Source organism: Carcharhinus amblyrhynchos, chromosome 18 (genome assembly GCF_965287045.1).
Source record: "Carcharhinus amblyrhynchos chromosome 18, sCarAmb.v2.hapA, whole genome shotgun sequence".
NCBI lineage: Eukaryota > Metazoa > Chordata > Chondrichthyes > Carcharhiniformes > Carcharhinidae > Carcharhinus > Carcharhinus amblyrhynchos.
Genome location: NC_137341.1, coordinates 35,259,948 through 35,404,126, shown reverse-complemented (window position 1 = coordinate 35,404,126; position 144,179 = coordinate 35,259,948). Strand labels below are relative to the sequence as shown.

Here is a 144,179-nt window from a genome sequence, read left to right as displayed (position 1 = left end):
GCTACAGGATTTTAAACACTGCATGTTGTCTTTGAGAAATTAAGTGTTTGAGGATGATTACACTGCAATGGCAAGCTGCTTCAATAAAACGCACAACTCAACATCAAACATTCAAGGCTGGGACCATGAATGGATTTGACCCTTACTGTCATGGATTGTGTTAGGAGCCACCTGAAAGTTGACGCAGTGGCAAGTTTACTATAACAGGCTGTCCTTAGTCGGTGCAGGAGGTACTGTTCTGTACAGCCCACACTAGTATACACCAAGAACCTTTGGTTAAGATATACCCATGTGACATTGATCCTGTGAGATGCAAAGTTAATTCCATTGAAAGAGACATGTCCTAAATACCAAATAATCCTCAGAGTCTGGAAACAAGAGCAGACGTATGTTCCAACACACAGTAAATAGGACACTTGCCTGATATTTTACTGAAAAGTCCAGGTCTGCCAAGACATTGTTTACAGGGCATGATATACAATCAGTTTCAAATGAAGTCTTAGAAACCCAAGGTGTTTTTCTTTTAAGGAGCAGCTTGAGCTCCTTCAGAAGCAACGAGAGAACAACCACACTAAATCACATCAAGGTTGCCAGCAATAAGCAGCCATGTGGGCAGCAATCAGTCTAAAAATGCCCCCCCCTCCCCTGGGGATATCAAGTTACTGGTGCTGCCCACTTTGTTGATCAGGACAAATTGTCCAGTCCATATTCTACTGGAGAGAAAACAGAATACAGCAGATCATTCTTGTGAAAAAAATACAAAATGACTTACAGCCCAAATAGATGGAACACAGTTGCAGTAAATCACAGCAAAGGTCACACAACATCAATATAACCACAAGTGTACTTGGGATGTTACAAATTGCATCGATTTCCTTGGGGAATGGAAGTTGGACGAATAAAACTCGAAGAGGTCACAACTGAACTGCACCACCCAGTAATTAGGAGATACAAATACACACTTTTTATTTGAATATATACCACTCAGAAGCAGGCTTGCATTTTAAATATGGCATTTAACGTGATAGTCAAAATAAATGGAATATTAAATGTTTGAAGCATTTCTCCCACACGGATGTGGGTATATTTCACTTGAGGCTTTGGACCTGCATATCTAGACCAGATATAAGTACATGAACAGTGTGATCTTCTCTAAAGGCCTGTGCTACATGTCCTCCTCAGCAATCCCACCCCCTCCCCCAACTAGGTTGTTCACTCCTCCCTCCCAAACCATTACCCCCACCCCCCCCATATCAAACAATTCTCTTTCTGCCACTGAAGACAAAACGAGATTTTAAAAATCAATACAATTCTACGGAATGACTGATGAGTGATGCTTACGTGAGATGTCAGTACAGCATTGATTTTTCATCTTTGTACAATGCCCAGCTGAGGGGCAACATCTGTTTATAACTCTGAACTCTACTTGACCCAGCAATCAAAGGGAGAAAGCATTTCAAATTGCTGAGTGACAGTAAACTGAAGCCAGCCTTCACTTCCATTTGTTACACTGACCATTCTAGACATTTCTAATGTTGCAATAAAATTAACCTTCTTCTTTTCATTAATTGCATTACATTCTTACAAAGTAATGATGGAATAGAGACAAAGAGAGGCAGAAACTTGTATTTCTATAGCAGCTTTTTGAATCGCAGGATATAGGATAGAACTATTCCAACATATCCCAGATTCTTTAAGAGGAAAATAAAACCATGATGCATGAGGGTGGTGAGGAAATCAGACTTTCATCATCATTTATGCTTCCAATTATTCTCAGTCAGATTTCTGGGTATGACACCAACATTTCCAGATGTCTGCACTTAGTCATAAAAATGTAATGGTAATCATCCTACTGGTAAAGCCCAACACAGCTAAGCCCCAAGGCAGCTTGTTTATTGTGAAACAAACCTAAATAATGACTTGCATATCTCACCTTTGACATCAAAATGTCCCAAGGCATTTCACAGGTGTATTATCAGATAAAGGTTTGACACTGAGCCACCGAAGGTTATCTTAGACCAAAAAGCTAGGACAAAGAGAAGGCTTTCCAAGAGTGTGTTGAGAAGGAGGAAAGAAAGAGAAAGTCAGAGTTAGGGAAGGTATGATGTGGGTATGCCGGCGTTGGACGGGCGTAAACACAGTAAAAAGTCTGACAACACCAGGTTTTAGTCCAACCGATTTATTTGATAATAGACTCACAAGCTTTCGGGGTTAGTCCCTTCGTCAGGTGAAACTCTAAACTGCCTGTGCTTTATATGCTCTGTCTGAGGCCAGAACTCTCCATTCACCTGACGAAGGGACTAACCCCGAAAGCTTGTGAGTCTATTATCAAATAAATCAGTTGGACTAAAACCTGGTGTTGTCAGACTTTTTACTGTGTTTAGGGAAGGTACCCAGAGCACGCACGCACGCAGAATTGAGGAATGCAGAGATCTCAAAGGAAAGCCATAGAAGGATTTGATCCCAAAGATATGAATTTTAAATTTGAGGTGTTGCCAGATCAGGAGTCAGTGTATCTAGTGAGCATTTAGGGCAAGGAGCAATAGTCAAACGCTAATCTGTTCATTGCTGAATTAGGCAAGTAATTTCTCTCCTTCTGAAGACAAACCCATTGCTGGATTCCACTGACATAGGAACATTGAACGTAGGAGCAGGGATAGGCCATTCAGCCCTTCATACCTGCTCTGTCATTCAACAAAATCATGGTTGATCTGGTTGTGGTCTCAATTCCACTTTGCTGTCTGCACCCCCATAACCCTCAACTCGCTTGTCTATCAAAAATCTCTCTCACTCGGTCTTGAATAAGTTCAACACCCCAGCCACCACTAGTTTTTGGGGAACAGAATTCCACAGACCAACAACCCAGAGAGAAAAAAATCTCCCCATCTCCACCCTAAAAGGGAGACACCTTATTCTTATTGTCTTTCAAGGGAAAACGGCAATGGGTGCAGGAAAGGCATGTGCCGGTTAGGAGAAAGGATGGGAAAGGTAGGATTAGAGAGCCATGGATTACTAGAGATATAGAAGACCTGGTTAAGAAGAAACGAGAGGCGTATGTTAGGTCTAAGCAGCTGGGAATGGAGAGAGCATTGGAGGAATACAGAGAGAGTAGGAGGGATCTCAAAAGGGGAGTTAGGAGAGCAAAGAGGAGGCATGAGATGGCTTTGGCAGGTAGGATTAAGGAGCATCCAAAGGCGTTTTACTCCTATCTTAAGAGAAAAAGGGTGGCTAGGGGTAAAATCGGTCCCCTCAGGGACAGACAAGGGGAATTGTGCTTAGAGACAGAGGGAATGGGGAGATCCTGAATGAATACTTTGCATCGGTATTCACGAAGGAGAGGGGCACGATGTCTGGTACGGTCATCGAGGGAGCAGTAGACCAATTGAAAGATCTATCGATTACGAGGGAAGAAGTGTTAGGGCTTTTATGTAGCATTAAACCGATAAATCTCTGGGGCCCGATGGCAGTTATCCTAGGCTGCTTAGGGAGGCGAGGGAGGAGATTGCTGGGCCTCTGACGCAAATCTTTGTCTCTTCTTTGGACACAGGTGAGGTCCCAGAGGACTGGAGGATAGCGAACGTGGTATCGTTGTTTAAAAAAGGGTAGGAGGGATAGCCCGGGTAACTATAGGCCGGTGAGTTTAACGTCAGTGGTAGGCAAGTTGATGGAGAGGATTCTTAGGGATAGGATGTATGAGCACTTAGTGTTGCGATCTGATTAAGGATACGCAGCATGGCTTTGTAAAGGGGAAGTCTGGCCTTACGAATTTGGTAGAATTCTTTGAGGAGGTGACAAAGACAGTCGACGAAGGACGAGCCGTTGATGTCATCTATGTGGATTTCAGTAAGGCGTTTGACAAAGTCCCTCATGGTAGGTTGGTAGAGAAGATTAAAGCTCATGGGATACGTGGCCAGGTATCTAGATAGGTAGAGAACTGGCTTGCAAAGAGGAGTCAGAGAGTAGTAGTGGAGGGGTCCTTTTCCAGCTGGAGGTCTGTCACTAGTGGTGTGCCGCAGGGCTCAGTACTGGGACCTCTTCTCTTTGTAGTGTATATAAATGATTTGGAAGAGGCAGTAGGCGGTGTGATCAGCAAATTTGCTGATGGCACCAAGATGGCTGGATTGGCGGGCAATGAGGATCAGTGTCTGGCAGTACAACAGGATATTGATAGGCTGGTTGGTTGGGCAGATACATGGCAAATGGAGTTTAATCCGGATAAATGTGAGGTGATGCATTTTGGCCAGAATAATGTAGGGGGGAGTTATATGATAAAGGATAAGCCCATAAGGAGTATAGAATCGCAGCGAGACCTGGGGGTGCAAGTGCACAAGTCTTTGAAGGTGGCAGTGCAAGTGGAGAGTGTGGTGAAGAAAGCCTATGGTATGCTAGCCTTTATAGGAAGGGGTATAGAATATAAGAGCTGGAGTCTAATGTTGCAGTTGTATAGAACGGTGGTTAGGCCGCATTTAGAGTAGTGTGTCCAGTTCTGGTCGCCTTACTACCAGAAGGACGTGGAGACTCTGGAGAGAGTGCAGAGGAGGTTTACCAGATGTTGCCTGGTATGGAAGGACTGGGGTATGAGGAAAGATTGAAGAAATTGAGGCTCTTTTCCCTTGAAAGACAGCAACTGAGGGGGGATCTAATAGAGGTATACAAGATTATGAAGGGTATAGACAGAGTAAACAGAGGTAAGCTATTTCCTATGATAGAGACACATAGGACAAGGGGCCATGGACTTAAGGTGAGGGGAGAGAGGTATAACACAGATATTAGAGGGAGGTTTTTCACACAGAGGGTAGCGGGGGTATGGAATGCTCTGCCAAGTAAGGTGGTGGAGGCAAACATGCTAGAGTCATTTAAGAGTAACTTAGACAGGCACATGAGTGGGTTGGAGATGGGTGGATATAGGAGATTGTTTTAAATAAGGGTCATTAGCATTGGGGCGTCCCTGGTAAGGCAAATGGATATGGTACAATAATAATGTTTTTTTTTCTTTTCATTCACAGGTTTTAAGTCAGTCCGCCTTGTGTCCAATGAGGGGCATACACGCGATGGGTCGTACTTGGGCTGCTCTTGGTTGTTCAAGATTGGCCTAGTGCTTCATGTCGTTAGTGTGTGATTAAACTGGACCAGATACTGGGCAACACGACAGCTCAGTGACTATCACTGTTTGCTGTGCAGACACATGGATTTGGGCCACTGTCTGTGGGAGTTTGCGCATTCTCCCCGTGCTTGCGTGGGTTTTCTCCGGGTGCTCCGGTTTCCTCCCACACCCCAAAGATGTGCTGTTAGGCTGATTGGCAGTAATAAATTGTCCCTAAATTAGTTTCCCTCAATGTGGATGGCCATAAAACAATAGATAAGGGTCATGGGTGGAGGGGGGGGAACTGGTAGTGTTAAAATGGCGGCATGGGCTCATTGGGCCGAAGGGCCTGTTTCGTTCTTTGTCTGTTCTTAAACTATCCCCCTAGTTCTAGTCTCCCTAAGAAAAGGGAAACATCTTCCCTATAACCAACTTGTCAAGTCCTCTCAGGACCTTATATTTTTAATAAGATCACCCCTCATTCTCCTAAACTCCAGTGGGTATAGGCACAACCAGTGCAACATTTATTCATAAGATAAGCCCTTCATCCCAAGAATGAACCAAATGAACCTTAACTGAACTGCTTTGAATGCAAATTACTTCCTTTTTCAAATAAGGTCAAAACTGTGCACACTATTTCCACAGGAGTCTCACCAAGGCTCTATGCAGCTGCAGCAAAATATGCCGCTCCCCTTGCAATAAACTCCAATTTTCCATTCACTTAATCATTTGATGTAGTTACATACTAACTTGAGATTCACATACCAGGATATCCAGATCCCTTTGCTTTACCAAGTTCTGCAATCTCCATTTAACTAGTACATTGTATTATTCCTGCCAACACAGTTAAGTTCACATTTTCCCACATTACATTCCATCTGTCATTCAGCCAATGCAGCCCACAGACTGATCAAAATAATTCCCCATCTATCCCAGCATCAGAATGGCTCAGTGCATCACCACTCAAAAAGAGAACTATGATGGCAGGAAGAATTTCAGAACTTCAGAGCAGAAGGATTAGTAATTTCTGATATGGTAGAACTGCACCATCAAAATGTTTGCTGACCAGCATTGTTGGACTAGATCTCAGCTTTCATTATTTGGAACATATTTCAGAAAATACATGAGGTTAGAGAATTGGGAAGTGCATTTAAAGGAGTGATCTAAAGTCCCAAGAATTGCATTGAATGTGCAGCACAGGAACATGTCATTCAGCATGAGCTTCCACCCAACCCTCTTCATTGCACCTGATTTATTTATTTTTCTTTTTTCTCTTTCATGCTTTTATCTCACTTTCCCTTAAATGCATCCATATTATTCACCTTTTGAAAGAAAATGTAACTGGTCTGATTAGCAAGTTTGCGAATGATACTAAGATTGACGGAGTTGCGAATAGTGAAGAAGATTGTTAGAAAATGCAGCAGGTTTATATAGACTGAAAAATTGGGCAGAGAAATGGCAGATGAAATTTAATCTGAGCAAATACGAGGTGATGCATTTTGGTACTTCCAATTCAGGTGGGAGCTATAAAACAAATGGCAGAACATCAGGAGCATCAGATATACAATATATCTGTATATTGGGAATATACAGATATTCCTAATCTGTATTGGGAATACAGATCTGGGAATTCAGGTCCACAGATCCTTAAAACTGGCTCAGGTGGAAAAGGTGGTGAAGAGAGCATATGGTGTGCTTGCCTTCATCGGCTGGGGCAGCGTATAAAAGTTGGTAAGTTATGTTACAGGTATATAAAATGTGAGGCCACATTTGGAATACCGCATCCAATTCTGGTCACCACACTACCAGGACGTGGGGGCTTTGGAGGGAGTACAGAAAAGGTTTACCAGGATGTTGCCTGGTATAGGGGGTATTAGCTATGAGGAAAGATTGAATAAACTGGGATTGCTCTTGCTGGAAAGACGGAGGCTGAGAAGCGATCTGATAGAAGTTCATAAAATTATGAGGGGCACAGATAAGGTGAACAGTTGGAAGTTTTTCCCCAGGGCAGAAATGACAGTCACAAGGGAGCACAAGTTCAAGGTGTTGTTGGTGGTGATAGGCACATGAACAGACAGAATATAGAAGGATAAAGGTTGTTGGTTTAGGTAGAATGTGATCGGCACAGACTTGATGGGCTGAAGGACCTGTGCTGCACTGACCTTTGCTGTAAGTTTGACATTCTCACAGCTCTCTAGATAAAGAGGTTTCTCTAGAATTCCTACACTTAATTTATTATTGACTATCTAATATTAGAAGTCTCAAGTTTTGTTCCCCCACCCAATGAAACTTTAAAATTAGATAGTTTTTCCACAAATTGTTTGCAGGTCACATCAAATAAATGCGGAGGAAATGTTTCAAAGGCAGCAACAAATGTCACTGACTGTATCCAACATACAGAACAAATCATAACATCAGGTCAAAAGACAAATAAATAAAATTACACCAGTGCCAATGTAATCATTGATCTTGCCATGAGGAGTCATAGAGGTTTACAGCATGGAAACAGGCCCTTCAGTTCAACTTGTCCACACAACCCATTTTTTTAAACCCCTAAACTAATCCCAATTGCCCACATTTGGCCCATATCCCTCTATACCTATCATACCCATGTAACTATCTAAATGCTTTTTAAAAAGATAAAATTGTAACTGCCTCTACCACCACTTCTGGCAGCTTGTTCCAGACACTCACCACCCACTGTGAGAAAGAAATTGTCCCTCTGGACACTTTTGTATCTCTCCCCTCTCACCTTAAACCTATGCCCTCTAATTTTAGTCTCCCCTACCTCTGGGAAAAAATATGGACTATCTACCTTCTCTGTGCCTCTTATTATTTAATAGACCTCTATGAGGTCACCCCTCAGCCTCCTACGCTCCAGAGAAAAAAGTCCCAGCCTATTCAACCTCTCCATATAACTCAATCCATCAAGTCCCGGTAGCATCTTAGTAAATCTTTTCTGCACTTTTTCTAGTTTAATAATACCTTTTCTATAATAGGGTGACCAGAACTGCACACAATATTCCAAGCGTGGCTTTACCAATGTCTTGTACAACTTCAGTAAGACATTCCAACTCCTGTATTCAATGTTCTGATGAAACAAGCATGCCGAATGCCTTCTTTGGCACTCTGTCCACCCGTGACTCCACTTTCAAGGAGCTTTGAACATGTACCCCTAGATCTCTTCGTACTGTAACTCTCCCCAACACCCTACCGTTAACTGAGTAAGTCCTGCCCTGGTTCAATCTACAAAAATGCATTACCTCGCAAATGTCTAAATTAAACTCCATCTGCCACTCGTCAGCCCACTGGCCCAATTGATCAAGATCCCATTGCAACTGGAGATAACTTTCTTCACTGTCCACTATGCCACTAATCTTGGTGTCATCTGTAAACTTACTAACCATGCCCCCTGTATTCTTATCCAAATCATTAATATAAAGTGGCAAACAACAGTGGGCCCAGCACTGATCCCTAAGGCACACCGCTGGTCACAGGCCTCCAGTTTGAAAAACAACTCTACAACCACTCTCTGGCTTCTGTCAAGAAGCCAATTTTGTATCCATTTAGATACATCACCCTGGATCCCATGAGATTTAATTTTACGCAACAACCTACCATGCAATACCTTGTCAAAGGCCTTGCTAAAGTCCAGGATACTGATCTTGCCATGGCGACAATACCTCAAGTGGTGAGGGGAAAGCTCATTGTTAGATCTATTGACTAGGAAAGGGATCTTGAGCCAGTGTCAACATCCATTTCCTCAAGGAGTGGTACATTGAGGGGAAAACTACAACTTCTATAAAGTACCATTCGCTCCTTCACTCTGTTCTTTAAAAACTAAGAAAGCTTTGAATTTAATGAATGCCTTTCATGACCTTGGGACATCCCAAAGAATTTAATGAAGTACCCCCGCTTAGAGGCTTCTTGTCCCTTCTCTCATCCATCTCTCCATTGTTCCTCAGGAGCTCTTGGCATAGTGGGTAGCGGCCCTGCCTTTGAGCCAGAAGCTCTGGGTTCGAAACTCACCCAAGACTTGATGGCCAAAGGGGTGTCAGTATCCTGGTTCATAAGCCACTGAAGACTAACATGCAGGTGCAGCAAGCAATTAGGAAGGCAAATCGTATGTCAGCCTTTATAAAGAGGATTGGAGCACAGGCTTGTACAGAATGCTTTGGTGAGCCTGTACCTGGAGTACTGTGTGGGGTTTTGGTCTCCTTGCTCAAGGAAGGATATACTTGCAACAGAGAGTGTGCATCAAAGATTTACCAGATTGATCTCTGGGATAACAGACTGTCCTACAAGGAGAGATAGAGGAGATCGAGCCTATATTCTCTAATAACGAGAGGTGATCTCACTGAAGTATACGAAACTCTTACAGGGCCAGGCAAGGTAGATGCAGGATGGATGTCAAATTTCTAGTTATTTAAGGTATCAAGGGATATCGCAATAGAGCGGGAAAATGGCATTAGGGTAGAATATCAGCCATGATCCAGAGCAAGTTCAAGACATCAAATCGTCTAATCCTGCACCCGTATCCGATACACAAATCTTTTCCCAGCCATTACCTGCTGTGAACAGGTGATCAGATTCTGGCCCTTTTCTAGTTTGCAATGTATTGTAAATAAAAGTCAACTTCTTATATAGTCTAGCTCATTGAAATTCAAAACAGTAGCTTGTCTATAACCAAACAAATTATCCTTACATAGCGCCTTGTAAAATTGTAATAAGCTTACTGAATAAAGTTCATTTGTCTGAAGTCTTCAATGCTTGTTAAGACGTGAAACCACCCTCATTAAAATCAAAAACCAAACAGATCAAAATGTCAAGAATTTTGTGACCATTAAGAGGATTATTGAACTTTCAGAAAGTTAGTGATTTGCACTTTCAGTCAATATGAGGCTTAATAAGTGATTTCAATAATATAGAGACTGGAAAAGATGATTTGTTCTCAGAGCATTGGTTAGCGATGTTCAAAAATCACAATGGGTCACGTAGAGTATGAAAGGAGAGACTTAAAGATCAGTAACAAAAGGACAGAAATTTAAGGCAATTGGCACAAGAGTCAAGGCAGGAAAGAAGGGGTGATTGTTGCTCTGCTTGAACGGGTGTCAGAAACCTTCAAAAGGGAACTACATCAATTATTTAAATAATTGAAGTGAAAAGAACAAGGCCACAGCACAACAAAGCTTCTGACATGTCTTTTTTCCTGAACCAAGGATGCACCATGCTACAAACAGCTACTCTGGGTCAACATTTTGCTTCTTCTTTAAGGCTTTGGGACTAACTTTTCTAAGGTGCCAGCATAGGCATATTGGATTGAGTGGCCTCCTTTTGTGCAGCAATATTCTATGATCCAAGGAATACTAAATTTAAATGAGCCATGGAAAATTATATTTGGATTAGGATCATCAACAGGCTTTTTTTATATTTTATAAGTCCTCCTAATTTGCATACAGCTCCTTTATGTCCCATTACACATAGACAACACCGTAGGACATTTATGCTAAGCACAGTTAACTCATCACTGCAGAATGGAGGCAAAATTACACTTCTTAACCCGATGTTGGTATGCAAAATATAGATCCATACAACACTTGACGACAAATCGTTTCATCTGTCTAGCATTCTGTAGAGTGCAATTGTGATTCATGAAATTAAATCTTGTGAATACAGAAGTGTGAAGAAAATCTCTTGCACTGCAGGCACCAAGCATGGAACAGTAACTCTAATCAGAGGACAGCTGTAGGGAAACTACAGTTCCCTCTCACCTGAGGAAGAGCAAACCCCGAAAGCTAGTGGCGTTTACTATCAAATAAACCTGTTGGATTTTAACCTGGTGTTGAGAGACTTCTTACTGCGTTTACCCCAGTCCAATGCTGGCATCTCCGCATCATGGGTTTCTAATCCCAGCAAACTGATTTAAAATGTATCCCCATGAAGACTTGCAACTTTAATGCCGTATACATCCCAAGTCACTTCAAAGATTTCAGATTGAGCATCAGAAGAGGAATTAGAAGATATGACTTGTGTGACAGTTGAAGAACTGTAGACTCTACAACAATAGGAAACCTAGGATTGTAAGTGTGCCCATTTCATCTCAGTAAGCCACAAGATTGAAAATCAGGCTTGTTCACTAACCATGGCCCCATGAATACGATTAAATACATTTAATACACACCAAACATTTCACAACAAGTAATAGAAAATCCCTAAGTTGTTTACATATTGATAGAACTATCAACTTCAAATGGTAAAGACAAAATAAATATTTTGGACACATGGGTTTTTAATGTTATGTGTAATCAGCATGCATCTCCCTTGGTCTTACTTTATATGTGTGCCACTTCATTCGTACCAGGGAAAAACATGGATGGAAATCAGCAGAACATGACAGCCAACACGTGGACAACAGCCAACAAAATATCCTGTGAGCTGCACATAGATCCTGGACCACAGGTTGCTCACCATTGCTCTCCAAGGTCAACCATAAGGAAGCACTTATGAAATAAGGGAGATGTTGAAATCGATGTGGGAATGGGCAGGGAACAAGTGAAAGTCACTGAGCACATGGGTGGGTGATTGATAAGCAAGTCTTAGAACAAGAGGGTGGATGCTGTTCAATACTAGAGAGTTTGGAGTTTATAACCACTGGTTGGTAAAGAAAAAGTGGAAATGAGAGGCAACATAAAAAAGGGTATCTTCAAAGGAAAAAAAATGGTGAAGAATTAGGAGGAGTAGATCATTGGAAAACCCCTTTATTTTGAAACTGTGCCCCCTCTAGTTCCAGGTTCCCCCAAAAGTGGAATCAAAGTTCCCTCTGAACCTTACATGATTCAATAAGATCAAACTCTCATGCGTACAGCTCCAATCTGCTCAACCTTTCCTCAAGACAAACTTTTCATTCAGTGAGCCTTTTCTGATCTGCCTTCAATGTAGATATATCCCATCTTAGGAGATCAAAAGCATAAGCAGCATGCTGGGTGGGGGCTGTACAATTGCAGAAGGACATGCCAAAGAATTAAAAACAAAAACATTCTATGGTACCTGCCAGGCTATTTTAACGGCATTGGAGGCACAAATAAATAAATACTTGTTTTTCCATAGTGCCTTTTACATTCGCCAACTAAGAATCTTTGTAGTCACTGTTGTAACATGGGAAATGAGGCAGTCAATTTACATACAGTGAGACCCCACAGGAAGCAATGTGATAATGGCCAGATGATCTGTTTTAGAGATGTTGGTTGGTGGATATATATTAGCCAGGAAACTGGGAGGAGCTCCTCATATCATATCAAATAGTGACATGGAATCTTTTACATCTATCCAATGTGCCTGACAGTGTCAAATTCAACTTCTCATCTAAAAGACAGCATACTGCAGCACCCCCTCTGTTACGCTGGGTACACAAGTCTGGATTGTGGGTTCAAGTCATTGGAGTGGAACTGAAACCATACAAGTGGCCTCAGATGATATTCTGGTGGTGGGGAAAGAGGAGAAGGTGTGTTGGCTGGGGTGGGGGAGAAGGCTGACTTCATACATATCCATCTTATTTGTAATGCACAAACACACACAGCTATGTTTCTGATGAATATATTGCAACATTTACTGGTGATCAAGACAAATGTTGAATTATTCCTATATATGCAGTGCGGGCTCGTTGGGCCGAAGGGCCTGTTTCCCGGGCTCTTTTTGTTCTATACATCTGGCTAATCCTGGCCGCTTGTTACTGTCCAGCAATTCCTTCCATAAACTGCAAATGCGAGAACGAATGCATCAGATTGAGAGGAGCAATGATTCTCACAGCCAAATAGTTATTGGTCACTCTAGTGAGGTTCGCACACAAGAAAACCCACTCAGGTCAACTCACCGAAGGCCACTGGCATTTGTGGAACTGAAACTTCAGCACCACAGGAAGCAGGACTTTTGAGGAAGAGGAGAAAGTAAGTTGTGGGAACCAAAGAAAAGCTGATTCCACTGCAAAATGCCTACCACGCCAATTTACATTTAAAATGCACTTCTAACATTGTAAGATGCACCAAGGCGCTACAGATTGTGTAAACAAATAAAATTTGGCACTAAGCCTACATAGCACAGGTGACAAGAACAGTGGTCAAGGTGGTAGGTTCTGAATTTGTAAAAATCAAGAATTAGAGAACCGTCAGAGTTGGAGGATCATACAGATTTAGGCAGGTTGCAGGGTCAAAAGAGATGGTCAAGGTACAATACAGTCAAATTCCAGTTGAACGAAAAGAGAAGTATAAGATTTCAAACTCTTCACATCTATGAACCCCATCTTAAAATGTCTTGAAATAAAAATGCCCTCCTTTTAAGGATTGGTTTTAAGTACAAAATAAAATGCTGCGGTTGCACACAGCCATTTAAAGGCGCGTTTTAAAAATGGAAACAGAAAATTGATTTCCAAACTCATGACTCACGCACTAGGTATTAAAAAGACTAACTAATGTATGATGTATCTGAACAACTCAGGCTCTACAGGAACTGCAAGAAGCTCGTACATAAACACAATAAACAGCAACAAAAGTTGTTAGATCGGCAAGCTAGAATTTTAATTCTCAATGAGCATTCAGGGTCACAAGTACTTTTTCTCTTTGAGAACTTGGCTCAGCTGACAGAGTGGAAGGATGTTGCAAGTAAACAGGAAATATCCAAATGTTCGTCTTGGCCCAAAGCCACGTTCTCTCTCCTCTCTTCCCCACAACCACCCAAACCCATTCCAAAGTCTGACAACCAATCATTACAGCTCATTCCACTTAGTCTGGTCCGATGCTAAGTCTGCTATGGGCTTTAACACACGTCTCACATGCACGCTTTCACTCAGTTCCTTACATAGGCACGTAATTTCCCCAGTTGATCTAAGAAAAATTTAACGTACCATGATACTTAATCTCAATCATATTGGAGGACTTTCTATTACTTATCAAACAAAAACCCCATCTGCCTCTCACATGGATGCAAAAGTTCTCCTGGCACTAGCCAATGATGACCACTGTTTTCTCAAGTACCAAGGGTCAATGCATCAGCCATTCTTTTAATGTTGCTGCATCAAAACCCTGGAATTCCCCCTAACAGCATATGGATGTACCTACACCATATGGTCTGCAGCAGCTCAAGACAACAGGTGACTTAACACCTTCTGAAGGGCAATCAGGGATGGGCAATAAATGTTAGCCTTGCCAGTGATGCCCACATCCCATGAATGAATAAAACAGTTATCACAACCAACATACGGTCATCATCATACTACTATTGGTGGAAGTTTGCTGCGCGAAAATTGACTGTTGTCATTAAGCCTGTGACAACACTTCAAAGATACAATTTTTGGTGCACTTTACAACCTCACGATGCAATTTTTTTCATTTTATCCATTCTTAACCACTTGCTGATGTAGATAATTTTTGTGCTGAGCCAGACAGAGCATTTGGCTAGTGCACGCTGAAAGTGCATATACACGAAAAGTTTTGCAACAATGGGGGCAGATGATCATCTCTTCACTCCAGCTCCGCTCCTCAGCCCCTACTGTAGTCAAACATGAAGTATGGTAAAGGAATAGAGGAACCAGCGCCCATAAGAACTGCATCCCAGCAAAAGAAAAACCTCCAGATTAAGGTGATGATGGTAGCAGAAAAAAAAATGAAACAATGACCTATCTCAATGATCTTCATCTGTAATATTCCCCGGCTCGAAGCTTCAGTTCCGCCATCATCTTAGGTGCTGTTGCCTAGTTTCTCTGCTTTCACATTCCCCTCCCAAATTTTCATCATCTACTATGCCTTCACATTTCCCTCACTTTACTGAATACTAACTATGATTCATTCCCTAATTATTGGAAAGCAGCAGTACATACAAGCAGCTTTATGATATATGCACAACATTGTGGCCATAATCTACAGTATTGTATCATAATTTTTCCTAGGTGAATTAATTCAGAATGCTCCTGAAACCTACATCTGGTAAGGGTATAACTATGTTGGTACAAAAGATCATAAATAAACTTTGAACACTCCACTTTTGTTGCGTCTGGTCAATCAATAAACATCAACACAAGACAACTTAATGGACACATATGCACTGCTATCTAATAAACCCAAGAGCATGTAAGAATCTGTTTCTAACTGGTGAAGGACATTGAGATTACCGCTGCAGCACATGAATTGTGACAAGACTTACAGAAAATCTGGAATTAAACAAAATCCTCTGAAAGCATTGCGCACAAAAGGAGAGAGCCAATGTGTAGGAAGATAACGAGGCTGGCGATTGAGAGGCCGGGGGCGTTGTTGTCAAAGAGCCCAGTTTCAAAAGTAACTAGGAGAGGTGATTAAAAAGTGAGCTAACATGTACTAGAAATACCCCCCATGTCACACAAATACCAGAGTGAACCAAGCCAGATGCAAGTAGAAGCATCTTGACCACTATTCTTGGAAAATTCTCAAAACCCACGACACCCCACTGTTCATACTTAATGGAACAATGTACTTGCACAAGTCAGTACATCTAATCCCTTTTCTGTCCCAGTCCCACAACTACACCAGTGCAATGTTTAACATTCTGTTCAATCTGGCTGAAGTAAACCAGAGGCCTGATGCGGATAGTCACAAAAACAAAATCACCAGGGCAGGAAATAATAGTGAACGCTTCAATTTCTCATGGTCACCGGAAACCATTGTACAATATATGTTGAAATGGTTCCAAATGAAAGTGGCAACAAAATTTCTAACTAGTAATGCTCAAAGGGGCAGCATGGTAGCTAGCACAGCTGCCTCACAGCGTCAGGGATCTGGGTTCACTATCTATGTGGAGTTTGCACATTCTCCCCACGTCTGCATGGATTTCATCCAGGTGCTCCAGTTTCCTCCCACAGTCTGAAAGATATGCTGGTCAGGTGGATTGGCCATGCTAATTTCTCCCTTAGTGTACCCTAACAGGTGCCAGAATGTGGCAAATAGGGGATTTTCACAGTAAGCTCATTGCAGTGTTAATGTAAGCCCACTTGTGACTAACACAAACTTTTTTCAAAGTTCAGGCAAAATCGTTTACTGCCCTCAACATGAATGAGACCAATTATTTGATGCCAGTTATTTTTAATCAAAGCCATCTTGTGTTTCTTTTAAAAGCAAATGACAGAATGTAGTACAAGGCTGGATCTGTAAAAAAGGTAGTGTCACAGACGTTTCACTTTTTGGTTCTGCTACACACCATGGCAATTTGCAAAAGCAATAGGTAAAAACTAAAATATCACCATTTCAAAATACAAAAATCATCAAAACAAGACTAGCATTCTGACAGCATCTTTCACAATCCCAGGAAATCCCAGAGCACTTTACAGCCAATGAAGGACTTTTGAGGTGTAGTTACTATTGTAGGAAATGCAACAGTCAATTTGTGCACAGCATGCTCCAAACAGTAATGAGATCACCTGTTTTACTGATGTTGACGAATTTTTAAGAAGCGGGTTGATGGGTTTTTGATAAGAGAGGGGATTAAGGGTTATGGGGAGAGGGCGGGAAAGTGGAACTGAGCCACGACAGATCAGCCATGATCTTATTGAATGGCGGGGCAGGCTCGAAGGGCCAGATGGCCTACTCCTGCTCCTATTTCTTATGTTCTTATGTTCTTATGAAACCAGGATGAACTGGCCGACACCTCTTCAAATTGTTCCATAGGGTCTTTTAGGTCCACCTGAGGAGCCAGGTGCAAATTATTCACACAATTCCTTTGCCTATGTGAATCATATTTGGTTCCTGATAACATCACAAACAATGCTCATTACAATTCTGCTCCAAATAAAGAAACTAACGAAGTCATTTCACACAGTGGATTGAGATCTGGAATCCGTGGTGGAAGCTGATTCCACAGGAATTTTCAGAAGGGATTTGAACATGCACTTGGAGATCTAATTTGCAGGACAATCCCACATTCCTCGATAGAACTGACCAATTCTTTCAAAAAGGACAGTACAAGCCATAATCAGCCAAATGACCCGTAGTGCACTGTAAGATTCTATGGTCCTGACCAACCTTAACTGGGATGCAATTTGAGGCACATACAAGAGTTATGGTTGGAAAAATTCTGGATTAGCAACTGAACAGCGTGCATCTTCTCTCCCAACAGATTCCCCACTTAGAAGTTGGCCTGATCATTCCCCGCCCAGCTGCCAGTCTGAAGTGTTCAGCATCTTGGGAATAAAGTGCAGGCCTGTGCCTCTCTAGTTACTAGACTTCCTGAAGCCCAGGAAACCTGGATCAGCCCCAGGAGAGATAAAATAGAGGCACACAGACTCAGTATTTAAATGTCGAATGGTTCCCAAGATCGGCTGGTTGCCCTCCCCACCCTGCCCGTTAAAATTGGAAATGGATGGATTGGGGTCGGGCTTGAGATTTAAATTTCACATCCCATCTGACTCAAACCCACTTTTTTTTGTATGCTAAAATTCCCTATGATTTTAAGGAAACCTACCTCAAATGTAATAGGATTTGGTAAATTTTTGCAAGTTATAATCACTAACACTTGCATGTTTAAGCTAAGTGCAACAACTCAGAATCTTTGACACACTACTATGAAGAAACACTTAAAAGAAACATTAAGTTCAACATTTTTCATCAACTCCCATTGCATTAATCTGCTTCTCAGCAAATAGCTCAGAGACAGGAACTATAACAGGTGTATGCCATTCAGCTTCAAGGCTGTTCTACCATTCAATGAGCTAATGTGTCTCTTAATTTCATCAACCCGCCTTGGTTCTGTGTCACTCAATACTTAATAAAAATTTTTTCAGTTTCAGTTTTGAAATTTTCAACTAACCAGCACCCTTAAACTTAGAATTAGAGACCAAAATTCTCCAGCAGTCCATGCCCTGCTGCCAACAAGGACAGAGAATTTGATGTTCAGCCAAATCTCTGTTCGCTGCAGGGACAGAGAATCCCCCTGACGTGAAGAGCTAGAGAACCCCACCCCTAGATTTCAATTGTGTGTGAATATGTGCTTCCTGACATCACCCCTGGACAGCCTGGCTCAAGGTCATGTCCCTTTCATATCGACTTCCCCAACCAGAGAAAATAGTTTCTCTCTCTGACAAAAATATTTATCTTAAACCTCACAAACCAGTGTTGTCTTTTTTTTGACTGGAATTGGGATGGTCAGAATCATGTTCTTTTGATCAAATGAACCAATTGGGACTTCAAGTTGCCGGACAAGGAAGGATAAAACAATTTGGAAAAGTTTGGGAGTTGGATACTGCTCCTAATCAACCCAGGAGAACTCCATATTTCCTTTAGAAATTTCCGTGGTTAACATCTTTGACCTTAAATACAGGGGAAAATGTTAACCATCACAGCAGAGCAAGTTAGTTTACAGGCCCCAGCGTTTTCCAGCTTCTCACTTTTCTATGTGGACAACACAGAACAGTGGCACACACAAGGGATCTGTTTTTCAGATCAATGGGATGCCTTGAAGTGCTTTACCGGCAATGCAGTACCATGTGAATTTTAGTCACCATTGTATTGCATTTAGCTTACTGGCTGCAACTTGCGACATCAGTGTGATCCCCAAGGCAGGAATAAACTAACACTGCAAAGGAAACTGGGTTAGTAGCTCGCCCAGTAGAATTTCCTGAATTCACCGAAAGAACAATATGTGAACTAAATGCTCAATGGCCTTTGCAGGCGAGGGAGAAAACAAGGAGCTAAAGAATAGAATATTGCTGGGCAGGGCCTGGGTGACATCAAATGGAAACTTGGGAAGCAGAAACAAGTTCAAATATTGTACTACGCTCAGATTTTCTATACAATCAAATCAAAAAATGAAAATGAGATTCTTACACTACACTATGAGCTTTTATTAAAATTCATTTACTGGATGTGGGCATCACTGGCAAGGCATTTATTGCCCATCTCCAATTGTCCCGCAGAAGGTGATGGTGAGCTGCCTTTGTGAACTGCTGTAGACCTGTAATGGAGGGAGTTCCAGGATTTTGACACCGTTTCCCGCTGTGTTCTGACTTGCTCCCTCCAAACAGAATACATGGAAAGGGGTCTCCTACATGAAATGTTTGATCAAGTTACAGGGCACAAACCACAATCATAAATCAACATAATGCAATACTTATTGAATATGAAGTTTTTTTATTATTAGAACATGGGCATCATTGATTGGGCTAGTATTTATTGCCCATCCTTAATTACTCTTGAACTGAATGGTTTGCTTGGCCATTTCAGAGATCACTTAAGAACCAACCACATTGTTGTGGATCTGAAGTCACATGTAGGCTAGGCCAAGTATGAATGGCAGATCCTTCCCAAATCCTTCCCTAAAGGACATGAGTAAATCATATGGGTTTTTAAATGATAATCGATAATGGGCTTCATGACCATTAGACTTTTCATTCTGGCTTTTATTGAATTTAAATTTCACCTTCAGCTGTGGATTTGAGCCCTAGGCATTAACTTCTAGGTTAATTATCCAGTGACAACATTATTACACCACCATCTTCCAATGAAGCATACTTTAATGATTTGTGCACTGCACTCTTGCCCGAGTGCCACTCCAGCTGCTCAAATAACGTCCAAGTTGACACTCCCAGTGCAGTGCTGCAATGTCAGAGGCTTTGGATGAGACATCTGAGGTCCCATCTGCCTGAGAAGGCAGGTATAAAATATTTCATGGCACTATTTGTAGAGGAGTAGGGGACTTACTTCTTGCATCCTAGCCAATACTTATCCTTCAGCCAGCATCATGAAAACATGATTAACTGATCACTATCATTTTGCTAGACACAAATTGGCAGCCACATCTTCCAACAGCACATTTTTAAAAACTACACTGGTTGTGAAGCACTTTGGGGTGATTAATGGTTGTGAAAAATTGCTATATAAATTCAAGCTCTTTGTTTATGTAGTCAGCAGACTGGCACAAACTGTGGTCTGAGGATTTCTTTCAAGTCCATCATTGTCATAAGTCCCATTAATTTCAAGTTGTGATACAATTTTGAATTAGGCTTGCTGCCAATAATTCACTCTCAATACTACAAGCAATCATTTGTTAAAGTAGAGTTGAATCAAACAATTCCAAAAGAAAAATCCAAGGCTGCTGGAAAGAAGTTGAAAGGTTATAAAATGTTGCCACTGTCTTCATTTAACCTTTTGGTGCCATTACTTACAACAAATTCACACAGACGCCAAATTTGTGCACGATTCTTACACTACACTATGAGCTTTTATTAAAATTCATTTACTGGATGCGGGCATCGCTGGCAAGGCATTTATTGCCCATCCCTAATTGTCCCGCAGAAGGTGATGGTGAGCTGCCTTCCAGAACTGCTGCAGACCTGTAATGAAGGGTGTTCCAGGATTTTGACCCAGTGACAGTGAAGGAACAACGATATATTTCCAATTCAGGATGGTGAGTGACTTGGAACAGAACTTCCAGATGGTAGCATTCCCATTTGGCTGCTGTCCACGTCCTTCTAAATAATAACGGTCATAGGTTTTGAAAGTGCTGTCTAAAGAACTTTGGTGAGTTCCTAAAGTGCAGCTTGTAGATGATACACTTTTGCTACTGCATTTCAGTGGAGGGACTGAATGTCTGTGAATGGGGTGCCAATTCGGGGTGCTTTGTCCTTGGTGTCAGGCTTCTTGTGTTGTTGGAACTGCGCTCACCCAGGCAAGTGGACCGTATTCCATCACATCTCTTGCTTGTGCCTTGTAGATGGTGGACAATCCTTGCAGGAGTCAGGAAGGAAGTTACTCACTGCAGGATTCCTAGCCATTGGCCTGCTCTTGCAGCCACAGTATTTATTTGGCTAGTCCAGTTCAATTTCTGTCAATGGTCACCCCTAGATGTCGATAGTGGGGGCATTCAGTGATGATAATGCTTTGAATGTCAAGGAGTAATAGCTAGATGCTCCATTTTTGAGGATGGTCATTGCCTGCCATTTGCATGGTACAAATGTTATTTATCAGGCCAAGCCTGCTGCATTTAGAAAAGAACTGCTTCTGAGGAGTCGCAAATGGTGCTGAACATCAGCAAACCACCCCCAGTTTATGGAGCTGAAACAGTGGCTACAAAGCAGCAAGACTGAGGAAGCATTTGAGAACCACAAGTTTTTCAAGAGTGGTGGATGCACGTAAGAGGCATTAGGAATCCTCAATCAGAGGATTAAGTTGGAAGTTTTCTGATGGCAATAAGATCAGTGAGAAAAACATTGGGGAAGTCAGTCTCTGAAATTATGAATGAGGCATGCCACAATGGCAAGGGAAGAGATCACGACCTTGGCCTGTGCAATGATGTTCTAGATGCAGGAAGAAAATTCCCAGCAATAGACCTACAGTGCGAGTAACTCAAAGTCAGATTCAATCTGAACATTAAAAGGAGTTGAAGCTAGTGAGACACAAATGATGGTGAGTGAAAATGGATGAATTTAGATAGACTCTGTTGTTTAATGGGTTTAACTAGAGTTCCAATTATATCAGTGATTGGTGGAAAGTCCAATACATCAGAGAGATACCACGCTGGTGAAGGTCTCCATTTGATGTATGTTGGAATTTCTATACTGATTTCAATTCCCCCATCCCCCATCGTTTAAAGCTAAAGGAAATTTGCAAATGTTCACAGCATGGTCACAGTCAGTGCATTGGAGTACAATGTGTAATTAGCACCACCTAGTTCCTGCTTATTTAGTTAGATTAACATCCTGTGATCCGTTATGCAATTTATTCCCACCCTACCCTTTCCTTCAGCACAGATTTAAAATTTTCAGTAAACCACCACACTGAACTGTGGACAATTTTCCCTTTATCCACACCCCCTCTGCAGGTTAATTCAAAAAGATTCTCCTTTTTGGCTAAACTCCACATAACTGGGGAGAAAGAGAGAGAGAGGGAGAGAAAGAAAACATACAAGCAGGAAGAGAGGGAAAAAGAGTTTAAATAGGAGGGAAATAAAAATGAACAACTGTGGACAGACAAAATATAACTTATCTCAGAGAACAGAGATATCCTGGCTCAAGATACCGTTTGCCTTTATTTTGATTCAACCACATAATCAAAACTACATCATGAATAATGCAGAATGGCAACATGTTTTATATCCAAACTTTGACTAGGTTGCTCTAAGTTGTATTTAGAAATTTCCAATGTCCTCTTCCCTTTTAGGAAGCAGTAAGAGATTAACTGGAGGCATTTGAGTTACTGCCGTTCGTCGTGACCCACTTCTATTACAAGCAACTGTTCAATTTGGAGCCGTTACAGACAAGGTTGGAGGGGGTCTTGTTGGCACAGTAAGTAACATTCCCCCTGCCTCTAAGCCAGAAGCTCCAGGTTCAAGTCTCACTGAAGGACTTGATGGCCAAGGAAGATGTGTTCGTAATGTAGGCAAACAGGTTGAATGCATAAACTGCAAATCTTTCTAAACACACCAATGGCTAGCTGCAAGAGCAGGAGACTCCTCTGGTCAGCCACACTGCGCACACTGGCACTCCTCCAGCAATAAGCCTCTGGCAGACTTGTTCCAGGGATTGCTATTTATTGGATACGTATGAACATCTGCCTCAGTGCACTAAGTGTGGGAAGAGAATTGAAATTGGAACAGAGATGGTCACCAAACTTCCAGGATTGCCCTGGAGTTTCCAGGAATTGCTGCAACTCAGAAAAAGCATATTACAGGAACATTAAAGAAATATACTGGAGGTACGGAAAAGAAAGATATTTTACTGGGGCAGGTTGGTTGGAAGAGGGAGCTCACGTGATGGAATCTCTAACAAAGCTGGCAATCCGAGGCAGGGAGTTCAGGTTCCAGTCACAATCAGACAATACAATGAGGCCTTTCAACAACAGGACAACGCTTGTCTCACTGCTAGTAAGAGGCCCAGGACTTTACTTAAGCATTACAGACTGAATCATGCTGTATTAAGCCTTAAAAAATATTTAAGATATTAAAGTTACCACCCAAATTAAAAATAGCAAGTGTTAGTTAAATTTAAATCGGGCTGATTAGTTCACTTGTGTCATCCAGAGCACTCACGCATGCAAACCTATAATATACACAGATTAATGAATCATTCTGACAATTTAAAAACTACGTCATGAGCTTGATCAGCATTACAAGACATCCAGTTTTGAAAGTATATTTGCAACAGTTTGCTTGATTGGCACGAAAAACTTTTGGTGTGTTGTTTAAACTGTGGCAAAATTGCAATCATTGCACCATCTCCTCAAGATAATTATCCATCATAAGAAACTGACATTTCCTTCTGGAATCAAATCTAACATTTTTTGTGCCTGTTAACTTAGTGCTCCTGCAATTATTAATACTTCTCGTTATATTTTCTTTGAATAAAAACTTCCTTCAGTACAGCTTTGATCAATATGTTTATGTGCCTATGTGAAGTATGTCTGGGAAGGTTTCAACCTAGTTCAGTGGTGGGCAATCTACGGCCCACCACGTGACCCATTTGGGTCCCGAGTGCAGCCATAAGACATTTTGTTGACCACTGTCCACACGCACGAATGTCATATTCTGCTGGTATGTCTGTGTAGTTTGTTCCCTATCAGTATGAATGAAGTAATATGCACAATAAAGCCAGGACTAGTGAAGTGAGGTGCATACTGATTGACAACATTAACAGAGCTGCACACTCCCTTTGTGTCCAAAGTGTACATACTTTTGTTTTTCCATTTGAAGTTGATAGTTCTATTAATATTTAAAAATTAACCATTTTCTGTAATTCGTTATGAAATAGTCAGCATGCATTAAGTAGACTTAATCTTATTCATAGGATCATGGTTAGTGAATAAGCCAGATTTTAATCTTGCAGCCAACTGAGATGAAGGGCCACTCGTGCAGGCCATTCGTGGAGCCCACTTACTAACCTAGGTTGCTCAGCATTGACCTAGGTAGACTCCATGGGTTCCAGATCATAGAATCCTCCAGTGCAGGAGGAGGCCATTTGGCCCAACAAGTCTGCACCAACCACAATCCTACTTGGACCCTATCCCCATAACCCCACAAATTTAGACCATAAGACACGTGAACAGAATTAGGCCATGCAGCTCATCGAGCCTGCTCTATCATTCAGTCATGGCTGATATTTTCCCATCCCCATTCTTCTGCCTTTTCCCCATAACCCCTGACCCCCTTATTAATCAAGAACCTATCTATCCCTGTCTTAAAAGATACTCAATGACCTGGCCTCCGCAGCCTTCTGTGGCAAAGGGTTCCACAGATTCACCACTCTGGCTGAAGAAATTCTTCCTCATCTGTTTTAAAGGATCATTCCTTTAGCCTGAGATTGTGCCTGCTGGTTCTAGTTTTTCCTACCAGTGGAAACATCCTCTTTATGTCCACTCTATCCAGGCCTCGCAGTATCCTGTAAGTTTCAATAAGATCCTCCTCATCCTTCTAAGCTCCAACGAGTACAGATCCAGAGTCCTCAATCATTCCTCATACAACAAGCTCTTCATTTCAGAGATCATTCTTGTGAACCTCTTCTGGATCCTTCCAAGGCCAGCACATTTTTCCTTAGATATGGGGCCCAAAACTGCCCACAATACTCCAAATGGGGTCTGACTAGAGTCTTATACAGCCTCACAAGTACATCCCTGCTCTTGTATTCTAGCCCTTGACATGAATGCTAACATTGCATTTGCCTTCCTAGCTGCCAACTGAACCTGCACATTAACCTTGAGAATCTTGAACAAGGGACTCCCCAGTCCCTTTGTATTTCTGATTTCCTAAGCATTTTCCCCATTTAGAAAATAGCCTATGCCTTCATTCCTCCTTCCAAAGTGCATAACCTCACTTTTCCATATTGGGTTCCATCTGCCACTCCTTTGCTCACTCTCCTAACCTGTCCAAGTCCTTCTGCAGCCCTTCCTGATCCCTCAGTACTACCTGTCCCTCTACATATCTTTGTATTATCTGCAAACTTAACAACAGTGCCTTCAGTTCCTTCCTCCAAATCGTTAATGTATATTGTGAAAAGTTGTGGTCCCAGCACCGACCCGAGACACACCACTAGTCACCGGCTGCCATCCTGAAAAGGATCACTTCATCCCCACACTCTGCCTTCTGCCAGTCAGCCAATCCTCTATCCATGCTGGGATCTTGCCCTTTACACCATGGGCACTTAAATAATTTAACAGTCTGTTATGCGGCACCTTGTCAAAGACCTTCAGGAAATCTAAATAAATCATTTTCACAGGTTCTACTTTATCTAACTTCCTTGTTACCTCCTCAGAGAACTCTAACAGATTTGTCAGACATGACCTCCCCTTGACAAAGCCGTACTGACTCAGTCCTACTTTATCATGCATTTCCAAGTACACTGCGATCTCATCTTTAATAATGGACTCTAAAATCTTGCCAATGACCGAAGTCAGGCTAACCAGCCTATAATTTCCCGTCTGCTGCCTCCTTCCCTTCTTAAACAGCTGTGTTACATTAGCTACTTTCCAGAGTCCTGATACCCTTTCTGCCTCCAATGATTCCTGACAGATCACCACCAATGCCTCCACAATTTCCTCAGCTCTTTTAGAACTCTGGGATGTAGTCCATTCAGTTCAGGTGATTTATTCACCTTCAGACCTTTCAGTTTCCCCAGAACCTTCTCCTTCGTGATGGCCACTACACTCACCTGGGCCCCCTGACTCTCCTGGAGCTCTGGTATCCCATCTTCGACCATGAAGACTAATGCAAAGTAACTATTCAGTTCCTCTGCCATTGCTTTGTTTCCCATTATTACTTCTCCAGCCTCATTTTCCAGTGGTCCAATGGCTATTTTTGCCCCCCTCTGACTTTTTATATATTGAAAAAAACTTCTTCCTAACTTTTTATATTACTAGCTAGCTTACGCATATCTCCCTGCCCCCCCACCCCCAATGCTTTTTTAGTTGTCCTCTGCTCGCTTTTAAAGGCTTCCCAATCATCCTTGACACTCTGTATGCTTTTTCTTCTATGCTGTCCTTGACTTCCCTCATCAGCCTTGGATGCCTCATCCTGCCATTAGTATGTTTCCTCTTCCTTGGAATGAATTTGTTTTGCCTCCCAAATAACTCAAAAACTGCTGCCATTGTTGTTCCACTGTCTTCCCTGCTAGACTCCCTTTCCAATCAACTCTGGCCAGCTGCTCCCTCATGCCTTTGTAGTTACCTTTATTTAATTGTAAAAAAGTTACATCTGATTCCTGCTTCTCTGTCTCAAACTGCAGGGTAAATTCTATCATTGTGGTCATTGCCCCCTAAGGATTCCTTCACCTCAACTTCCCTAATAAACTCTGCCTCATTACACATCACCAGATCCAGAATTGACTGCTCCCTAGTTGGCTCCGTCACAAGCTGCTCCAAAACAAACATCTCAGGCATTCAACAAATTCCTTTTCTTGGGATCCACTACCTGCCTACATATTGAAGTCTCCTACGATTATTGTAATATTGCCTTTTTTATGTGCCTTTTCTTTCTGATGATTTATTTTCTGCCCCACATTCTGACTACTGCTGGGGGCCTGTACATAACTCTCATCAGGGTCTTTTTACCTTTATGATTCCTCAACTCTACCACAGATTCTGTACCTTCTGATCTTATACCACTTCTTGCTATTGATTTAACTTCATTCCTTACTAACAATGAAACCCCGCCCCCTTTGTCCATCTGTCTGTCCTTCCAATAGGACACATATTCTTGGATATTTAGATCCCAGTCCTGAACCCTTGCAGCCATACCTGTGATGCCCACAACATTGTACCGGCCAATTTCAATGTGTGCAACAAGCTCATTTACCTTGTTCCATATACCCTAGCTAGTCCCCCTGACACTAAGGGTCAATTTAACATGGCCAATCCACCTACCCCACACATCTTTGGACTGTGTGAGGAAACCAGAGCACCCAACTGAAACCCACGCAGGTATGGGGAGAACGGGCAAATTCCAGACAGACAGTGACCCAAACTGGGAATCAAACCCAGGTCCCTGGCACTGTGAAACAGCAGTGCTAACCACTGTACCACCCCAAGACATATGATAAACTGACATTTCATCCATCAGCAAAACAGATTATCTGGTCATCATCATACTGCTGTTTGGGGTATCTTATTATTCACAAGTTAGCTTCTACATCACAATGATAGCCACACTTTGGCTGCAAGGTCCTTTGGGATGTCCCAAGGATAAAAATGGCCCTATAAAAATACAAACGCCTCTTAACTAGTGGCAATGGGTTCTATTCTATTTCTATTCATTCTTGGAACATGGGTGTCACAAGCAAGCTATCTATTGCCTACCCAGAGATGGTGATGGGCTTTTATCTTGAAATACAATAGCAGTCTGATACAACTGGGAATGGACAGTAGAGGCAATGGTAAACCAAACTGGATTTTATCACAATCCAAAAACTTTGTCATTTTTACTGATACAAGTTTTCTTTGTAAACTAAAGCTAGATTGTCAAACTTACATGGCAGAATTTGAATTCCTAGTCTCTTAATTATTCATCTACATCTCTGAATTACTTGTCCAATAATATAACCACTACATGCCATTCTTGCTCCCAGAAAAATACATATTTTTCTGAAGGAAACAAACAGTGCAAGACAAACTTTCCTTGTAGTTGATCTGCAAACCGTAATGTCCTTTCTACTATGCAAATACCTTTTTTGAAGCATATTAGGAATCATCTTTCTCAGCCTTGTATTAGCATTACATCTTTGGACTTGCACTCAGCACCTATCAAGCTGTACAGCCCACTTGTTTTGTATCAACAACCCTTGGCTTATCTTCTAGAAAGCTTTTGCACAAAATAGTAATCCATTACTCTCAAACTGGTCACCTCACTGCATTATACCATTCATTAAGAATCCATTTTCACAATTTAATTTTCTTTTAAGGAAGCCATGTAATTTATAGCACATCAAAAGACGCACATCACGTGAATAATTCTCTACACAATCTCCTTTAAAATAGATGCAATTTGTTATTTTGACAATTATCCTAAATTTAACGTCTTTGGGTTTACATCCCTCCTGTCAGTAGAAATAACATATTTAACTGTATCATTACCAGATTTTGAATAGTCCCCACAAACCAATGTGGAAAGTACATAAATAGCACTAACCCCAACAACTGAGTGCTAACATCTCTCAGTGCAGCACTCTGTGCTATCCACTTCAGTGCTGCCACCCACCTTCTAACTTTGACAGTACAGATCTCCCTCAAGTATTGCAAGAAAGTGAGTCCAGATTAAAGACAGACTTGTATTCATATAGCACCTTTCACAACCATTGGATATTTTGAAGTGCTTTATACCCAATGACGTACCATCAGTTGTAATGCAGGCAACACTGCTTGTACAGCTGCCACAAACAGCTATGGGAATAATGGGAAGTGTGTTTTTGTGATGCTGGTTGAGAGATAAATATTGGTCAGGGGCACAGGGGAGAATTCCCCCAATCCACTTCAAGTAATATCATGGGATCTTTTAAGCTGAGCTGAGACAGTAGGGCTCAGTTTACTGTTTCATTTGAAATACAGCACCTCCGGCAGTGCAGCACTTCCTTAGTACTGCACTGGAATGTCAGCCTGGAACTTAATGCCTCACGCGGGGCTTGAACCCAAAATGCCAAGGACATTCCCACCAAGCCATGAATGACATCACGGAGAGGGAGAATCACATTCTGAAAACAGAACCCATCTGGTTTTCCTCCACTAAAACTAAGACAGAAGGAAAATCTGGCAGTGAACAAACTCCACCCAATTTTTCATTACTCATTCCACTCAACAGCTGGTGTTAAAAATATAACAATCAATCTTTATTCTGAAGGTTTGGAACGACAAGCTTTCTGAACAACTCATACAATTACACAGGATATACAGCACAAACAGGCCAACCAGTTCATGCTGCCATTTATGCTCCACTGAAGCCTCCTCATATTTCCTCACTCATCTAAATCTATGCTCATAACTTCTCTTTCATTAGCTTCCCTTTAAATCCATCTATTCTATTCACCTCAACCACTCCCTGTGGTAGCAAGATTCACATTCTCACCATTCTTTGGGTAAAGAAGTTTCTTCTGAATTCCCAATTGAATGCCTTGGTGAATGTTGGATATTGATGGCCTCAGTTACATTCTTCCCCACAAGTGGAAACATTTTCTGTACCCACTTTCATAATTCGAAGGTCACTATTATGTCACTCCTTCACCTTTTTGAGAGGAAAGAGACTAAATTATTCAATCCTCTCCTGAGATGTATATCCATACATTTCTGGTGTAATCTCTACACCGTCTTCATTACTTTTGCATCAATTTACCAAATGGTAATGAACTGTACACAGGCTTAGCATAATCTCTCTAATTTTCCAACGGTATTGTAACTCACCCTTGCACACCATTTCCTATTTTGGAGATTGGGAGAAGGTGAAAATGGGATAAAGTGCAAAAACAATTGGATCTCTTCACTTAACTGTTGTACTTTTACAAAATATTTTTGCACTCTGTTAGAAAAATAAATGGTAGTTTAAAGGTATTTATATTTGTATTGGCAAACAGAAATGAGGTACATCCTAAATGGGTTTAATTTAATGTTGCTGTGGCTGGAATGGTAAAACCTATTGTTAGATTCATGCTGGACAAATGTGTTAGTATGTGTGGAGTTGGTTTCAAATCCAACTGTTCTATTGTGCTTAGAGGGGATCATGGCATGAAGAGTAAACAGAAGCTAACAGAAGCTCACAGAAGCAGCAGTGGTTGCTTAACAATTGTGGGCCTAATAGACTAGAAAGGTCTTTTCAAAATTTAGTTTTAGCTGAATATATTGCAGTTAAAGTACATCGGAGAGTGAACATCTCTCAACTCTTCCAGGAGAAGTGGACAGGACAAGGGAGCAGCAAGAGGTAGACTTCCCAAGGAATACGATACACAACATAGGAACTAGGAGCAGGAATAGGCAACTTAGTCCCTCGAGCCTGCTCTGCCATTTAATGATTATGGCTGATCTCATTTCAGCTTCAACGCCTGCCTGTTCGCCACAGCCCTTCAAATTAGTTAATTACTAATTAACAAACTGTCCACCTCTTCCTTAGTCCAGATAAGCTGGGGATTGGGACAGATCCTCCACAATCATCCTCTACATCAGTGCCCCACAAGGCTGTGTCCTCAAGCACCTATGATACTCCTTCTACACATATGACTGTGGCCAAATTCTCCTCCAACTCAATTTTCAAGTTTGCTGACGATACTCCTACCATGGATCAGAGTACAGAGTACAGGAAACAGTACAGGAATGAGATACAGAATCTGGTGAACGACAATAATCTCTCCCTCGATGTCAACAAAACGAAGGAGACTGTCATCGACTTCAGGAAGCATGGTGGAGAACATGCCCATGTCTACATCAATGGGGGCGAAGTAAAAATAGTCAAGAGCTTCAGGTTTTTAGGTGTCCAGGTCACCAACCTGTCCTGATCCCCCCATGCCAACATTATAGTTAAGAAAGTCCACCTAAGCCTCTACTTTCTCAGAAGAGTAAGGAAATTTGGCATATCAGCTACAATTCTCACCAACTTTCACCGATGCATCATAAAAAGCATTCCTTCTGGTTGGATCGCACCTTAGTGTGGCTCCTGCTTTGTCCAAGACAAGAAACTAAAAAAGGTCATGAATGTAGCCCAATCCATCACACAAACTAGCCTCCCACCATTTACTCTGTCTACACTTCCTGCTGCTGAGAAAAACCAGCCAGCATAATTAAGGACCCCACGCACCCTGGACATATTATCTTTCACCTTCTCCCATCAGGAAAAAGGTACAAAAGTCTGAGGTAATGTACCAATCAACTCAAGAATTGCTGCCAGACTTTTAAATGGACATACCTCAAACTATGTTGATCTTCCTCTTCACCCTATGGCTGTAACATTACATTCTGCACTCTCTCCTTTCCTTCTCTATGAATGGTATGCTTTGTCTGTATAACATGCAAGAAACAATACTTTTCACTTATATTAATGTGACAATAGATCAAACCAAAGAAAGAATGGCTTAAGACTCATGTAAAGAGAAGAGAGACCAAGCTATCAGAAGAATTCAAAAAGAAAAAGTAAACAGTGTTCTGAGTTAAAGAGACAGCTTCAGTAACTCAAAAGTTTGATGCCATCTTAATAGAGCCCAGGAATCAATAGTTAAAGAAATGGTGAACGGTTTGTACCACAGTCAAAACAAAGAACTCCCGAAGAGGGAGGATAAGAAATTTGCTGTTGAAAGTTGAGTGAAAACTTTGTTTCAACAAGTAATTTATGAAGCCAGGACTGGATATCATAATATAAATTGCTGATAGAAAGCATTGTTGAGGAAGATGATTTTAAAGCATTTTTTTAGGAATAGAGCTTGAAAACTTTGTGACAATCATTTGGGTGGGGATTCAGAGGAGAAACTTGGATTCAGAGTAGAGGGTGTGGATTTGATCACAGTCAACTGATATGACTTTGTATTACCATGGCCACTGTAACTTAAGATATACTTTGTAATTTGTGTTAACCTTAAAATCTGTGTATATGTGTGAAGCTAAGGGGGTATAAAGAAGTATTGTATCGTAATCCAACTTTTCATGTGTTTAATAAACACTTTTTCTCTTCTTATTAAAGCTAATTAGTGGTCTTGTAACTGAACTAAAAGTTACAATGTTTTGTGCCAGGATTCCATTCGGGGATCTTCTTGTCCAGTTACAAAATCCACTGGGATCCTAACAATGCATCCATTACCTCTAACTCCTACAACACAACATTTCCTTTGTTTGAAAGTAAACATTTTCAAATCAATTGAAGGGGTAGAGCTCCCATAATGTCAGCCACCATTAGCAATAGTTATCATAAGCATCACCTGCACATAGTCCAAGTTACAAATGTTGCATGGTAATGACGCACATTTACAGGTGCATTCAGCAAAGCGACAAATGGTTCTGTCTGCTTAACTGCAACACCAGTACTAAAGAAGCTTTCATTTGACTAGCACCTTTCACAACATTCCTAATGTCAAAATTAACTGCAAGTGTAGTTAGTGTTAACAGAGGGAAACCCAGCAGCCTAAATGACCTGATAACCTCTTTGATGATCTTAACTGAAGGATAAATATAGACTAGGACACTGGGAAGAACTAATGTGTTCATCAGAACAAAAAAAGTCACAAGAATGGTTCCAGAGACATGGGACTTCAGTTATGATAAAGTGGTGAAACAGGACTATTCTCCTTACAGAGGAAAGTGAAGGATAAGAGGAAATTTGAAAGAGGTATCCAAAGTCATGAGGTCCAGACAGAATAGATAGAAAGAAATGGTTCCTGTCACCAGAAGCATTAAGAGTCAAGGACACAGATGGGCAAAAAGCCAGAGGCATAATGAGGAATTTTAAACATAGCACAGGTATAATATGGAATGCTATGCCTGAAACAGTGCTGGAGATAGATTCAATCATACCTTTCAAGAGAGACTTGGACAAGTACGTGAACAGAAAAAAAAACTGCAGGGCTATGGAGGAGGGCAGAAGAGGGCTACCCATGTTGCTCTTGCAGAGAGTTCACATAAACACAACGGGCTGAATGGCCTCCTTCTGTGTTGTAACCATTCTATGATTCTAATGTATGCCATGATATTTTCCCCAAGAGGACAGAGGGGGTTTGGCCTAGTGTCTCATCTAGCAATTTGAGAATCTATATGCAGAAGTAGACAGCTGCAGTTTCCTTCAAGTGCTCAATTCATCTGCCACATTCCTCTGCCTGTTTTTTATCATTTGAGCAAGGCCAGCATTTATTGCCCATTTATAATGGCAGTCTGAAGGAAGTGGTGATCCAGCTTCCTGAAACACTGCAGCTGATTTGGTGCAGCTTCGCCCACATTGATAAAGTTCTAAGCCAGGACAGTGACAGACTTGGAGGGGAATGTATTCAGGCGATGGTGTTCCCATGCATCTCTTGATCTTGTCCTAGGTGATGGAGGTTGTGGACTTTGGAGGTGCTACCAGAGCATCCTGACTGTGCATTGGTTGTGGAGGGAGTGAATGTTTAAGATGGTGAATGGGTTGCCAATCAAGCTAGCTGATGTCAAGTTTCCTCAAGTGCTTTTGGAGTTGTAATTACTGGTAAATGGAAAGTATTCCATCACACTCCTGATTTGAGCATTTTAGATGGTGGACAGGCTTTAGGCAGACAAGAAATTAATCACTGCCACTAAATTGTCAGCTTATAACATGTTCTTGTCATCATTTATATGGCTAGTCCAGTTGAGTTTCTAGTTAATGGCAATCCCCGGGATACAGATGTTGGGGGAATTTGGTGATAGCAATGACATTGAATGTCAAGATGGTTATATTCTCTCTTGTTGGAAATGGGTAATGAAGCAAGCATCTGCCAAGTAGATGGACAGAGACATGAAAAAACAAAAGTGGCAATCAAGTAGAACATAATCCCAACAGACAGAAAAATGCAGCAACCTGGTGTGTACACAAACTGGTCTTCATGTTCCAATAGCAAGCTTTTTGCTTACAGAAATAATCATTTAGTTTTACTACACAACAATGATGTTGTGGGAATACCTATGCATTAATGCAGGTATCCTGGCACAGTGACAAAAGGACCAACACAACACCACAAGTCAATAGTACATGACTGCACAATCTTCAGCTTCAAAAAAAATCAGCCTCCGATGTTTTTTGAAAACCAAAATGGAGATAATGCAGGAGAGAGCAAGATGAAGTAAAAAGAGGGAAGGCTAGGAATGAAAGATCATAAAACTTCCTGTGCAATGATAGAATGCACCAAAGCCTGCAGGCAGGCTACTTTCTCACCCTATTGGTTTAGGGATGGCATAACACCGACATAAAAATAAACTCCTATGTGCAAGGTCAAACCATTGCAAATTCAGACATTCAATTTATAATGTCCTTATGGAAATCATTAGTAAACGTAATGAAAACCAAGCACAGGATCCTCTGGGACAGCACTAGTCATCCCTAACCAACTCACTTTCCATAACCACCCTATATTTCCCTCCCACGCACATAAACAACAGTTTAATCCTCTCCCAAATGACCACTATAATTACAGTTTTCCCATTCTTCCTTTCTATCCCCCAAGAGTTTGCATTATAAAGTTAGCCTGAATGTGTTATTGCGTATCAAATATTACGCCTGGGCTCATTCCCTTGAGAACCCAAGGCACTTTACCTTATCAATGACTTGGAATTCCGCCTGAAAAACTTTGATACGCATCAGTATTGCTGTTCTAGCTTTTTTTTAAAGAAAGACAGTAGGTATTCCAATTTATATCCTTTCCAGATGTCTCTGGAGAGCATCCAGTTTTAATTTAATGGTTTATTTTATTAATCTTTTTCCTCAGCAATCATTCTGTAGCTCTTACATTTTATAAACACTCTTTCCTTTCCTTACCCTGACAACAATCCTTTATACCCAAGAGTTTTAAGCCCCTTAGATTAAATAATGACTTGCTAAGTGCTGATCTGGTCCCTTATTTAACAGCCTGAAGCAACAGACCAAATTTCTGTACAAGTTCTGCTTCATTTCAACCACTCCAGCAAAGTAATCTATGATTAAAACATTCCCCAATTTTGGAAACACATACTACTTTGTTCTTCAGTTCCAGAATGATTTGATCATTGTCCTGGAGGAATTATGCTGTTGCAAAGTTTTCCACCCAAACTAAGTCAAGGATGTTGCCAGCTGAACCATCACTGAGCTTCAGGAGCTCCTACAGACGAAAGATTCCCTCCCCACTTTGAGAAATAGCCTGGTGGGTATTCAATTTTCGTATATTCAACTTTGCACCATTCTCTCTGACAAAAGGTTCTCATTCCAATGGGTACATTTCATGCTCAGTTCTTTAACTTCCTAACATGCTCATGGATGTATGCATAAATTGCTGTCAGGTTCTAGGGTTTATTTTATTGGTACAGTAACATAGTGGTCATGTTAATGGACCAGTAATCCACAGGCCAGGATTGATAACCCAGAGAAATTGGTTCAAATCTCACAATGGCAGTAGGAAATTTAAATTTGGTTAATTAAATAAATCTGGAATATAATGCTAGCACCAGTAACTTATGACCGAGAAACTATTCAAATGTCGTAAAAATCCATTGGGTTCACTCACATTGTATAATAAAGGAAAGCTCCCCTTCTTAGCTGATCAACTGATAGGAGACTTCAGACCTACTTTCAATGTGGTTGGTTCTCTACCTTCCTCTGAACAGCCCATCAAGGTACTCGGTTGACTCTGCCACATTCTCTGGGGTCATCAGGAGTTAGCAATAAATGCTAGTTTTACCAACAATGCCCACATCTTGTAAATAAAGCAACCTGCCCAACACTATGCTATTTTAATCAAGCTTTTATATAATTTAGCATTTATTTCATTCTGCCATTAAATTAGAGACTCTCAAATTTCATAATACATTACATCTTGCTTGCTATAATTGCCTTCTGTTCCTGCATGGCTCTTTCAACCACTCAAGTCTATAGCATTTCTTGAAAAACATCCTTTCCCCTCATTAAAATAGTGCCAAAAACTACTCATATTGCTTGTGCAGATACAAAGAAAAATATATGCATTTTTTTCTTAAAGTTATTCTTAGTTTTAGATGGTTGCCAAGTCTCTAAAATAAAATACCATAGATTCTTCCATTGAAATAATTTAACCCCAAAATCAAAAACTAGCAGTCAACATTAAAGACAGGAGCAGTTATCAGTTTGCAAATGCTGTCAACTTCTTCCTTTTAAAGTAATATTTTGCAACACTAGATCAAACTAAACTGTTTTGAAAAGATTGTAAAAGCACAAAACCGCTGAGATACAAAATGACAATGTATAATTGTGTATTGTAATAAAAGCAACTGCATTAACCTGAATGGATGTCAACAAGTCACTCAATCCCAATATTATAACAGCATGCAACACACCACGCATCGTTGCACAACACTTGCCAGAAGGTTTTATTTCATTTTATATAGCTATCCCAAAACATTTGCTTCCACATACTAAAAACTGGACTGATTTTGGATATTCAACCATAAATCACCAGATATCTAGTCAAGGCATATGTATCCCATTCATGTCCAAATATTAAAAGAGTTAAAAATTCCTTCAGCCATTGTGTTCCAGGAGACACCAATAGAACCTGGGGGTTTTACTTTACACAATTCTTCCATGCACAAACCTAGGCAGTGGATATGACTACACAATTCAACTGTGGAAGCATCACTATCAAAGTTCAATCACATACACAGCTGCAAGTCACTGACTAGGGATTTTTTCCCTTCCTCTGCCATTATTCCCCTCATTTCAAAGATCAGGGAAAACTATCCACACGCTCATCCCCAGTGAGAATCAAGAATAAAACCTGGGTGTTGCTATTTTATTTAAAATGAAAGAAAACTATGAAATCTAAGCCCAGTGTATTTCTTTGTATCTGTTTGATCAATTTTGTAAAATGTTCTGATTCCAGTTCCCAGACTGGCCCAAGTCTCATGTGCAAAGTTGAAGCATTTCTTACAGTTTCAGGGCATCCTAATGAGTGCTCCCTCTCTCAATGATCTCAAGCATTTCATAGAATCAATCCTTACAGTGCAGAAGGCCATTCAGCCCATCAAGGCTACACCAAACAATCCCACCCGAGCTCTACCCCCTGTAACCCCTGTTAATCTCTCAGCATTAAATGGGTAATTTAATATGGCCAGTCTACCTAATCCACACATCTTTGGAGTGTGTGAGGAAACCAGATCACCCAGAGGAAACCCATGCAGACAGGGAGAGAACATGCAAACTCCACACAGATATAGTCACCTAAAGCCAAAATTGAACCCTTGTGCTGCGAGACAGCAGTGCTAAACATTAAGTCACCATGCTGTCCTTATGGGACGAAGCACCAGCAGATAGGAAAGGACCAATCAGAAAGTAAACATTAAAATTTTATGCAATACAGAAAAGTGACAGAGGGAAATTACACCAGCGGGGAAAAAAATCATGGGAACTAGACTTCACACGTGTTCAGGAAAGAGGGAAAAATCACATGATCCATAGGAAATGGTTCATCAGGATATACATACACTTCACAAATCAAACACTGGTCGGTAATTGCAAGTTGGTTGCTGAGTTTATACATTTGGCTAGCTGCATTCTCAATAACGTAGGATGCATCAAGTTAAGGCGCACGTTGTCCTTGGCGGTAAGTATTCTTGACAAGATTATTTTGGAGGAAGTAGTAGATTGTGTGCAAAACAAATGAATGAGGCCAGTGTGGCCAGCTGGTCATCTAACAAAAGCACTGAAATAGAATAATTGCTACTGAAAAGATTTATAAGACAAGCTTTTGAGCATCATGTGAGTGAGGGTGTGTGAAGTGTACAAGAAGTTATTTTGAAGCTCACTGTACTATGTAGGCCACTGTATCGACTATGTTACACACAGCAAGATTCCACCTCAGAAACAAACGGGGGCTGCATACTGACACAGTGGTTAACATTGCTGCATCACAGCACCAGGGACTCGGGTTCAATTCCTGGCTTGGGTCATTGTGTCTGGAGTCTGCACATTCTCCCCATGTCTGGTGGGTTTCCTCCCATGGTCTAAAAGACATCCTGGTTAGGTGCATCAGCCAGGCTAAATTCTCCTTCAGTGTACCTGAACAGAGTGTGGTGAGTAGGGCTTTTTCACAGTAACTTCATTGCAGTGTAATATAAGCTTACTTGTGGCACTAATAACCATCAGATGAGTAATCAGACAATCACCATTCTGGGGAGACTGTCATAGGGTCTTCCACAAGGGAGCCCTGGGAATACAAAAACATTACAGTGAATGATCACGGTAGACTGTGTGCACCAACATGCCAAATAATTGACACCCTTGGAAAGTGTAGGTTTGCTGAGAATAGACCATGAGACTGCCAAAGCTAAGAAAGAGATTGTGCATATGTGAGAACAACAATTACAGAAATGTGCACAGTGGAGAATGCAATTCTGTGGCATCTATGGTCAGCCAAGAATATTAACTAAACCTCAACAAGTCAGCATTAGAAAATGTGGAACGAAACTACAGCGCCAACAAATATTTTAACCTCTGTCAAGTTTGCCATGAGATCATTTCAAAGAATCCTGCAAAAAAAGTAGTTACATTGTCTTTGCACTGACAATGAATGTTCAAAGGTCACAGGAACACATAAGACAGCACAACCATATTCAATTAGATAACTCTGAATCGTTCCCCAAGTCAAAAGACAGCTCATTGCTGTGCAAGCATATCCCTAAAGTTTATATGCTTAATCTGGATGATGTAAAGAATTTACAACATATCTTTGCAATAAGCCCAGCAAATGTGTGGTAAAATTGACTGGCCTCTATCAGTTCTGTATTATGCTACGATTCTCATCCACTCTGAAGCAATTTAATAATCACTCTCTTTCCCAACCAACAGCAATGAATAAGTGCACAACGTGTGGTGCGGCTTAAACCATTTCAACCAGTTAAATTTGCAGGGATTACACCAAGTTAAAATGTAGAGAATGGGGGTGCAGGGGAAGAGACCACAATTGGTATTAAATACTTCCAGGCCTATACAGGGAGTGGGTGTAGTGTGAGAGAAAACACACAATTATCCAAGAATCCTATCCACCTCTGCTGGAAAGTGGGAGTTTAATGGTGGGAGGCGACAGAATTTGGTTAAAATGCTCCTCACAGCCTTTTAACATGAACAATCTAGGTTCGTGATACTGAAGGGCAATTTAAGTTACCAGGGAGATAGTCACCCCAGAAAAAAAATAGGATTTGCCTCACAACCCTATTCAAAATAAATGGTGTCTTGTTACAATATCTGATCAAATTGCATTACGTTTAACAGTCTTCATAGACTGCAAGTCTCCTGCTTAATTTGGATAATAACGGCTTACAATAAAACAAACCACAATAGTCACTGTTGATAACGAACCATGTTGACTTGCAGCAGGTTTGGTTGAAGTTCAGTACAACAAATAAATGGCAAGCAACTGAATATCATCGTTTGAAAACCAAGAACATTTAAAACATGGGGATTAATCCTTGAACAAGGGTCACAACAAAAATCCAAAGTGCAGAAAAGGAGACAACATTTAATTCCAAATCGATTTAAAAACACACACACACACACACACTTCCCTTGGCAAAACAGACAGGGTTCAGTGATAATAACAGTTCGAGGTTAGAGATATTGTGTCAAATGCACATTTAACACATCTCTGCGCTACAAAAGCAATACACTTGATTAGCAACAAGTTTGTTACAATATAAATATCAAATAAGCAGGATGAGGGAAGGAGATGAGATACCCGTTATAACTCGGAAACAAACACATTCCAGGGACACCCCACCCCCTCCCCATTGTCAGCAATGTCTGAACAAAACACAAGAGAGTAGAGGGGGAAGCTGTGGAGGCGACAACTACATCACCCGAGGATCTAAGGAGGAAACCAATAAACAGCAAGCTTGAAAAATTAATTTGAAAATACAATCTGGTAATCGGTTTAATACGTGAGGAGTGGCTGCTGTTGTGGGCTAACTGAGATAAGAAAACACTGACTGGGCTGCAGTCCTAATCCCTCCTCAGTCATGATCCCTCCAATCCTACACTCCCCCTCTTCACCCCCCCCGCCATCCACACTCCCTCTCTTCTTCCCCCCCCGCCATCCACACTCCCTCTCTTCTTCCCCCCCCGCCATCCACACTCCCCCTCTTCCCCCCCCGCCGTCCACACTCCCCCTCTTCCCCCCCCGCCGTCCACACTCCCTCTCTTCTTCCCCCCCCGCCATCCACACTCCCTCTCTTCTTCCCCCCCCGCCATCCACACTCCCTCTCTTCTTCCCCCCCCGCCATCCACACTCCCTCTCTTCTTCCCCCCCCGCCATCCACACTCCCCCTCTTCCCCCCCCCGCCATCCACACTCCCCCTCTTCCCCCCCCGCCATCCACACTCCCCCTCTTCCCCCCCCGCCATCCACACTCCCCCTCTTCCCCCCCCCGCCATCCACACTCCCCCTCTTTCCCCCCCCGCCATCCACACTCCCCCTCTTCCCCCCCCCGCCACCCACACTCCCCCTCTTCCCCCCCGCCATCCACACTCCCTCTCTCACCTACTCTTCCTCCTCCTCCCTCCCTCACTCACTCACTCCCCTCTCCTCTCTCCGGGGAGCAGTTGTTAGATTGTATCGCGGACTGTAACAATCCTTACCCTGCGGATCCGCTTCCATCCTGGATACAGTAACAAAAGTTGAAGGGATGAGGGGGTGGTTGATGTGGTCTAACCGGGAGTTAACTCACTAACTAACAGGGTGAAAGGCTCGCTGGCTCACGAACGGTTTGTTTATGAATCGCCTCGAGACGGAGTGCTCCAGCAGCACTGCAACGTCACCCAGTCACGTGGCACCGCTGATAGCCCCGCCCTGGTCACGTGACCCGATGACGTCGTCCGTGGGTGGCCGCAGCAAGTTGCATCTCCATAGCGCCCTGAAGGAGCTGTGACACGCCTCAGTGTGCTTCATCACAAGGACGTTACCAAAGTAAATTTATACATAACAGGAGATATAGTAGGTGATCAAAAACTTGGTCAAAGAGATTGATCTCAAAGTGGCTTAAAGGAGGGGATGAGGTCTGGGGCTAATAGGAAGGAATTCCAAGGCTTAGTGCTCAGGAAGCTAAAGACGAATGCCCTAATGACAGAGACCAGGGATTCTGAAACGACCAGACTGGAGAAGCACAAAGCTTGAAGAAGGTTGCTGAGAATTTTGTATCCCAGGACTAGGAGCCTAGGATACCATTGTAGGTCAGTGAGTGCAGGAGTGATGTGTGAACAGAACATGGTGTGAATTATGTTGCAGTTGAGTTGAATGAGTTCATATCAATGGTAGGTGAAAGATCAGAGTCAGGCAGGTCATTGAACTGTTGTCTACGGCTGGTGGGCTACATAATATTTCTCATACGCTGGTCTTTATGAATAATTATATGATTTAAGTTATGTGCTTCCTTTGCTTTATGATATAGTTTTATATTAAATATAGCTATCTGAAAATGAGATACTTCTGTTTGATAAAATGATAAGGCAGCAATCCAGTGTTAATTTAAAAATATATAGAACTGTAGAGAATGTGTGCCAAGCAAAATCCCATCATTCATCCATCACGTCTGTACCCAAGTGTATTTTTCTTCACAAGTTTAAATCCTGCTTCCCTACTGCTGTCCATAATGTTACCCTTTTTCAAACTATCTAATTTTCTCCTTTTGAAATTATTTGATTATCATACAGGACAGACAATGACTATTCAGTCCATTTATTCCTGAATTGGACCTTTGAAAGAATCTCACTCTCCTTGTTTCCCTTTTTGCTTTTCAAGTACTTATCAAATTCCCTCTTGGAAGTTACTACTAAAATTGCTTTCATCCCCTGTTCAAGCAGTGCATTCTGAATTATTGTTAGAACAAGGGTTATTGCAATGTATTTCAGATTCCAATCAAGTATAAATATAATGTCTTTAATTCTTATCTTCAATTTATGCCCTCTCACTGTTTTATAAACTACTGGAAGTCTTTAATGCAGCATATTTATCTAGGTTAAGACAGGGTATGTCTTACTGATAATTTTGTTCAGCAGAGAGACACCTTTATGCAAAACTCAACATGAAAAAATATTTGCTCATATAAGAACATAAGAAATAGGAGCAGGAGTAGGCCATCTAGCCCCTCGAGCCTGCCCCGCCATTCAATAAGATCATGGCTGATCTGTCGTGTCTCAGTTCCACATTCCTGCCCTCTCCCCATAACCCTTAATCCCCTTGCCTATCAAAAACCTATCAACCCGCGTCTTAAATGTATTTAGCGAGGCAGCCTCCACAACTTCCAATGGGCGGAGAATTCCAGAGATTCACCACCCTTTGAGTGAAGAAGTTCCTCCTCAACTCTGTTCTAAACCGCCCCCCCCCCTTTATCTTGAGGCTGTGCCCTCTAGTCCTACTGTCCTTTCTGAGCGGGAAGAGTGTCTCCACCTCTATCCCATTCATCATCTTATATGTCTCAATGAGATCTCCCCTCATTCTTCTATACTCTAACGAGTACAAGCCTAGTTTATTCAGCCTCTCCTCATAGTTCAACCCCCTCAACTCTGGTATCAGCCTAGTAAACCTCCTCTGCACTCCCTCCAAGGCCAAAATATCCTTGCGTAAGTGCGGCGACCAAAACTGCACACACTACTCCAGCTGCGGCCTCACCAGTGCCCTGTACAGTTGCAGCAAGACCTCCCTACTTTTGTATTCAATCCCCCTCGCTATGAAGGCCAGCATCCCATTTGCCTTCCTGACCACCTGCTGCACCTGCAGGCTGGGTTTTTGCGACTCATGCACAAGGACCCCAAGGTCCCTCTGCACCATCGCATGCTGCAGTTTTTCACCATGTAAGTAATAGTCCTTCCTACCATTATTCCTACCAAAGTGGACAACTTCACACTTGCCAACATTAAATTCCATTTGCCAGTTCTTGGCCCATTCGCCCAGCCTATCTATTATCCTTCTGCAGACTCTCCACACCCTCTGCACAATTTGCCGTTCCACCAATCTTGGTGTCATCAGCAAATTTTGACACCATACACTCGGTTCCCTCCTCCAGATCATCTAGATAAATGGTAAATAGCTGAGGCCCCAGCACCGACCCCTGGGGCACTCCACTAGTCACCAACCGCCAATCCGAATAGCACCCATTGACCCCCACTCTCTGCCTCAACACTGCCACATATACATTGCAATAAAACTTGCGTTCATTCTTGCCCTACAGGAGTTCCTCAGAGCAGTGTCCTAGGTCCAACCATCTTCAGCTGCTTCATCAATGACTCCCATCCAGTGGGGATGTTCATTGATGATTGCACAATGTTCAGCAACATTCATAGCTCTCCAGATACTGAAGCAGACTGTGTCCAAATGCAGCAAGATCTGGACAATATTCCAGCCTACATTGACATATGGCAAGTAACGATCACACCACATAAAGGGTGAGCAATGACTGTCTCCAACAAGAGAGAATCTAACTATCTCCTCTTGACATTCAATGGCATTACCATTATTTAATCATCATTGGATGATTACTTGAATAGAAATAATGTGCAGAAATACAGGGAAAAGGCAGGGGAATGGAACTAAGCCATGATGCTCAATTGGGGAGCCAGTGCAGACATGATGGGCCAAATTGCCTCCTTCTGCACTGTAACAATTTTGTTATTTTGCAATCCCCCATTATCAACATCCTGGAGATTGCCATTGGAAGCTTGTCCACATCTACAAGACACAAGTCGGGATGGATGAGTGCAGCTTCAACAATACTGAAGAAGGTCGATACTATCAAGGATAAAGCAATTGCTTCATTGGTATCACATTTACCACCTTAAACAGTTACTTCCTCCACCGCCAATGCACAATAGCAATGAAGTCTACCATATGCAAGATGCACTGCAGCAATTCTTCAAGCCTCCTTCGACAGTACCTTCCAAACCCATGATCACCACATAAGGGCAAGGCCAAGAAATGCGTGAGAATACTACCACCTTCAATTTTCCCTCTAAGTCACACCATCCTGATTTGGGACTATGATACCATACCTTCACTGCCATTGGGTCAAAATTCTCATGGAATCATAGAATTCTGAGACTCTAGGAATCCAAGATTGCGCTGAAGCAAGGAAACTTCCTGCAAGCTGTGCTTAGCATATCATCTAATTCTATCTTTTAATCTCGTTCTATGCTTCTAAAACTTCATTCTAATTCTTTTAAACTCTCCAACAAAGCTGTATTCAGTCTCTTACAGATTTGGATCTTTCTCTACATTCTAGCTGTGACTGCAATACTATATTCTGCACTCTCTCCTTTCTCTATGAATGGTATGTTTTGTCTGTACAGCGTGCAAGAAACATTAATTTTCACTGTATACTAATACATGTGACAATAATAAATCAAATCTCTTCCTAATAGCACTGGTTGTGTACCAATATTGCGTGGACCTTTTCAAGGGAAATTAAGTAGGGATTGGCAACATTGATGCCCGCATCCAGTGAAAGTAAAATAATTCCTTTTACGCCAGTGAACTTCCATCCTTTAATTCATTAAAAAAAAACTATCCACACAGCATACTAGTTGCCATTCATCCATTAGTATCACAGCCCCTTCTAATATGCACAGTGGTACAGCCACCATTTATTCATCAATATTGTAATAAATTGGTGAGGCTTCAAAACACAAAGGCTTTATTGCTAAAGCAATGAATAACAATATATACAAATAGGGTCTGACAAAATAACTATACGACTGTACACTACTTCTCCCCCCACGCCGACAGCAAGCTTCTGCCCTTGATGTTGTATCCTTTTTATTGAACCCCTTAGTATCTGGCGTTTGCAACAGCCGCTTCCTGCCGCAGGTGGCTTACTTCATTTGGTACACCTTGCAATTTGCTTACATCCTGTTCTGCACATTCGGTCACCTGGGCTAGCTCCACCATTTTGTCCAGAGAAATTTTGGTCTCTGCCAACATTTTTAGTATAATCAGGCTATTTACACCACAGACCAAATGGCCACTCAACATTTCTGCTAAAGCTGGGCCAAATTTGCAATGCTCACTAGTCCTTTCAATCTGGTCACGAAACCTGAGTCTATCTCCTAGGGCTGTCAGACTGCTGAGTGAAATTTGTACCTCAGCATAAGAATTGAAGGTCAAGAGTTGAAATGATTCTTAACCAGCTCAACTATCTGGTCAAAAGATTAGGGGCCCTATTTTATGATTTTGAAGTGCTTGGCGGACTTGAAAGTGGGAGAGTTTCAGATCCGACTTTTAGACCCGTTCTTAGGCACCCCATATGCAGTCTGCCTGCAAAAATATCAGCAATTCTGAATCATGCTGCAGAAGCCTATGGGTGGGGCTTAATGCATCTGAAATCCTACAGCTCTAATCAGTGCCTCCAACTGCGCATGCGCAAAAGAAAGATAGAATGCTGCTCCTCTACCAAATCCCTCTCAGGCCAGATAATGCTTCCCCCTGGCCCCCATAGACATTGGCCGATCCCCATTACATTACTGACCCCCTTATCGCCCCAGCCCCCACCACCCAGACTGATCACAGGCCCCTCCATCTTCCTCCCACCAATTTCAGGCAGAGTGGCAGCGACCCCCACTGATCACAGCCAGAGTGGTAGTGGACCACCCCACTTCTTCCACACTGACCTCAAGCAGAGTGGCAGCAGACCTGTCTTCCCCACCCACCTACCACCAATCTCAAGCAGAGGGCTATCAGATGCTAGACACCTACCTCCTCACTAACAGGAGCACCTGAATCAGACTTCGATGGAGCGTGTCTGTTTCATGCCAATTCTAGATGGGCGAACAGTGTTAAAGAGGGAAGTACCGGTAAAGCTGGGTGTGCAGCCCATTAGGTCAATTTAAATGCATGGACGAGTGAGGCCTCACTCACTGCTACTTGCTCATGCCTTACTTTATCAAGTTTTCACGCCTGAAAACTAGGGGGCACAGATTAAGGTGCGCGGGGCAAGGTTTAAAGGAGATTTATGAGGCAGATTTTTGTTTTACACAGAGGCGTGGGCGCCTGGAACTTGTTGCCAGGGGAGGTGGTGGAAGCGGATACAGTAATGACTTTTACCGGGCATCTTGACAAATACAATGCAAATGAATAGGTTGAGAATAGAGGGATTATGGTCCCTGGAAGGGTAGGGTTTTAGGTTTTAGTTCAGTCGAGCAGCATGTCAATGCAGACTTGGAGGGCCAAAGGGCTTGTTCCTGTGCTGTAATTTTCTTTGTTCTTTGAAAACAGGTGCAATACGATAGCAAAATCGGATCCTAGGTATCTGGAGCATCAGGCGATGTTAAACTTCCAATTAAATTGTAAGTCTGTGGGCCACAAACTGTGAGCAGAATAACCTTCTGCTTTTCATCAGTTGTTATCTCACTCGTTACAAAACGGAACATAGTCTGTCAATATACTGGCTCCAGTTTTCTACTTCAAAGTCAAAGTGTTCTAATTTCCTGATTAAAGACATTTTAACACTGCACCTGTCCCTTGCTTTTTGTCATCTTTGATGCTTCAGTCTCTTCCCCCTCTAGCCATGCACTGCAATTCCTAAGAAACTTGGAAAACCTTCCCTCGTTGCCATCCTCAAGGCCAACTTGATGAGGCTTCAGAATGCAAAGGCTTTATTGTTAAAGCAATAAGTAATGATACATGGAAATAAGTTCTGATAAAATAATTGTGTGACTGTATACTACTCCTCCCTGACTCCCATTGCTGATCCTTCCCAACCTGGGACACATGCCCTCATACTCCATTGGCTCAGCTTCCTGTATCGACACCTCATAGGGTGCAGCCTGACCATGTGATGCTCAAGGAACGGCCCCGTAAGCAGGCTATGCTACCACAAATACCCTCATTCATCTCACAAACTCCCACTGAATGGTATTCATTTGTAGGTCACTTAAATCAGTTTTTAAAAGTTTATTTTTATTTCCAATGTCTATTTGACTTAAACTAAAATGTGGTTTTACTTTATGTATTTATACTGTGTTGCTAAGTGAAATACTGCTCTTTGAAATTATTATTAGAGGATTAGTTTACGCTTTTTATGGGATCAAAATAAACTGAAATGAAAAAGAATTAAAGCAACATTAGATTTTTTGTTAAACATTAGTCTTCCCATCAATATAAATAATCACCATCTGGCTTTTGATCCACAAGAGTTGGGCTTCGGAGTTAACTTTTTCATGCAGCAGAAAACGATATTTACCACTGGATGAAAGCTAATTACTGCAGGAAAAAAGTTCTCTTTTGGAACCATACTTCCAGTTCAAATAGAATCCTTCATTCACTGGTACTAAAAGGAGCTTTGCTTCTTTTAATTTTGTAATATTCCCTCATCCAAATAGCTTGTAAAATATTTTTAATCTTTAGAGAATGGTTCTTTTTAATCCTGTTTCTCTCAGCCACTCACTTGCCAAGTGTACAGGCCATGGAATTAAGAGACGTGTTTGAAGATAATGTTGGAAGTATTGTTTGTTTACAATGTGGTGGGACTGAAAGGTCTGTGGTTTGTGTACAGTCAGTCCCGATCCACATCTATTGAAAGCATTGGGTGGGGCTTTCCACTTCTGCGTTCACCAAAAGCTCTGAGCTCTGCCAAGTATCCATCTTCTTATTCACCTATAATTTATTTCTACCCCTCCCCAGTAAAAGTCAACAAGGAAGCCCTTTCCATTGTGTTATGTTGCTTGTTGTTTTGAAAGAAAGAAAGAATTTGCGTATCTACAGCATCTTCCACTGCCTCAGGATGTCCCAAAGCACATTTCAGTCAGTGAAACATTTTTGAAGTTTAGTCACCGTTCGAAAACAGGAAATGCAGCAGCAAATTTGTGCACAGGTCAAGATCCTACCAATCCAAATGGGAGAAATGACCAGATAATCTAATTTAGTCATATTGGTTCATAGTTAAGCATTGACCAGGGTGCCAGAAAGAACTCCCCAGTTCTTCTTTGAGATAGTGCCATGAGATCTTTTATATCCATCTGAGATAGTCAATGTGTGCTCAGTTTAAGGTCTCACCGAGTCTCTGGAGTAGGATTTGAATCCATGACATTCTGACTTAGGGGCTGCTTCTAACTGAACCAGTTGACATCTCAGTTTGCTTAGTTTTAATGAGGGCCTCATTTTCCTTTACTCTCCCCTACCTTAAAAGAAAGCTAATAGATTCCCTGATCCAGTTTATTCCATTTCACAGGTGATAGCTCAAGTGACACACCACTGTTTCTGTCATTGTGCTACATGCAGACTGAATTCTAGGTCATGATGTGGAGATGCCAGCGTTGGACTGGGGTAAACACAGTAAGAAGTCTCATAACCTGCAGTAACTTTTGATGTGACACCTTGTCAAATACTTTCTGAATATCTCAGTACAGCATATCCACAAGTTACCAGGTTAAAGTCCAACAGGTTTATTTGGTAGCAAAAGCCACTAGCTTTCAGAGCACTGCTCCTTCGTCAGATAAGTGGGTCATTCTAGGTGAGTCAGGGCACAAATCTGCTGTCATTTCAATCTGCCCATCTTGTTAGGTGGATTCCCGGGCAAGTGATTCTCTTTGGAGTAAAATAGCTTATTTGCAATAAAATTAAAACTTGATAAATTTCTGTGAGGAAGTAACAAGCAATGTAGATAACAAGAAACTTGTGGATATACAGTACTGAGATTTTCAGAAAATATTTGACACGGCGTCACATCAAAAGTTACTGCACAAATTAAGAGGTCATGGTGTAGGACATATTAGCATGGATATAGGATTGGTTAGCCAACAGGAAACGGGAAGTAGGCATAAATGGGTCATTTTTGGATTGGCAAGATGTGACGAGCAGAATGCCAAAGAGATTAGTACTGGGCCTCAACCGTTTCTAACCTATATAAATGAGTTGGATGAAAAGACCAAAATTATGGTTGCTAAATTTGCAGAGATAGATAGGAAAGTAACTTGTGAAGAGGATATAACGAGTCTGCAAAGGGACATAGGTAGGTTAAGTGAATGAACAGAAATTTGATAGATGGAGCATAAAGTCGGAAAATGCAAATTTTGTCCACTTTGGCAGAAAGAATAAAACAGCAGCATATTATTTAAATGGAGAGAGATGTTAGAACTCAAAGGTATAGAGGGATCTGGGTGTCCTAGTACATAAAACACAAAATATTAGTATGCAGGTACAGCAAATGATTAAGGTGACAAATGGAATGTTATCATTTATTGCAGGGTGAATGGAATATAAAGTAGGGATGTTTTGCTACAGTTGTGCAGGGCATTGGTGAGACAACATCTGGAATATTGTGTACAATTTTAGTCTCCCTATTTAAGAAAAGATATAAATGCATCGGAAGCACTTAGAAAAGGTTTAACCAACTAATACATGAGTTGGGGGGGTGGTTATCTTATGAGGAAAAGTTGGACAGGTGGACTGTATCCATTGGAGTTTAGAAGATTGCGAGGTGATCTTGTTGAAACACAAGATCCTGAAGCAACTTAACAGGGTGAATATTGAGAGGATATTTTCCCTTGTGGGCAAGACGAGAATTAGGGACACAATTTAAAAACAAGAGGTCTCTCATTTAAGACAAGACAAGAAGAAATGTTTTCCCTTGGAGGGTTGCAAATCTTTGGAACACTCTTCCCCGGACAGAGGTAGAGGTAGGGTCATCAAATAATTTTGGGGCAGAGGTAGATTCTTGACTAACAAGGGAGTCCGAGGTTATCAGAGATAGGCAGAAGATGGAGATAAGGCCACAATGAGATCAGCCATGATTTTACTGAATGGCGGAGCAGGCTCAAGGGACCAAATGGTTCACTTCTGCTCATAATGCATATGTTTGTATGTGTGTTCATATGTTCAATTCTGCCACGGCCAACAATGTCACTCCCCAGACTGCAGAAAGGGAAATAATTTATGCAACACCACAGCCTCTGCTGACAGTATCAACCAATACTCAGTAAGAAGCGTCACAACACCAGGTGAGAGTCCAACAGGTTTATTTAGTATCATGAGCTTTCAGAGTGCTGCTGTTAATCAGGTGAGTGATCGAGTGCTCCTCCTTCATCAGTCTCAGCTGATGAAGGGGCAGCGCTCCAAAAGCTTGTGATACCAAATAAAACTGTTGGGCTTTAACCTGGTGTTGTGAGACTTCTTACTGTACCCATCTCAGTCCAACGCCGGCATCTCCACATCATGGCAACCAATATTCAAACATGTTACACACAATGTACTGCACAAACAGGTCATTTAGCCTAAGTAGTCCATGCTTTTTTTTATGCTCTGCCTTAACCTCCTCCCATTTCTCTTTCTCTCATCTAATCAGCATATCCTTCTATGGCTTTCTCCCTTATGTTATATGTATGTATACCCCTTGTATACATACAGGCTATTCACTTCAACCGCTCCCTGTGGTTTCACATTCTTATCACAACGGTCTGTGTTATTATATAAACACAAATGTGTGCTCAACAGAAAGGTCACAGCTTTGTTGATAGTTCTGTGTGTAAGGGCACTCACTATCCCATATGATACTGAATCCTACAGCCCAGAACAGTCCCAGACTAGACCCTGTGTTGTTACTGAGTTGCCTGATTAGAGCCATTGAGAACTAAAACTTTCCTCAAGATCTTTGAGCTCAGAGGACTCATCATCAAAGCAGAAGGCCTAACTTCAACTCCCCGAGACTGTTCTGTTGACCAGCCTGAGCTGGAGCCTCTGTTGGAGCATTCAGGTTGACCTGAGTATCCTTGGGTGAAGGTCAGGTTTACATTCAGTGGTTAATCACTATCCAGGTACTCTTGCACAGGCATTAACTGAGGACAGGCTGAGGCTGATCCATAATACTTCCGTGGTGGAAAAACTCCTGAGCTATGAGCTCGCATCAGGAAATATGGCATCTTGTTTCACACAGAGACTGGAGAACACAGCTGGTTTTTATAAACTATACAATGCCAAAAAGAAACACATGACTGACAACTTTAAAGGAATACATCACAGCTAAGAAATGCAAAAAAAGGGAAATAAAAGTTTTTTTTGGCATCCTCTGTTTCTCATAATCTAGAATTGTCAAAGGCCCCCAAAAATGTTGCTCATGGTTACTGTTACAGTTCACAGTCTGTCACAGGAATTTGCTCATTTCAGAACAACATGCTGAGATGAACGTCCCGAGAGGTGAATTGAAGAACTTCGGGACATTTCCTTGGTCAGTAGAGCTCACAGCTCATTGTACCTGCTGGCTGGAGTATGTAGGAAACAAAGTCAAATGAACAATTACAACTTGGCCATGTTGATGTAAAGGGTGCCAAAACAAGCACAGATATTGTAAACTTGGCTCAGGAGAATGCAATATGTTCAAAGTATTTATAATATCAGTTCCAGAAAAGTGCACAATTTAAATCTCTTGCATAGGATCACATTCTGCCTGTGGTATGGAGACAGTGTGAGGAAATAGCTGGTAACATTTCTCATTATTCAGTAGGTCAATGTACTTGTGGGGCTTCAAGTTACATCTTCCTCCTCCCATCCATTACCTTTCTGGCAATTGCCAACCGAATCTGTGACAAATCTTGTAGCACATAGGGGTCTTCCAAAAAGAACAAAATGCAACAATTGGTTTTATTATAAAGTCAATTAGGGCAGCATGGTGGCACAGTGGTTAGCACTGCTGTCTCACAGCCACAGGAACCCGGGTTCAATAGCCTTGGGTGACTATCTGTGTGGAGTTTGCACGCTCTCCCAGTGTTTGCGTAGGTTTGCTCCAGTTTCTTCCCACAGTCCAAAGATTTGTAGGTTAGGTGGATTGGCCATGCTAAATTGCCCCTTGGTGTCGGGGGATTAGCAGAGTTAGTATGTGGAGTTACAGAGATAGGGCCTGGGTGGGATTATTGTCGGTGCAAGTTCGATGGGCTGAATAGCCATCTTCTGCATTGTAGGGATTCTATTCTATATTCCTGTTATAAGGGCTGGAGAAAGTACAAGCAAGCATCAAGAAAGCCATTCGGAATTCGTGAATGGCCTGAAAGAACTGTTGAATTTTTCCAATCTTCTTTGAATGCTGTGTGAATTTAAAAATAAAATACATTGAAAATGCACAGCTATATAAATCTCTAGTTAGCTCCCTCTGGAGCAATACATTCACCTTTATTGAATTCTCTCTCCACAGATGCTGTCAAAACCTGCCGAGATTTTCCAGCAGTCTCTGTTTTTGTTTCGGATTCCAGCATCCGCAGTATTTTCCCTTCATTCTGCTTCCTATCCACAGCTCCTTGCTGTAGTCCAAGGGAAAGAGGATATGATTTGGAATTCAAATCTTTTCTTTCCAATCTCTCCCGTCTACTAGGGATGAGATTCCCTTCTGGTTGCCCTCTGTGCTTCACCCATTCAACCCATGAGAACAAAATACTCCTGTGACCTGAGCTGGCATTTTTTCCAATTGCTCCACATTGCATCTACACTCCTCCCCTTCTCTTTCAAATTTTCCCATGTTACACAGGGTCACCACAATGTTTGTTGATCACCCTTTGTATCAACCATGGTTTTTGTTTTTGGATTTGGCTGGCAATTTTACAGTTGGTTGCCCTTCCTTCTGCTGTATCCCTCCCCACTTATCTGGGCTGGAAATTGGCACTGACACAGCCTGGCTTGCCTGAACCAATGGCTAGATTCTTCCATGGTAAACAAGTCTTGGAATTGGGACTTGAATCTTTTGGCTCACAGAAAGGAGAGCTCTCATTAAACCTCTCCAGCTCCCTACATTGCATCTCAAGTCAAGGGTAGGCAATGGTTTCGTGGAATTTCACTGTATTATTAATCCAGAAACTCAACTATTGTTATGGAAATCCAGGTTTGAATCCCGCCACGGCAGATGGTAGAATTTGAATTCAATAAAAAATATCTGAAATTAAGAATCTACTGATGACCATGAAACCATTGTTGATTGTCAGAAAAACTCATCTGGTTCACTAATGTCCTTTAGGGAAGGAAATCTGCTGTCCTTACCTGGTCTGGCCTACATGTGACTCTAGAGCCATAGCAGTGTGGTTGACTCTCAACGGTCCTCCAAGGGCAACTGGAGATGGGCAATAAATACCAGCTAGCCAGCAACGCCCATGTCCAACAAATTAAAAAATTAAAATCGTAAGTTCTTAAAACAAGTCTGAAATGACTTTAATCATTTGCAACCTCAACTTGAGGTTGAGAAAGATAAATTTATGTGCGCATATAAAATGCTTCTGGATCACAGGTTAGTTCTCAATCCAATGATTTTACCAACTATGGTTATGCAAGCACAAAACATTCACGCATTTTCTTTCTCAAGCCAGTAGAAAAGGAAATCCAGTTCGAGAGACTAAACAATTGCTCTCAGCAAAAAGAATGAGGGGAAAAAAATGAATTTTATTACTACAGGCAAGCAGCAGGATCTCAATCACATTCTTTAGTATTTAAAGAGCTTGGAACAATTACACTGGTCGGTTAACCCTTGCTGTACCAAAAGGTTTCCAAAACACTTTTAAACAGAGCCTCTGCAAAATTTAACTTTTGCCAGTTTGTTCATCAAGTAAAACTAAGCAACATTAAGAATGACAACTCATAAATTTGTAGAATTATTTTTAAAGTTAAATCTATAGTTTGAGATGATAAATCTTGTTAAACTCTAAGTGGTTAAAAATAGGTTTGGAAAGCTTGAGAGGAACATCTGATACTAATGGATCCAGGCTGTGGCCTCTTCCGACACATTCTCTCTCGTTTCCTGTTGAATTTCATTCTTTGGCCTTTCCTATTTGTTTAATGTTCTTTTTTTGGCTTCTACTTCCCTTCTTTGCCTTTTTATCTTTGGTTTTCAGATTTGTCTTTAACAATCTTTTCTGCTTCATCCAAAGAGAAAAACAAAGCCTCATGAATGAATTGGAAAATGAAACAGATTGAAAAACTGTCTTGCTCATGTCTCAAATCAGGTTCCTTTTAGTTAGCTATTTTCCTGGTTTACCCAAATCCGCAAGCACCCGGAGCTGAATGATGAGTATGAATCTGAATAGAATGGAGAGAGTCGTACCTTGATTTGGTTCATATTCCTGAGTTACATTGTGGAGCAGCAGCCCTGATAAGAGGGTCACCCCAGCCTGAACTGTTACACTGCTTAGATCTAAGGCAACATTTTAACATTGGAGTTGATTTCCTTCTTGCCTTTTGGGGCCATCACGGCTGCTGTGATGCATGAAAATACCTTGAAACTAAAAACTGCACATTCATATTAGCATTAGATTGTTGAAGACTGACTGGAGGTCAGGGACTGGTCAGATGATCACCTAAACAGGAAGGGGAGCAAATGGTCTACATCTGGAGTCCTAATGACATGTTGCAATTAAGGAGGCAACCAACCAACACCTTTTCAAGAACAACGAAGGGTGGGCAATAAATACTAGCCAAATCAGTGACGCCCTCATCCCATAAATTAATTTTGGAAAAAAAAGATAAGCAGCAATGACTGGCACAGGAAAATGAGAGTCATGGAAATAACTTAACTGTGACAGTTCATCAAAACTTACCCAAAGATCACCCACAAAAGATTCACTGGATAATGATCACAACTCATTGGTCACCCTTTCAGTGTAAGGTGTGGGTTGAGAGGTAGCACATTCATCTCTGAATCAAATCCAATCCAGAGACCTGAGCACACAATCCAAGCTGACGTTCCCAGTGCCAGTACAAACGGAGTGCTACACTGTCAGCGTTGCTGTCCATCAGATGAAACATTGAAGCAAAGCCCTATTTGCTCTCTCAGGTGGATATATTGTTTTGAAAAAGAGCGGGGGGTTCATCCCAGTGTTTCAGACAATGTTTATCCCTCGATCAATGTCACTAAAGAAAAACTCAGAATGGAAAACACTGTAACTTCTCAGTAGGTCATTTAGCATTTATGGAGAAACAGTTAGTTTCAAGTCAATTCCTGATCAAGAATTTCCAACACTTTCTGGTTTTCATTTCAAATTTCCAGCATCTGTATTGTTTTGTATCGCTAAAGAACAGATGATCTGGTCATTATTACGTAGTAGTTTGTGGAATCTTACTGTGTGCAAATTAGTTTCCATGTCTTCTATGTAACAACAGCGATAATATTTCAAAAGTAAAGTATTTAACTGATTGTGAAGCACTTTGAGGCATTCTGAGGTCATGAAAGACATTGTAAAATCCAAGTCATTCCCTTTTTTGGAGGTTTTGTGCTTGTATCGTGTACAGACTGCCATGCAGCAACGCATTGAAGTTTATTTGACAACACCTTCTTTTCCTCTAGAACCGAGAGCAGCAACATGTGAGAACCCCTCTGAGTTCAGGACACGCTCCATCCTGACTTGGACTAATGCTGCACCATCACTTGATCAACCTCCTGGAATTGCCTAGCTAAAACCACTGAGAAAGCACCATGACTGCACAGACTGCAGCGGTTTAAAGAGAAGACCCACCACCACATTCACATAGCAGTGAGTATGAGCAGTGGGCAATCAATGCCAACATCACCCATATCCCAGGACTTTTTAAAAAGTCAGAACCCTGATTGATTTTCTCTTTTCCCAGCATAAGGACTTTGTGACTAATTGTTGCTTTCTCTCTGGCTGCTTCTGCCCACACAACATGGATTGAGTTAGAAGCAGGACCCCTTCTGGTCTTATGGCCTAGTATTGGACTGCATGGAATGTTTATCTACAAAAACATAATGAACCAGGGGCAGCATGGTGGCACAGTGACTAGCACCACTGCTTCACAGCGCCAGGGACCCAGGTTTGATGCTAGCCTCAGGTGACTTTGTGGAGTTTGCACATTCTCCCTACATCTGCATGGTTTCCTCCCAGTGCTCTGGTTTCCTCCCACAGTCCAAACATATGAAGGTTAGGTGGATTGACTATTCCAAATTGCCCCTTAATGTCCCAAGATGAATAGGTGAAGGGGATTAGTAAGGTAAATGTGTGGCGTACAGGGATAGGACCTAGGTGGGATGCTCTGTTGGAGAGTTGGTACAGATGCAATGAGCTGAATGGCCTCCTTCTGCACTGTAGGGATTCTATGATTCTATAGTGAGGGACTTAAAGATAATTACTGACATTTAAAGTTTTAAAGTTTATTTATTTGTCACAAGTAGGCTTACATTAACACTGCAATGAAGTCACCATGAAAATCCCCGAGTTGGCACATTCCAGTGCCTATTTGGGTACACTGAGGGAGAATTGACCACGGCCAATCCACCTAACCAGCCCATCTTTTGTGCTGTGGGAGAAAACCGAAGCACCCGGAGGAAACACACGCAGACACAGAGAGAACGTGCAGACTCCACACAGACAGTGACCCAAGCCGGGAATCGAACGTGGCTCCCTGAGTTTATTTAAAAAGAGAAGTCTTATTTTCAGAAATGCCAAATGGTTTATTTTCACGTTAGAAATGCATATAGTAAGATCAGAGGATAAAACTACAGCTCTCACAAGACTTTGATGAGTGACCATTACTCCTTCCCCTCCTTCAGATACCATGTCCTAAGAGGGAAATGGCAATGATAGATTCCCTTTGGATTGTGATTATGCTTGACAAAATACTGCAGTTGTCTGCCTTTGCCTCCTGCACTATGACTGACCAGAAATCTCTTTTGTTCTTACAGTTTGCCGTTAGGCATAAAGGACGGATGTACAGTCTGATAATCAACCTGTCTGGCCATGTTACGAATGCATCTTCCATAGCTATCGAGTCTTTGGAGGGTGGGACTTGAATCCAGAGTACCCGGTCAAGACATAGGGGTGATACCCACTGCACCACAAGACCTCTACTGACCATCAATATAATGAATTCTGTGACAAGAGGAACATTCTTACTATATGCAACTTTCCACAATCCCATAGGAAAAAGAAAATCATGTGGTTTTCAGATTGCAAGAGATTTCATGTCCTTTGCTTTCAGTACCACACCTGATTTGTAATCATCAGTCTAACACCCACATTCTCTGGCCTCTCCTTCTTCTGGAGTGTATAACCACTCTAAATGCCATTGTATTCCATTAGCCAATAGATGAGACATAAGCAAGACTCCCCATCCCTGAATACACATTTCGGCATGACGATACCCTGAGAAATGAATTATTGCAGACCGTAAGTCTGTAGCAGGTCCTCCTTGATTATTTGCTAAAGCAGCTGTCAGCTGTGGTTACACCCACTGGAAATGTACACAAGCCATGGCCTGCCATGAGGGACGTGTCATTACACTTTTTTATGCTAGATACAGAGAATGGGAAAACCCAATTTGCTTAAGAGTTGATTGATTAGCAGACTTATCTTGTGAACATTGCATTGAATTTCCAGCACAGAAGCAGGCCATTCAGCCCAACTGACCTATGCCGGCAGCTTGTGCTCCCCACATGCCTCCTCCCAATAATTTCTCCTCTTTGGTTTCATCTTAAATACATCAATGCCCTTCAACTCAGCCATTCCTGTGGTAGCAAGTTCCCCATTATCATCATTCTCTGGATAAATTCTCCTGACTTTCCTTTTGGATTTGTCAGTGACTATCCTACATTTGTTCACTCTTAGTTTTGGTCAAACCACACAAATGGAAATATTTTCCCTATCTCCACCCTATTAAACTCTTGAGCTTGAACCAAAAACAATCCCATCCTGCTAATCTCTCTGACACTAAGGGTCAATTTAGCATGGCCTATCAACCTAACATGCATATCTTTGGACTGTGGGAGGAAACTGGAGCACCCAGAGGAAACACATGCAGACACGGGGAGAATGTGCAAACTCCACAGACAGTCACCCGAGGCTGGAATAGAATTCAGCTCCCTGGCACTATGAGGCATCTGTGCTAACAACTGTTAGTGGGTGATCAGTAGTTGAGGGGGATATGGGGAGTGGGCCGAGGGAGCAGCTTCCATCCCTGCTCTGTTTTGATTTAGCTGATCCCAATGGGTCCAGCAGTAAAAACTCTATAACTGGCCTCAATATACCTAAGTTAAAGAAAAGAATATATGCATCAGGGTCCACCAACCCCACCCACCAACAGTTCCTGCTCACTAGCCAGCAGACATTGCTGTGGATGCTGAGTGGTCAAGGTTAGGTGTGAGTGTGATGTCTCTCACAATCAATAAATGCTCTGCACTATTAATAGATATCAAAGGAGCCAGGCTATCGATTGCCAAATTCTTGGAAGGAATGCCCTGAAGGAGAGGGGAATGCAATTTGCTGCATAGTTTATCTTTGAAAAAAAAGGATGAAGCAATAACGGGAAGGAAATGAAAGATGAAATATCCTAGTCAATTGTCCATTAATGATGGGATGTGGATTAGTCAGGTGAACTAATTAATACCACCTCATTCCACTACCTCTGTCTTCAAAAATACTGCCTGCTTTCAAAAATAATGATTGTTTTTGTTTCCTGTCTCTTTTGATGTTTGCTCTAAAATTATATCCTTCAATCATTCTTCCTAAATTTTACATCTCTTGCCACACTGTCCCCTCCCCACTCCCTCCACTCCAGACTTCCTCTGTGCTCACTTAATGCCCAACTAATATTGGCTTGCACCAGTTTCTCTTTGTAAGCTCATTTCGAATTCCAGGCTTGGGCAATATTCAGGATTGGGAATGGTGCCGACTGAAAGTGCTCTGGCAAGGAATCCTGACACAGCAAGATTCCAGGATTGTCAGCCATCATTTAAAGTGTTAACTTTTCTTAGCTGGGACAAGAATTAGAAAGTGACATTCCCAACTCCCAATATTTTGCTCCTTCACCCCTTCTGGTTCACTCCAACTCTATAACCTCTCTGAGGCCTTTCATTTGTGTTCCGGCTTGCGTCACTGTCTGTGTGGAGTTTGCATGTTCTCCCCGTGTCTGCATGCTTCGGTTTCCTCCCACAGTCCAAAGATGTGCGGTTTAGGTGCATTGGCTATGCTAAATTACCCCTTAGTGTCCCGGGATGCATAGGTAGGAGGGAGTAGCAGGGTAAATATGTGGTTTACCAGGATAGGACCTGAGTGGGACTGTTGTCAATGCATTCTCGATGGGCTGAATGGTCTCCTTCCACACTGTAGGGTACCTATGGTTCTATGATTTCCAGCCGCTTGAATACCTCTGCTTTTAATTACTCTACCACTGGCAACTGCGCTTTCAGCTGCTTAAGCTCAATGCTCCAGAATTCCCTCCCTAAACAGCTCTGTCTCCATTACCTTTAAGACATTCCTGTCTCTTTGACCAAGCTTTCAGCATCCTGTTCTAATATCTACTTATGTGGTCGGGTGTTGAATTTGATAATTGCTCTTGGGATGTTTTACTGTGTTAAAGGTGCCATATAAATGTAAGTTGTTGTTGTTGCCAGATTGCCCCTCCCCCTACCCCCACCCTGCTCCACCGCCTCACTGACCTGCATTCACTCACCCTCTCCCAAATAGATTATATTTAATATCCTGTCCTCATCTATGAAGTTTTCCCCTGCAAGCTCTTCCAATTCCATTCTCCCAATGCTACCCTATCCCCTGTAGTCCTTCAACTCTGGCAACCCATTCACCAAGCCCTAACTTTGCTCTCACAGCCTGCAACTTACTTAGCCATATTTCATAAAATTCTCCTTCACCAAAACATTCACCGCCCTTTCCATTTGCTAAAACAATCTCGGAAACTGCATTTCTCCAACCAAAGTTTCATTCACCAATCCGAGCACTTTCCACCAAGATTCAGTGCCTCCTCCTCCATGGACCACCTTAGGACATTTTTCAATGTAAAAGGTGCTGTATAAATGTGAGTTTACTTTGGGCTCTTTTGATGGGACGCAGTTCAATTATCCTCAGATGCTTGCAGCTTCCCCAAATGGGCATTCCTCAGCCTTGGCTTAGTGGAGTAGCATCTTCTCATCTCTGAGTTAAATAATTTTGGATTTAAGCTCCTGCACTGAAATCCAGGCTGGCACTTCAGCGCAAAGGGAGTGCTCATTGTCTGAACTGCTATCATCCAGACGACATGTGAAACTCATGTCTCGTGTGCCTACTTTACATGGATCCCATGGCTTTACCTGAAGAAGAGATGGGAATTTTATCCTTTAGCCCTCGCCAATTGATGACTAGTCATTTGTCTCATTTCTGTTTGTGGGAGCTTACTATATGCAAATTGACTGTTAGGTCTTCATTGATTGCACTCCAAAACTACTTCATTGGGATTGCCCAAAATGTAAAGATAAGCCCTTTCTTAAAGTTTATTTATTAGTACTACAGGTAGGCTCACATTAACACTGCAATGAAGTGCAACAGTAATCTCTTCATCAATGTCAACCAAACAAAAGAAATTGTCATCAACTTTAGGAAGCATAGTGGAGAACATTCCCCTGTCTACATCAACGGGGTCAAAATGGAAATAGTCAAAAGCTTGAAGTTTTTAGATATCCAGGTCATCAACAACTTGCCCTGGTTCCCCCATGCCGACACTATAGTTAATGCATCAATGCCTCTAATTTCTCAGAAGATTAAAGACATCTGGCATGTCAGCTATGAATCTCAACAAATTTTACAGATGTACTACAGAAAGCATTCCTTCTGATTGTGTCACAGTTTGGTATGGCTCTTGCTCTACCCAAGACCACAAGAAACTACTAAAGGTTGTGAATGTAACCCAATCCATCACGCAAACCAGTCTGCCATCCATTGACTCGGTCTACACTTCCCACTGCCTTGGCAAAGCAGCCAGAATAACTAAGGACCCCATGCACCCATGACATTCTCTCTTCCATCAGGAAAAAGATACAGAAGTCTGAGGTCATGTACCAATTGACTCAAGAACAGCTTCTTCCCTGCTGGCATCAGACTTTTGAATGGACCTACCTTGCATTAAGTTGATATACCGTAGCTGTGACTGTAACACTACATTCTGCACTCTCTTGTTTCCTTCTTCATGAACGGTGTGCTTTATCTGTATGGTGCGCAAGAAACAACACTGTATGCTAATACATATGACAATAGTAAATCAAATCAAAGTAAAGTTATTGTGAAAATCCCCTAGTTACTACACTCCAGCACCTGTTTAGGTACAACTGAGGGAGGATATGGCATGGCCGGTCCATCTAACTAGCATATCTTTCGGATTGTGGGAGGAAACTGGAGCATCCAGAGGAGACCACGCAGAGACAGGGAGAATGTGCGAACTCTGCACAGACAGTGTCCCAAGCCAGAAATTGAACCCAGGTCCTTAGCGTTGTAAGGCAGCAGTGCTAACCACTGCACCATCATGCCTAGATAGTGAGCAGCAGGGGGTCTCTGCAGGTATTTATTAATCTAGAGGATGCAGATGTTCACTTGGATTAACTTGCTGAATATTTGGGGCAGGAACAAGCAACTGTTCAGAAATGAAACCAAATAAGGTGAAGGGAAAAAGTAATTTATCATCTTGTCCTCCCATTATCCTTCAGCATCACAGTTAGAAAGAGAGAACAAGTGACTTGAGTTTACATAATGCCCTGTCTTAGCCACCATGAAAACTCTTTATAGCCAATGGAATACCTTTTTTTGTTTTGTAGTCACTTTTTAATATGGGAAATGCAACAACCAATTTGCACACAGCAAGATCCCACAAACAGCTATGAGATAATGACCAGGTATGGTTTCTGTGATGTTGGCTGAAGGATAAATTGGCCAGGACACCAGTGTTAACTCTGCTGCTTCAAAATCAGTGGCCTGGGACCTTTGACATCCACCTGATAGGGCCTTGTTTCACTTACTCATCTGAAATGTGGTACCTCTGGCAACACAGCACTCTCTTAGTGCTGCACTGAAGTTAGAAAGTATCCAAATTTGGCTGAGTAGAAATTATTGTTATGGAGATTATGCACTTGTATTTTGATGGATCTTTTGTGTCAATATTTCTAATATATCAAAATAAAGCCATTGTAATCAAGATGTGTAGATAATTTGTTCCAACCAAAATGATGGGTGACCCAGGGATCACTACTTGAAATTATGTAAGGCCAGGACTAGGTGAGATATCAGAAAATGTTTCTTTTTTCAAAGAAGAGACAACCTCTGGAACAGGCTGTGGATTTGTGTGATAGCCTTGAATTCATTAAAATCTTTCAAGCATATTCCCACCTGAGGCAGCGACCCCCTTGTATCAGAGGTAGGTATTGCAGGGAATTCAGAGCCAGAAGTGATCGCAAGACATGTTTTGATCTCCTAATTAAGAGAGTCAGGAACAAATATTCCAGATTTTCTCCTTTAATTGGTCAGGGTCTTTAATTTTCAGCTGTTCCAGATGTGTTCTATGCCTTTGGGTGGGATGGAAGGGTATATCCTGACGCACAAGGCATTGTGTGGGACAAGTCAGGTGGACAGTTTTCAGCTTACATGCATTCCTACGTAACCTAGGCCATTTTGTTCCTGCCTTTTGGCATCCATGTTTTTTGCCCAGTTTTCCCTGTCACACTAGTGTTCTTTTCATACATTTTGCTTTGTATTTTTTAGAATTCCTCCAGTGCAGAGGGAGGCCATTCAGCCCATCGAGCCTGCACTGACCACAATTCCACCCAGGCCCTATTCCTGTAACACCACTTATTTACCCTGCTAATTCCTGTGACACTTGGGTCAATTTAGTGTGGCCAATCAACCTAACCAGCACATTCTTTGGATTGTGGGAGGAAACTGGAGCACCCAGAAGAAACAGGGAGACACAGGGAGAAGGTGCAAACAGACAGTGACCCAAGGCCAGAATTGAACCTGGGTTCCTGGCGCCATGAAGCAGCAGTGCTAACCATTGTGCCACCATGCCGCCCAAATCCCAGAGGTTCTCTTCCCTCCTTGTCTAAGTGCTGCATCATGAGAGAGAACATTAATTCCTAAAAACTACCCTTATTCTCTCTGCCAGACATTTACATTCCTCTTGACCCCATTTCTCTTCAGCCCCCTTTGACTACTCCTCCTGTCCAAGATTTGTTCTGATGATCTCCTTTCAGTTGTTTCTTCCACCGTGTCCACCTTGACAATTCATGACCTCACACTCCCTTCCTGCTGTTTCCTTCTAGTCAACATTCATTCCCAAACTGTCACTGTCACTGTCACTCTGTGAGACTTGCTCTTTGACTGCATCAGTATCCATATTCTCCTAAACAGTCCAAAGGACAGGAATTTGTTGCATTTCTTTTTACCATGGGGACAAGTATATAAATCATAGAACAGAGGCAGCTGAAGCAACAGACATCAGTAGCATTAGTGCCACAGTATTAACGAGCGTTGAAGAATCAGATCTAAATCCCTTCATTAACAGTGGGACAGGATTTCCAAAAACCACCAACGCAGATCCCGGCAGAATCTCAGCAGAAACAGATGCCAGAAGAATGCAGAAATATTGTCCCTGGCGTCACTCCATCAATTCTCAAGGAATTTTGAAAGACAAAAGTGTTCATTTTCTTCTGTTAAAGCACAAGGTTCTGAATGGCTTCATTTTACTTATTTTTAGTGCCAACAAAGTGGTGGAAAAATCATCCTTGGCTCAAACGGTTGTATGCAGCTATTCCTCGGTGAGCTGTTATCACTTCAAACTAAAATCCACTTCCTTTTCCACACTTCCCACGCTGTGTACTGAGGGAGATTCATAACCCAGACCACGTAAACAGTCAGTCTGCTATACAGAACCCAACCTGGGCTATTATGTCACATTCTGGGTTCCACATCTTTGCAAGGTTAGGAAGGGAACTCTTCAAGGTATTCAGGGGAACAGAAAGGGTAAATGGCGTGAAACTAATTCAGCTGGTTGGCGAGACAGAAATGAATCATAGGAATCATTGAAACCCTACCGTGCAGAAGGAGCCATTCAGCCCATTGAGGCTGCATTGATAACAATCCCACCTAGGCCTCATCCCCGTAACCCCACGTATTTACCCTGTTAATCCCTCTAAGCTATGCATCCCGGGACACTAAGGGCGAAAGCACCTGACCCGCACATCTTCGGACTGTGGGAGAAAACCAGAGCACCCAGAGGAAACCCACGCAGACACAGGGAGTACGTGCAAACTCCATGCAGACAGTGACCGAAGCTGGGAATCAGACTCAGGTCCGTGGAGCTGTGAGGTAGCAATGTTAACCACTGTGCCACCATGCCACCCTAGTTTAGGACTAGAAAATATAATCTAAATAATAGTCAGAACTTTCAGGAGTGGAGTTTTTTTTAAGGGATGTGGGTGTCACTAGCTAAGCCAGCATTTATTGCTTTTCCTTCATTGCCCTGGGAAGATAGTGTTGAGTCATCTACTGGAACCATTGCCGTCTTTGTGGTGTAGGTACACCCACGGTGCTATTAGGGAAGGAGTTCCAGAAGTTTGACTCAGAGACAGTGGAAGGACAACGATATATTTCCAAATCAGGATGACGAGTGGCTTGGAGGAAAACTTTTAGGAGACACTCTTACATTCAAAGGATGGACAAAGATAGGAATTCTCCTCTGCAAACAGCAACTAAATTTGTAAATCATAAATTTTAAAGCTGAGATTAATGGACTTCTGTAAACCAAAGATGTTAAGGAACACGGGACAAAGGTGGGTATGTGGGAGGTGGGCACATGATCTCACTGAATGGTGGGACAGGCTCAAGGGGCTGAATGGCCAACTTGTTCTTTTATTCATTCACAGGATGTGTTTTTTTTTTCATTAGACAAGGTCCATTACCCATCCTTAATTGTCCTTGAGAAGGTGGTGGGCTGCTTTCTTGAATACTGAGTGCCTTGCTAGACCATTTTAAAGGGCAGTTTGGTCTCATCCAATTGCTGTGCATCTGAAATTATGTAAAGGTCAGATCAAGTAAGGATGGCAATTTTTTTTCCCAAAAGGACATTCATGAACAAAAGGGATTTTGATGACAATCTGGTAGTTTCAAGGCCATCATTACTGTTACTGTTATTTTGTTAATTAACCAACTGAACTTAAATTCCCTGCTGCCCTGGTGGGAGTTGAATTCAGGTCATTATATTACTAGCCCATATTTCTGGGTTACCAGCCCAGTAACACATCCGCCTTGCTATCATATCCCAACTCTTATTATTTCTGACATCGCCAATAAAAAGCACCCTATTTCCTTATTGAGCCAAACAGTCGAGGAGCAAAATGTTGCATTGGAAAGTTCAGCAAATGGTCTTTGGTAACCCTTTCTGAATCCAGAGATCCATGGGGATTATTTAAGGAAGAGACCATCTAATGGTTAATTAATTGAACCAGAAACCCAGGGATAAAGAGTTCAAATCTCACCATTAATATGAATCCAATAAACCTGACAACTTGTGGGCTCAGCCCAGGAAAAATGTGTCATGGAAATCCCAGCATTGTCCTTCTGGGCAAGGATCCTGTCACTCCTACTCGTTCTGGCTTACACATGACTCCAGACCCACACAATAGCAAAAAAAACTATGTTCACTTCAAACAGTAATTGGATAAATATTTGAAGGCAAAAGAAATTGCTGAGATATGAGTGGGAGTAATGAGCTTAAAAACTAACTAGATTTCTCTTTGAAAGAGCTGGTGCAGATTTAACAGGCAGAATGGTCTCCTTCTAGGCTGAATAATTCTGTGATATGATTCTATATAGGTTTGACTTTTAAAATAATCGGGGCAACTGTGAATCAATCAGGGCACTGGCCACATCTCAAGGTCAAATATATTACATTTTAAAAAATCACAAAGATCCTTCCAGCTATTTCAACCAAGGCATATGAGTCAAGAATAAGGATAGCCAGCAATGGACATTGTATTGTGGCACCAATTCAGGCTGGTCCCAATATTAACAAAGAGTGAAACCCTATCATATATCGATTAAGTTACGTAGAATATACAGTCATTCAGATCAACTGATCCAAGCCAGTGTTTACATTCCACATGAGCCTCTTCCTCCAACACTAGGAACAGAAGCTTCCAATCCTTTCTCCCTCGTCAGTTGTGTAGCTTTCTCTTTATCCAATTAAAACAAATCTGTGGGTGCAACTCCTTCATAATTGACTTTACTCCAGCACACTTAGTTAAAGATTACATTCACCACTTAAAAATTTTTGGTAAGATTGCCCCCATAGTATTTATCAATGCTAATATTGGACCAGGGTGCTTCTTGGGTCCTCAGTCTATGATTAAATGTTTCTATTTCATAAGGCACTCTTACAGCAATTGTAGACTGAACACTCAGATATGTCTTCCATGTACTTCACTGAAACCAAATTCAAGAACTGGATGGTATGGTGGGTTAGGGTATTGGCCTTTCAGTTCTGGGTTCAAATCCAATACCAGTGTAGGAGTGAAAGGCTCACAATATGTTGGCCATAATAGAACTATGTTTTGCTTTCCAAATCCAATTGCTCATAGCTATTGGACCTCTACACAAAATCAACCCTACTTCAATGATAACTCGCAATCACCCAGAAAGAAAGAATGAATGGTGAAAGATGAATAAAATGTTCCACTATTCCTATTGGGTTTGTCTTCAGAATTTGACCATTCCACAAGCAAACACTGGGAGCCAACAGTAGCCCATTCCAAACTGGTTATCACTACATCTCTAATAAGGGGGCAGCATCGTGGTGCAGTGGCTAACACTGTTGCCTCACAGCGCCAGGGACCTGGGTTTGATTCCAGGCTTGGGTCACTATCTGTGTGGAATTTGTACATTCTCCCCATGTCTGTGTGGGTTTCCTCCGGGTGCTCTGGTTTCATCCCACAGTCCGAAGATGTGAGGGTTAGGTGGATTGGCCATAGTAAATTGTCCCTTAGTGGCAGGGAGACTAGGTAGGGCAAATGCATGGGGTTATGAGGACAGGGCCGGGGTGGGATTGTGGTCGGTGCAGACTCGATGGGTCGAATGGCCTCCTTCTGCTCCATAAGATTCTATGCATACATCTGCCAGAACATGTCACTGGATAGCGATCAAGAGTAACAAGTCAGATTGGTTCTTTCTTTGTTTGGGCTTGGGGCAATTCAACTTTTGATGTGGCACAAATTTCGAGTAGGTTGTGTAACAGCCGGGTGTAAAATGGTTTGGGGTACAATGGGATGAAATTTCTAAGGGACAGTCAATCAGCTTATCCCCTGTCTTGCGTCCAGGCTGGAGGGACATTTCATTTCAATTGTGGCACCAATCTCAGCTCAAACATCTCAAACCATTGAAAAAACCTGAGGTTGATGGTCACTGCCATCCGAACAGTGAATTTATTCGTCGAACCCAACACTCTTATCCATTGAGCATAAAGCAGATGAAGCAAATGACAATTTTTGAATATGCAGGTAATGATACTGTCACTTTTAAATTCACTCAATGCTAAAATAAAAAACAACAAGTTATGAAATTAGGGATGGACCTCAATCGTTGTTATTTACTAAATGGGTTCCACCAGTTTGTGAACTGAAACAAATACCATGGTTAAAAAAACATTTTTTGTGGATGGGGTAAATCTCTATTTTTTCAACAGCATTCTTCAAACGAAATGTATATTTTAAATTCAAAAAGAAATAAAGACTTACGCTTGCATTTATATAGCACCTTGCGCAACCTATTAGCTTGACTTCTGACTTTGGGAAAATGTTAGAGTCCATTACGAAAGATGAAATAGCAGGGCATTTAGAAATACTTAATATAATCAAGCAGAGTCAGCATGGCTTTATGAAGGGGATATTATGCCTAATAAATTTATTAGAACTCTTTGAGGTGGTAATGAGCAGGATAGATAAATGGGAACCAGAAAGATAAGAGTACATGGTGTTGAGGGTAGAATATTAACATGGATAGAGGATTGGTAATCGAAAGAAGACAGAGAGTTGAAATAAGGGGTCAATTTCAGGAAGGCAACCTGTAACTAGTGGAGTGCCATAGTAGGTAACTAGTGGGATCAGTGCTGAAGTCACAATCATTTACAATATATGTTAATGACTTGGATGGGGGAAGTGAATGTACTTTTGCCAAGTTTATAGATCACATAAAAGTAGATGGGAAGGCATGTGGTGAGGATGACACATAGTGTCTCCAGAGAGATTTGGGGGCCTTCATGCATAAATCACAAATAACTAGCAGCAAGTTCAACAGGTAATATGGAAGGCTAATTAAACGTTAGCTTATAAGTCAAAGGGCATAGAATATAAAAATAGGGAAGTCTTGCAAAAAGGAACTAGTTGACTATACCTGGAATACCGTGAACAGTTTTGGCCCCCCTATCTAAGGAAAGATATACTGGCATTGGAGGCTGCCCAGAGAAGATTCAATAGGTTGTTCCCAAGTTAGAAGGGATTTTCTTATGAGGAGAGGTTGAGCAGTTTGGGCCTGTATTCATTTGCATTTAGAAGGATTGAAAGGCAACCTTTTTGAGACACATAGGAGTCTCAAGGGGCTTAACAAGGCGGATGCTTAGAGATTGCTTCTCCTTGTGGGAGAGTCCAGGACCAAAATGTCATCCATTTAAGACTGAGATGATGAAAAATTTCTTCTCCCAGAGAGAAGCGAATCTGTGGAATTCTTTACCACAGAGGGCTGTATAGGCCTGGTGATTATTTCTGTTCAAGGCTGAGGTAGTCATTTTTTTTAATCAGTAAGGGAATCAAGGGCTATGGGATAAGGCAGGAGAGTGGAGTTGTGGATTATCACATCAGATCAGTCATGATCTCATTGAATGGTAGAGCAGACTTGATGGGCTGAGTGGCCTATTTCTGCTGTTGTCCCAAAGCGCACTGCAGCCAATGAAATGCTTTAAAAGTGTAGACACTGTCGTAATGTAGGAAACATAGCAACCAATTTGTTCACAGCTAGTTCCTACAAACAACAAAAGCAATAATGATCAGATATTCTATATTTTTGTGCATACTTATTGGTCAGGACACTGGGGAGAAGTCCCCCCTTTTCTTCGAAATAGTGATTATGGGGCCTGGCTTTAATGTCTTGTTGAAAAGATGATACATCTGACAATGCAGCACTATCTCAGTTCTGACCCTCCGAACACTGCAGGACTACCTCAGTACTAACCCTCTGATGATACAGCACTCCAGTACTGACCCTCTGACAATGCAGTACTCCCTCACTACTTGACCCTTTGACAGTGCAGCACTCCCTCAGTACTGACCCTCCAACAGTGCAGCATTCCTTCAATACTGACCCTCTGACAGTGCAGCACTCCCTCAGTACTGACCCTCTGACAGTGCAGCATTCTCTCAGTACTGACCCTCTGACAGTGCGGCATTCCCTCAGTGCTGACCCTTTGACAGTGCAGCATTCCCTCAGTATTGACTCTCTGATAGAGCAACAATCCCTCAGTAGTGACCCTCTCTGACAGTACTCCCTCAGTTCTGATACTCTGACAGACCAGCACTCTGTCAATACAGACCCTCCAACAGTGCAACAATCCCTCAGTACTGACCTTCCAAAGTGCAACAAGACCCCAATACTGACCCTCTGATAGAGCAGCACTCCCTCGGAACAGACTCTCCGTCAGTGCAGCATTCTCTCAGTACTGATACTCTGACAATGCAGCACTCCCTCAGTACTGACCCTCTGACAGTGCAGCACTCCCTCAGCACTGACCCTGTGACAGAGCGGCACTCCCTCAGCACTGACCCTCTGACAGTGCAGTACTCCCTCAGTACTGACCCTCTGACAATGCAGCACTCCCTCAGTACTGACCCTCTGACAGTGCAGCACTCCCTCAGTACTGACCCTCTGACAGTGCAGCACTCCCTCAATTATGACCCTCTGACAATGCAGCTCTATCTCAGTACTGCACCAGGTGGGTCAGCCTGGATTATGTGCTTGAGCTTTTTAAAGTAAAGATTTTGTTGCATTGCCTATCTTTCCTTTTTTTTAGCAATTTAACAGAGATTTTCTTTGCTTTCAGTACCACAAGTTGTACATAGTGAACTCAATACAAAGTCGGATTAGTCTAATTCTTCACAGCTGTGATTCCAAAATAACAATCTCAGGAATGTTTCAAAAAAATCGGGTCTGTAAGAATAAGGGACTATTGTAATTAAAAAAGAAAGAAAATTAGCATTATTGTCACAGGAAGGATCAGAATGTCTAGACTGAAGGCTGTAATGAGTTTATTTAAATTGTGTTATGCCTTTGAGACAAGTAATTTATAACACTTTGTCGCTTAAACAAATAATCTTTTCCCTCAATTGGAAACCTAACTGATTGCTTAATGAATGACCCCATGAGTTTTTCCAGGGAATAGCTTGCTGAGTAGTACAAACTGGCAGGGTCCCATGTTCAATCCCCAAGTTCAAACTCCCATCTAATTCACTTCAGTTGGGACAGCGATTTGTTTGGGGCAGTTTGCCTCAGTACCACAGGGTTCTGGATGACTTAAACAAAACAGGATTCCCAATCCAAAATCAGCCTCATGTGTGCTGCCCTACAGAGTCAACTAGCTTGTTGACTCTCATGGCTGAGGCAGCTTATACGTGAAATATAGCCATTCGAGATAAAAGAGTCAAACTAGGGCGGCATGGTGGCGCAGTGGTTAGCACTGCTGCCTCACAGTGCCGGGGACCCGGGTTCAAGTCCCGGCTTAGATAACTGTCTGTGCCAAGTCTGCACGTTCTCCCTGCGTCTGCATGGGTTTCCTCCAGGTGCTCCGGTTTCCTCCCATAGTCCAAAGATGTGCAGGCTGGGTGGATTGGCAATGCTAAATTGACCCTTAGTGTCAGGGGCTCTAGCAGGGTAAATGTATAGGGTTATGAGGATAAGTCTGGGTAGGATTGTAGTTGGTGCAGACTCAATGGGCCGAAAGGCCTCTGTAGGTTCTATAGTATGAGAGCTGGAAGGAGGAGGAGAAGAATTGGTGAGTGAGAGCAAAACACTAAAGAAAACGTAATCATCATAATGAGTAGCTTAAAGATGGAAATGCAATGAATGTCTGCAAGACTTGAACTAAAAAATTGATCCTCTAAATGTGTTTAACATTGTAGCAAGTGGATATTTGTGAATTATATAAGGGTAATATTCTAACAACAACAAATAGCACTAAAATATCCCCAGCCCACTACATAGAAATATGATCAAACAAACCACAAAAGAAACCAAAAGCTTGGTCAAAGAGAGAGGTTTTAAGGAATGCCTTAAAACAGGAGAGAGAGAGGTAGGAAAGCAGAGATGTTTAGAGAGGGAATTCCAAAGCTTAGGCCCTAGGCATTTGAGGGCACATCTACCAATTTCAGATCGATAAAGATCAGAGATAAGCAAGAGGCCGGAATTGGAGAAGCGCAGTGATCATAAAAATTAGAATAATACCTAATTAGTTTCAACCATCATTTGAAACCTAAGATTAGATTACAGCCATGAACCCACTGCATGCTATGCACTACTGCCAGCGCATATGGTTTCAGTTTATGTAGAGATTATTTGTTTTTTTTGGGGGGGTCAGTTTTCCTGCGTTTTGGTTTCTGAAATCCATTCCTTTCCTCAAACATTTCAAAGTCTTCTATTTATAGGAAGTGCCTGTTTTCCCTGCAAGAACAGTAAAGGTCAAGAAAACAGGAGAGATTTCAAGGTACATTAGGTCACTTACAGAGGGCATAAATGAACAGATACCAGGGGGGTTAATCAGTCAGTGCAGTGATTGTGAACGGATGTGTATAATGGAAGCCAATTAATTATCAGTTCAATGTCTGTATGAATATATCCCACAGCTATATGTGTGTGTGACATTAGCACAGAGTGGCAGGATTCGCTTTAAATATGCAGTTACAATACAGGCCATTCTACCCAATTGATCTATACTGGTGTTTACGCTCCACATGAGTTTCCTCCCATCCCTCTTATCTTATCCTAACAACCCCATCAGATTTGCTTCAATCATCATTTTTTTCTAAAGCGCATGGATTTTTCCAGTTACCAGATCTAAGGAACAGAGGGTGACTATTTAAATACAACAACAACAGCTACTTATATTTATATAGCACCTTTTAATATTATAAAACATCTCAACCAAACATCAAACATAAGAATTAATGAGTGGCTTAACAAGCTCACTTGAAAACCATGCTGAGAGCAAGGAACATCTCAAGAGAAAGCAGCAAATGAAACATTAGGGGCTCCTCTGCAAGTACTATTCAAGGGAAAAGAGGATTTTAAAGTAATGCTGCTTAAGTAACTTCACATCACTGTTTTAAAGGACCTTGCATTCTTTGGATTATTTTGTGGGTGAATGCACCCTGAGGTGTGTTACTGATCCAATGGTTCAGGATTGATCCTGCAGTGTTTGTACTTAGTTTCTAACCTTAGTTTGGGTAGTAATAGCATCTCATAGAATCTCTACAGTGCAGAAGGAGGTCATTTGGCCCCTTGAGTCTGCACCAAAAACAATCCCACCCAGGTCCCATTCCTGTAACCCCACATATTTACCCTACTAATCCCCCTGACGTGAGGGTCAATTTAGCATGGCCAATCAACCTAACCCGCACATCTTTAGAGCGTGGGAGGAAACTGGAGCACCTGGAGGAAATCCACGCAGACCCAGGGAGAACATGCAAACACCACATAAACAGTGACCCGAGGCCAGAATTGAACACGGAGATGTGAGGCAGCAGTGCTAACCACCGTGCCACCTCAGTTAAATCAGAGAAAACACCTGCATTTATACAGTGCTTTTCACTGGATAATGTTTATCCTCAGTCAATGTCCCTATAACAGATTATCTGTTCATTTATCTCATTGCTGTTTGTGGGACCTGACAGTGGGCAAGTTGGTCGCTGCACTTCCTTACATTACAACAGTGATTACACATCAAAGAGTATTTTATTTTGGGATATTCTGAGGACTTGATCAGTGCTACAGAAATGCAAATCTTTCTTTTAACATTTGTCAAGTTTAAAAAAGCTGCATAGCCTGGCCCACTGTGGCATGAGTCATACAAACTGCTGGCAAGTTGACCAGATCAACCTTTGCACCAAGTTCATTGGTGTGTGTTAGGTACAGGAGGAGGCCATTCAGCCCATTGAGGCTGCACCACAATTCAATTAGATCATACAAAATAGGAGCAGGAGTAGGCTATTTGACCCTTAAAGGCTGCTCTGTCAATCAACATGATCATGGCTGATCTGTATCTTAACTCTATCTACCCGCCTTGCTTTTGTACTCTACCTATCAAAAAAGTTGCTATACTACATTTTTGAGATTTTCAATTAATCCCCAGGCCTGGCAGCTTTTTAGGTTGTGAGACTTTCACACTTGCATTCCCTCAGTGTGAGAAGTGCTTCCTGACCTCACCCATGAATGGTCTAGCTCTTAATTTTAGGCCAAATTGGAACACCATCACTTGCGAGTTCCCCTCCAAGCCGCACATTATCCTGACATGGAAATACATTGCCGTCTCTTCATCGTGGTTGGGCAAAAATCCTGGAATTTTGTCCTTAACAGCACTGTGGGTGTATCTACACCACTGGGACTGAAGCTTTTCAAGGAGGCAGCTCACCACCACCTTCTCAAGAGCAAGGGATGGGATGGGCAATAAATGTCAGCAAAATCCACAAGCCTTGAACGAATTAAAACAAAAAATTCCCTCCCATTCTGGCCTCCTGCCACTGGAAGAAATAGCTTCTCTATTTCGATTCCTTTAATCATCTCAAACAATCTGTTTAGATCACCCCTTAATCTTCTATACTGCATTGAATAGAGGCCTAGTCTATGAAACTTGTCCTCAGAAGTTGACCCCTTTAGGTCTGCTTTCACTCAAGTGAATCTGGGCTGTGATCCTGATGAAAAACCAGGAATGACAGCTGAAACGTAAATGGAAGTCTGGAACTGTGCCACACTTCCCAAATGTAATGCCAAGATATAATAGTGCCTTGGCAATGGAATACAAATTAATCCAAATTAGATCAAAGTTAATCAAATGGCAGAAAATTAAAAAGCTTCCCTTGTGACAGGAGAGCCTTTGTTTAGTCTTTGAAAGCTCTTGAAATAGTGCACATCAACACTTTTATATGGGCATTATTTATGGTATCAGAGCAACAAAAGACATCTACCACATCTACAATCAATGGAGGATTGCACAGCCAAGCTTCTTTTAACCACTAATGTTCCAATCCCATTAACGTAACTAGCTCAAAGTGTTGACAAAAGCAGAAAATCTATTACTTTGCACAGTCTTCAGCAAAATATCTATTTTAGAAATTACTGGTTGGCCCAAACCTATTCCAGACTGAAAGTGATTTCTATTTATTGTCTACCCGAAAGTGGTGAGTTTGGGCAGATTTTGTTCCAGTAACCATGTTTCTATCTCTGCATTATTTCCTGTTTCTGCTCCTATCTCATCTTTGCTCTCACTGTCAGTGGGGATAATGCCACAGAACGGAAATGCCCATGATTTAGCATTGATTGTCACTCTCAATCAGAGATGGCTACTCTGATGGAGGGAAAGTTGTTAATCTGGTGTACGAGGAGGAGCTTCACTTAGAGGATGGAGCCTTGGTTAATTTTTGATGAAGAATTGAGGAAAATTGGGCGTCTGTATAACCACCCAATTTCTGATCTGGGAGCTCTCAAATTCCCCATTCCAGAATTCTAATAATCTTCATTTTGTAGGTGCATTAACTCCTCCCAAAATATCATTCCACGTGCCAATTGCAGATTTAAACTGTTTTAGGCTTCTGGTACTCAGCAAGCCAGACAGAAATGAGATTTCAATCAAGATCATAGAATCTCTACAGTGCAGAAGAGGCCATTCTGCCCAACGATTCTGCACCGACTCACTGACAGAGTATCTTACCCAGGCCCTCTTCCCCTCCCTATTCCATAACCCCAAAAATGTCCCATGGTTGATCCAACTTACCTACGCATCTTGGGACACTAAGGGGCAATTTAGCATGGTCAATCAGTCTAACCTGCACATCTTTGGAGATGCTGGAGTTTACTTTGCATTTTTTACCAGTAACATTCAGTGTAATATTATATTACTGGTCACTGACAAAAGAAATTGTCTGGTACCCCTCAAAGGAAGATGTAGCAAATTGGAAGAATTAATGATGTGCCTTGGAAAAAACTGGGCCTATGATGGTTGAAGGGTCCATCGCCAGTTGTATAGGAAGTTGGAAGATATGCAATAACCGTCATAGGAAGAGCAAAGGGAGTCAGCCATGGCTACGTTGGTAGCACTATCCAGAGATTTCAGCATAGAATCAGGGTAAAATGCTCCCCAATGCAGTACTAAGGAAGTGCTGCACCGTAGTAAGCACTGTCCTTTGGATCAGGTGTTACATCAAAACCCCATCTACTCACCCAGGAGGAAGTCGCTACAAAGTTCTCTTTCTTTCTTTATGCAGGACTTGAGGATGTTGTAGAGGTGGAGTGCCAGGGAGGAATTTGTGAACCAGGGTGAGAATTTCAAAAATCAATGGGTGGAAGATGGGGAGTTGGTGAGCAAGACAGGAAGAGTTCAGAGTAAAAGGTTGAAGTGAGGAGGCCAAAGACCTGCCAAACTTGGAGGTAATGAAGGCTGGATGTGGATTTCAGAGACAGCATGGGGTGCAGGAGGAATACAAGGAGGCAGAAGTAGTCCGACTGATGGTCAGGATATAGAGTTTGAAGCTCTGATAGCAGGGTTAAAATGAATCAGGGTTGGAGGCCAGTGTGCTGAACTTTGTGGGTGGCAAAGTGGTTAGCACTGCTGCCTCACAGTACCAGGGACCCAGGTTCCATTCCCTGCTTGGGTCACAGACTGTGTGGAATCTGCACATTCTCCCTGTGTCTGCACAAGTTTCTTCTGGGTGCTTCGGTTTCCTCCTACGCTCTGAAAGGTTAGTTGCATTGGCTATGCTAAATTCTCCCTCAGTGTACCTGAACCAGCACCAGATTGTGGTGACTAGGGGATTTTCATAGGATTTTCATGTTAATATAAACCTACTTGTGACATTAAAAAATAAACTTTAACCTTGTCAATATTAAGCTGAGGAAGGGGAGGAGATCTGCAGGATATTTTTCCCATTCTCCCTCTCTCTCTTTTTAATGATAGGATATGCAAGGGCCCATAACCAGTTGTGTAGCAAGTTAGAAGATATGAGATAGGCCATCTTAGGCAGAGCAAAGAGTGTCAGCCATGGCTAAGTTGGTAGCACAATCCAGAGATTTCAGCACAGAATCTGGGTAAAACACTTCCAATGAGGTACTGAGGGAGTGTTGCACTGTAGTAAGCACTGTCTTTTGGATCAGGCATTACTCCAAAATCCCATCTGCTCACCCAGGAAGTTCCCAGTGCTGGGAGCACATTCTAGGAACTATGGTCAAGATTTGCTGCGGGGATCAGAAAACCTTAAGTAACAAAATATTTAAGACTAATTGTTATGATCGTCTTTCTGGAAAACAATGTACAGTTATTAAAAACATGCTTAAAAATATTAATGACTCAATCCTCACTGGTAAGTTAATCTGACAAGTCACGCGACACCTTGAACCACAATACCTCACAATGAAATCGGTGACTGCATTATGAAAGGTTTTGCTGACAATGTTAACTATTTGGATGTACAGTCATTAAGCTGAGTGTTAATTGTGAGGAGAGCTAAGCAGAGAGAAGTGGCACGGTGGCACAATAATTAGCACTGCTGCCTCATAGCACCAGGTTCAATTCCAGCCTGAGGTCACTGTCAGTGTGGAGTTAGCATGTTCTCCCAGTGTCTGTGTGGGTTTCCTCTGGGTGTTCCAGTTTCTTCCCACAGTCCAAAGTTGTGCAGGGTTAGGTTGATTAACTGTGCTAGATTGTCCATTAGCATTAGGGGGATTAGCAGGGTAAAATGCATGGTGTTGCGGGAATAGGGGCTGGATGGGATTGTGGTCAGTGCAGACTCAATGGGCTGAATAGCCTCCTCCTGTACTGCAGGGATTCTATGAAATAGCCCAGTATTAGGACGAAGGGACAAAAGCAAAACATCAGCATCAAAACCAGATTAACACTTGTGATCCATTATAGACAGCACATTTATCACAAGGGAGCAATATGAAAAGGCAATCTGTCTGCAGCAGATTTTATTTAGACCGAGCTCCATATATAAAAGGAAAATCAGACTAGATAGGTCTACGTATTTTTGAATAGACTACCATTTGTTGAGATTATTACAGTTTTGGTGAAAAGAAATTGGTGAAGAAAAAGCAAAACTCCCGTATTTTCTTTTGCATGAAAAACTGAATTGTGAAACGTGGACAGTAATTAAATCCACAAAAAAAGTAAAATTCAACCGACTTGTGACCTCTTGAGAAGACAGTTATGCCGACGGTAAACAAACGTGTTTTGGACCATAAGAGATTATAGAATTTCTTGAAAGGAAGTAAAGCCAAATCCATAGGGTATTCACAGCAGGAAGTAATTTGCTGTTTCAGATAAATAGACACGCAGACACACAGAAGAACTGAAGTCAGAATTATAGGGGGTTTCCCCTTTACTGGCCCCTCAAAACAAGACCAATTACTTTTGGAGAAAGTACAGAGAAAAGAACATATTTAGTGAGAATGGGGTTAAAAGTTAAGGGTTTTACATTTTTAAATTTAAATCCTTCCATCGTGCAAAGATGAGTAGACAACATACACATCCAAGGTCAACAAGAGTGGCTCAACATTGTGCTTCAATTACCAAATGTTTCCAGATACCCAGTCAGATTATCAGAGGGAAAAAGGAATATTAGATTACTTTGATTGGGTGAAGTGCTATAAAGGCTGAGACCACAGAAAACTGACCAAGAACCCATCAGGCTGAATGGCCTCTTTCTGTGTCATCACATTCTGTGCAAAATAAATAAGGCATGGAGAAAAATAAATAAATCTAAGGTGTTTGGAAAGGGCTGTACAGGGTTGGCAACAGCATTGAAATTACAATTTTAAAAAGAGCTTGGCTGTGTTTTCCCTCCAAAATACCTTCCCACATTTGGTGAAATAATAAACAAGGAGTGGCTTTGCAAGGAAGTGAAAATAAAACCGGAGAGCTGGCAAGCTTACCCAGTTCAGATTGCGTGCTTTGAATTCCTGAGTGTCAGAATTGCAGGAAAATGGCAACTTACAAACCAGAGCACTTGCGAAATTCAATCAAGAACATCTTTCAATGGCAGCATCTGTTCAACTTGAATACTGTCAAGTAAGACAAGCCAAAGTTGACATTTATTACCCATTGCTTGGCCTTTTGGCTAAGATCAAGTGTAGTATCAACATGCTGTGCTTGGTTAAAGTCATTAGGTTACATTTTAGCTTCATTTGAAACAATTTTTAAAAGCGGCATCTAGGCCTTTTGGCTAAGATGCAAATGAGATTAAGCCTTGGAGGAGGAGCTATGCCTGCTCCAATCAGCTTAGAACATATAGTTCAAACCCAAGACAGGAGGTGAGAGCCCTGTCTTGTCAGCTTGGATCAGGAATATCTCAACTTGTTGAGACTCTGAATAGGACTTGATTTGATTGAATTGGAATAAAAACAAAATAAAAATTAAAGGTAGCAATGGGCCACCGCTGCTGTTTACATGGCAAAGGTGCTCCAACATGTTGCTATCAAGTCGGGAGTTCCAGGATTTTGATCCATAAAGGAATAACGATATATGTCCAAGTCAGGATTGTGTGTGTGGGTCTTGGTGGTGTGCCTGTGCATCTGCTGCTCTGGTTCTTCTAGATGGGAAGTGGTAAATGGGTTTGGGAAATACTGTACAAAACTTGGTATGCAGTGGTTCAGAAATTATTGCACCAATGTTATCTTGCAGATTTCTTACCCAAACCTGAGAAGTTGTGAGTGGTGCAACTGCTCTCTTCACTGAAAGTGACAATGACAGTGATAGACCACAATGCACACTTAAGCTGACCAGTTTTAAACAAATTGCTGGCTTCAAATGGAAGCAAACACATTGAAGCATGTGACTGCTGAATATCTGGAAATTACAAGTTACTCTGGGGTCTAGGTTAACCATTGAGATGTGGTGGATGCTGCAACCAGCAATCCAACCACAATTTTATGTGGTCCTGATCCGTGAAATATCTATGCTCCCAACTCGCTTTGCACATTCCTATCTTGAAAACTATGCTTACGCAGAGTAAAACATAATAAACCTAAGTGTGTATATACTATTGTACTATCTCCTTTTAGTAAGGGCAGTCTTGCATATCCTTCCAACCCAAAGGTAGTTCAACAGCATACACTGACAAAGCACATACATTCTCCCATGAGTTTACAGATTTGCAATTTATGGGGTGGCATGGTGGCACAGTGGTTAGCACTGCTGCCCCATGGCTCCAGGGACGTGGGTTCGATAACTGTGTGGAGTTGTACGTTCTCCCTGTGTCTGCATGGGTTTCCTCCAGGTGTTCCAGTTTCCTCCCATTGTCCAAAGATGTGCGGGTTAGGTGCACTGGCCATGCGAAATTGCAAGTGGGATAAATATATGGAGGTTATGTGGATAGGGCGTAGGTGGGACTGTTGTCGGTGCAGACTCAATGGGCCAAATGGCCTCCTTTGGCACTGTAGTGATGCTATGATTTATGACTACCTCCTCTCTTCTCCCCCACCCTTCTTCTGTGTCTCTTTATTTTTCCTTTCTTCCCCTTCCTCCCCTCCCCTTTGTTCTTCACACCTCTCTCTCCATGCTGTCTTCCTCCTTTCCCTCCCTTCTCTCACCTTATGCCCTTACCCTCTTTTGATGCTTTTAAGGTTATTTTACAATGGACACCTTTTTGTTAGAATGAAATTGAGTACAAGAACAAAAAAAACATGGAAAATACTTAACTAGTGTGAGGAAGATGAAAATTCACAGATGCCTCAAGTCATAAATAATTTTATTATATAGATTATTGAGCAGAGGGAAATTGCTCTCTACGTAACAGTCAATGTATGCTTAAAAAAATGCATATACCCATTCAATATGAATAAAATGATACATAAATCAACAAGATTTCTATACAACAGCCTTTTAATTTGCCACTCAACAAACCCATTAAAGAATGACAATAAAATCATACAATACTTGGCAATTACAAAATGTAGCAAGATATTTGGGGAAAATGATACTTGCACCCAGAGCAGTATTGAGTCAGACTGAGGACTTTGGCCTGTGTTGGTGGGTGTGGATCTCACTGAGGTACGAAATCTCCTCAGTATTCCTGGACTACAATGGGAATGGGAAAGAGAAAATAAGCCAGAGCAACCCATCTTTATTCCTGCACATCGATCCTTGCCTCAAAGCATTTGTCTGAACCCTCAACTTTTAAGTTAACACTCCATTACAGTTGTAAAGCCTCACTTTCTGGGCACCAACAGTAAAGAGTGGAGTCCATGCGCACTGCTGATGCTCCAGGAACTGTACCTCCCATGAAAAGGGAGAAGAAAAATATCAAGAAAAAATATTTTGGTGAATTCTCTGTAATGTTAAAAATCTTACATTTGCATCCACCTCCTGTCAACCTTTTCCAATTCCTGAGGCCACATTCTCATGAAAATAATTAACGGCAACTTGATTATCTTGTAACTATGCCTTCTCACCATTGCAGGCACACAGCCATCACTGGCAGAACATTTTATAATAATGTGGCATGTTTATATCCACAATCCCCATCATAAGTACAGACACAGGAATGTATGATTTCACAATATTGGAATTATGTCCTTTGCACTCTCTTCTGATCAACTTCTGCTCTTCCAAGCTAATTCACTCGAGGATTCAGTTATGATCTAAAATTATTTCACTGTTTTGCCTCACTTTTCAATATTAGTAAGTATCCTTCATCTGAAGAAAGCCAAATGTCACAATTAATTTCTGTTCCCATAGAAATACCAATACTTTACTTGTCAATCTCAATAATATGCACTGAGTGTACCCCCAGTGGTGTGGTCTCACTCAAACAGGAAGGAGCCAGATTCAGTCCTTGTGTGTGGGCTGCTGGATTTACAAGGCTGAGTGAGTCAGCTGCACGATTGGCATCCATGTCAAGAATTAATGGCGACAAAGATCCCTGTACTGAATTGCTAACTGGGAACAGAAACAAGGGTCCCCTCCGTATACTGTCCAATGACCCAAGCTGGAAGTGGATTAAGGATATTCCGTGGGGCTTTGCTGAGCACTACACACTGTTTCAGTCTAATTACCAAAAGGACGAAATATTTGTCTTGGAGGTGGTACATCAAAGGCTGACCAGATTGATTTATGGAATGCACTTTGAAGAGAGATTGAGTACAATGAGTCTGTATCCCCAGGGGTTAAGAAGAATGAGAGGTGATCTAGGCAAAGAAAAATTCTTAGAGGGCTTGTCAGGGTAGATGTTGAGAGGCCTTCCCCCGGCTGAAAAGTCTAGAGCTGGGGGGGTGGGGAGTTGAGTGTCTTTGGAATTCTCTACCCCAGAGAGCTACTGATAATCATTGAGTGTATCCAAAACCAAGCTTGATAGATCTTTGAACACTAAAGGAAATAGGGTATAAGGAGGGAAAGTGGAGATCTGCCATGATCTTATTGACTAGCAGAGCGGAGTCAAGGGACTGTACGAGTCCTGCTTTTGTTGCTCATGTTCTTATAGCCAGCTTGCACGGTCAAATGGGCTGTTGCTCTTAGCAATGGAAACAGCTGTCTTGGTCAGGGTGTCAAAGGATTTCCTGCAGTTATGGAACTGTCACCACTTCAGAGGAAGAGATGCAAACGGAGAAACTAAAGACCAAAATGTGCTCTCATAAGTGAAAATAAATTGAGTAACGTATCATCCAATAAATACTCTCTGAAAAGTATGGAGGGGTCAGTGCTTAGTCTTCCCAATTTAATTACCATGAAGTAGGAAGAAACATTTAGTGAGGTTGGCGAAATAGCAACTGAAATGTTTGGCACGACAGGGTGACGACAAGCTTCAGTCAACTGAGACAACTTATCAAAATGAAAGCGTATACAAAGGCCAGATGGAAACTGAAATCTTGAATATTTTAAAGCACCTCTTGCTCTCTCTCTGCTCAGCATCCTGAAGCATCTCTCTACAATCAGGGAACTGTATGAAGAAGACAAAAATGACCCCCTCCCACACACCTCGACTCCTTCCTTCCAGCAGCTCCACTGAGAACCAAAGAAAGATTATTGAACAATGATAATAGCAGCAGCCTTGGAACTCAAAGCAGCAAGCTTCAGATTGTGTGTGTGTGTGTCTGTGCATATGTGGGCAGGAGGGGCGGTGGTGAAGATGGAGAGGGACATTATTCTGACAAGATTCAACCCGGAGATGTTTTATCTGCTTTTATTGATGCCAATGGGCATTTTTTCTTAAATCAGTTTGTTTTTTATTTCAAATGCCTAGTATTACTGCATCCCTCACTTATCAGATTTAAAAGGAAAAACACCCAAATGTCACGATCAAGCAGCTTTAAACCAAACCCTTTAAACGCATTTAAGTGTTATTTGTCATGTTTGCCACACACAATTTATTTTTGCAGCAAGGCAATGTACAAGCCGCTGATGCAATCTCAAAACGCATCGAGCAAGTAAAACCCAATTAAGCGTACTGGATTGCAATTCAAAAATCCAACTTAAATTGCAAAATTATATGCTAACTCAATAAGAAAATGTGTGGAAACGTGTGAATTTATCTTGAACCATGATGTGAATTCAGCAAACTGCTGCAAGGGAGCAGGAAACATCTCTTTATTCTGCTGTCAGGACTGAGGCAATGAAGTGTGCTCACAGATGCATCCATTGGCATGATTTTTATACAACTGTTGGAAGCAATCATGATTGTAAATTGGTCAGGCATCATCCATGGAGTGAGAAGATGAAAACAAAAAGACACAGGGGATTGGATTTTTGCAATAAGCAGGAAGGTTGGCTGCTGACCTTGAAGGCGGCTGCCCAGACCATCTAGAAATCTCCATGTTGCGAATTCCTCTTTCCCTGATGCTAACACAAATCTGGCACTGAGTCAAGGGGATGTCCAGGCAACATGCGATGTCATCAAACAGGGCAAGGAGCCAATCATATCGAATAATTCCCAGACAGGAAACCAGAAAGTTAAAAATGTGGATTATCCATCACTTTTTAAATACCATTTTACAAAGAATGAAATAAAGATTAGGGCATATTCATGAGATTAAGCTAGAAATTGAATCATCCTAGAAACAAATTTGAAAACATGTGGATTTTGTTTTAATCAGAATGAAGAAATTTGACATTCCACAAATATAAAAATTAAGTTTTTGGGGCCAGAGAGATTATTTAGCAGTAATTGTAATTTAGTATATCATTAAAAAACCCAGCTGCACCTCATTTAACAAGACTAAAAGGCGCGCAATGGTAAATTCTCATCCGTTCAGTGATATCTAATAGATTTCTGGCTGTGGAGACATCAACAGCATTTCCAATATAGAAGCTTAGAATTACTGACAGCAACATTCGGATTTGTGTTTGACTGCAAATGTGCACACTCCAGAAATTGCTTTCAGTTTCAGAGAAGAAATAATGGTGAATGCTGCTGCTTTCAGTGTCATTACCACCACAAAATCCAGGTTGTTAGTGTTTCAATTCAATGACCTATCAGAACGACTCACAAAAAAACTAACATTTTCCAGAAATTTCCAATTTAATTTCAGATTGCTAACGTTTTGCATGACTGCAAATTAATCGAAGAGATTGAATTCAACACTTGGCCACGTGTGTTTAGCAGCACGTATTTTGATTGAACACAAAAAAAAGGCATTCCATTCAGAATGGGGAATAATTAAAACATTCACATGCAAGGCTGTGAATTAATCATACAAACCTCAGTTCCTTTACCCGGGCGCTGTGGCTATTCCTTCGCAAGCTTGATTCCCACAACAAAACCATCAAACCTGCAATGAATTCCAGCAAATTATTTGTAGGTTGCCACAAGGTGAGGGTAGAACTGAAGCAAAATTCATGAATGATTTCTCAGTGAATGCCAAGAGCAGCAATGGGACTTGTTTTTACATTGCATGCTCTCTCCTTGGGTGAAGTAGCAGGACAATTGGAAAGTTGATTAATAGTCTGGCAGGACATGATGTAAATGCTCCCTTCCGTGACTGTATAGGGGAGTCAGTTCCAGACAGTGGGAAAGCTAATGGGCTCCCTCATCCTATACAATTCAGAGGATAAGCTCCGGGGATTGCCCTGGCTGCTGGCTGGCCCCCCCTCCCCCCGGGGGCCGCTTGACATGGGCTAAAAACTCAGCATCTTGTGACTCCAGGGTGAGAATTTAACCTGACAATTATTCAGAGATTACCCCCAGCAATGGACGATACAGTCATGCCTGTCAGACAGTCCTGCTAAAAGCTGAACACTCTTTTTTAAAAAATATTTCACATTGAGGGACTTAAATTTAATATTGCACAAATCTAAAAACTATAACCATCACACTACACCAAAGTTTATGATATCAAACTTTAAAAATAACCACTTAAAACAACTTTGCACCAAAATTATTTATAAAAACTGCACACAAACTGAACAATTTATTTGAAAAGCTGGCTATGATAATTGCAGTATTTTTACTGCATAACTTTAATTTACCTTGAAGTACAGCATACCACACAACAGCAATCACAAAAGCCCTTATTACGAATGTCCATTTGCAAAGTGAACGTTTTGGATCGGACGACAGTTTTCTATTCAAGAATGTGCTCCAAGAAACAGAAAAGGTCAGCTAGTTTGCAGAAGGTGTGTCGGATAGTTGCAAAATGTGAAACAAAGGATGCCAGTGAGATCCCAAGGCCGCATTGTCTTTGCATCCAATCCACACGCAAACGAAAAACTCAATTTGTCTTTCAGAGTCTCTGATTGCAACCATTTTGTTTTGCAGTTACAGGGCCTCTCAAACAACCAGAATTGTGTAAAGTGCACAAACATTTCCTCCGTGTAACACCGCATTCTGAAAATCATTTGTAGACGGTCAGTCACGATTGCTGTACCGATGGTGGTAGACATTTCTCCCAGACCTTCCTTTCCAGCCTCGGAACGTAAAGGGTGATGGGCCATTTGAAGAACTCCTGGCTCAAAGTGGCTGTGGAACATGTGCTGTGGCTCATTTCCGTCAACTCTGGGCAGCTTAATTTGCTCAATTATAAAATCGAGCCCAGCTTCGAGCTGTGAGATGAAACCTTGTGGCTGTGTGCAAACTATGTGGCCATCATTAACTGTGCCACGATTGCAAGTATTCTTCTCATCATAACCTCTGACTTTGTCATCATCTGCTGAAAAACATTTGACATCGTCTTCAACTACAAAACATGAAGCACGGCTGATATCCATCAACCCTTTCACACTCTGCATGTTCTGAAGTGATGTTGGTTGGTAATGTTTACTAATTATGCATGAAATTTCCAGTCCGGGAATAGATAATCTTCAACAAAAATACCTCACAAGTGACCTAGTGAATCTCAATATGGACCTAGAAGAGAAAGAACACACTTTAAAACGATTCCAGTCATCATTTTCAACCTCCCTGATATTCCAATCAAGCCCCCAGGATGCCCCAGTACATTCCCATTACTCCATCATCTCAGGGACTCCCTCCTTCCCAGTCTCTCACTACTCCCCTTCCCTCCCCCCCAATCTCTGGGTCCTCACTACCCCCTTCCCTCCCCCCCAATCTCTGGGTCCTCACTACCCCCTTCCCTCCCCCCAGTCTCTCGCTCCTCACCTCCCCTCGTCCCCCCACGTCTCCCCTCCCTCCCTCCTCCCTCCTCCTCCCCAGTCTCCCCTCTACCTGCAGGCGGACATTCAGCATCAGGGAGGCGATCAGGTAGAGGTAGGGGAACCGGAGGCGGAGCTTCCAGGCCAGGTTGAAGAAGGTGATGAGGGTCCGGCTCAGGCCTTTGGAGAAGACGGCATAGGAACGGGCGAGCGGCCCGATGAAGCTGAGCGGCAGCTGGGGCAGTCCCGCCATAGACACCTGGGGCCGGAAACCGGAACCCGCCGCATCACTTCCGGCCCCAGCACTTCCGGGCCGAAGATCAAGGGCAAGAAGCCGATCCAGAGCAGCCCGTGGTTTCAGTGCAGGTTCCCCATGGGAAAGCAGAGAGAGTGAGTGAGTGTCTGCTCCCTGCTCCAAGCCCAGCTCCTGCAAACAAGGCAATGGCAAATTAAACCCCTCTGCGTAAAACATCGTCACAATCCGACACAAAAATCAATTTAAAAATAACATTTTATTCATATCTCAGAGCAAACCTTTTAACTCCTGGTGCAAGTGTATTAATAATATTCTTGGATGCATAAACGAATTATAAACCAAGGACAGCAATGTCCTGAAAGATTTAATTAAATCCTGTGTTTTGCTAATGTATTTCTGGGAAAACTTTCTTCCCACTTTAATTTTAAACTGCTGAAGTCATTCGTTTGCCCCCAAAACGCTTTACAGGCTTTATCAGTTTTTTAAGTTTTTCAAATGTTAACCTGATCTTTCTCCTCACCCTATCTGTCACTGTAACACCGTACGTCCTGCACCCTCTCCTCCCCTATGGACTCCATGAACTGTATGGAGATTTGAACTCAAGTCTCTGGGTCATTAGTCCAGGAACATAACTACTACTGTACTCTTAAAGTATCACAGTTTTAAAGAAATAAAGATTTGCATGCATATTGTTTATTTATGCAAAGGGTCTCTTTGCACTCATGCAAATTACATTAGAAAATCATTGATCTGTAACTTAATTTTCCACCTCCATTTTCTCTCCTCCTGCACTGAACAGTCTGACCATCATTAAAGGCAGGGATTTTAAATGCTTTCTGGTAGCATTTCCAGCTACCAAATCATCATGAATAAGTCCAGATATTGTGCCAGTTCTGTGTTCCATCTGGGAGGGGAGTATAACCCTGTCTAAATCTATCCACCTTTTTTTCCACATGTAGATTTTCTAGCTGGGGTTAATGGATGAGACTGCAGTCACTGTGGGGCTACGAATGAGAGGACAACTACTCCTGTGAACAGAAGAAATAGGATCAGGAATCAACCACTCGGATCTTCGACCCTGCTCCACCATTCAAATGATCACAGCTAGAATCAGAGAATCCCTACATTTCAGAAGAAGACCTATTGAATGTTAAAACAATCCCATCCAGACTGTATCCTCCTAACCTCCTATTTACCCTGCTAAGGAGCATTTTAGCATAGCCTATCAACCTAACCCATACATCTTTGGAGTGTAAGAGGAAATTGGAGCACCTGGAGGAAACCCAAGCAGACATGGAGAGAACGTACAGATTCCACACAGACAGTGACCTGAGGCCAGAATTGAATGTGGGTTCTTGGAGCTGTGAGGCAGCAGTGCTAACCACTGTGTCACCATATCGCTCCTAGTTATGTATCTCAGCACTGCTTTCCCACACTATCCCTACACCCCTTAACTCTGTTCATTCCCCAAAAAATTGATCTCCATTTTGATTATAACAGTATCCAAGGTTCTCTCAGGTGAAAAATTCCAAAGACTCACAACCCTTTTGAATGAAGTTACTTCACAGTCCTATTTTAACCACAGATTCTACATTCTCTACACAGAGAAAATATCCTCCCAGAAACTATCCTGTCAATCCTCTGAAGAACTTTACGTGTTTCAATTAGACCACATTTCAGCCTTTTAAGTTCCAGAAAATATTGACCTAGTCTAATCAACCCCTCCTCATAGGACAATATCTCCATCGAGGAATCAGTCTAGATAACCTACTCATGGATTCTCCCACACTGGCTGTTGTGCTCCTCCAGGTGATTCTATGCTATGACTTTGGGCACAGTGGAGTGGAGTTGCACTATCTCCGGTTGGTACAGCAGTTACTGCCTATTGCTGGTTGCATGGAATCAACCAGAACAATTACAGCAAAGAAGGAGGTCGCCTTTGAGTCCATGTTGGCTTTCTATAACAGCAATTTAGCTAATCCCACTCCTTGTGTACTACCAGGGAAAGGCATCTTTTGTCTCTCAGTGAATCAAAGGGTATGGGGAACTGGTGAGGTGGGTTTGATGCCTGAGATCAGCCATGATTGTATTCAATGCAGCAGGCTTGAAAGGCCATAACATCTACTTCTAGCTCCTATTACTTGAGTTCTCTTTATGTGTTTATACAATTCACTTTTGAAAGCCATCATCAAATCTATCTCCATCACGCTCTCAGGCAATGCATTCCAGTTCTTAACCACTTGATGCATTAAAAAGTTTTTCTCATATTGGCTCATTTCTTCTGTCAATCACCATTAATTGTTGTCCTCTGGTTCTTAATCCTTCTGCCAACAGGAACAGTTTCTTCCCTAGGCACTCTGTCCAGGTCTCTCATGTTTTGGAAGTCTCCTCAATCTTATATTCTTTAAGGAGAACAGTCTTAGTATCTTGGGCGGTTTAGAACAGAGTTGAGGAGGAACTTCTTCACTCAAAGGGTGGTGAATCTCTGGAATTCTCTGCCTGTTGAAGTGGTGGAGGCTGCCTCGCTAAATATTTTTAAGACGCGGGTTGATGGGTTTTTGATAGGAGAGGGGATTAAGGGTTATGGGGAGAGGGCGGGAATGTGGAACTGAGCAGCGACAGATCAGCCATGATCTTATTGAATGGCGGGGCAGGCTCGAAGGGCTAGATGGCCTACTCCTGCTCCTATTTCTTATGTTCTTATCTCCATTCTCCCACTCTAGGCGACAGAAATGATAGTTCAATAACTCTCTTTACTACACGGTCATATTCCTGTGGCTTTGAATGCCATGGATACTGGTGTGGCTTTGCAGTCCTTTAGGCAGCTTACTACAGTAACTCCACACGCCACAGGGCGGCGGTGTTGTGATCCTCAGTGGGTGCCATTGACCCTGGCAGCCACCAGATGGCGCTGCGACTTGCTCGGCGGGGGGGACAGTGACTCTGGGAGCCGCGGGAGGGCACTGACTCTGGGATCCGCAGGGAGGCAGTGACTCTGGGAGCCGCGGGGGGACAGTGACTGTGGGATCCGCGGGAGGGCAGCGACTTTCGGAGCCGCGGAGGGCAGTGACTGGGACCCGCGCAGGGTTGGGGGGGGGTGCAGTGACTCACGGAGCCGCGGAGGGGCAGTGACGCTGGGAGCCGCTGGAGTTGGTTGGGGGCGGGGCAGTGAGCCTGGGAGCCGCGGGGAGGGGGGCGGGGTAGTGACTCTGGGAGCTGCGTTGGGGGGGGGGGGGGGGGGGCAGTGGCTCTGGGGTCCGCGGGTGGGCGCAGTGTCTCAGGGATCCGCGGGGGGGCAGTGACTCTCGGAGCCGCGTGGGGGGCAGTGACTCTGGGATCCGCGGGCGGGCGCAGTGTCTCTGGGGTCCGCGGGTGGGCGCAGTGTCTCAGGGATCCGCGGGGGGGCAGTGACTCTCGGAGCCGCGTGGGGGCCAGTGACTCTGGGATCCGCGGGCGGGCGCAGTGTCTCTGGGATCCGCGGGGGGGCAGTGACTCTGGGATCCGCGGGCGGGCGCAGTGTCTCTGGGATCCGCGGGGGGGCAGTGACTCTCGGAGCCGCGTGCGGCGCAGTGACTCTGGGGGCCGCGGGGGCGGGGGCAGCGACTCTGGAAGAGGGCGGGACAGAGGGAGGGTCTCTGGGAGCCGTGACCGGATCCGGAAGTGGGGTGGGTCCAAGGGGGTTTCCGGTCAGTCGGTGAGGCTGAGGGAGGCAGAAGGCGGACCTGATGCAGGCGATAAAGTGTGTGGTGGTCGGCGATGGGTGAGTGTTGGTGATTTGATTTTTTTTCCCGGATCCCAGATTAGGCCTCCCGCTCCCTCCGGCGCCCCGGCCTCCCGTTCCCTCCGGCGCCCCGGCCTCCCGCTCCCTCCGGCGCCCCGGCCTCCCGCTCCTTCCGGGCCCTGAGCCGCGGTCTCCCGTTGCCCTGGAGCCGGGGTTTGGCTGCTGTTCTGAACACAGCGAGTCAGTAATCCGGAGGCTGTAAAGATTCGGGGCAGTGTTATAAATCTGGTGACAAAACGTAGCTGGAGTTTAATGCGGGGAAACGATCCGGTTCTTCGTTTTGGAAAAAGGGGAAAATAGACGCTAATTTCCTGCCGCCGCCTCACTCTAACCCCGGGGTATGGGTTTTGTCCTTTGAGGAACGAAGTCAATATTCCCCGGGGAATTCCTCATCCTGGGTGGAAACTCAGCCTCTCAGCAGCTGCCCTGTTCACCTTCAGAATTTACCCCCTTTCAATAAAAGATCGTTTCCCTTACTGGGGAATCAGTCAGTCTGAGCATGAGGGGTTGACTGTTTTGAATTGAGATGAGGAATGTCTTCGTTTTGAGGGTTGTGAATCTTTGGAATGGTCTACCCAGAGAGCTGGGGATGCCCAGTTAAGTACATTCTGAACAGAGACCGATGGTATATGGGGACAATTGCTGGAAAGTTGAATTCATGGTAGCCCATGATCTTACAGAAGGGCCAATAAACCTAATCCTCCTCCTCCTCATGCGGTTTCCCTTGTTCAAAGATACCTTATCAACTCGCCCCTGCTCATATATCAGCTTGTGTTGCTCCTGGCTCCTTCAAGAATTGCTTTCTTGCTACTTTCAGATGCACTGATCATGATTGGAAAATTTGTTGTCTTTCTAACCATTGCTCTCCATCCTCTGCTACCACTGACTTGTAAATTGATGCAGGAATTGGGTGAAAGTGGTTCACGTAGATCTTGATCAGTTGCTTCAGTTGGACAAGGCAATCATTAAATTCGCAACATCAGGTTAAAGTCCAACAGGTTTATTTGGTATCACAAGCTTTCAGAGTGCTGTTTCATCTCACTCACCTGATGAAGGAGCAGTGCTCAAAGCTCCTGATACAAAACTGTAAGTTTTGGTCTTCCCCGAGAAAGGATATCCTGGTACTGGAGGAGGTTCAGAGAAGATTCACTTGGTTGATTCTGGAGTTGAGAGGGTTGGGTTATGAGGAGAGACTGAGTAGAGTGGGGAATTCATTGAACTCATTGGAATTCAGAAGAATGAGGGGAGATCACATAGAACTATAAGATAGAAGAGGCAAGTTGTTTCCACTGGCAGGTGGAGCTAGAACTAGGGGGCATGACCTCAAAAAAAAAAAGGGGAGCAGATTTAGGACTGAATTGAGGAGGAACTTCACCTGAAGGGTTATGAACCTGTGGAATTCCCTGCCCAGTGAAGCAGTTGAGGCTACCTCATTGAATGTTTTTAAGGCAAGGATAGATAAATTTTTGATCAGTAAAGGAATTAAGGGCCTTGGTGAGCAGGCGGGTAAGTGGAGCTGAGTCCACGAAAAGATCATTGAATGGTGGAGCAGGCTTAAGGGGCTAGATGGCTTACCCCTGCTTTTAGTTATGTTCTTATGATATCAAATAAACCTGTTGGACTTTAATTTGGTGTTGAGAGATTTCTTACTGTACACAGCCCAGTCCAACGCTGGCATCTCCACACCATATTAAGTTGTTTTCAAGGAGAAACAATCTCAAACCGTGTTGCTGCTTATTGCTGGGCACTGATTTTGATGTTAGCTTCTGAGAAATTAACCGCTTCAACAACTTCCCAAAATAAATCGACAGGATCTTTTTCTGAATGATTTTGATTTTTCTTACTCTAATGCACTGAGCATTACTTTGTCACTGGTCAGACTGTTCTTGAATCAAGTGCTTTTAGGGTTTAGCCAGATTGTCTAAATTGTTTAACCACTGTTTGTTTTATCTGCTCTTCTGATATATAATTGTGTATTTGGTATATATTTAACTGAAAAATCCACCAAGTTGTGACTTTTAAATACTTCTTACCAACATGGTACTTAAAATAATTTTCTATGTATAACTAGATTCTATGGTTAGATGCCATTGGGTCACTGCCCCAGTTTTAGGTAAACAGTAAAAAAAATTAGGCATTGCCCATTCTTGAAGAGGATGCAAGGTTTTGGTGCTATTGCTGATTATGTACCTGTATAAATAGCTAGTTTCTTATCGTGTGGACAGCTAGTAAGAATCCACCATTTGCTTTGCTTTACTATTCATCCTAAGCTCTGGAATCCCCCATCACCACAAACTCTTTCCATATCTTATCTACTCTCGGTAAGATAAAAGGCCTTTCACTTGTTCTGACCCACCACACCCAAGTCTTGTCAACTGCTGTTACTGGATCTCTTCAGTTCTTAAAAGGAGTCCTTCTTTGTTACAGCATCAGTTTGTAGACTGAGGTTAACTCTTAAGGCTTTGCGCTTGCTGTTGCAACATAACCTCACCTTTGTGACATGTCTATTTTTAAAGTCCTCTCAGTTAAAGTGCAGTCTCTGCTGTTAAATTGAGCAGCATATAGTTTACAATTGAAGTCGTGATTAGATATCTCACTCTGTTTAAACACTCAGAGTAGATAAATGCACAGTGTGGATTTCGGAAATGGGAACAGTGTAGTCTAATACCAATTTTCTCTTTCCTTACAGCGCGGTGGGTAAGACCTGCTTGCTCATCAGCTATACGACCAATGCCTTCCCAGGAGAATACATCCCTACTGTGTGAGTCATTGTGAATTTTATTCACCAGGTTCTGGGAATGGCAGGAGCTTTTGTACAGCAATATAAACCTTGCCCATTGCAACGGAATATACTTTGCTGGATGGATGCCAGTTGGAGGGGAGAACATACTGACATGAGGGGTATACATGCAGCAGTGCAGTGGTGTTGAGGGATAATGTTGTGGAGGAAAATGGAGGAGGTGCATTTGGGTTTTTGAATGAGAAGCAAGAGGTCGGCAGTGCAAAGGGATGAGGACAAAGATGAGATGGGGTAAGGAGGGCTGGGTCAGATTAGATTGGGGCAACCCTTCATGAAAATAATTCCCTGGGAGATGTCTTCACTTTCAAAATAAATGAATTTTGATTGTTTATTCCTTATCGGCAATTACAAAAACTAAATGTATTAGAGCAAGGAGCAGTATGGGGGAGCGAGGGGCATGGTGGGTGAGTCACTAGGGTGAAGAACCAGGGGTGGGGGCAGTGTGAGAGGATGAGGACAGCATGAGGTGGGGTGAGGAGAGGTAGGGTGTTAAGTACCATTAGAGTAGATGAATGGGGCTTGATGAAGATGCTGCTTGGGGCAGTTTGTTTTACAGGTTTAAAATTTATGTCCTTTCTGTAGCTTTGACAACTATTCTGCTAATGTGATGGTTGATGGGAAACCCGTGAACCTGGGGCTTTGGGACACGGCTGGACAAGAAGATTATGATCGCCTGCGCCCACTTTCTTACCCTCAAACTGTGAGTACTGTGTTAGATAATCACAAGTGATAGTTACTGGAACATGCCTCGAAAGTTAAGGGCCATGAATAATGGGGGTCAGAGGTGTGGGGTGATGTAGCAGTGAGGGACAGGGAATGCTGGGGTGGAGTGGGCATGTATCAGGGTTTGTGGATGCTCTGAGACAGAGCAGAGCGAGTGCCAGGGTATTGGGAAGTAAATCAGAGGACAACTATTGGCTTGATTATCTATGAAACAGTTTACCTTCTGCACAGTCACTAATGATGAAGGTAGTTACAAGAGGCGTTAACTCACTCCTTAAAGACTAGAAGCAAACATGTTCAGTATTGTGGAATTTCCCCTGTGAACTTTATTTCCTTGCTGTGGTGTAATGATCTGAGTTTGCAAATACTGTTTATTTACTTTCCTCCTGACTTAGAGAGGCCTAAAACTTTGCTGCCTTTGTCTTGCACCAAGTCCCATTCACCCTGTTGTTCACTGATCTACATTAGCCCCTGGTCCAGCAGTATCTCATTCTTGTTTTCAAATCCCTCCATGGCTTTGCACCTTACAGTCTTTGTAACCTCCTCCAGCCCTTCTATCCTCTGATAGCTCCAATTCTTGCAGACCCCAATTCTATTTGCTCCATCATTTGTGGCTATGCCTAAATCTGCCTATGCACTTTTGAATTCCACCCAATTCCCTCTGCCTTCAACCCCTCTTCTTTTAAGATGTTCCTTAAAACCTGCCTCTTTGATCTGGTATTCCTAATCTAATAACCTGGAATGTGGCTCAGTGTCATCTTTTATCTGATAGTGCTGCAGTGTAATACCTTTTATGTTAAAGTCATATGAGTGCTGATTATGTATGGGTTTTGGATGGGTGTGGTGTGAATATAGGTCAGGTTTTCCTTCAATCCTCTGTGGTTGTCGCACTGCCTCAAGGGTTTTCTTTGGTTTAGCTGGACAGCTGCGTTGCATGCTGGGAAGTTAGTGCTGTGTTGCAACTTGTAATCCCTACTCCAATCCTTCATAAACAGACATAATTGTAGTGACTGGCAGTATTGTTTGTTTTTGGGGCAAGTACAATCTTGCTCAGTGCTTTTATCATTCATTAAGTTTAGCAGCATTTAAAATGGCAAAGCCAATTCCACCACACTTTTCAGGAGAATGAATGGCTGAATGGGCAAACGTACTGCCTGAATTATATCCTGAGTCTCAGTCAGTGAGTAACACTTGTTGCCTCTTGAGCCAGAAAGTCATAGATTCAAGTCTCATTCCAGAGACTTGTGCACATGACCCAGATTGACAGTGTCCAGTACTGAGGGAGTGTTGCAGTGTGGAGGGGAATATACTGAAGGAGCATTGCCCTGTTAGTGGGGTAGTATGAGGGAGTGTTGCCCTCTGAGGGGCAGTGCCAAGAAAGTGGCACAATGCCACTTTTTGGATGGTTTGTTAAACCAAAGTCCCAGCTGCCTTCTATGTAAAACTTGGTCTCAAATGGATTATAAACATCAATTGCCTTGGCCATATGACCTGTTTCTTTGTTGCATGTTCTATGTATAAGATCCAACAATACCATTTGAAAAAGAGCTTGGGAAATAACCCAGTGTTCTGGAGGCCAATATTCATCCCTTGCCAAAATCAGATTACCTGGTCATTTCTCAGTGCCATTTGTGGGATTTTGATGTGTGCAGCTTAGCTGTCACATTTCTACATTACAAAAGTGACTACATTTCAGAAATACTTCACATGTTGCTTGCTGTGACGTCTTGAGGCTATGACAGGCACTATATGAATGCAAGTCTTTCTTTCTGGAATGATTGTGGCAGCCACTCAAAGGAGTGTGGGATTTTTTTAGGTACTTGGATTGGAGAGGATGTTTCTTCTGTCTTGTACACACCCCAAACCCACCTGTGGACGATTAACCTAAAGCCTCTCTTGTTTGTTACATGAATGGCCACTTGTATGAGATATAGAGGGCTCTGTCTATAGAGTGGGAGTGGGCTGGTCACTTGTGGTAATGTTGTATGAGGCCCTATGTGCTTTTGGAGGAAAAAGCCTAAAATCTGTGTTGGATGTCTCCTGAAGAAGTAGATTTCTGTAGCAGATGATTTCTAGTAAAATTTGACTAACAACTTATCATATGACCAGCTTGCCTGGGGGATTGATAGAAGAAAAAGAAGTTAGGATAATTTAATTGAAGGAGTGTGATTCTGTGTTCAAGGTTTTAGGTCGGAGAAAAGGCAGGTTATAGAAACGAAAACATCTCTCAAACAGAGTCCACTTGAAATTCTCTGTTGGCTGAAAAAGTTTTAAGCTCATGCTAACTGAAGGATTGATGGCAGTGAGTTGGACCTCTGGTATAGCCAAGCTGAGAGAGAGCGCACGAGCGAGAAAGATTTAGATACAAGAACTTCAGAGTTAGAACGTGTTAGGACCAGGAGAGTTCTGACCCAAGGTTGGAGGGTTTGCAACTTAGAACAGTTGGAGGAGATTCAAGGGGAAAATCTTGCCAGAAGTAAGCTGAAGGTCCAAGAAATCTCAACCCTTAAGTTAACCTTCAAAGAGGTATTCAGACCAAGCAATTAAGCCTCTGATTTTTGATAAATATCTGAGTGAGTTTATTGGAGATGTAAATCTATTGGGAGTAGAAAGAACTTTGATTTAGAGTTCGTTTAAATTATAAGTAACTGAGTTTATTCTACTTTATTATCTTTAACATAACTGCCCATTTAAGTCGTTGTACGTTTATTTTTGTGTAGTAAAATTCTTTCAATTTAAACTGTGGACTTGTGGCTTTCTTTCTTTTAGTGGTTTTCGGATTCTAAAAGAAAGCTACTGATTGCCACCAAAATCATAAGTTGTTTCTTGTTCTTCTGCAGGACGTTTTTCTAATCTGCTTCTCACTAGTGAGCCCAGCGTCTTTTGAAAATGTCCGTGCCAAGGTAAGCAATGGCTTGATATAGAATAATAGTGGTTTCATTGCAGTCTTGTGACGTGCTGTTCATGACACCTCTAATGACATGAGTTCAGTTAATGACACCTCTAATAACATCATGACATCTCTGCCAGGAATTCTATTCAATTACCCTGACACACACTCAGTTGCTATGTGAAGAAACTATGCTGATTTTATTTCAATCTTCACATGAGAATTACCTTCCTGCACTGGTCATCTTATTTTAGAAAGCCGTCCATTCACAGAATGCATAAAAGTTTCACATGAAGTGCTCATGGATCTCAGTACATTGGTAGAGGCAGACTTTTCAATTCTAAACATCTGACTTCATTCCAACCCTGACTGATGACAAAGTCCTTCATCGACTGTAAAGATCTAAATGAGTTTGGACAACTTAGCAATAGTTCATACCCTGTCTGACGCCATTGCTTCGATGCAGTAGGATTGGGCTATGAATAGTGAGCTGTCTGATGTGTATTACAAACTTCTTTTCACTGATTTGTTTCATAATATCTTGTGTCTCATTTTCTTGTGAATGCCTGAGGGAACAGGACAGTGTTAAAACTGTTTAAAAAGGGCTATGACAGTGTCAAATTTTACATTAAATATTCACTGAGGATTGTGAATCTTTGGACTTTTTAGCCTATTGTATGCTCAGTTATAGAATATATTTATGGGATATGGAGATAAGGTGGCAAAGCGGAATGGGTTGAAAGATCAGCCTTGATGCTACCGAATGGCCGAGAAGGTTTGAGGGGCTGTATGACTTATTTGCGCTTCCATTCTTAATAAATGCTGTATGTTTATTCCCCTAGTGGTATCCTGAAGTGAGGCATCATTGTCCGAATACACCCATCATCCTGGTGGGCACCAAACTTGATCTGCGAGATGACAAGGACACAATTGAGAAGCTGAGGGAAAAGAAACTGACTCCTATCACCTACCCGCAGGGCCTTGCTATGGCGAAAGAGATTGGTATGAGTTTCCTCCCTTGACCCTTTTAACTTTGTTGCATTTCTCATTTGTGCTGCCAGCAGGTGTCTCAAACTGCTCTTAACAACACTAGGTTGTCGCAATATGTGAGTGATGACCCCATCAGAGGCAAGGGTGGCTTGTTGAGCCCCTCTTCTGTCTCCCTGAATCTGGGTGTTGCTTTAACAACTGCAAAGTTGTTTAGACATTTTACTGACTAATCACGTACCATGATCGTAACAACAGCAGTTTGCATTTTTATAGCATTTTTAATAAAATAACAAGTCCCATGGTACTTCACAGAAGCATAATCACACACAATTTGACATTGAGCCATGTAAGATATTGAGCCAGTTCACCAATAGCTTGATTGAAGAGATGGATGGCATCAAGGACAAGGAAAAAAAATTGGGGGAGGAAATTCCAAAACTTAAACTCTAGCTGAGACTGCTGCTAAGGGCAGGTTGTTGGAAATTGAGGATGCACGAGATACCAGAATTGAGTGTGCAGAGATCTAGGGCTGAAGGTGATTTCCGATATCAAGAGGGACCTTGTAATTTAGTTTTCTTTCCTAGAGATAACACTTTTTTTTTCATTCAACACAAGTGTTAAATCTAACCAAAGCCATCTTATTTCTTTGGATCAACAACTGTTAAATTTTGTCCAATTAAATAAACCACCCCACTGGCCCCCGCTTCCTCACCATCAGCTAAGTTTGAGTTATGTCCTGAAGATCTAGTTAACTAGAACTGTGGTTGTGGCTTATTGCTTTCAGATTATTAATGAATTTGGATCCCGGCTCCTTTCCTTCCCAGTGTATGTTTGCAGGCAACTTCCTGTCAGGCTTTGGATCCCCCTTGAATTGAATGTGTTGGAATTTTATCAATGAAAAGTGATTTGAGGGTGGTGGAGTGGTAACTAGAAGGCATGTTCAGTTGAAATCTATTGTAAGCCAAAGTAATCACAGGAGTTTGAATCTCCTTGCTTAGAAACATTTCATTGATGTGCGCTCGTTCACACCACTTTCACTAGATTTGAAACTAGCTAATTGTTATCTTTAAGCTTCCATTTCAACTGAAGAGTGTGTTTGCCCCATGATCTTTCTATGGACTGTGCCATTTATTTTCAAATAATTTTGTTTATTTAGCTTTTAAATGTAACAAGAATTTGTGTAATTAACATAAACACTGGATATTAACCAGCTGTAGAAGTCCACATTGCAAAGATATTGTCGTCTATAAGCTGTGCACAACACGGCTGTAAACTGGGTGGCGGTCTTGACTGCAGTTGGCACACTGAGTAGGGAAAACAAAATGCATGTATACTTAGAATCACAGCAGCGACCATTTGGCCCATCATCCCCTTGTCAGTTTATTTGAAAGAATTGTCCAATTAGTCTGTCTCCTGCCCTTTCCCTGTAGCCCTGCAAATTTCTCAATTTAAGATACATGTCCAATTCTCTGTGGAATCTGCATTACTTCTGGCCTCTACCAATCAATTGGGGAAGGTGAGAGATTGCATCATAGTTAAAACGATCGCCATCCAGTGATTGCAAGGTTTGTGCAGATACAGATACAAATGCCATTGACCCGCTTAGATAAGCCTTTTGTTTTAATGCTGTGATCGTTTTCTACCGTTTGCTCCACAGGTTCAGTGAAGTATTTGGAATGTTCAGCACTAACTCAGCGAGGTCTTAAGACCGTGTTTGATGAAGCAATCCGGGCGGTTCTCTGTCCTATTCCTGTAAAGAAGAAGAAGAGAAAATGTTTCATTTTGTAAATCAATCTTTTGTCAGTTTTACCAGGTCCACAGAGCATCGATTCAAATATGCCAATATCTTCCCCGTTGTGATTACTTTAATTTCTCCCTTAGAATTCCTCTGTGCAGTGCTATGGAATGCATCTACTGTCTAATTTTTCAGATACTGTATTTAATATGTAACAGAAGAGCATCAATTATAGGTTCTATCGATTTTCTGTCCTCTTCCGACCTCTATTCCCCACCCCCATTACCTGTTTACACTCCTTAATTGTATTTAAATTGCCAAATTATCCATTGTAACTAAAAATATGCATCTGTTGCACTACAAACACTAAACGCGTAGAAGGAGCTGTATCTTTCTATCATCTGGCACCGTTTACAACCCTTCCAGAACTTTTAACCGTCCAATTTGTGCCCACCTACTTGTACCCCTCCCAGAGTAGCTACAAATAACTCCAATTTAAACTGCTGGGGGGACAAGAGCTACATTTAACCTGTGGTGTTGGAATGGTTTTTGATACGACTTGGAAGGGCTCTGAAGATGTGAAAGGATTGTACAGTTCAAAGGCTAAAGGTGCTTTAGTTGGCCTTGTTTTTTAACTATATTAATCTATGTGCTTATCACACTACCTTGCTAGCTGAAAGATAGCAGAGATGCTTTATTGATGTAAACGTTAAGTACAACAAATTAATCATGTCTGCTGCTACATAGTTAAACTTAAAACAAGACGCATTGGCAGTCTAGGCAAATTACTAGTAAAACTGGGATGTGCTGCAGTTTGGAGGTGCAGTTAATAATTGGCATTGAACTGGGAGTTTCAGTATTCTCTAACTGGTGTAGAGAGAGTGGGGAAACAGATGCTTGAACTTTGAAGGACCTTTTTGCCGAACTTGCATGTTTTTTAAGTGCAGGTACAACAGTGGATGGAAGTGAATGTTGATGTGGTGAGAGCAGATACAGGAACTTGAAGTAAAGAGGGGCTGATTGATTGAAGGCATTAACTGGGTCCTATGAACAGTACTGATCTATACCTTTAAGGGATTTATATGTAACATACTTTTGTATGTTTCTGAAATGGTTATACTCAACTGTACGTGACTCAACAGCTTTTCATTTTTGAATCGTAAATTTTAACATGGTAATATTAGAATTGTCAACAAAAGTGTTATTTCTTAATCTGGAACATACTTAGTGAAATTGATGTTGCTAACTTTAATTATAAACACTTGATTATGTGGAAAATGCTTGACTAACTCCCTTCAGTAAAAGAGCAGTTTTATTACCTCAATTCTCATCCCTCTATGCTTCCTGTTTTAAACAGCATGATTATAGACCCTATAAACCCTCTCTGTTAATTTCAATTTTGGGAAGCCTTAAAACCAAACAGACCAAATCCTGCACGGAGCCATTAACTCCTCACCTACCCTCGTGCTCTGTTTAATTCTACCATAGACGCCTTATCTAAAATGTACATAATCCCAATGTATTTTCTACTTAATTTTTCTAAAGGTTATGTTCTATGCATGTCGCTCATCTACTTTGGAACAGTGAAATCCAACAGGGGGAGGACTGTTAAAGGAGAAAAAGATGAATCTGCTTTTTTTAAAAAAAAAACAAGTGTTAAAATGTTGGAGAAAGAGGAACTGCTTGCTTGCATTCATAATTATTGTTCTATGTTTACTGTGTGATTTAAATAAACAGTTAATATGGTTAGAGATCTGCATGTTATTGTACAGTCCATTGGTGCATTTGTTTAATGATCCAACATGGAATGTTTTAAAATCTAGGGGTGTGTATTTTTTTCCTCATGGTTTGCTCTTACACTAGTATTTTTGGACAAGAGTATATACTCGTATTAGTGGGCCAGTGCACTGTAGAACTGGGGGATGTCCTTTGAATTTCTGGTCAGAGCACAAGTTGGGGGAAATCAAAGATAATCCACATGTGCCATACTAGATAAGTTTTTTGTTTTTGAAAAATGTTCCAGAACTTTAATTGAGGACTTTGATCTGCAAATATACAGTTGCTGCAGTTGTCTGTCTTGTGTAAACCAGGTGACTCTCTCCCTTTGAAGAACTAATTGATGGGTTAAACAATCCTGACCATTCCAAAGCACTGGCTGCTGAGGTAGCTTTCAGAGGGTGTGGTAGTAGTGGTTATTCTTTATGGCTGTACCATCCTAGCATGATATGGCTTTTGATGTTTTCTTTTAAGTTCTCAATCTGTCCTGGCTCAAAGCCATTGTTTAGAAGTGATAAAGATACTGACTGGCTGCCCTGAGTTTAGTTGTTTCTAAATGTTCTCAGGCTATCTAATTGCCTTGTAAGCTTTTGCAAGTAGTCCAGGCAGCAGTATAGATAATTTCTTTTCGAAGCATTGACCAGCATATAATTAAGCATCTTTATCAAAACATCTGAACACATTGTGCAGTGCCTCAGGAAATGTAAAGGGTTGCTTGCATATCATCCAGCAGGTGTTGAAAAGTGCTTTAGATTGCTGAACTGTGATTTCTTACAGCATTTTCTCCTTTTGTGGGCAATCAGTCCCATTAGAGGTCAGGGTTGGCTGGATGAAACTATTGCTACTCTCTCCAATGCTCATTTAAGTAAAGAATCAGACAATTAGAAATATCCTAAAAGTCAATGCTTGTAGGAAAGGGAGAAATCTGGCAAATGTCTTTGAACCAAATAATTATCATAATGTGAAAGTATTTTAGTTTGTGTGGAGAACAAATTTGTTTTATTCTGTACATAGAATCTTGCAGAACAGATCTTACATTTTAAATATTTAAAGAAATTGACAAATGAATTGTTTGTGTGTAACCATTCCCTAAATGCCACACATCCTGATACTTGCTCATGAAAACAGAACTTATCATGACTCCTTTGTAATTCTAACACTCAAAACAGTGATGTTAATGTTTAAAATAACTTTAAATATGAGAGAATACAAAATGCATAAGTTAGAGACAATGCCATAGGAAGGTAGCCAACCTTTCATCATGGATATTTTGACTAGCTCATTAGTTTCACAAATAAGACATAAAAACACACTGCTCCTAAAGCTTGTGCAGGTGTGTTTAGCTTCACTCATTATAAACTGCAGGGCTTGTCCAAATATATTTGCTTTGATATTGGAATGAGAGTCCAGTGTGGGAGAAGTGGTCATGGAGCTTCTGCTCAGTTCTCAGCATGAATGTGGTTTCTAATTTTGTGATCATACCAGTCAAATAGTAAATTGGTTTAACTGTGAAGAGTTCTTAACTATCATCTGGAATCTGAGCAGATATTTATTTGCTGTGGCTTAAAGGCCCAAGTCAAGCATGTGGCAAGCAACAAATAGCTAGGTAGCTAATTAGTTAGAATGTGTTCTATTGCTTTATTCTTCGAAGTAATTCAGGAATTGAAATAACTATTCACCTAATTATTCTGTGGTGACTTTATTGGTATTTCAATTAGGCTCCATATGACAGCATTTGGAAAAGAAATTGTGGACACTAAGGGGAAATTTAGCATAGCTAATCCAGCTAACCTGCACATCTTTGTGGATGATGGGAAGAAACTGACACAGACCTGGGAGAACATGCAATCTCCACCCAGACAGTATCTACACTAAAAGCCTTTAGCTGCACTGCAAGGGCCATACTTGTTCTAGGGTCCACCTCTCATTTATTACATAACCCCACACTATCATCCCCTGCAACATAGTTTGTCATATTGACTAATAAGATCAATTTAAAACTATAAGTAGGATCCTTGGTCTCCACCCTTTCTCTAAAAATACTTCTGTTGAAGGGTAATTATAGCAGTGTTGCTGTGATACTGACTGAAATAAAGCAAAATAGACAACAATGGACTTGATTGGAATCCCTGAATATTGCATTACTGCTTGTTCTCATTTTCAATAAGGGATTATAAAGGGGCTTTGATCTACTTCTACTACTGCCTAATGGACTTGGCTACTTGTTACTCAAAGATCAAGAGACCTAATTTCTGCTTGGTGATCAGTGAAGGGAATCACTGTCCTTTGTAATAAACAAGTCAATGATAAACTTAGGGGAAGGGGGAAGGTTGTTGGGGGTGTGTATATATAGAGGTAATATATATATGTCAATGCCAATGGTTCCCTCCACACAAGCCTCCTCCCACTTTTATATCTCTTAATTCCTTTCTTCCAGATGTAGGTATCAAGGCATTAAACAAAATATTGTGGCAGGTTTTTATGCCTTAATCAGCTCAACCAGTAAAACTGTGAAGTCTCATGATTGAAGAAACCCATTACAACCAGGACACAGCTCTGCCAGTGTAAAATAAAGCATGATTGGGGTCAAACACATTCAATTTTTGATGGTGGTGGCACTAGCCAAAGAATGACTGTAATTTTTCAGTCTGTCAGCAGGTAGACATCAGTTTATGTTCCATGGCTTTGGCTTTGTTCTATAGATTGTTTAACCATGGCTCAAATACATTGAGTGAGTTCTTGGGTGACATGATTAAAACCTCAATGTACAACTCTCAAGACCAAAAACACTGTCCTGCTGCTTTCTCTGTTAGCAAAAACATTTATTCAGTAGATTTTTGGGTAATTAGGAAATTAAGTAGTCTGGGGACAGTGGAGTTCAGTCATGAATGGCTAAGCAGACTCATGTGGCCAACTGCTGTACCCATTAGATTCTCATGGATACAGCAGATGGGATAAATATGCAAGTTACCTGAGTGGTAATGTCTCTGCACAAAATAACAAAAATACTATTAAGCTATCCAAAGTTTGGATATTTATTGGCAGAGTCATACATTCTTTGTGCAGATGGTTACTTCGTAAACTGAGCATTAAATTCAGCCTGGTCTTTACTCCCTTTGTTGTTCTTCAAGCAAGGATAAAAGCCCACCTACTGCATACAAAAACTTGCATTCACAGAGGCATTATCAAAAAAGACTTAAAATTGAGCTATCCTACCTAGCTCTTGAAATAAAAATAAAAGGCAGCCATCTGACAGGGTTGTTTGTGATGCAAGCCCAGTGCAAACAGAAATACACACAAAGCCAAGTGCATTGGTAAGATGAAATTAACAAATGCGCAAAGACTGAAAGATGATCTAATCTGAGTTACAAACTGTGGTTTGACTGACTCATCAGGAAATGGAAGGCTGGACCATAGAGTTTGATCTTTGGCCCCAGCTCCTGTCCAGTAGCCTGTGTATATTTACTTTAGTTGCAGAGTGCTCTTATGTCACTGCCCAATCAATTGCCCAAGCTACATATCCACTAAAATTGCATGGCCGATCAATCTTGAATTAAAATCAAAACTGCAGGACGAGGATAAAACACGCATTGAGCTGCTCAGCTAATAATGAGTTTACTCATGCAGAATTAGCTCAAATAATTCAACAGAAAATCTAATAAAGTTCATGACGCAGCACAAAGGAAAGTGCATTAAATATTTTACACTGGGAAACCCATGGCATCCTTATTGGGAGAGATCTTGAACCTCATGTCCCCACATTGACATTAATCTTCAGGTGAGAATGAGGTAAATGCAATGACATGACCAAAATTCTCATCAAATAAATGGAGTAGTCACATTGTCTTGTGAACCTTGTTCTTTCTTCTGGTTTATATCTTCATAATTTAAAAAAAAGGAAACTGAAGATCAAGGAGACTAAAAAGAAGTTTAAATGGAAGCAGCATAGCCCCACACAGCAGGGTACAAGTCAGAAACTCAAAACAGTTGTTCTTTAACCAGCTGCATCATGTCCATTACAAACATGGCCTGTTACAGCCCTCAGATTATGGCCCTTTTCAGAAAGCCTGAAATACAGTGCCAAACAGACGATGAGTGAAGACGCACAAAGAGGTCCCATATGATACACTGGCTTCTGGTTTTGCACTGGGTGGCAATGGCAAGATTCAATGTGTCCCATTTGCTGCAGCTTGTGACGTGGGACACAGGATGAAAGGTGCCTCTTGAGTCAGGTCTTTGAGGACATTGAATAAAAGATCGGGCATGTGGTCAGTTATCATCCTGGGGCTGATAAGAATGTTGCTGAAGGACAATGCATCAGACCATAATGTGTGGTACTTCGCTTGAGAAAAGCAGAAACTAGATGGGAGGAGAGAAAGAGCAAAAGATTAGATAGAATTAACTGTACAATCGTTAAATGCAACATAGGGTCACTGACCACTCAAGCAGAAATAGAACATAGAAAATAGAAGCAGGAGGCGGCCATTCAGCCCTTTGAGCCTGCTCTGCCATTTATTTTGATCATGGCTCATCAAGTTTAATATCCTGATCTTGCCTTCCCCCCACATCTTCCATAAACAGCAATGTGTCAAAATGACCAGGTTAACCGTTTTAAAAATGTTGGCAGAGGATAAATGTTGGAAAGAACTGTTTTTTTAAATACTGCCTTGTGGCATCTTTTGCATTCACCTGCAAGATTAGACATCTGAAAGATGGCACTTCCAAAAGTGCAGCAGCCCTACAGTACTGCACTGAAGCATGAACTTTCACTGGCAGGACCATGAAGAAAGAGCAGGGAGTGAGTCAAGTAGGATAACTCTTTCAAATGGCTGGTACATCAACAATGGGCAAATGTGCCTTCTTTGGAATACAAGTGGTTGCAGATATTTTAATGTGGAACGTACCAGGGAGTGGGACTAATTGAATTACTCTTCTAAAAACAGTAATGCAGACTCAATGGGTCCATTCTGTACATTCTATGCTTTAGGCTAGCACAGGCTTTCCAACCTTGTTACAAGCAACATGGTGGCACAGTGGTTAGCACTGCTGCCTCAGTGCCACAGACTTGGGTTCAATTTTGGTCACGTGCGCATGTGTGGAGATTGCACATTCTCCCCATGTGCTCCAGTTTCCTTCCACAATCCAGGGGTGTCAGGTTATGTGGATTGGCCATGTTAAATTGCCCCTTGGTGTCCCAAGATGTGTAGGTTAGGGATAAGCTATGGGAAATGTGTGGGGTTATGGGGATAGGGTAGAGGAGGGGACCTGGGTAGATACTCTGTCAGAAACTGATGGGCTGAATTGCCACTTCTGCATTGTTGGGATTCTATGAACAAAACTTGCAGTGAATACAACCACATTGCCAACATGTTCAATTTAGACATTATATTGTTGCATATTTTCTCTGAACAATGTATATTCTTCCAGTACTTTAAGATTCACAGCAACTTTGCAGTAAAAATCATCCAAACGTACTGTTAAAAATAAAGTGACAGTGGAATATTTTGAAGTAGTATAATCACCTCCCCGTGCTGTGTTCTTTCATAATGTAAATGATCTTCCCTGGAAGGAAGAGCTGAGGGCCATAAAAAGGTGAACTGGAAGGTGACTCGTCAGGGATGCTGGTGTAGGAAGCGGACCTGTTCCCCATGAGAGTCTGTTCCGCGAGAAGTGGCCAAGTCAGTTGCTCCTGTTGCCTGTCATCCAGCTCACTGGGGAAATTGTCTGGATCCCCTCCAAATATCTCATACCAACATCCTCGCAGCAGAATCTGATACTGGACAGAAAGAAAAACAGACGTGCAGATTTACCAACTCTGTAATCAAAGATTTAATGCTGCAAGATGAGATAGAAGGGATAAATGCTGAAGAAAGATTGCATGGACTAGACTTTTTACTCCCATAAGTATAGAAGATTAAGCAGTGATCTAATGGAGGCATTTAAGATGATTAAATTATTTTGATTCTTTTGTGGGGAATACAGATAGAGAAACATAAAATTAAAGAGCCAAATTAAAATGCCCAATTAAAAAAATAACTATACCCAAAGGCACTACAGCAACAAAATATATTTATAAATTAAACTATCAAATGAGCAATGTTAGGTACAGGTGACAGCCATTCAGCTCCTCAGGGCTGTAACACTATTCAATTACATCATGACTGATCTATTTCCTAAGTCTATCTATGTTTCTGCTCCATGTCTGGGGTGATGTAAGCATTTTGCAAAAAGGGGTAACAGAAATCTGGAACTCTAAACATAAATCTCAAAAGCTGTTGATTTTGGGGATCAATTGAACCGAGATGGATCAATTTTTGTTCGGTGTGTTAAAGGGATACTGAACAAAGGCAGTTATATGGAGTTAAGATGCAGCTCAATCTTGGTATAACTGGATGGTGAAATAGGCTCATGGGGCTTAATGACCTCCTTCTGTGCCTTGTGTTCCACGTTTGGAGGCCCAAAGAATCCAACTTAATGCTTTTTTTCAAACAAGTTCTTACACTGCCTGTCATTTTTTTAAAATTGATTACCTTGAGGTTATAATTTTAATAGGTGGTTTGATTGCAGTTAATGTGGGTATTCTTCCAAATAAGCCTGCATTTCCCCTTGAATTTGGCAGTAAGATGGAGGGGTGGGGGGGGGGGGGAGGAATGAGAAAATATATGGATGCTTCAATGGCTGAAGGCACTGCACATGATAGTACTAAGCTGTACAGACTAGGACTGCTGAAGTTCAAACCCCTGTTGTACCGAGCTTCCTGATTCTAGCCTGTACATGCTACTTAGATAGCTCAAGAGCCAGTAGAGGCATAATGAGCCGAATTATCTCTTTCTGTGCTGCACATTCTATGGTCAATGATTAACCTCATCAACTCCATTTATAAATAACATGTTGCTGACAAATGATGGCGCAGAGCACACAGAATGTCTGGGACAGGTTGTACATTTCAATGATGTTTTCCTCTGTAGCATGACACGAGCTTCATCAGTCTCTGACAGCCAGTTGCAGACTGGGCCATGCCGGAGTTGGCATTTTAATTATGGAGTCACCTCCATGTCCTTGTTAAGTGAAATGATCAATATTAAAAGAAGATTGGAGGATCAGAAATTGTAAGTAACTGCCACACTGAATGCAAATGTGTAGACCCAAACCACACAAGTGTTGAAATTATTCAACTTGCCTCCACTGATCTGTTTAGTTAATATTGTTATTACACAGCATTTGCAGCATACAAATGGGCTATGCAGCCCAGCTGGCCCATTCTGATCCTCCTCTCACTATCTTTCATCCCAACCTATCAGCAGATCCTTCTATTCCTTTCACCCTCATCTTGCTTCTCCTTAAATGAATCAATGTTATTTGCCTAAACCACTCCTGTGTAGTGAATTCCACATTCTCACCATTCTTTGGGAAGAGGTTTTTCCTTCATGTTCTAATTTATGTTATCTCATATTGGGAGTCTCCTGGATTTGGTTCCCCACCCCCAACACATACACACAAATGGAAACATGTTCTTAATGTCAACCCTATTAAATTCCTTCATAGTCTTAAAAGGGCTCAATCAGATCACCCTCAGCATTCTTTTTTCTAGAGGAATTAGTTACAGCTTGTTCAATATTTCCTGCTAGATACATACTCTCAATTCTGGTTTCACCTGTATAAGCCCTTACTTTCACATTTGTGAGTAACTATCCCCTTCTTTCAACATGGGGACCAGAACTGCGCACAGTACCTCAAGTCTGGTCTAACCATCCTTCAATACAACTTTAACATAACTTCTTTGCTTTTCAATTGTAGCCCACCAGAAATGAATCCTTGTGTTTTGTTTATTCCAACCACTGAGTAAAAATGATTGTACTGAATGCTTTCTTGGATTTATTACTGATTATCTTATATACTCAAGGTCCCAGGTCAAAGCAAAGGATTGTGTTTCTAAACAGGGCAAAATGTATGTCAATTTCCATCAGCATTTCCATCCAAATAACAAGGCAAAACATTTTAATACCTTAGGCCGGTTGCTATGGGCAATTATTCTTAATATTCTTCTTTTCAGGTCTTCTACGTTGCCAAGGCTCAGCCTGGGAACATGGAGGTTAAAATGAACATTAAGAATATAGTACTGGCAATCAGAATAAGACTGTACTTGAAGTTCACAGGTGACGCACACTGACCTTGGAATGAGATCCTTGCCCAGCACAATAGATATGATAAATCCTTTGCTAAAATCTGCCAGAGATTTACTTGGAAAAAGAAGAATTTTCAGGATTAGAATGGAGACATTATGATTTACAGTTAGACTGGAGACAATGGAATCTGGGGAGGATGCCCTTGTTCACAATGGTTCTTGTTTTCAGGAAGGAGCAATTTTGGACTAAAGTAAAGGTGCAGTCACTAAACTAGCACAATGAAGTAAAAGGTTACCAGTAACAAAAACTGTACAGTCAGCTTTTCCATGCTCTGGATGCTAAAGGTGGTATCGTTATGGGAAGGCAAGATAAAGTGTCTGGCGCGTTGCAAGTCACAAACACAGTTATAGCTCTGGATAAGTCAGCAGTGCCCAAGAGACAAAAGTATAAATAATGCAAAAGAAAAAATAGCTTCTTCCCAACCAAAAAACAGAGTTTGAGTCAGAGTTAACCTCTTCTGTTCTCAGTCAAACTGCCACATCCTGTTAGTGATATGCAGGGAGGACGATAATCTCTCTTATCCAATTGTCCCTCATTACTCAAATAAAAAAAAAATCACTTCAGTCATTCCAATTAGCAGCCAACTTCCTTTATCCAGGTACCAGCTGGAACTTGACTGTACCCAAACTGGGGGGACATTAAGCAGCATGGTAAGTCATCAAATGGGGTAAATCATCAAGCACTTAAGCACCTTTACAGCTTAAATATTGTTGCCTTCCTTTATGCCATCTCCCTGCCTGAATTGGATTCAATTTGATTTTTGGAGTTTGCCTGGTCCGCTCTGAGCACTGGCTTTGTAACTTTAAGAATGGAGTTAAAATTTTAGACATTGCCAGGAATTGAAAGTTAGTCTCTGAGACAATGCTGCGAGCAAAACCTCAGAGAAAAATCACAAGGGCATTAAAAAAGTCTGTTTTCTCTTCATATTTTTTGAAACACTTATTGAAATATTGGAGATTGTGTATAAAAAGGCCACTTGGTGGTAATCAAAAATTATCCAATAAGATAAAGGAATCTGCGATTTTCCGATTGGTTGGGAATGGACATGCCAGGTGATCAACTGCAGGAGTGCTGATAAGAGGCTCCATGAGAACAGACATCCTGGACAACCAGTGGTAGACATGTGGGGCAGAATTCCACAAAGATGGCCATTCTGGACAACCAGTGATGAACATGTGCAACTGTGGCAAATGGACAAGAGATAAAAATCTCTGATAAGGAAAACATCCAGAGTTGGAAACTGACCAGTGGTATTACATGTTGCTGTTTTATACTGGGTCAGCCAGAATCTCTCAGATTCAGATCTCATTTCATTGCTCTGGGTCAGCCGTCTCCAACCATCCGAAATCTCTCAGTGTAGCATGGTTACACTGTCACTTCCACCTGAAACAGGCCAATTCTAGGGGCATTAATTTTAGATCATGCTGTAAGAGTGAAAACACTGGGAGACTAACTGAAAATGCACTCAAATGCCAAGTGGGCCAAGCACACCCTTCAAATAAGAATTTAAGTGCATAAAATTTGAATTGTTAAAAATATTGAAGAAAAATCCACCTCAAGTATAAATGATTTAATTTGATTGTCCTAAAACCTTATCATTAACAAAAAGGCTGTGCAGTCATTTTACACCTCTCACCTTAGCAGACCTCCTGGAGGAGAAAATGCATAGCATCGGAGCTCTGGGAAGGAGTTGCGAAGCAATATAGCGAGGATTGAGGCTGCACCCGCTCCCAGACTGTGGCCAGTTATGATCAATTTATATTTCTACAAAGGAAAACATGCTTACTTCAACAAGACATGATAACTTCAAGCAACTAAAATCAGTTCTGTAGCAGGTAACTGGCATAACACATTAAGTTTTCTTGCTTAGCTTGCCAACTGCATGGAGAAAACGGAGATGTAAAGAGTTCCAAACCTCTTCTCATAACAGTTCCCAATATTCCAATTGCCCCCAAACTCCTTGCTAAAGTGGATCATTTCCATTTGTGGAGATTATCAGAGCTCAATTCTGATGTAACCATCGTGCATCCAGCAGGGTCACAACAGGAGCAGCGACTTGGTTAATTCCAGTGCCACCATGGTTCAGATCCAGTAACTCAACACAGGGCAGGAGCTGGTGCTGGGATCTTTCTGGTCTGTATCTCAGCTTTCCACGGAGTGGTAGTGACACTAAATGAATTTTTATCTCCCTGGAATAGACGTGCATCCATGGCAGCCTAGGATACACTGCACAGGGAATGGAGCTACATCTTTAGTCATTTTGGACTGTTTCCATGACCAGAATGAAACCGGCTGAAAAGCATGAAGATAATTTTTTATCCTTTAGACTTCAAAACTGACATTTAGAATCAGCGTCAAAAACAAACCCTTCAGTACAACAAAATATAGAATGCAAGAATAGTCATTTGAGAGAGCACAAGTCTCCAGAAAGCTCTCTGGAATAGGACCTGATTGAAAGATTTGTGTAAAAGCAATTACAAAAACAAATCTCAAACAAAAATGTAATTATATATTATCAGTAAGAAGTCTCACAACACCAGGTTAAAGTCCAATGGGTCTATTAGGAATCATGAGCTTTTGAAGTGCTGCTCCTTCATCGAGTGTGTGGTCTTGCTGATCTGTATGTCTCAGTTTTTAATGGAGTCATTAGCCATGAAGTGGTAGTGACACTAAATTAATTTACCCAGTGAAGGAGCAGTGCTCCGAAAGCTCATGATTCCAAATAAACCTGTTGGACTTTAACTGTTGAGAGAATTCTTTCTGTGCCCACCCCAGCCCACTAAAGGTGTTCAAATCCAGAGGTGATCTTGACAGATCCTCCTTATTTACTCTGCTTCTACTGGCAGGAGGGCTGGTAATCAGAGCTCAGATTCAAGAGAAACGGCAACAGAACTGGTGGGAATTAGGTTATTTTTCTCAGTGGGTCATAGTCTGGAATGTGCCTCTGCAAAAGGGGATGGAAGCAGATTTAACAATAACTTCCAAAAGGAACTAAAATAAATAACTAAAAATATAATTTGCAGAGTTTTGGGGAAAGGACATGGGAAGTGGGACTAATTGGACAGTTGTTGTGCAAAACAATTAAAATATCAAAGTAACCTGGTAACCAAAGCAAAGTCTGTAATCGCTTGCTGCTTAACTATTATAATAAGATCATTGAGTATTGCTGAATGATCATGTTACCGTATAATGTGGTTTTCTCATATTGTATTAGTTGATTAGTTATTCTACCCCCCAATTTTTCTTTGCATTATTTGTGGCGGGGGAGGGGGTCCCAATTCTCTGGGAGAAAACCCGGAAATGCAGCCTGACTGTGTATCCTGGAAAGCATTCCCCCTCCATCACCTCAGCTGACAATCCAGAACAGGGGGTCTGGACAGTGTAGGTCCAAGGTGGCCTCCCCTCCTCAGGCTGAACATCTGTAAGGTGTAACCTCCAGACACAAGTACCTCTGAAGGATTGCACCCCGCAGCAGGGGAAAAACCCAGGAGGCAGTGCCTAGGAGGGCAACGGATATGCTTCAATGTTTATTTTTGTTGTGTATAGTTTGCTGTGTTGTATTAATGTTTGTAGATTTGTGAATTATGATTTGAGGTGTGTTTAGAGGGCAAAGCCCTGGAAAACTATAACCGACTATGAACCCTTTCTAAATAGAAAGTAATAGTCGTAGGTTATTGATAAATGGGTGGTGTTAGCCATCATATTCATTCTTTGAATATCTGTAATTGATTTGTAATAAATACAAGAAAACCCCATACTACCAAGTTTGCTTAGACTGTTGCTTCAGTATGCTACTCAGTTATTGTATAAAATCCGTCATTATATTTACACACACACACGGTTTCAGATAGAACAGTTCAGCGCTTATTGAATCAGGACAAATATTTATTAGAAGAGAGTTTTGTCGTAACACAGGAGTACTGGATTTCCCTAATTATCATAGACTCATTGAAGCCCCACAGTGCAGATGGAGGCCATTCGGCCCATCAAGTCGGCTCTGACAACAATCCCACGTAGGCCCTATCCCCATAACACCACATATTTGCCCCACTAATCCCTCTAATCCATGCATCCCAGGACACTTGACGGCAACTTAGCATGGCCAATGCACTCAACCCACACATCTTATAACATTAAATAAAATTAATTATATTTTAACAGTCTTTGCTTTGATTTCCTCAGGTCACTCACCATTAACAAAATGCAACAAGTAAACCGCAGCTTCTCCCTTCAAACATTTTCAGCTTTTCAAAACATGCATCAACTAAGCCCACATGTTCAAAAATACAAATATTCAAACTCACAGGGACAATTGTGAAAGCTTGATTCAAAATCCCTTCGTTGATTAGTTTCTTGTGAATGTAACTTGCTGCCTGGAGAATCCCCTGGAAGGGAATGTTTTTAAATGAGTCAGTTAATGGTCATGCATACTTAATTTACCACCTAGCTGGACCAACCACTTGATGTCTGCACAGGCTCACAGTTAGACGTTTGGCAACGTGCAGTCTTTCACTTCCAATCCATTCAGACACTGCACTTATTTTGAATAAAAGGGCTCTCCATTAAGTTCAAGCTCATTTGAAAACAGCAATCACTCTCCTCTTATATACACACATTACAATGGAAAAGACTAGATTCAGTCACTATCGGTCTCATTAGCCACCTGCTGGGTCACGTAGTGACCAAAAAGTATTTCCAGAAGATCAATCTGGAGGGTTCCCTTTTTAAAAGATGATAAATAAATCACTTCTTTCTGCAGCCTAACAGCCAGAGCTGGAGCTATCCTAAGTTGAGCCAGACAGCCCAGAGTAATGATAGTTTTAAAATGATTCCTATCTAAAGGTTGTCTAATTGGTTCAAAGAAAAGAAGCAAAAGCACATGGGGAAAGAGAGTAGGAAAATTAGGCTAATTGATAGCTCATCCAGAGAATCAGTTCAGGCACACTAGCCAAAATGGCCTCCTCCAGTGCTACATAGTCACAAAATTGTTGTGGTGCAGGAGGCCGCCACTTGGCTCATTGTGCCTGCACCAGCTCATCAAACAAGTATTATGACTTTGTGCAATTCCTTTGCCTTTTCCCTGTCCCCTTGCACATTTTTTCTGTTCAAATAATCATCCAATGCCCTCTTGAATGCCTCGATTAAACCTGCCGCCACCACACTTCCAGGCAATACATTCCAAACCTGAACGACATGTTGTACGAAAAAGTTTTTTTCTCACATCACATTTGCTTCTTTTGCAAATCACTTGAAGTCTGTGCCCTCTTGTTCTTGATTCTTTAAGGGCAGGAACAGTTTCTCCTCATCTACTCTGTCCACCTCCCTCATTATCTCTATTAAATCTCCTCTTAGCTTTCATCTCAATGTCTCCAATCTATCCTCAGAACAGAAGTTTCTCAACCTTGGGACCATACTAGTAAACCTTTCCTGCACTCTTTTTAATACATTCACATCCTTCCTACAGTGTGGCACCCAGACTGTACACAATATTCTAGCTATGTCTTGTATAAGTTCAGCAAAATCTCCATGCTTCGTACCCTAAAGCAGAATGCTATATGTTTCATTAACTGCTCAATCTACCTGTCCTGCCACCTTCGATTACCTATGCACACTCTTAAGAATTTTACCCCATTTGTTACATTGTAGCTCCATGTTCTTTCTACCAAACTATCTCACCTCACATCTCTCCACATTGAACTTCATCTGTCACCTGTCTGCCCACTCCAGCTTGTCTGTCCTTTTCAAGTTCTACACTGTCTCTTCATAATTTACAATACTTCCAAGTTTTGTAACATCTGAAAACTTTGAAATTGTTCCCTATACATTGAAATCTACTTCATTAATATATAATTAGGAAAAGCAGGAGTCCCTATACCGATTTCTGGGGAACACCACTGCAAACTTTCCTTCAGCCCAAGAAATATCCATTAACCATTGCTACTGTTTTTTATTCCACGAGCGATAATCTTCTCAAGTCTGTTGTGTGGCACTGTATCAAATACCTTCTGAAAATCCATGTACACCACATCAACAGCATTACTCTAATGAACCCTCTCCGTTAGTTCCTCAAAAAACTTCAAGTTAAATTAGGCATGATTTCCCCATTAGAAATCAATGCTGGCTCTTTCTAATCAACCCACATTTATCCATGTGATTACTAATTCTATTTAAATAATTGATTCTAGAAGCTTGCCTACTACTGTTATTAAACTGACTGGCCTGTAATTGCTGGGGTTTTCCTCACAACCTTTTTTGAACAGGGGAATAACTTTTGCAATTCTCTAGTCCGCTGGCACCACCCCCAAGTCTCAAGAAGATTATGGCCAGCACCCCAGCAACTTCTATTCCCACTTCTTTCAGCAGCACTGGTTGCATTCTCATCCAGTCCTGGTGCCTTGTCAACTTTTAAGTACAGTCTATTCAACACCTCCTTCTTATCAATTTTGATCTCTTCTAGGTACAGAGTTTCCTTGTCTGTCACTGTGGCAAGGATAACATCTACTTCCTGGTACAAAGTATTCATTTATGATCTCAATCACGCTCTCCGCCTCCATGCATAAATCCCCTTTTATGTCCCTAATTGGCCCTACTCCTCTTGTTACCACACTTCTTATTTATATGCCTATAGAAGACTTTATGTTGGTTGCCAGTTTTCTCTCATAATCCCTCTTTGCTTTTCGAATGCAGTTTTTCACCACCCTTACGAGCTTGTTATATTCCTCTCGGTTCTTAACTTATTTTCTACCGACACCTGTCACAAGTACACATTTTCTTCCTCATCTTAATTTCTATCTCCTCTTTCACCCAGGGAGCTCTGGATTTGTTTTCCCTTTCAAGGGAATATACTTTGACTATGTCTGGGCCATTTCTTTTTTGAAGGTAGCCCATTGTTCAGCCAGTTTTTCCCATCAGCCTTTGCTCCAATCTAACTGGCCCAGTTTCATTCTTGCTTCACTGAAATTGGCTTTACACCAGTTAATTATTCTTATTTTGATTTGCCTATTATCCTTTTCTATCAACATTGTAAACCTTACGATACAGGATTATTGTTTCCTAAATGCTCTCCCACTAACATTTTATCTATTTGGCCCATCTCATTTCCAAGAACTCGGTCCAAAAGTGCATCCTTCCTTGCTGGTCTAGAAAATTTTCCTGAACACAGTCTAGGAACTTTTGCCCTTCTCACTCTTCACACTACCACTGCCTCAGTCTACATTTGGATAATTAAACCCAATTATATCTACTCTATAATGTTTGCGTTCCTCTAACTTCCCTGCAGATTTGTTCTTCTACATTTTCATCACTAGTTGGCGCTCTCTAGACAACACTGAGCAAGGAATTGCATCCTTTTTGTTCCTCAGCTTCAGCCAAATTGGTTCTGTCCTTGAAACCCCTGGGACATCCTCTTTCTCCAGCATCCACAATGCTGTCCCTAACCAATACCACCATCCCTCCTCCTTTCTTATCTTTCCTAAACACCTTGTACCCAAAATGTTTAATATCCAGTCCTGCCCTTCCTTGAACCAGGTCTATGATACTGCCACAACATCATATTTCCACAACCCAATCTGTACTGTAACTCTTCAGTCTACTCATTATACTCTGTGTATTCACATATGTGTACAATAACTTTGAATTAGACATCATTAATTTTCTCCAATTTCAACTATTAACTTACTAGTCTCTTTGCTGGTGCTTTCTGCCCTCCCAGAATTCTGTGCATCCTGGGGTATTCCTCTCAGTTCCCACACCTTTGTCGAGTTAGTTTAAAGCTGTCCTGACAGTACTAGAACAACTAGCAGCATAGCAAGGAACTCAGTCCCAATTCTGGTCAGGTGCAACCTGCCCAGCTTGTACAGGCACCAACAACCCCAGTCCCAGTAATCTAAATCGCCCCCTCTTGCACCATCATTCCAACACGCATTCATCTGCCTTATCTTCCTATTTCGGTACTTACTGTCACATGGCACTGGGGATAATCCGGAGATTACTACACTTGATGTCCTTCTTGCTCATTTTCCACCGGGCTCCCTAAATTCTGATTCCAAAACCCTATTCTCCTTCTTACCTGTCATTGGTATCAGTGTGGACCAAGACTTGTGGCTATTCACCCTCCCCTAGAACAATGTCTTTCAGCCACTCTGTGACATTTTTGATTACCCTGACACCAGGGGGGCAATATATCATCCTGGAGTTATGTCTACAGCCACAGAAATGCCTTCTGTTCCCTTAACTAATGAATTTTCTATTACTATTTCTCTTCCCCCCTATATAACTGAGTTGCTCATGACACCACAAACCTACTATCCTATACTCTGATGTAGAACTTCAGACTGCTATTTAACCAGATTACTGCACATTTGCAGTTTAATTTCAGCTTTGGTGCTGATCTAAAGTCCAAGCTGAAAAGCACAAGATTCTGACTTTAATGGGAACTGCTTCACAGCCACATTATGGTTGCAGAATAAATGCTGAAACAAAAGTGTATCTTGCACAATTTTCATGTGTTTGCACACTCTGGTTTTCTGATTAGTTTCCAAACCTCAGAGGAACTGAATACTTACCTTATGTGCCAAAGATTCTCCTGTCACGCCATCTACGAGTAACGTCTCACGCTCTGCGCTCAAATCCGTCAAAGCATCCTGTAGGTTACAAAACACAGGTAAACACGGATAGGGCACAGGGACTACCGGATGGAAAAAGGCTAAGGTTTATTCTGTTTGTCTTCTACCATTCTGGCAGACATACCATGTAATGATAATGGAGAACATTTCAATCTGCTTATGCCCCATCCAACTGGTTCAGGTGGTAAATACATTGTCCAATTTAAATACATGCTAATTAGATCCAAAAAGTGAAATGATCCCAAGTGCATGCCAGGGTTAACTGATTTTTGCCTCAAGCACCTATTAAGGACTAAACTCTTTCCCCAAGTGATCAATATTCTTTAGTGGCATTATTTCAGCCACTTTGTTTCAATCTATTTTAAGAATTTTGTCCTTGATTTCAAATCTCTCCATGGCCTGGTCCCCTCCCTCCCTCCCTCTAATGGTCACCAGTCCCTTAACCCTCTCGCGATCTTGGTGCTCCTATAACTCTGGCCTCATGCACTTCACCAATTTCCACTGCTCCACCATTGATGGCCGTGTCTTCAGCAGCCTCGCCCCTAAGCTCTGGAATTTCCTTTTTAAAATTTCTCCCTCAAAACTTTTTGATCAAGCTTTTGGTTAACCGGGCCTAATGTCCCCTTTTTTGGGCTCGATGGGTATTTCTGTCATAAAAAAATGACAACGCGCCTCAGATTACATCACTAATCAAACAAAATAGTAGAATTGTTCCTAACCTGAAGCCGCCCCACCTTGTTCAAACTCTCAGGTAAATTAGCCGAGGCCTTGATGAAAATCCAACCCATATAAGGTCATCTTTAATTGGAGATTCTGCATAGATTGAAACATGTTGTCTCCCACACCCTTTCAACTAGGAACTGCCAAAATTAACAATTAGAAAGAGGAAGCATGGGTGATTAATTTTCAAATTCCCAGCATTATTCAGCTGTGGTGCTACAGAGCAGCAGCATCTAACCTGGTTTATTGTTGCACAGAGACATCCAGTGACACTAGTCAGTTACTACAAGAGTATTGCCAGAATCATTTTTAAAAGTCAGAGCTTCAAATGTTTAAACTGCCAGGTTAGCAAACTTATCATATACAGGCTCTGGAAGTGGCGTTGATGCTTCCCATGCCACTCAAGTTTGTGGATGGGTGGACATCACTAGTGATGGGAGCAGGGGCTGAGGGGGCCGGGCCAGGCCAGGCCAACCAGTATGTGGCTCTAGGTTGCTGTTATAAAACCTTGCTATAGATTAGAAATTACTATTTATTTGGCTGAAACCTCCAAGTTTCAAAAGAAGAAACAATAATATTTCAGTGAGTTAACACAGCAGCTCAAAGTTGGCTAAATGTTTACCTATAAATACCCTACAAATTCCAATTTTCGTTCAAGTGACATGGGCTGTGCTGACTAGGCCAGCAATCACTGACCATTCCTAATTGTCCTCGAGAAGGTAGTGAAGAGCTGCCTTCTTGAACTGCTGCAATCTCTGCGGTGTAGGTACACACACAGTGCTGCTAGGTAGGGGGCTCCAGGATTGAAAATGGAGTCAGGCTGTTCAGAAAACCCCAAAGACAATCACCTTAAAGAAATATGAATGATTACATCTCCTGCCCTCCTGGGAAGCAGAAGCCCCCAAGCCTATTCCATTGTTGTGCCTCATAGAATTATAGAATGGTCACAGCACCCAAGGTGGCCATTTCGCCCAACATGCAAGTGCTGTCTTACTGAAGGAGCAATTTACCTAGAACCACCCATGTGCGATTGTTTGCTGGAGCAGACAAGTGAAGGAGCAGAGAGAGAGATAAGAAACTACCTGTTAAAAACCTGTTTAAATAAGTTTAAAGTACTTTGTACCTTGTAGAACTGTTTAAAGCATTTAAAAGCATTTTTGCGGGCTTTTTGTATTTACTGCTTTAAGAATTCTGAGGGAGTGGTTAGAAGGGAGTTGTGGGCCAGCAAGCTTTAAATCGGTGCCAGGTTTAAAAGGAAGCCTGGTGTAGACAGCGGGCAGCGGAGTGAGGGGGAGCAGAGTGAGCTATTAGGGCTTAAGATCAAAAGGGCCAGGTAAGTTTGTGTTGAAATTTTCAATACCACTACAGTGAATAATGGAGGGGCATGTGATGTGTTGTTTCTGTATGATGTAGGAACTGGTGGACCCCAGGGCCCTTCCCGGTGACCATGTCTGCAGTAAGTGCAGGTTGCTGGAGGAGCTCCAGCTCAAGGTAGATGAGCTGGCCTCTGAGCTACAGACACTGAGGCTCATCAGGGGGAGAGAGGGTGCCATTGTCAATGGGGTGCAAGAGACATCCACCCCCCCTAGACTGGCTAACTCTAAGGGTCAGGAACCAGAGGGGACTGCTGAGAGGAGGGAGGGTGGGGAGCGGAGGCCTCAGCCTCTCAATCTGCATAACAGGTTTGAGGTTCTTGCTTCCAGTGTGGACGAGGACGAGGGAGGTGAGGTCAGTGAGCAAACTGCACACGGTACAGTGATGCAGCAGGACATAGGCAAAGAGAAGGTGAAAAGGAACGTAGTAGTGATTGGGGATAGTGGGGTGAAGGGTATTGACACTGTCCTTTGTCACAATGACAAAGTGCACAGAAGGGTGTGTTGTCTGCCTGGTGCTCGGGTCCAGGATGTCGCATCTGGGCTGCAGAGGAACCTGGAGTGGGAGGGTGAGAATCCGGTCGTTGTGGTACATGTGGGTGCCAACGACATAGGCAAAATGCGAAGTGAGGATCTGGGGAGGGAGTATGAAAAGCTGGGAATGGAATTAAAAAGTAGAACCGACAAGGTGGTTATCTCTGGGCTACTGCCTGAACCGAGTACAGACGGGCGTAGGGTTGATAGGATTAAGGAAGTGAATGGGTGGCTCAGGGATTGGTGTGGGAGGAATGGGTTTGAATTTATGGGGCATTGGCATCAGTATTGGGGTAGGTGGGACCTGTTCAGGCGGGATGGGGTTGGTCTGAACTGTGCTGGGACCAGAGTGCTGGTGAATTGAGTAAAGAGGGCTGTAGACAGGGCTTTAAACTAATTGGGGGGGGTGGTGGTGGTGCGAGGGTAGGTGACATTACAGGGTCTAAAGTGAAGGAGACAGTACAGGTAAGGGTAGAGGCCAAGGATGTCCCAATAATAAAGGGAGTAGGGGGCGTGAGTATGGTTGGTGGCGTTACATCAGACAGGGTCCAGGTGAAGGCTGGGATGAAGGCACTTTATCTGAATGCACAAAGCATTCGGAATAAAGTGGATGAGCTGGTGGCGCAGATCGGCACAAATGGATATGATCTGGTGGCCATTACAGAGACGTGGCTGCAAAGTGACAGGGACTGGGAGCTGAATGTCCAGGGGTATCAAGTGTTTAGGAAGGATAGGCGGGAGGAAAGAGGGGGGTGCGTAGCTCTGTTGATTAAGGATAGCATCAGGGTGGTAGCAAGGGATGATATTGGAGCCAAGGAGCAGAAAGTGGAATCGTTGCAGGTAGAGATTAGGAACAGCAAAGGGAGGAAGACGCCGGTGGGTGTCGTCTATAGACCCCCAAATAATGATCTGGAGGTGGGGCGGGCTGTTAACACGCAAATAAGTGCGGCGTGCAAGAATGGGACGGCCGTAGTTATGGGGGATTTCAATCTGCATATTGATTGGTCGACCCACGTTGGACGAGGTGGGCTCGAGGAGGAGTTCTTGGAACGCTGCCGGGATAGTTTCCTTGAACAGTGTGTGTTGGAGCCGACGAGGGAGCGAGCTATCTTGGATCTGGTGTTATGTAATGAGGCGGGTAGAATTAGGGACCTTGTGGTGAAGGATCCTCTTGGGGAGAGTGATCATTGTATGGAGGAGTTTCTGGTGCAGATGGAAGAGGAGAAAGTGGGTTGCCGGACACGCGTCCTTTGTTTGAACAAAGGGGAGTGCGGAAGGATGAGAGAAGAATTGGCGAATGTTGACTGGGGGAGCGCGTTGGAAGGTAGGTCTGCTGAGGAACACTGGAGGATCTTTAAGGAGATCTTTCTTGGTGCTCAGCAGAAATTTATTCCGATGGTTAAAAAGGACAGTAGGAGGAGAGGTAATAAGCCGTGGATAATGAAGGAGGTGAAGGAAAGTGTTAAATTAAAAGCGGAGGCATTTAGAGTAGCTAAGAGTAGCGGGCAAGAAGAGGATTGGGAGAGGTTTAAATGTCAACAAAGATTGACAAAGAAGTTGATAAAGAAGGGTAGGAGAAACTATGAAGCTGGGCTAGTGCTTAATATAAAAAAGGATAGCAAGAGTTTTTATAAATATATAAAAAGGAAGAGGCTGGCTAGGGTGAACTTTGGTCCCTTAGAAGATGAGAAGGGGGACTTAGTGGTAGGGGATGGGGATATGGCTGAGGTCTTGAATAACTTTTTTGTTTCTGTCTTCACGGAGGAGGACGTGAATAATTTGCCGGGTGTTAGAGATGGAAAGGTGGTAGGACTGGAGGGTCTTAATGACATTACTGTTACTAGAGAGGCGGTGCTCGACAGACTGGAGGGGCTGATTGTGGACAAGTCCCCAGGACCGGATGGAATGCATCCGAGGGTTCTGAAAGAAATGGCAGAGGTGATAGTGGATGCCTTGGTGGTTATTTTCCAGACGTCGCTGGATTCTGGGGAAGTGCCAGAAGATTGGAAAATGGCTAATGTTACGCTGTTGTTTAAGAAGGGTGCCAGGCAAAAGGCAGGGAATTATAGGCCGGTTAGTTTAACGTCTGTTGTAGGTAAAATGTTAGAATCCGTCATCAAGGAGGAAATAGCGAGGCACCTTGAGGGGAATGGCTTGATAGAGCAGACGCAGCACGGTTTCGTTAAGGGGAAGTCGTGTCTGACAAATTTACTGGAGTTCTATGAGGATGTGTCTAGGGCGGTGGATAGAGGAGAGCCGGTGGATGTGGTCTTTCTGGATTTTCAGAAGCGTTTGACAAGGTACGTCACAAGAGGTTATTGCAGAAGGTCAGGGGTAGGGTGTTAGCGTGGATAGAGGATTGGTTGTCAAATAGGAGGCAGGGAGTGGGGGTCAATGGGTGCTATTCGGATTGGCGGATGGTGACTAGTGGAGTGCCCCAGGGGTCGGTGCTGGGGCCTCAGCTATTTACCATTTATATAGATGATCTGGAGGAGGGAACCAAGTGTATGGTGTCGAAATTTGCTGATGACACCAAGATTGGTGGAACGGCAAATTGTGCGGAGGGTGTGGAGAGTCTACAGAAGGATCTAGATAGGCTGGGCGAATGGGCCAGGAACCGGCAAATGGAATTTAATGTTGGCAAGTGCGAGGTGGTCCACTTTGGTAGGAATAATGGTAGGAAGGATTATTACTTACGTGGAGAAAAACTGCAGCAGGTGACGGTGCAGAGGGACCTCGGGGTCCTTGTACACGAGTCGCAAAAACCCAGCTTGCAGGTGGTCAGGAAGGCAAATGGGATGCTGGCCTTCATAGCGAGGGGGATTGAATATAAAAGTAGGGAGGTCTTGCTGCGGCTGTATAGGGCATTGGTGAGGCCGCAGCTGGAGTACTGTGTGCAGTTTTGGGCGCCGTACTTACGCAAGGATATTTTGGCCTTGGAGGGAGTGCAGAGGAGGTTTACTAGGCTGATGCCGGAGTTGAGGGGGTTGAGCTATGAGGAGAGGCTGAATAAACTAGGCTTGTACTCGTTGGAGTTTAGAAGAATGAGGGGAGATCTCATTGAGACGTATAAGATGATGAATGGGATGGATAGGATAGAGGTGGAGAGACTCTTCCCACTGAAAAAAGACAGTAGGACTAGGGGGCACAGCCTCAAGATAAAGGGCGGGCGGTTTAGAACGGAGTTGAGGAGGAACTTCTTCACTCAAAGGGTGGTGAATCTCTGGAATTCTCTGCCCGTTGAAGTGGTGGAGGCTGCCTCGCTAAATATTTTTAAGACGCGGGTTGATGGGTTTTTGATAAGAGAGGGGATTAAGGGTTATGGGGAGAGGGCGGGAAAGTGGAACTGAGCCACGACAGATCAGCCACGATCTTATTGAATGGCGGGGCAGGCTCGAAGGGCTAGATGGCCTACTCCTGCTCCTATTTCTTATGTTCTTATGCTCCCTGTACATTCTTTGTTTTCAGATAATCTAAATCCCTCGAAAGCTTCAACTGGCCCTGCCTCTACCACATTCTTAGGTAGTGCATTCCAGATCCTAACCACCCGCTGTTTGAAAAAGCTTTTCCTAATGTTGCCATTTTTTAATTTTGCTAATTAACTTGAATCTGTCCCCTCTGGTTCACAATCTTCCCACCAATGGGAACTGTTTCTCCCTGTCTACTCTTTCAGATCCTCAGCATTTTGAATACCTTTATCAAATCTCTCAATTTTCTCCAATCTTTCTATGTAACTGAAGTCAAAAGAGAAAATGCTGGAAAATCCCAGCAGGTCTGGCAGCACCTGTAAGGAAAGAGCTGACATTTCAAGTCCAGACGATCCTTTGTCAAAGCTAAAAGGCACAGAAGCTGGGAGATATTTATGCTGCAGGGTAAGGGAATGAAGCAAAGGGGGAGAAAAGGTAAGGGAAGGGGGTTAAAGTAGGGAGAAAGAGTGGGAGGGGGATGAAGAAAGACAATAAAGAAATAAAAAAAATAGAGAACAATTAAAAATTAAACAAAATAGAATGAAAACAAAAGGGTCGAGGTGGGGTAGAGCAAATTATTTGAAGTTGTTGAATTAAAGGAAATGTTGAGAGACAGAACAAGTTCAGCCAGGTGGAGGAGTGGTGGATGGGAATTGTTCAGGTCTGGCTGAACTTGTTCTCTCTTTCAACAACTTTTCCTTTAACTCATCCCACTTTCTCCAAATTAAAGGAGTAGCAATGGGTATCTGCACGATTCCTAGCTATGCTTGTCTTAAGGGATATGTGAAACTTTCCTTATTCCAAGCCTACCCAGGTCCCCTCTCACAACTCCTTTATCGGCATATCTTTAAGGAGATCTTTCTTGGTGCTCAGCAGAAATTTATTCCGATGGTTAAAAAGGACAGTAGGAAGAGAGGTAATAAGCCGTGGATAACGAAGGAGGTGAAGGAAAGTGTTAAATTAAAAGCGGAGGAATTTAGAGTAGCTAAGAGCAGTGGGCGAGAAGAGGATTGGGAGAGGTTTAAATGTCAACAAAGATTGACAAAAAAGTTGATAAAGGAGGGTAGAAGAAGCTATGAAGCTGGGCTAGCGCTTAATATAAAAAAGGATAGCAAGAGTTTTTATAAATATATAAAAAGGAAGAGGCTGGCTAGGGTGAACGTTGGTCCCTTAGCGGATGAGAAAGGGGACCTAGTGGTAGGGGATGGGGATATGGCTAAGGTCTTGAATAACTTTTTTGTTTCTGTCTTCACGGAGGAGGACGTGAATAATTTGCCGGGTGTTAGCGATGGAAAGGTGGTAGGACTGGAGGGTCTCAATGACATTACTGTTACTAGAGAGGTGGTGCGCAACAGACTGGAGGGGCTGATTGTGGACAAGTCCCCAGGACCGGATGGAATGCATCCGAGGGTTCTGAAAGAAATGGCGGAGGTGATAGTGGATGCCTTGGTGGTTATTTTCCAGACGTCGCTGGATTCCGGGGAAGTGCCGGAGGATTGGAAAACGGCTAATGTTACGCCGTTGTTTAAGAAGGGTGCCAGGCAAAAGGCGGGGAATTACAGGCCGGTTAGTTTAACGTCTGTGGTAGGTAAAATGTTAGAATCCGTCATTAAGGAGGAAATTGCGAGGCATCTTGAAGGGAATTGCTTGATAGGGCAGACGCAACACGGTTTCATTAAAGGGAAGTCGTGTCTGACAAATTTACTGGAGTTCTATGAGGATGTGTCTAGGGCGGTGGATAGAGGAGAGCCGGTGGATGTGGTCTTTCTGGATTTTCAGAAGGCGTTTGATAAGGTACCTCACAAGAGGTTACTGCAGAAGGTCAGAGGACATGGAGTTGGGGGTAGGGTGTTAGCGTGGATAGAGGATTGGTTGTCAAATAGGAGGCAGAGAGTGGGGGTCAATGGGTGCTATTCGGATTGGCGGTTGGTGACTAGTGGGGTGCCCCAGGGGTCGGTGCTGGGGCCTCAGCTATTTACCATTTATATAGATGATCTGGAGGAGGGAACCGAGTGTAGGGTGTCGAAATTTGCTGATGACACCAAGATTGGGGGAAAGGCAAATTGTGCGGAGGGTGTGGAGAGTCTGCAGAAGGATCTAGATAGGCTGGGCGAATGGGCCAGGAAATGGCAAATGGAATTTAATGTTGGCAAGTGTGAGGTGGTCCACTTTGGTAGGAAGAATGGTAGGAAGGACTATTACTTACGTGGCGAAAAACTGCAGCAGGCGACGGTGCAGAGGGACCTCGGGGTCCTTGTGCATGAGTCGCAAAAACCCAGCTTGCAGGTGCAGCAGGTGGTCAGGAAGGCGAATGGGATGCTGGCCTTCATAGCAAGGGGGATTGAATATAAAAGTAGGGAGGTCTTGCTGCAGCTGTATAGGGCATTGGTGAGGCCGCAGCTGGAGTACTGTGTGCAGTTTTGGGCGCCGCACCTGCGCAAGGATATTTTGGCCTTGGAGGGAGTGCAGAGGAGGTTTACTAGGCTGATACCGGAGTTGAGGGGGTTGAGCTATGAGGAGAGGCTGAATAAACTAGGCTTGTACTCGTTAGAGTTTAGAAGAATGAGGGGAGATCTCATTGAGACGTATAAGATGATGAATGGGATGGATAGGATAGAGGTGGAGAGACTCTTCCCGCTCAAAAAAGACAGTAGGACTAGGGGGCACAGCCTCAAGATAAAGGGGGGGCGGTTCAGAACGGAGTTGAGGAGGAACTTCTTCACTCAAAGGGTGGTGAATCTCTGGAATTCTCTGCCCGTTGAAGTGGTGGAGGCTGCCTCGCTAAATATTTTTAAGAAGCGGGTTGATGGGTTTTTAATAAGAGAAGGGATTAAGGGTTATGGGGAGAGGGCGGGAAAGTGGAACTGAGCCACGACAGATCAGCCATGATCTTATTGAATGGCGGGGCAGGCTCGAAGGGCCAGATGGCCTACTTCTGCTCCTATTTCTTATGTTCTTATGTTCTTATATCGATAACTATTTCGGTGCCGCTTCATGCATTTGTCCAGACCTCGAAAAATTCATCAACTTCACTTCCAGTTTCCACCCACCATCACCTTCACCTGGTCCATCTCAGATACTTCCCTTACCTTGCTTTTCTGTCTCTATTCCCAGCAATAGACTATCTACCAATGTTCATTACAAGCCCACTGAATCCCACAGCTATCTGGACTACAGATCTTCACACTCTACATCCTGTAAGGACTCCAGCCTCTTGCCGGATTCCAGACTAGCTCCTTCACCTCCATTGCATTTGTTCCAATGATGCCACCTTCCAAAGTGGTGCTTCTAATATATTAGAAGCATTCCTTTTTTCTCAACTGTAGATTACTATCTACAGTTGTCAACAGGGTCCTCAACAGCGTGCAGTCTATCTCCCTCGCCCACTCCCCTCCTCCAGAACAAGGACCCCAACCTTCCGGTTGCTTGCCATTTTAACATACGATCTTGCTCCCATGCCCATCCTTGGCATGCTGCAATGTTCCAACGAAGCTTAACGCAATCTGGAGGAACAGCATCTCATCTTCCGGCTAGACAATTTACAACCTTCCGATTTCAACATCAAATTCAACAACTTCAAATGATTTGCTCTATCTCACCTTGACCTCTGTTTTCATTTTATTTAATTTTTACTGTTGTCTTTTTTTTATTGTCTTTCTTCATTTTTCTCCCCACTTTATCCCCCTTCCTTTACCTTTTTTACCTCTTTGCTTCTCCTTTTCTAAATCTTACCTCTGTCCCATCCATTCCACCCCCCTCCCCCCAACATCTTCATTTTAGCTTCTCTGCCGTTTGGCCATTCAGACCCTCTACTTTCTCTGGACAGCCATCAGCAGGCTTTTCCCCTGGTTTCTGTGGTTATGATTCATCTTTCATTTATTGACCCTGCAGTATAAATATCTCCCACTCTCTATGGCTTTTAGCTTTGACAAAGGGTCGCCTGGATTTGAAATGTCAGCTCTTTTCTCTCCTTACGGATGTTGCCAGACCTGCTGAGATTTTCCAGCATTTTCTCTTTCAGTTTCAGATTTCAGTATCTGCAGTAATTTGCTTTTATCCAATATATAACTGAAGTTCTTCATTCATCAAGTTACTCGTGACCCATGTGAATCTTTACTGCACTTTCTTCAAAGCCTTCACATTTATTTTAAAGAGTGGTTCCCAGAATGGGGTGCAATACTTCAGTTGAGGCTGAATGAGTGTCTTATCATGTTTAACATATCTTACTTGCTTTGTTAATGGAAAGATGCATTATAAAAGTGCAGAATGCCATATGCTTCAGTAACTGTTCTCAAACTGTTCTGCCATCTCTAAACCCATGTCCCTATGCTCAAATATCCCTTTTAGAACTGTACCCTTTATTTTATATTGTTGCTCCACCTTCATACCAAAATTGATCACTCTTCGTATTAAACTTATCTGCCATTTGTCTGCCCATTCCACTAACTATGTCCTTTTGGAGTTCTACTCTATCCTCACAGTTCACAACTGTCAGCCCAGAAGTCATGAAGGATAACATATATGCCTACATATACTGTACTTTATATACTTTTTTAAAAAAAAGACAAATAATTGCACTGTTAAAATGGCTGAATTTGACCACACGATGGTAGTTCTGGAAGTTTCTCAGCAGTTTAAAAAAGGACAAAGGCTAACTCCTCAAACTCCTGGAATATGATGCTCCTTGCATTGTATAAACATTCCAGCCAAGCCAACATGAAGAATAGTAAATGAGACATTCGAACCAGCCAGCTCTGGACAAAGGCTGGTGCCTCATTTCCAATGTGCCAACAGATCTACAATTACCTGCCTAAAACACAATGGGTTTTAACAAGAGGCATTGTTAACCAAATGGCTCGACCTGAATCCATCATCACATGACGACTGAGACTTACGCTGTTTGAATTGCTTTAATTATCCAGGTTTTGGTATTTGTCTTCCATCGCTGTTTAGACTCAGAAGAGATGCCGGATTCCAGACTAGCAGTTCACCTCCAACTGTTACTTTCCATCAAACCGGTAGCAGCAAAATCAGAACTCTGTCCAGGTTTAAAATTGCCTAGCCCTCACCTATCCCAATTTCTACTGGAATGTTTGAACTTCAACACCGGTGCTTATTACAAGATTAAGTCAGCTCTAAGTGCTTCATCCATTGTGGAAGTCAGTGTTACTGAAAAAGTGGATCCTTCAGTATCAGTTTCAGCTGACTAATTGTTCTGAAGGAACACATCATTGGACTTTTGATTCTGGACTCAAGTGAAACAATTAGTCTTATTTTGTCGAGGTCTTTGCCCTGTACCTCTTTCTTTCCCTTATCCTTTTTATTATTGTATGAATGAAAAAGTGTTGGGGAGAATGTTGTGAATCCTGTTCTTGTATTTTGTGCTGTGTAAATTAAACTAGTACTGATTTAATCTCAGTCAAGTTTGCTGTAGGGTGACTAGTAGAGGTTTGGATCATCCAAAACTGAGGTGTTCTACTTATAAAAGGGGGGAAAATCAAAAATCTACAAACAGGTGGTGAGAGGAGAATTCTGGGCTGGTTATATTAATCCCCCTCCTGTCTGTTACAGTGCTTCCAAGTTTTGTATCCTATGGAACTTTTGAAATCACACACTGGACACCAAGATCATGGGGAGATGGTGATATAGTTGTAACGTCACTGAACTAGCAATCCAAAGACTCAGACTATTGCTCTAGGAGTCTGGGTTGAAATCTCACCATGGCAGCTGGTGGAATTTAACTTCAATTAATTAATTAATTTGGAACTGAAAGCTGGCCTCACTAATGGCGATCATGGAATTATCAACTGTCGTAAAAATCTGGTTCACAAACGTCCTTTAGAGAAGAAAATGTGCCACTCTTATCTGGTCTGGTGATCCACACAACGTGGTTGACTCTTAACAGCCTCTGAAAACAGCCTAGCAAGTCACTCAATTCATAGGCAATTAGGGATGGGCAACAAATGCTGACCTTGCCAGTGAAGCTCATATCCACAAAATAATAAAGAAAGGTCTTTAATATATATCAGGAAGAACAGGAGCCCTAACACTGACACTTTGATTTATTGTCACATATATTGTATACAGTGAAAAGTACTGTTTCTTACAAACAAAGAATATTGCTTATGAGAAGGAGAGAATGCAGCATGTAGTGTTACTGTCTTAGCTAGGGTGTAACTTTAAACCACTCTAATCCTTCATCCAGTCCAGAAGACAATGATTTTTTTAAAAATTCATTTACAGGATGTGTTGTTGCATTTATTGCTCATCCCTAATTCACCATTGCTCTTTGTTTCCTGTCACTTTCATATTGATTTTGCTGTTGTCCCTTTTATTCCATGAGCTCGAATTTTGCTCCAAAGTCTGTTTTCAAATGCCTATTGGAAGTCCATGGACATCAAATCAGCAGCATTGTGCTCATCAATCCTCTGTTACTTCATCAAAAGACTAAAGTAAATTAAATACTATTTGTCCTTCACAAATCCATGTTGGCTTTCCTTAATTAACATTTGCCCAAGTGACTATTAATTCTGTCCCAAATTTTCATTTTTAGAAGCTTCCCCACCACCAAGGTTAAACTGATTGGTTGTGTTAAAAAGTTGAAGGAAGACTAACCTCAAGAGAAAGTGTTCCTCTTACTGCCACCACCACAGCCTCTTTTTTGTGATCCAGTGCCACATAAAATGGAATTTCATAAATCTGCACCATGGGGTGAAAATAAAACATGTTAAAGATTTAATGCAGCCCACAATTATTCCAAATTATTTTCTGAAAACAATTATTGAGCCATGTCTATTACGCTGAATAGTTAAAGAACAAGCGAGGTTTAAATAACCCTACAAAATGGGGAACAGACAAACCTAGCATTGTGCACATCAACCCACCTCTTTCACAAGTAGATGGACAGCACTGTGGAGAGGACCCCTCACTCTATTGCAAATACAACAAAGCGGATACATTTTTCTGCATTTACTAATTTGAAATAAGGACATATGGTTAGTTGGGCAATCAAATGTTAAACATTTCCTCAGTATTGCACTGATAATCTCTCCAATCACAAACTGCTGCCTTTGATAAAAGAGGAACTGTTACATTCAAGGTTTATCACTAACAGCATTTTTTTTTAAAACAATAGATTGGTCAGACAGAGATTAAAGATATTTCTAAGCCAGGGTGGGGAAATTTGCATTTTTACAGTGTCCACCTTGTTGTCCTCAAAGTCCCATTGCATTTCACATTAAACAGGTTACTCTGCTTGTGCAGTCTACCAATGTAACATGGGAAACTTGACCAATTTGTAAACAGCAAGCTCCCATAAACAGCAAATAAATGAATTCCCAGATAAATCAGCTCTTCAATAGAAGACAATGGAGAAATCTTTGCCCTTCTTTCAAAATTCATAGAATCATGAAAACCCAAGTCTAGAAAGAGGCCATTGCACCCATCGAGACTGCACCGGCCACAATCCCACCCAGGCCCTACCCCCACACCCACTAATTCCTCTAACCTATGCATCTCAGGACACTGAGGGACAATTTTAGCATGGCCAATCAACCTAACCTGCACATCTATAGACTGTGGAAGGAAAGCCATGAAGACATGAGGAGAACGTGCAAACTCCACACAGTGACCCAAGCCAGGAATCGAACCCAAGTTCCTGGAGCTGTGAAGAAGCAGTGCTAACCATTGTGCTCACCACTCAAATTGACATGGGACTTTTACTGTTGACTGAAATAAATAGACATGACCCTCATTCATCTGGAAGACAGCACTTGCAAGGGACAGCGTTCCCTTGGCACTTTTGGATCAAGCTGAAGTATGCATCAAGGTGAGATTTTTAACCTGCCAATGATTACCTTATTATGGAAACTGACGTGAATGAAGTCATGATACTGCAGCCCTGTAGTTTGCAGCATGGAGTTGAAATGGCAGCCCATGTGATCCCCACCAACTATGTCCTGCTCAGCAAATTGGCTTCCGCAACTAGACAGAGAAATACATTGACATTAAGCCAACGAGTTTCCTAGGCCTTGTAATTACCAGATAATGGACAGTCAGAATAGACACAGCTCTTCACATAAAAAGAGGGAGGAAATCTGGAAATCTCAATTCCCGCTCTGTCCTTACCCTGTCAAAATGTCTTGTGGTTAAGCAGAGTTAGGAAGAAGGATGCTAATTGAAAATGTCAGAACTGATCTCAGTATATTTTGAGTATTAGGAAAGTAGGACCAGGATGGGCAAATACAGATCAGTTGCCATCTAATTGACGTATTGAGGACTAATTGGACTCCTCCTGTTGCTAATGTTCATTGATAGTGGCAGTGTCTGACTGATGCATTCTGTACAGTGGCCATTGCTCAGTAGAAGGAGCAACTTGTTCTAAGTTGAAATTACTACTTAATTCAGCGTGAAGCTGCATACTTTGTGAAATCTCTTTTGTCCTGCGAAAGGGGCAAGGCTGTAATTTAGCTTACATCACTTCCCCTTAATTCCCCATCAGAAACCAGGATGCCACCAATATTGCAGATTGCAGTCAGGCTTCCTGGCATTGAGTACTTCTCAACTGTTCCAGTCTTCTCAAGTCTAACTCTGCAGGGCTTAATGCAACATTCACACTCTAGTGACGGATGTTTCACAGTACATATGGTACAAGGACAGATTTTAAAAAAGATTTGCATTTACGTAGCTTTAGGCAACATCCTCTTGCGTGGTGAAGGCAGATGCAATATTCTCATTTACTTCCTCAACCACAAGACCATAAGATACATGCGCAGAATTAGGCCATTCAGCCCATCAAGTCTGCTCCGCCATTCAATCATGGCTAAGTTTCTCAGCATGTGGAGATGCCAGTGTTGGACTGGGATAAACACAGTAAGAAGTCTCATAACACCAGGTTAAAGTCCCACAGGTTTATTTGGTAGCAAACACCACTAATTTTCAGAGAGCTGCTCCTTTGTCAGGTGAGTCAGCTACCAAATAAACCTGTCGGACTTTAATCTGATGTTGTCAGACTTCTCACTAAGTTTCTCAGCGCCATTCTCCCACCTTTTCTCTGTAACCTTTGATTCCTTTACCAATCATGACCTCTGTCTACACAAGATCATCTTACTTTTGATCTGTAATTGGCCCCTGCACTACCTCATGGAAGACTAAAAATGAATGGGTATAATTCTCAAAGGAGTGCAGGGCATATTTGTACAAATTGGTGGTGGTGGCAGGGCAGACTGAGAAAGCATATAAGGCATACAATGGGGTCCTGGCTTTTATAAGTAGAGGTGCACTGTACAAAAGCTTAAAAAAGTGATATCAGTCTTTATGAAAACTGGATTCTGCCTCAACTGGAGTAGTGTGTCAAATTCTGGGCATTACGCTTTAGGAAGGCATTGGAGAGGTTGCAAAAAAGATGTCCGGGAATGGTTCCAGGGATGAGATTGCAAGTTCATAGAGAGAGTGGTGAACTGGGTTGCTCTCCTTAGAGAAAAGCATGTTGAGAGGAGACTTGATAGAGTATGCAAAATCACAAGGGACCTAGACAAAGTAGATAAGGAGAAAACTGTTCTCATTGGTGGAAGGGTTGAGAGCTAGAGGACACAGAAGGAAATATTTTTATTTACACAGCAAATGATTAGAATCCGGAATGCACTGCCTGAAGTGCGGTGGAGACAGAATCAACCATGGCTTTCAAAAGGGAACTGGACAATTATCTTACGTTTGAAAACCTATGATACGATATCCACGTTGGACGTAGTACCATTGTCAGTCATACTTAATACAACGTATGTGCTAAACAGGTTAGAGACACTGTTAATGATCAGGACTTACCACATACAGTTACGGCTCAGCTTGCACAGGCCACTTAGTGGGTGACTGAAGATGTACAGTGGCCATCCATAAGCTGCGACAGCAAACTGCATATAGTGGGCAGAATTTTCTAATTCTATATCTAGCTCCTCAGCCTGGAAAAATAACAGATAATACCAAAACACACAAACAACTTAAAGAGAACAGAACAGGAATTAGCCTCTCTGGTCAATTTCATAAGACTGCATCAGAGTTGGGGACAAGGTAAAATCAGCTGCTTCTGTCCTGGGTAATGCTGATCAGCAAGCTCATAAGGAATGACCGGTCAGCCTATCTAATGATATGAAGTTTATGTGCAGCCTAGTTCCTGCACAGTGGTCTTTGCAGATACTTCAACACTGGTGCTTTCAGCTTGGCAAAGACCGGAAGTATTACCTGTTGTGTGGGGGCACTGCTAAGGGCTGTGTCCAAAGTGGCAGAATGGTGAGTAAGCAAGTGTTTCTGCAATTAATGCACGAATGGTTACATATACATCACGTGGCTGGCAATTGAAGCCACGCAGGCAGCATTGGCAATACACGTTCACACTTACTGATTGTCAACACAATCCAAGTGTAGATGCCACACAGAACTGTCAACATTATGGTAGCATTAAAGACAAAATATTTCCTATAGTGATTCAAGGAGTTTCTTTCCCTCCCAGGAAACGTTGTGGGAGAACACTTCATCAAAATGATCTTAAAAGGGATATTACTTTCACATTGACAACAAATAGAAAGCAGAGTATATATAGTAATTGAGGCAGATGGATGCATTTAAGGGGAAACTAGATAAGCAGCAGGGAGAATCAGCAGAAGGATATGTTGATAAAATGAGATCAAGAGTGGGAGCATAAACAGCAACTTGGACTGGTTGGTTGAATGGTCTGTTGTGGTGCTGTACGTATTGTTTTACTCTACCACTGATGATCAGGGTCAACGATTTGTGAGATCCAAAGTTCTCCTTGTACTTTGATCCTGCAGAAGTCAGTCATCTCACTGTAGTAACCATAAGGAAAAGTCACTTTTTGTGTGTTTGGGAATTTAATTTCAGCATTTGTAAAAGAGAGAAATAGGTTTGTGTTTCCTTATTGAGAAATGAAAAAAATCACTGTCAGTGTAATGAGATTTAAAATTCTTGAAACTGAACCTACAATAGACTGTGGTTGGGAGACAGTACAAGTAATCTCCTCCAGATCCTTGCTCTGTTCTCTCTTATCCTGTTCCTGGTGCAGAAGAGTCAGTCCTGCAGCAATATCACCAGGCACCAGGTCTGTGTCCTGCCCATAGAGAGGAAAAAACCAAAAGAAAGGTATGAATAGAAATATTTTACCTAAAAATCTACAACATCAAGTGAGTACTTGTCAGAATACATTCCTGACATTCCCCAATAGAAAAGGAACATTGGGTGCCAAAATACAACAAGGCTACAAAGATTACAGTGCCAATATAAAGCTCCATCAGCTGACAGAAAACGTTTCAGCAAAATTTTAAAGACTGACAAAAACATTTAGCTGGTCCAAAGGAAAACAAGGGGGAATACCTGTGCATAGTTTAATTAAGAATAAAAATCGTAAGCTGTTGTTAAAATACAGTGCTCAGCAAACCTAAGTATTTAGCCAATTAATTACTCCAATTTGCCAAAACATCAGTGACTTCTAAACTTTTTTCTTCCTCCCAATGTGCAGGGATACAGGGAAAAGGCAGGGGAATGGCAGTAAGTCATGATGCTCATTTGGAGAGCCACTGCAGACACAGTGGGCCAAATTGGCGTCCTTCTGCATCATAAAAATTCTGTGATATCAAGCTTAAGGCAAATGGCCTGTGACATTAAACTATGTACAGATTTGACAAGCTTTTAACAAAATGTTACACAAAAATATGATTTAAAAGAAAAACTTACCATAAAAAAGGCACTAAAGAGTTCCCCGATGTTTGTAAAGGCAGCCTGGTTATCTGCATCCTTTGTAACACAACAACATAACAGCTTCAACCTGCACTCCCATACCCGTGCTGCCACAGACTTGGCCTGGACCGAGTCACTGCTCACCAGGTTATGCACCCTGCTTGTTACAAAGTTCAATCTCTTGCGTCTGCCCAGAGGGTCGAAAAAAACGAGGACAGCAATGATCGTGAAGAATAAGAAAATCCAGCTGTGGAAAGGATATTTTTCCAGGATTAGTGTGAAACACTCATACTTGATTTTTGTAACAAAAATAAAATTCTGCTAGATTCCAAACTCATTCCTTATTTGCACATTTGTGGCACTCAGCCACAGCTCACTGGGTGGCACTCCTGCCAGTCATGGGTTCAAGCACAATATGGAGACTTGAGCACAAAATCTAAGATGACACTACCAGTGCAGTACTAAGGAAGGAATGTTGCACTGCCAGAGTTGTCTTCTTTCAGATGAATTGTTAAATCAAAGCTGAAGCATTTGCTCAATGTTACAATGGGTTACAAATATTCTCTTACCTAGCAATGACAGCTATAGTAATTGTGTTAACAATGGAAGGAGCACAGCCCTGGCTTTCATCATTGACCCAAACAGCACCTAAGATGGCCCAGGCGAGTTCAGGTAAGTAAAGAAAGGTACGGATATAGATCAGAATTGGGATATATCGTCTTGGACCTGGATTGATAATAGTTCCTGCAAACAGAGAAAAATCAAGAGTGAAATGAGTACAGTAATTTTCTGCATTTCTTTCATGCTGGGGATCATTTACCTATGGGAGGACAAGGTTGGCAGTGGTATCATGATCAGCTGGGTCTAGGACTCTGGAGCTTGAATTTCAACTCCAAAGTGTGTGGAAATGTCATTTATATATTTGACATCCCCCCCAAGAGGGAAGGCAGGGCCTTAGTGTCATGCCTCAACCAAAAGATAACATTTCTGAGATACTCCCAGTACAGTATTGCGGGAAAACTGCACTATCACCTTAGATTGAACAACAGACTTCCTGACTCAGAGGGAGAGCTGACAAGAAGTTGAAACCCATTAAAAAATACTAATGGAAAAACACCGCACCCACATAATTACCCACAAGGTCATCCAGGGAAAAGTTACTACTACATACCAAACAGGAGCAGGAAATTTGACTGGATTTTCTCTCCTTTAATCCAATAATAGCCATTTTTCATTTATATAATGCATTTAACATTAAAGATATCCTAAAATGTGATATTAAAAAAGGGTGTCAAGACCAAAGAGGAGATTAAAGTAGGAGAAAGAAAGGCTTACACTTAAAAAGAACTTTCCACGACTTCTATACACTCCAAAGCACTTCACAGCTAATGAAGTACTTTTGAAGTATAGTAACTATATAACGTGGGACACACAACAGCAGCCAGAAAGGGTGATCAGAAGTGGGTAGGTATTAAGGAGGTCTCAAAGAAGAACTGGAGGAGTTCAGAGAGAAAATTCCTGAGCGTATGGCCAAAGCAGTGAAGGTACAGGGACCAGGGTGGGGGTGGGAGGAAAGAAGAGAGAGAGAAGAAAAGCAACCCACACAAAAGAAGGATGCTTCAAATCCTCTGCTGTGCCAAGATTAAGATCTGCTAACTCAACACACAGACAATTGGTCTATGTTTCTTAATATCAAACGGAGGACGGCCTTTGCTCACCATTTCACCAACATGGGATAACAGAAAGTACGCTGCCCTGCTGACCAGCCAATGCATTAACAGAGGAGATAATCTGCTTCCTAATTTTCTGATTTCCAAAAATGTTTGCAGGAAAAAAATCATTTAGTTTCGATTAAACCTCCTGTGCTTCTTGGCTGGTGCTTAAACTTCTGTGCCGAACCTCACCTCATTTGTACGTTCATTTAAGTGCCCTTCCAAGCTAACTTATTCCACAAATTCATCACCCAAAAGTTAATGCATGCAAAATAATTTATATCTTACAGTTTTAGCCTCATACAGCAAACAGTAAGTGCACAATTATTTTGTGAAAAGGAATAACAGTTACCTTGCATACTGACACAAACAATCACGGAAAGGGCCAAGATAATTGCAGCCAAAAGAACAAGCAAGACAGTGAGATAACTCGGGAGGAATCCCCCTCCTTTACAATCAAACTGGTTTCTATTAGTTAAGTACAAAAACAGGATTCCAATCCACCTGTAAAACAAAGGGATATTGGGGTTAGTCAGCTTCCCAATGCATCTGTATGGTAGACACATTCTTAGTAAATGACATTAGACCTTCTTTAAACCTGCCCGCTGCAACAAGGTGGGAACAAAGTGATGATTTCACGGTAACATGGACAAAATTGAGTACTTGTTCAATTACATGCACATTTTATCATAGAACTTATTTATTGGGTGACTGAATAGACTAAATCACCAGAGATTACCACATTTTTTTTAAATAGTCAAATAGTTCACTACCTATGGTAATTGTAAGAAGTCTCACAACAGCAGGTTAAAGTCCAACAGGCTTATGTTGTATTAAGTCAAATCAATTTAATCTTGAAATCTGAATTACTTCCTCTTGTTTTGCACCATTTCGAAGTTAAATTTCTTTTCCGTCTATATCTTACAAATTGCTCGTCTTAGATTTCCTTTTTTTTGCTGCTGACATTTTGTTTTTTGCTGTGTTACATCCTTAACATGTTTCTTTAGTCTCAACCTTTACTTTCGCCCTCTTTGGATTGTTGCTTATTGACCTCTCTCCACACTTGGTGAACATCTTAATGCTTTGCACTTTATTACCATTTTTATATGATGACAGTGCTGCTGTTGAAAGTTCAACACCCACAGACACTTCTTCCATTCTCTGGGTGCCAACACTGATATATCTCCTCTATGAAAGCAGGATCTATGTATCACGTAATGAGACAGGAATTTCAGTTACCATCTTTAAAATAAAAGAAAGATTTGATGTTGCAAATTTCACACCCTAAGGTGATCCCAAAGCACTGTACGTCCAATGAAGCACTCGTTTGAGCATGTCTTCAATGTTACAATGTGGGAAAATTGGTGGCAAATTTGCACATTACAAGACCCCACAACAGTACTGCAATAGTCGATTTATAATAACATTGATTAAGGGACCGATATCGACCAGGACACTGGGGCGAACACTGCTGCTTTTTTTAAAAACGGCAACACAGGAGCTCTTAGCATATCATCCAAAAGAGACATTCTCTGACAAAGCAGAATGTGTTTTGAATACAAGTTCAGACACAGAAAACATCAAACACTCAGGAACCAACCATTTTATTATTTTCAATCACATTATCACATTCAACTTACTCGCAACATGGTCAATCTGTAACAAGACATCGAGGGCTAGAGGGTCTATATAAATTGGGGTGGGCGGGGGGAGGGGTGTCTTTCAGGTCAAACCAAGTAAACAAACTCAAATTACGTTAGGACATCAGATAATCCAATCTTTCCATTTATACTGTCAATACATAAACTCTTTAGGTAATTTCAGGTCTGGCTTGTTTTGCAAGATCCAGATCACAAGTTACTTCTGTTAAGTTTTTATTTATTAGTCACAAGTAGGCTTATATTAACAATGAAATGAAGTTACTATGAAAATCCTCTAGTTGCCACACTCCAGCATCTGTTCAGGTACACAGAGAGAATTTAGCATTGCTAATGTATCTAATCAGCACATCTTTCAGACTGTGGGAGGAAACCCACATAGAGGAAGAACTCAATGATGACAGAGTACAGGAATGAGATAGAGAATCTAGTGTGGCAACAATAATCTCTCCCTCAATGTCAACAAAATGAAGGAGATTGTCATTGACTTCAGGAAGCGTAGGGGAGAACATGCCCCTGTTTACACCAACAGGGATGAAGTAGAAAGGGCCAAGAGCTTCAAGTTTTAAAGTGTCCAGATCACCAACAACCTGGCCTGGTCCCCCCATGCCGACACTAGTTAAAAAAGCTCAACGCCTCCACTTTCTCAGAAGACTAAGGAAATTTGGCATGTTAGCTACAACTCTCACCAACTTTTACAGATGCACCATAGAAAGCATTCTTTCTGGTTGTATCACAGCTCAGTATGGCTCCTGCTCTGCCTAAGACTGCAAGAAGCTACAAAAGGTCACGAGTGTAGCCCATTCTATCACACAAACCAGCCTCCCAACCATCGACTGTCTACACTTTTCGCTGCCTTGGCAAAGCAGCCAGCATAATTAAGGACCCCATGCACCCTGGCCATTCCCTCTTCCACCTTCTTCCATCAGGAAAAAGATACAAAAGTCTGAGGTCACATGCCAACCAATTCAAGAACAACTTCTTCCCTGCTGCCGTCAGACTTTTGAATGGACCCACCTTGCATTAACTTGATCTTTCTCTACACCCTATCTAGAACTGTAACACTGAATTCTGCACTCGTTTCCTTCTCTATGAAGAGTATGCTCTGTCTTTATAGCACGCAAGAAACGATGCTCTTCACTGTACGCTAATACATGTGACAATAATAAATCAAATCAAACTCTGCACAGTGACCCAACCTAGGGATCAAACCCTGGTCTTTGGTGCTGAGGCAGCAGCACTAACCACTGTGCTGCCCCACCCCCAGTTCTGCTAAACAGGATGTGGAAGTTATGGGCTAATCATGCCTGAAACTCATGAAAAAGTGAAGGAGTTGCAGAAAGCTATCTATCCTTCTGAAGAAAGGGCCGGATCATTAAAAAAATACATTCGTCACAATGTTCTTTTTTTCCAGTTTTTAGAAGAGATGTTGGCATAATCATTAATAAATATTCAAATTTTGCCGATGATTCAGGCTTCAACTTTTACTTTTGACACGAAGGACTGCATTTTTGAGACAGAAATAGCAAATTGTAGTTTAGGATGCTCACTTCTTGCGCACTCACCACTTCCACTGACACATCACTGGCAGCTTTAAGTTCGGGAATTCCCTCCCTAAACCTTTACACAGCCTTACCTCTTCCTCGTCATTTAAAATCACCCACTTAAAACCAACTCTTTGGCCTTGCTTTTGGTCATCTGTCCTAATATCTCGTACGGCTCAGTAATATTATTTTTCTTCATAACCTTGCTGTGAAACACCTTGGGACATTTTACCATAACGGTATTATACAAAACCAAGTTGCCGTTGTTATTAGTTACGATTGGTTAACTATGAAGCAGGACCATCAGGTCACTTGATGACCCTCATTCAGCGCTCCCAGAATAGGAAACAGATGTTGTCCACAGCGCCACAACACAAATTGAAAGGGTCATTCAGTCAGCAAAATCCACTGAGATATATTCCTCAAGACTGAGACTAGGTCACATTTTAAGCTGAATAAAGAGGCCTTCAGCCTCTTAGAGGGACACTGGCTTCCCCCACCTGAAGGGGCCGGGGTTTGGTGGATCCGGAGGCTGAACTCTTACTCACCACAAAACCCGCAGCAGCAGCTCGAAGGCCCCGGGAAACACCAAGTCATCGCTGCCCAGAGACCAGCGCCTGCCAAAGGCCACCAGCCCCGGCATCTCTCCAGCTATCCCCCCCCGCCCTCTACTTCTTCAGAGTCCTGTTGGATGCACGGCGTCCCGGCCACTGATAGCCACAGCCCCAGGAGGCGGAGCCGGAGACCGAGTCCACCAAACGATGACAGGCACCGCCATTATCGAACCACCCACAACAAACCCCCTCCCACAACTCACACACCGCACAAAGGTTCCGCCCTCCAACACCAAAAGAATGGTGTCAACCTCTACCTCACGTTAGAAAGAATCATGTTACCTGCGAAACACAATCATTTGGAGGGTTCTATTTTAAATGACTAGATGCCTGGTTCCATTTATCTGATCATAGTCAGAGAATCTTGCCTTCTCTTCCTGCTCCCTCACCATTACCTCTGGCTATGTCTCACCTACATTGCTCTCTTTGCCACATCATCCAAAACATATGACCTGTTTTCACATGTAGATTATCGTTGATATTTGCTTACAAAGTCAGTTACAGACAACATCCAGTTCTATATCTCACCACTACAAGTTCTATATCTCACCACTACATCGCTCAATTCCTCTATATCCTCAAATGATCAAACTGCTTGTCTGATGTTCGGTACTGGATGAACAAAAATTGCTGCCAACTGGATATCGTGAAGACATTGTTTTCAATCTCCTCTCCAAACACTGGTCCCTGGCTGTCAACTCCATCCCCCTCACTGGCAACTGCCTGAGCCTAAACCACAAACTTGGTTACATGTTTGATCTGACATCAGCTTTCAATGACATAGTCATGTCATCACTAAGACTGCCTATTCCACTTCCATTACATGGTTAATTTCGTCCCATTTCAGCTCATTTGCTGCTGAAACCCTTGTCCATCCTTTTAGTTGCTTCTAGATTTAAACACTTCAATGCTGGTCTCCCATTCTACCCACCGCAAACCTGAGGTCAACCAAAAGGCTGTGCTGCTTGTGACCTAACTCGCATCATGTTCTTTCCAATGATCACCCCTGTATGCTCACTTACCTACATTGGTTCCTCGTTGTGATGATACTGTGCCTTTAAGAAATATAAGTATATCATGTTTCTTGTAAGGGGTATGCTTAGAATTCAGATTGGATTTGCAGGGTGCCAATTTGTCTAGCAAAACATTTAAATTGGTAGATGAAAGCACAGGATAAGTACTCATTTTAGACCTGGAGTATTTGTTTTAAATTGAGCTAACAAATTTGTATTTACTTGGGTCTCCTCTGGCAGGGGTTTCAGTGTAGAGTTTTGATTAGGTTGATTGACAGGGACAGGATACTGTGCTTAATCAGAGGAGTTAAGCTTGCAGGGAAGAGATGCTGTTTCAGTTTTATTTATAAAAATACAAGCAGTTGCTGTTTGGACTACCAGAAGAAACAGATGTCTCTCTCTCTCTCTCCAGACTGTTCTGGAGTTCTAGGACTATTTACCTGACATAAATATGTATGTCTGTGTTTTGCCTACTAATTTTAAAGAGGTTTAACTCTATATGAGGAATATTGCTTGAATTGGAACTGACAGTGATGTTAGCAGTTAAGAATCGTATATTGTCATGTTAAAGTTTTGTTCAGTTGTTAGATGTTAAGCTAATTTATTTTGTTATAGTTAAACTGTGTTGTTAAATAACAGTTGATTTGATAAAAGCTCCCTGGAGCATCAATAAAATTGTGCTTGGAGTGAAACATCTTATCTTCACATCAATGCTAATATAGCAAATTGTTGGGATCTAATCTGACTTCATAATATACCTTAAGGTTTCTGATCTTGTATTCTAACATAATCAAGCAACATCTTGATTTAAGATTCTCATCCTTTTTGAATCCTTCCATGATATTGTTCCTCACTAGCTCAGTAACCTCCTCCATCTCCAAAACTTGTGTTCTTTTTCTGGCTCTTGAATAATCCCAACTTTAATCTCGTTCTGTAATTATCTATGGCAACTTTTCCATCTGTTTACCTGGCTTTCCACCTTTAAGACAATTCTTAAAGTCTATCTTCTCACTCAAGATTTTGGTCATCTGATCTAATATTCCCTTATGTGGCTCAGTGATATCAATGTTTGACTGCATTTTCTGCCAATATGGTGCATGCGCAGTTGTGCTGTTTACACCATGACACCATTGGCAGCAACTGAGTAGCCAGCAACCAGGAGAGAAATAAAGGAAAATTAACTGTAATTATATCTTTGATGACAAATCTTTGATTTAGCTTTCACTTCTAGATAAGGTTCAGCGCTCTGACCTGTTAACCCAAGCTTCTACATAAATTTTGCAGGACCTGCTCAATCTATCCAGCATTTTCCACTTGTAGGTTGTTCTTTCCATATTTTACCCTTTTCTGTTGTTGAAAAGATTACATCAGACAACTGGAGAGCTGGCACAGCCTAATAAAAAATCTGCAGTATGAGGTTTGCAATGTTGTGGGATGTTTTACAGGCTGCACCAGCATTGGTGCAGCCAGCTAGTCTCTGTGGAACCTACTAATATTCTGATTTCTTAATTATATGACTGCAGTTCTCCATTCATTTCATAGATCATGCCACATCAATATAGAATGCTCATAGAGTTTCATGGCTCAGAACAAGGTCCTTTGGTCCATCTGCGCCAACGATCAAGCACCTATTGATTCTAACCCCATTTTCCACCACTTGGTCCAAAGTCTTGTGTGCTATGGCATTTCAAGTGCTATCTAAATGCTTCTTAATCATAGAATCCCTACAGTGCAGAAGGAGGCCATCTGGCCAATCGATTCTGTACTGACTGTCCAACAGAGCATCTTACCACAGCACTATCCCCATAAACCTACATATTTACTCTGCTAATTTCCCTAACCTATACACCTTGAGACACTAAGGGACAATTCAACATAGCCAATCAACCTAACCTGCACATCTTTGGACTGGAGGAGGAAACCCACTCAAACAAGGGGTCTGGTCTAGTTCAGTTTCTGGTAAATAATAACCCCCACACCCCCAGCATCTTGATAGAGGGGGTTCAGCAAAGGTAATATCATTGAATGTTAATAGGAGATGGTTAGATCCTGTTTTATTGGAGATGGTCAGTGCCTGGCACTATGTGGTGTGAATGTACGCCATTTAACTCAAGCCTGAATGGTGTGCAGGTCTTGCTGCATACAGACATTTCTTCAGTACCTGAGTCGCCACAAATGGTGCTGAACATTGTGTAAACATCTGCACTTCTGACCTTATTGATGAAGCAGCTGAAAATGGTTGGGCCTAGAACATGACCCTGAAGAATTCCTGCAATGATTCCTGGGTCTGATTATTGACCTCCAAATATCACAAGCATTTGTGCTCAGTATGACTCCAATCAGCAAAGAGTTTTTCCTTTGATTCCCATTGACTCCAGTTTCATTCGGGCTCCTTGATGCCACAAAGGCATCAAGGAATCCGATGTCAAGCTGACTTGATGTCAAGGACAGTCACTCTTACCTTTCCTCCTTTGTCTATATTTAGACCAAGGCAGTAATGACTCCTCCAGTTAGTTTTGGCTCTGCCAGGGCTACTGACTATCAGTGAGCAGGTTATTGCTGAGAGGATGCTGCTTAATAGCATTCCATCACTACTAATGATTGAGAGTAAACGACCAGTTGGATTTGAACAGTTTTGTGATCAGGACATACGTGAACAATTTTCCACATTTCCAGGTCAATGCTAACTTTGACAGGGACAAGACTAGTTCTGGTACACGAGTATTGAGAATTGTTTCCTGTTGGGA

The 144,179-nt window shown here is 42.1% G+C and overlaps 4 protein-coding genes across 4 annotated transcripts in view; 1 reads left to right on the top strand and 3 right to left on the bottom strand.

Moving 5' to 3' along the window:
* The window catches only part of LOC145355027 (cytohesin-3), an 86,490-nt gene extending 45,977 nt beyond the window's left edge, over window positions 1–40,513 (bottom strand). The window contains exon 1 of the mRNA XM_080206802.1: window positions 40,336–40,513. Coding sequence (XP_080062928.1) covers window positions 40,336–40,354 — 19 coding nt within the window. The 5' untranslated portion in view covers window positions 40,355–40,513. The remainder of the gene's footprint in view (window positions 1–40,335) is intronic.
* A 38,977-nt stretch (window positions 40,514–79,490) lies between these two features.
* On the bottom strand, window positions 79,491–85,549 carry smim10l3 (small integral membrane protein 10 like 3). Its single transcript, XM_080206798.1, has 2 exons — window positions 85,365–85,549; window positions 79,491–85,046 (listed from the first exon to the last, which is right to left on the bottom strand). The coding sequence occupies exons 1-2, from the start codon at window positions 85,542–85,544 to the stop codon at window positions 85,026–85,028; spliced, it is 201 nt and encodes a 66-aa protein (XP_080062924.1). The 5' UTR covers window positions 85,545–85,549; the 3' UTR covers window positions 79,491–85,025.
* A 3,625-nt stretch (window positions 85,550–89,174) lies between these two features.
* Window positions 89,175–100,219, top strand: rac1a (Rac family small GTPase 1a). Its single transcript, XM_080206803.1, has 6 exons — window positions 89,175–89,307; window positions 92,018–92,089; window positions 92,711–92,828; window positions 95,692–95,754; window positions 96,584–96,743; window positions 98,389–100,219. The coding sequence occupies exons 1-6, from the start codon at window positions 89,273–89,275 to the stop codon at window positions 98,517–98,519; spliced, it is 579 nt and encodes a 192-aa protein (XP_080062929.1). The 5' UTR covers window positions 89,175–89,272; the 3' UTR covers window positions 98,520–100,219.
* Window positions 100,220–100,319: 100 nt separating this feature from the next.
* On the bottom strand, window positions 100,320–140,582 carry daglb (diacylglycerol lipase, beta). Its single transcript, XM_080206800.1, has 15 exons — window positions 140,354–140,582; window positions 136,956–137,107; window positions 135,461–135,635; window positions 134,889–135,138; window positions 134,140–134,265; window positions 132,969–133,102; window positions 131,003–131,129; window positions 129,762–129,845; window positions 116,993–117,070; window positions 112,733–112,813; window positions 110,065–110,192; window positions 108,414–108,482; window positions 108,248–108,320; window positions 105,765–106,018; window positions 100,320–104,601 (listed from the first exon to the last, which is right to left on the bottom strand). Exons 1-15 carry the CDS (start codon window positions 140,446–140,448, stop codon window positions 104,409–104,411), a joined length of 2,019 nt encoding a protein of 672 aa, XP_080062926.1. The 5' UTR covers window positions 140,449–140,582; the 3' UTR covers window positions 100,320–104,408.
* Between the last annotated feature and the right edge of the window lie 3,597 nt (window positions 140,583–144,179).

Coding starts and splice junctions, on each gene's coding strand:
- smim10l3 (XM_080206798.1), bottom strand. CDS start 85,544: ATGGCGGGACTGCCCCAGCTGCCGCTCAGCTTCATCGGGCCGCTCGCC. Junction 85,047..85,364: donor TGCTGAATGTCCGCCTGCAG/GTAGAGGGGAGA, acceptor TTTCTCTTCTAG/GTCCATATTGAGATTCACTA.
- rac1a (XM_080206803.1), top strand. CDS start 89,273: ATGCAGGCGATAAAGTGTGTGGTGGTCGGCGATGG. Junction 89,308..92,017: donor TGTGTGGTGGTCGGCGATGG/GTGAGTGTTGGT, acceptor CTTTCCTTACAG/CGCGGTGGGTAAGACCTGCT. Junction 92,090..92,710: donor GGAGAATACATCCCTACTGT/GTGAGTCATTGT, acceptor TCCTTTCTGTAG/CTTTGACAACTATTCTGCTA.
- daglb (XM_080206800.1), bottom strand. CDS start 140,448: ATGCCGGGGCTGGTGGCCTTTGGCAGGCGCTGGTCTCTGGGCAGCGAT. Junction 129,846..131,002: donor ACGTCAGTTTCCATAATAAG/GTAATCATTGGC, acceptor CCCATGGTGCAG/ATTTATGAAATTCCATTTTA. Junction 104,602..105,764: donor AAAGAACACAGCACGGGGAG/GTGATTATACTA, acceptor CCTCCCATCTAG/TTTCTGCTTTTCTCAAGCGA.